This window comes from Budorcas taxicolor, chromosome 5 (assembly GCF_023091745.1).
Source record: "Budorcas taxicolor isolate Tak-1 chromosome 5, Takin1.1, whole genome shotgun sequence".
Classification (NCBI taxonomy): Eukaryota; Metazoa; Chordata; class Mammalia; order Artiodactyla; family Bovidae; genus Budorcas; species Budorcas taxicolor.
The window spans coordinates 159930315-160044376 of record NC_068914.1 but is presented as its reverse complement, the minus strand read 5'-3'; the positions used below and the strand labels follow the sequence as shown (position 1 = coordinate 160044376).

General features: G+C 57.6%; 1 protein-coding gene across 2 annotated transcripts; it reads right to left on the bottom strand.

Annotated features, from left to right (window-relative positions):
• Positions 1-31774: 31774 nt before the first annotated feature.
• Positions 31775-92829, bottom strand: LOC128048431 (uncharacterized). Of its 2 annotated transcripts, none has more exons than XR_008199394.1 (5): positions 92753-92829; positions 46773-46958; positions 41712-41824; positions 40242-40382; positions 31775-32189 (listed from the first exon to the last, which is right to left on the bottom strand). XR_008199394.1 is itself a non-coding variant. In XM_052640819.1 (5 exons), exons 1-5 carry the CDS (start codon positions 67481-67483, stop codon positions 32153-32155), a joined length of 612 nt encoding a protein of 203 aa, XP_052496779.1. In that variant the 5' UTR covers positions 67484-67662; the 3' UTR covers positions 31775-32152. The 2 variants fall into 2 exon arrangements, 1 of the variants encoding a protein (XP_052496779.1); XM_052640819.1 differs by lacking the exon at positions 92753-92829 and adding an exon at positions 67349-67662.
• Positions 92830-114062: the final 21233 nt, after the last annotated feature.

Below are 114062 nucleotides of genomic sequence, written 5' to 3'. Positions count from 1 at the left end.
CTGCGGCGGGGGTGCGCGGAGGTTCAAGGTCACCCGCGTGGGCGCAGCGCGCGTGAGAGCACGCCGCGTGTGGCTGGACCTGGGCGCGCGTCCGGCCCCGCTCACTGGGGGAGGGCCGAGGTCTCGGAGGGGCGGCGCGAGACTGCCGGCCGGGTGGGGGTTCCCGCCCGCGGCCCGGGCCACGCTGGCGAGGCCCCGCCTTCCCTCCGGGAGCCCAGCTCTGCCCGGGCCGCTCGAGGAGCTGGGTCTAGACCCGGGACCGAGGCGCGGGGTGCCCTCGAGTCTGGGGAGAGCGCAGGGCCAAGGACAGGCGGGAGAAGACCTTGCCCCGGGGACCCCGGATTGCAGAGGCGGGGGAACGGGAACGCTGGCTGGGAGGGCGCGTCAACAGGTGGCGGAGTTGCCGGGGGCGGCGGGCGGGGGACGAAGACGAGCGAAGGGCACCGGGGCCAGGTGCCCGGAGGCGCTATCGACTCTGACCAGCCGCCCCTCACCGCCCCCGGCCCCGGCCCCGGCCCCCGGCTGTCCGATGAGCCTACCCTCCCCCAGTGAATGGGGGGAGAGGGGCTGACTCTGTGCCTAGCCGAGGAGCTGGGCTTCTGCCAGCGCAGGAGGGGAGGTCGCGGCCTGGGAGCCAATGGCGAGCAGCAAGAGCTGCAAAGCGGCTTTGTTTGCGCGGTGACGCCCGAGCTCCCCGCGCCCAAAGGCACAAAGCCCCAGGTGCCAGCGCATCGGGACGCCCCTCCTTTGGGAACGAAATGTATGCTATGTCGGCCCTGCTCCTTGCCCTCCCGCGACTCCGTCCACTGTTCTATTTGTGGCGGCGAGCGCCCAGAAGGACCTACTGGGGCGGGAAACAGCTCCAAGCAAATTCCCGCATGACACACAGACGCTGGAGACCCGGCGGACGTGGCCCCTTATACGGATGTCTTAGGCTCACCCTTGTGGATTGGCTGCATACCTGTGGCGACCTTTGCCCCACCCAGCAGACACCCTCAATGCCTTCGCACTAACACACACTGGACAAGCCCAGCTTTTATTGCGCATGCTATATAGCGATGGGCAGTTTTTGTATTACGTTTCAGAGTTTACCAAGTGATCCGTGTACATTACATCCTGGATATCTCACAGGCTGAGCAGGCAACAGTATTGTTTATGTACGGAGCTAGAAGGCCCATAACTGGGCTCCTGTCCTTATGAGGGCATCCAAGCTCGGAGATGTCACCTGACACACCACAGATCAAGAACCGAAGAGTTGGAATGGCAGGGTGTCTGCTTCTCTCCCCAGACACACCCGTGATTGTCTGCTGTAGACCCAGTTAAACCAGGCAGCTGGAGAGACCTGGTAAAAACTTTTGAATAAGGGCGAAGGAAGCTGCCTAGGGGTCAACAGAGTCGTATGTACACCCACAGACATACAGAAATGATCTTCTTGGGGCTTCCAAGATTTTAGGGAGAGAAAGCTTGTTTTCCACACATGTAATGTAATCAAAGCTATCACATTTGAACAAATGCTCTCAGCCAGTCCCTTGCCTCCCCTTCCTCAGGAAAAAGTAGAAGGATGCTCAGGACTTTTCTCATGGGAGTAGTCATGCGAGTTTCCATACACGCAGCCCCCAGGGGACCATAGGTTCCTGTTTACCTTGAACAGACTTCTGTTAGCCATGAAAAGCCCGTCACAGCCAAAATAGGAGATACTGTCACAAAGGACATCCCTCTCCCAGCCCCCAGCTCCTGGAAGTCTCTCCCTCCCGCCTCCACCCCCCAACTTCTATGCTGATGACAAAGCTTGAGCAACACAACAACACAGACAGCCTTCTACACTGGGACAGAGCAGCACCTTGCAGCTTGAGGGACACTTTAGTGCTCCTAAATACGCCTCTGAGCATTGCCTCAGCTCCTTTTGCAGCCTTGGTGAATACCAGGAGCAGTGGGGGTTGTGTGTCTTCGTTCATTGCTTCCATTTAATTGGTGCTGATGCTCTTTCAGATCCTGTTTCACATTTTCTAATCTTGGAGACGTTTGGAGAAATAATTATTCTTGTGCCCACTTTACAATAGGGGGACTGAGGCACACACACATCCCCCACCAGGTCATACTGACCAGTTGCAGAGCCCAGGATAGGAAGCCTGTCTGTGGTGCCCACAGCTGAATGGACCTAATCCCACAAGGGCAGACAAGGGTTTCCCATGGCCTCAGGGGAGAAATCAGGAAGCTGGGGACGTTCAGAGGACAGGAAAGGAGTAGCTGGCGGAGGCTCCCATCACCAGATACTAGGTGGCACGTTAGACCCTGGATGTGTAAGCAGGTGAGGTCACCACCTGTGTTCAGAAACTGGCCCTGACCCCTGCAGGGGTGAGGCGTCTACCATGGGTTGGGTCCAGGCCCCAGACAGAAGTCTATCTCTTTGCTGTGCAGTTGAGCTAAGCCCTTTTCCGGGACCTGTCCAAGCCTCTGCGGGTCACTTGCTTGCCCTTTGCTGATGTGCAAAGCCCCCCAGTGAGACGGAGTTTGTGCTTCTGGGGTGTCATCAACCAGGACAGTGGCCTCTGATCTCCTGGACGCGTGACCTCTGGTGAGATGGTGGAAGTCAGCAGGGGCAAGGGACACTGACTGAGAAAGGGCGAGTTCACTGTTGGCCGGTTCGGAGGCGCCCTGTGGTCCAGACTGGACCTCAGCGGGGACCAACCCTGAGTGTGTGCATGGCTGCTCTCCTAGTAGTGATGGCGAAACCTCAGGGGTCCAGGTAACCAAGTCTTGTCACCCGAAGGCTGGAACTCACAAAGGTCCCAAAGAACAGCTGGGTTCATCTCATTCTGCAGAGGTGGAGACAAAGGGAGTGGACAGCCCTTGGCCAAGGGCTACGAGAATGACCGAGAACCTGGCTCTCCAAGTCCAAACCCACTCTACCATGGGTGCAGAAGAGGGCACCAGCCTCGAGTAACCCCAGGGTGCAGCTGCCTGGCCCCCAAGTCCGTGCTCTCCTGGCCCGACCCCCTGGCTGTCTCTGGCGGGCCCAGGAGCCGACTGTGAAGGACCAGTCTGGTCCCAGCGCTTCAGCCGGGCCATAGCGCACGCACAAGCTTGTGGCTGGAGAAAGAGGCCGTGTTCAAGGGGAGAGTGGACAGGGCACCAGACAGGCGGAGGTGGGCAGTGACCTGTGACCTGGTGGGGAGTGGGAGGTCAGCTTGACTCTATCACACCAGTAACAAGTTGCAAATGATACATGTTAACCAGTTGTTATCATGGAAGTGGCGGTGGGGTGGGTACAGCGCTGCACCCGCTTGAGGTCGGCAGGGTCTGGAACCTTCTGCAGGTCCAACAACAGCGTCCATCATAAACACCAGGCCCTTTGATTACTCACCTGTCCCCAGCCAAAGTCCCCAGACTGGCTTTCCCGTAGTCTCCACCGGGGCATGGGTCTCTGTCTCCAATCTCTGTCTCTGTTGTTCCTGAGAACCCCAAGGCAGCCCACTCGCAGCCGTGCTCCCCCAGCCCCCACCATCCCTCCCTAGAGTCAGATTCCCTCATCATCATCACGAACGACTCTGCCCCAGGTGGCTTAAGCTCCTTGGGACGGGCTGGCTCACAGATGTCGTTTGCTGGGTTCTGAGCTTGGGCTTGGAGCTTCAGAACCTAAGTGATCCAGAAGGGGAGAATCTCACAGTGAAGTATGATGGATAGATGCTGTAGGATGTATAAAGCATCACCTATATAGAGCACAGTACATCGTGTACCTCATCATACATGTAAAGCACAGTCAAGTATGATGTACTCAGAAAGCCGAGTGCCGAAGAATTGATGCTTCTGAATTGTGGTGTTGGAGAAGACCCTTGAGAGTCCCTTGGACTGCAAGGAGATCCAACCAGTCCAACCTAAAGGAAGTCAGTCCTGAATATTCATTGGAAGGACTGATCTGAAGCTGAAACTCCAATACTTTGGCCACCTGATGTGAAGAACTAACTCACTGGAAAAGACCCTGATGCTGGGAAAAATTGAAGGCGGGAGGAGAAGGGGACGACAGAGGATGAGATGGTTGGATGGCCTCACCAACTCAATGGACATAAGTTTGAGTCAACTCCGGGAGCTGGTGATGGACAGGGAGGCCTGGTGTGCTGCAGTCCACGGGGTCACAGAGAGTCGGACACAACTGAGCGAGTGAACTGAACTGATAGATGCTATGCCATGAGCGTGTGCTCAGTCGTGTCAAACTCTTTGCAACACTAAGGACTGTAGCTCACCAGACTCCTCTATCCATGGGATTTCCCAGGCAAGAATACTGGAGTGGGATACCGTTTCCTTCTCCAGGGGATCTTCCTGATGCAGGGATCAAACTCACAGCTCCTGCATTGGCAGGCAGATTCTTTACCACTGAGCCACCTGGGAGGCCCAATGTATGGATGAATTTGGTCAATAAAGGACATTCTGCCCTGCTGGAGTTCTCAATTATCTGACCTGGGGAGGGGTTCCTGAGTGTGAAACGCACTGTTGTAGGTGGGCAAGGTCTGGGGGGAGGGGATGCAGAGATAAAACAGGTGAGTTGACCCACAAATGCAAAATAGATTCACATATATGTGGGGATCATCGCCTCTCTCTGGGGCACCCCCAATTCCCTCATGAAGTTAATAGACAGAACCTGGGATTTGGAGTCAAACAGACCTGGATTCAAAACCTTGCTCTGCCTTTTACTGATAGCATAATTCTAGACAAATGGCTTGAACTCCTATCTGAACTTTTTCCTCGAGAAAATGGGGTGGCAATGCCAAGCTCCAGGGGTCCTGGGATGAGAATTAGGAAGGAGGGTAGAGGAAGTGCAGGGACAGGGCCTGATAGGTGGGTCACATTTGGGACCTGGCAACCACCTGCCTGAGGGCTCTGCCAAGGGCCGCCTCCTTCAGGAAGCCTGCTTGGCGCCCATCCCACCTGCAAGCCACCCTCTTCCCCGTGTTGGCACCACCCCCCCACGGCGCTTGCCTAGTTCAGCACTGTCTTTACTGCGCCTCTCTCCTTCCCGCCTCGCCACTCAGAACGGCCGACACGATCGAGTTCTTGAAACTTCCTGACACCAGGCAAAGCACCTGTTCCTTGTTCCCTCTCGTGACCCTCAGATCTATGCTGGTGCCCACCTTTAGGGCTTTCTGGTTGCCTCATCCGTAAAGAATCCTCCTGCCATGCAAGAGATGCAAGAGATTCTAGTTCAATCCCTAGGTTGGGAAGACCCCCTGGAGAAGGAAATGGTAACCCATTCCAGTATCCTTGCCTGGAAAGTCCCATGGACAGAGGACCCTGGAGGGCTACAAGTCCCTGGGGTCGCGAAGAGCTGGATGTTACCGAACATGCACCCACATTTCACAGAAGAGTTCTGCCAGCCGGTCAAGGCAGCGTAACCTCCAGCCTGAGTGGCCTGCAGGTTCCCAGCCCGGCTGCCAGCTGCTCTCACCCAGGTCTTCATCCCCGAGTGCACAGGGCCTGGAACCCACCCCCACCAGCCCCCATAACATGCCAAGGAGCAGCCAGCATCTCCAGGCCTCGGTGTTCACTAACATGACCAAGTAGCTCTTGGGCCCCAGTCCCCTGAGGGGACAGCCCATGTTTAACAAAATGTTCCCAGTCTGTGGCAAAATGGACAAAAGAGCTTTTGGCGAGTTTTCTGTAAAGCTAGTTGATCTAAAGAAGAGTCCTCTTTGTCCCTGGGTGTGTCCTTGACACTTCCCTGTTTTTTTTTTTTTTTTTTTTTTGTCAAAAAAGCCTTTTCTTACTAAAAAGATGCTGATAATAACTGATAATAGCTGTGTTTTGACTCCGCGGCCCCACGGCCATCCCCCAAACCGGGTAAAATGTGGGTCTGTGAGCCCCAGGTCCGCGCCGGCTGGGCCCAGCGCGTTCTGTTCGTCGATCAACGCGCAGCGCGCCGCGCAGGCCTGCTGGCCCCGTCCTCTGGCCCGGCTCTCTCCTGCAGACTGCCTTCTGTCGCTTGTTTTCCCGTCAACACTTCGGCTTGTGTTGAGACTTGCAGCCGGGAATATAAAATCCTACACGAGGGCCTGATTTTGATCTCTGGCGAAGTGTGGGCGGTGGCCTCAGGAGCCTGCCAGCGTCACACCCACTCGGGGCCCCAGCTGGCCTGTCACCTGCTACCCTCTGGTGGGGGCCAGGCCTGGGGAAGAGTGCTTCCTCTGCCTGGGAGCCTGAGGTGTGCAGGGCCCAACTTTCATGGGAGGCAGCAGGGAAACTGAAATCTACACTCTGGAACACTCTAGAAGGTGCCGGGGGCCTGCTGCAGATAACGTGGGACCAGCATCCTGGCAGACGGGGCCCTTCGGTTGCTGGCGGGAGAGACACGGGACTGTAGACCCATCATTTCTTTTCTCTAAGTTGAAGCACGTTAGATTAAACCAACTTTCCGGGCAAGTGTCAGTGCTGAGTTTAATTTCAAAATGGTCCCTCCCTGCAGGGAGATCTAGGGATCGCTAAGGACATGCTAAGGGCTGAGACGGCCCCTTCCAAGAGTAATGCCAGTTTCACCACCCAGGGATCCCAGCCCTGACTTCCTCCAGGAAAGCAAGGCGGGCTGTACCCCCTTGTTCCTGACTCCCCGCCTCCAGCTTAAAATGGAGAAGAATCCCTCGGTTAGACTCCTCTAATCTTGACTTCTGTCCTTACATGTGTCTCCCCCGACCCCAAGGTCAAGGCCTGGCCTTTCCAGATTGGCAAAGGCCCTCAGGGCAAAACAGCTGCAGCGCCATCGCCCCGTTCCTGCTCCCCGCGCCCCCAGACTTAGCCTCTGGTGGTTCTCCGCTACCTCGGCCACACTTAGAGGCCTGTAACATAATTTTTAAATAACTCCTTTATCCAAAATGTTTACTTGCTTCCGGAGAGAGTCAGTGCAAAGAATCTGGTCCGCCATTACTAGACACAGAAGCTTAAAGCACTGTTTCAATCCTTGATGAAATTTGCTTATCTTCTGGTTCATCTGTTAAACAGCTTGAAGACTGGGCCTTGGGCCACTCGTGTTCCCAGCTCAGCTGGCACAGGGGAGGCGGTAACTATTCGGGGATTTTTGAGCATGTCCCTGAAGGGTGCTATTGGTCCAAAGGAAAGCTGGTGGGTAACTTCAGGTGCCTGGAGTTCCCTCCTGGCTCCGTTGCCTGGAGAGGGTGTTGGCGAGGTCACCCACCTCTCTGAGCCTCATACCTGGGAACCGCAGGCCTGGGCGTGGTGCCTGTCGGCCGGGCTCACGTGTACTCACTGTTTCCACTGTGCCTACCCCTCCCCTCCCGGGCTCTGTGACCTTGGGCAGCCGCGACCGCCCTGCGTCTGTTCCCCGACCGTAAACTGAGAGGCCGGGCTGGGTGATCTCAGACGTCCCCTGCCAGCTTGAGGCTCTGCGTTGTGCTCAGGGGGTGTGACCGTGACGTACCCCAGGAGCCAGCTGCCAGGGCCCACGAGGGAGGCATTTTTTCCTGCCTCACTGGGGGAAAGGCAGACACATGACTCTTCCAGCTGATCTCTTGCGTGAATTGAGATCAGCGACTCGTGCTCTGGGCTTTGGAAAGGCGTTTGGGACCAGCCTCCCTGGTCTGCGGCCTGGGGGATATCGGCTGCTTCTCCGGGCTGGAACCTTCCAGGCCAAGGCTGGGCCACTGAAAGTCCCGCAGCCCTGCTCCTGCAGACGTCCAGCAGGCGGACTGTGCTGAGTCCCGTCCCAAGGCCGCACCAGGGAGGGGACGCACCCCAGGCTTCTGCTTCCTCTTCCGGGGACTTCTTCTCTGCTGCCTGCTGCTTCAGTCTAAAAATACGCTCTGCCTTCTTGTTAGAACCCAGTAGGAGTGATAGATCCTGTCAACGAGAGGAAGAAGCTATGGGATGGGACACACTTTGGGAAATTCTCAGGACGGCAGGAACCTGGGCTGGCTGCCCCGTGCATCCTCCACTCACGCTAGGGAAACAGGAGGCCGCTGCCCAGAGGGACCCAGGGCTCCCCACCCCATCGCTCCTGCCCCACTTTGGAAGGGAGCCCCAGAAGCCGGCTGGGGCAGGGCTGCTCGGCGGGACCAGAGGTCCACCTGGAAGTTTCTGGACCGGGGAGTCCCTTCAGGGCAGGATCCCATGGAATCCTTGCTGAGTCTCCTGGGGCCGGGGCCAGGCCCAGAGAGGGAGGCCCAGGCAACCATGGTGGTGACGCGGGGCTGGCCCCCGAGGGGACTCTCCCTGTCTCCATCACCCATTTCGTTCAGGAAGCAAAGCCAAGCGGAGAGTCTGAGCGCTAATCCCAGCTCTGCTGGGTGAACTTGGCCAGTTGCCTCACCTCTCAGCTCCTCAGTTTCCTTGTGGGGGGGATTTAAGGCCGCCCTTGGAGGGTCACTGTCAAGGTCGGACTAATGAAGGGCAGCCCCTGACTCCGCCCCCAACTCTGCTGGCCCCGCCCTTTCCTCCTGGCCCTCAAGTCTCACTCCCCTTACCCTCCAGCACCAGGCTCCGCCCTGCCTGCACAGCCGCTCCCCAGCCCATATTCCTGCCCTGCTGCAGCCGGACAGGCCTGGGCAGAGCCCTTAGGCCTGATACTTAGGGTCAGCCAAGGTCACACTCCCACCTCTTTCTCTAGCCTCTCTGCTTGCAGTCCACCAGGTCACATGTGCTTCTGCTTCTGCAGGGCATCTCCTTTTCCTTCTGTTTGTCCTGGCACCACCTCTTCCAGGAAGACCTCCCAGATCTCCCCTCTCTTGGCTGTGTTCCTCTGCTGAGCTCTCTTAGCCCCACCGCCTCTGCCGATCTCTCTGTGTTATACTAGTCTCTTTGCTTCTTGGGGATTAGGATTTTACCTGAGATTACTAATAATAATCATGACAGAAATGATTAACTTTTTTAAAAAGTTCCTTTTAAAAAAGATTTTACATCGTGCATGTTCAGATTTAACAAAGCCCAGCTACTTTGTGGAGAAAAATTTCACTAGTGATTGCTTTTTTTCATACCGCAGTTATTTTACAGTGAAGTTTATCACGTGTCTTATAATTTTGCTTGTTTTTATTATAACACATATGATATTCCTTATGTTTAAATAAATGACTTCCTTTTAACATAGTAGTTTTTAACTGTGATAAAATATACATTGCATGGGCTTCCCAGGTGGCGCAACCCACTCCAGTATTCTTACCTGGGAAATCCCATGGACAGAGGAGCTTGGCAGTCCATGGGGTTGCAAAAGAGTCAGACATGACTTAGCAACTGAACAACAAAATGCATAACATAGGAATTTCCCTGGTGGTCCAGGGGCTAAGACTCAGAGGTCCCAACGCAGGGGGCCTGGGTTCAATCCCTGGTCAGAAAATTAGATCCCACATGCCGCAATGAAGACCCAGCGCAGCCAAAGAAATAAATATTAAAAAATACACGCATGACACACAGTGTTCCATTTTTAGGCACATGGTTCACTGGCATTAAGGACGTTCACCTTGTAGGCTCCCATCACCAGCATCCAGAACTTTCTCATCTTTCAAAACTGAGACTTTGGTCATCCCATGCACCGATGGCTCCCCACTTCTCATTCCAGATTTTTAGCTGCTGTGAAAGAGATTTGGGGGACATTTAGTGAAATCAGAATGAGGTCTGTCCCACAGATAGTGCTGACTTCCTGATTCTAATCAGTGTACGGTGGTTGTGTAAGATAGTGATTCTTAAACATTTTGGTTCTATGATTCCTTCATCCTCTTAAAAGCTATTGAGAACCCCCAAAACATTTTGTCTCTGAGGGCTATATTTGTCAGTATTTCTGGTGTTAGAAAATACAACTGAAAAAACTATTTATTAATTCATATAAAATGATAATAAGCCCTTCGTATCTTAACATATAGAATACTTTTGTGAAAATGATTATAATTTTGAAAGCCTTAACCCCAAATTTTGAAGACCATTTTTTCAAATCTTCTTAATGTCTGGTTTAATAGACCCCAAATTTTGAAGACCATTTTTTCAAATCTTCTTAATGTCTGGTTTAATAGAAGATGTAGCTAGATTCTCAAGTCGTCTTCTTTGTCTCTTGGGATGATTCCTAGTTTTGAAAAATTTAAGTATAGTTGGCTTATAATGCTGTGTTAGTTTCTGTTGTACAGCAAGATGATTCAGCTATATGTATATACATGCATATTCCGTTCATTCTTTTCCATTACGGTTCATCACAAGGTATTGGATATAGTTCCCTGCGCTCTACAGCAGGACCGTTCTGCTTCTCCATGTCTGCTTCTGCAAGCGGTCTCTTGCAATCTGTCATTTTCGTCGCCCTCGGTGAAGAAAATCTAGCAGGTGGAAGAAGGAGTGTAATTTAATAGTCCTTGTGGATATTTTTTGCCGCTGCCCCCAGAATTCAACAAACGTATGCTTCCCTTTCTCTCCTCTTTTTGATGTAACGCTTTTCTCAGTATAATTCACATGCCATAAAATTAACGCTCCTAAAGGCTCATGGTTTTAGTGCTGCTTGGCTCCCGGCTCTTCAGGGACGAGAAGGCATTTGAAGGAGTGTGCTCAGCTCAGGGGAAATCAGGCCCTCCCCACCACACACACACCTGAAGGAAGACAGCATGAAGGGGCGCTGCCAGGAAGACAGGGGCTTCTGGGAGCCTCCTCCAGGCCCGCAGACAGGCTGTCTCTGAGTCTTTCTCCCCTCCTGCCGGAGGCCACACGGGACAAGGAGTTTCAGCAGCTTTGACCCTGACCATGGAAGAGAAAGCCTCCCCATTCCTGGCATGGTAGGGCTGATTTTGGGTCTACTAGGAGGGGGATAGACAAAGCCTCTAAGAAAGTGGGGAAGAATTCACGAACTACTGTTAAGTGAGACGAGAGAAGCCCGTGGAGGTCAAGAGCCCAGTCATCGTACAAGTGTCCTATGGCCGCTGAAACAAGTGACCACAGGAGTAATGGCTGAAAAACCACCAGTGGGACTTCCAGGAGGCCTAGTGGTTAAGGTTCCGTGCTCCCAGTGCAAGGGGCCTGGGTTCGATCCCTAGTCAGGGAGCTAGAGCCCGCACGCTGCCACGAAGTTCTGGCGCAGCCAAATAAATCGAAATAAATGAGCAAAGCAACTCAAGTCTCTCTTCTTGCAGGTCCTGGAGTCAGCGTCTCATGTGGGTCTCCTGGTGCTCAGGACAGGTGTGGGCAGGGCTCAGCTTCCCCTGGAGGCTCCAAGAGAGAATCCATCTCCTGGCCTTTGCCAGCTTCCAGAGGTGCCCACGTGCCTTGGCCCATGGGCCCTTTTCCCACGTCCAAGCCAGCAGCTCCGTGTCTCCTGGTCTCTCTCTGACTCCGACCTCCTCCTTCCTCTCCTGACCCTTGTGATGAAGTTGGACCTTCGGGGGAAATCGAGGACCATCTCCCCATCTCAAGATTTTTAACTAATCCCGTCTGCACAGTCCCTTTTGCCGTAGAAGGCAGCATATCGGGGCTTCCCTGGTGGTCCAGCGACTAAGACTCTGCACTCTTGGTGCAGGGGGCCCAGATTGGAGCCCCTGGTCAGGGAAGCAGAGCCCACACGCCTCAACTGAGAGTTCGCATGCTGCGACTGAAGCTCCCTCGTGCGGCAACTAAGACACGGAGCAGCCGGATACGTGAACAAAAAAAACATTTAAGAAAACAGAGGAAGACGTTCACAGGTTCCGGGTATCAGGACGTGACCATCCTAGAGGGGCGTTACTGTGTCCCCACAGGGCTCGACAGCGTGGCCACTGGAGCAGACAGGCTCCGGGGCCTCGGACAAGTCATTTCACCTCTGCACGCTTCAGTTTCCACAACTGCAGAAAGAAGACAGTGATGGTCCTACCCCGTCAGGCCCACTGCTGTTTCCACAAGCCCTTCTGGCAATGCAGAGGGCTGTGGGCAGTGGCCATGTTTCCAGAACCTTCCTTGGCCACAGCCCAGGTAACTGAGGAGGGGCTGCTCACTGAGCTCACCATCCATCTGTCCATCGCCCCCCTCCAAGGGCAGTTTCGGTGGCAACCCCCCAAACACACTCTAAAGCCCCCCAGACACGCCCTGGGAGGGGCCAGGAGGGCAGGGAGGTGGTGGTGGCAGCCGCCACGGCCACACACGGCTTTTTCCTGCATTTAACCGGATTACAGGACTTGAGCTTCCTTCCGTGTTAGGTCCTCCCAAGCCCCTGGGAAGTTGCGGGCGCTGAGCCTACACTTGTTGGATCGTGAGTCACCCATTGGCCGAGGGGTGGAGAAGAGATGGAATCAGAATTTCGGCCCTGGCCCCCTCAAAGCCTCCATTTTTCTGTGAACATATAGTGCAGAGGGTACTTATTTCAGAACAATAAAGGGGTCGTGACCTTGACAGCGAATCCCTCCCCTTGGCCCGGGGGGAGCACAGCCAGCTCCCAGCCCGGGGTTAGAGTCCTCCCCCTCAGCCCCTCCCCCGAGCCCCTCCCGGGACCCACCCTTGGAAGTCGGGAGCAGCACAGAGCTGCACAGAGCGAGGGAATCCGACCTTGAGCTGAGCATGTTCTGCCCACAGGGGAGCGCTGGGAGCCCCCCAAGCCCAGGACACCTCCTCCTCACCACCCAGCAAAGGAGAAAGGTGAGGCTGTGTCCACCCCCAGGCTCTGCACAGCTGAGTCACTGGAGGCGTGGAGTCACCCGCCTGCCATCTTGAGCTCACACACATGTGCAAGACCAAGCGCACGTGTGTGTATGTGCTTGTGTATGGGTGTGCGTACCAGCAGGTTTGCAGTTATGTCTGTGTGTGTCTACACGTGTAACTGTGCACTTTTGCGTGCCACCTGAGAGGGTACATGAATGAACGTGTGCGTGCACACCTGTGTACAAACATGAGTACACGCTCGTGCGTGTACGTGTGTGCATCTGGGTGCACAGGTCTCTGTGTGCATGCTTGCCTATGAGCGTGTGTGCCTGCACGGGTGAGCATGGGCATGTCTGTGTGCTCACATCTGTGTACGAGTGTGCATCCACTTCTGCGTGTGGGGCCTGTTTTTGTGTGTTCGTGTCTCTGTGTGCACACACATGTGAGTGTTGCATTTTCTCCCTTGGGCGATTCAGACGGCTGTGGAGATTGGACATAGTGATGAAGGTGGACACCAAGACAGGTCCAGGGGAAGGTGCAGGCCCGGCCCCGCCCGACACCTACATGCCGTGGGCTCAGCAAAGCCAGGGGCGGGGGCAGGATGCTTCCAGGATCCAGGACCGAACTGCCAGCACCTTTGACCAGCTGCGTTGCTTATTTCTCAACCTCTCCCACTTGAGGGCATCTTGACATGGATTTTGGTTTCAAGCACGACCCGAGGGCCAGCTGCCACCCATCCTGGAGGAACATCATCTTCCTTGGCACGTGCCCACCTGCTCCAGGCCGGCCTCTGGGGACCCCTCCCCAGGCTCTGGGGGGCTGCTATTTAAGACCCCCACCGTCGTAGGAACAGGGTTGGTCTCTCAATCATTGGCTTCATGGGGAACAAAGGCGGAATTGTGACAGCTGTGGGAAAGGGCAGCAGTTTTGCGGCACAAAGAATTTATTTTTTCTTTCCCTGATCTGAGCCCTATCAGGGGCCCACGGGCTGCCTGGGAATTCGGAAGCAGCTTCTGGGAGAAGGCTGGTCAGGCGATGTGGGTGGCCGGCCGCTCAGGGTGCCTGCTGGCCCCCCAGTGCCTCCAGGATGTCTATTCCACCCCTGGAGCCCTGTCCATGGCCCACCAGTGTGCTGGGGACACACTTGGGCTCTCCTGCTCCTCTCCGATGCCGCAGCCCCTCCAGCCCTCCTCAGCCTGGCTCACACCCGAAATGTGTCCCCCGCTGCTCCCGGCTCTGCCCAGGCAGTCCTCCCCCTCCTCCTCCCAGTGGATCACCTCCCACCCCATCCCCATCCCACCCTCATCCCATCCCGCTGTCTGGCTCCATGGACCCCATAGGAGGCAATGACTCCCGGTCTGTCTCCAGCTGGTCTGCCCCCCAGGTGCCTTGCAGGAACCCCCGAATTGCCTTGAAGTCTGACCCCCTCCATGGTCCCCGTCTTTACCGATGGGGCTACCGGACAGCCAGTCTGCCTAAGCCAGCTGTCGGGGCTGGGCTGCACACCACATGGTCCACTGCCCCTCCAACCCATCACTCTCTCCAGCCAAGGCTCCTGAGAGCTATCTCCTATCTCCCCCTTCATCCCCGACTTTCCTCACCCACCCACCCACTAAAACCATCGAAGCCTCCCTGTGGCCTTTGAGGACCCAAGGGTGCCCCAGGCCCTTTGCAGCCCACCCACCCACTTCTTGCCTGCAGGTTCTGCTCCCTCTAGGGGCTCCCTCCCCTGTGAACAGCACGCTTCCCTCCCCAGCCCCACGCCCACCCCTTCCCTTGTCGGGGTGTCCCTGCCTCCTCATCCCGAAGACTTGGGTTAGCGGTCACGTCATCTCCCCCAGGAAGCCTTCCTGACCCCCACGCTGGGGAGCGCATGCCTCCTACAGCCCTTGCTCTTGATTCACCCTTGATGGAGGAGCCCCCTTCGTGAGGGGAGTGGGCTGGGATATGGAGACAGATATGGGATATGCAGCCCGAGTGAGAGGCTGTGTAGGTAGGGGATGTCGCCTTTGCACCCACAGACCTGTACCCGACCTTCCTGACCAAGGCGTGACCTCAGGGATGGTCTGTGAGACAGGGCCCCGTGCCCCCAGTAGGAGCAGGGGTGTGTGAGTGATGGGAGTGTCGGCAGGGCCAGCAGACGCTTCCAGCCCCAGCTCTGTGACCTTGGGTTGACCTTGCCCTGCTTCTGTCTCCTGCCTGCAAACTGGGGACCACGGAAGGGTCTGAGATTAGAGCCAGAACTGCAGGGAGGCCTGGGGCCTTGAGCACCCACGGAGCTCAGCTGGGCGGTCAGAAGCCCGGCCCAAGGAGGGGTTCCAGGGACAGCGGGAATGTGGAGTCAGGCGATACGGCGGCCGCCTGGCGGTCTGCCCTTGGGAAGGTCGCCAGCCTCCTGAGCAGACCGCCCTTCAGAGGCCCCACGGATCGCCTGGGTCCTGCCCGTGCTCCCAGGCCCTGGGTCATGGCCGGGCTGCCCAACCGCCTTGGGAGCTGACCTGGGCTGACTGGCTCTCGGCCAAGCTGTGTCTCTGCATTTAGCACCGGAGCCAAGTTGTACAAAGCGGGGTGTGGGAGCGGGCACCTCCTGTCCTCTGCCTGCACTGATGGAGGAGCCGGGGGGCACCTCTCCACCACCAGGGCCCCTCCGGTTGCTGACCACCAGCCCCCGGCCTGGCCAAGAGCCCTTCCAGCTCTGACAGGCTCTGGCAGGAGTCTTCTCATTTTTTAATATGATTTTTATTTATTCATTGCTGGCTGTGCTGGGTCTTCATTGCTGGGCAGCCCTTTCTCTAGTTGCAGGGGCTCCTCTAGCTGGGGATCACGGGCGCTGGGGCGAGTGGGCTTCGGTGGCTGCGGCTCCCGGGCTCGGAAGTCGTGGGGCACGGGCTTAGTCGCTCTGCAGCACGTGGGACCTCCCCCGATCACAAATCGAACCCGTGTCTCTGGCATCGGCTGGCAGGTTCGTTGCCACTGAGCCACCAGGGAAGCCCCGGTCAGGAGTCTTGGGGCTGGCGCCAGCTCGGGGTAAGAAAATGGCCGTCAGGGATACGTGGGTGGCTGGGGGCAGCTGGCCTGGGCTGGCTACTTCGCTCCCGGCCCTCAGCACCGAGTGAGTGAGCGGCTCTGCGGGAGACTGGAGGCCGTGCCGCAGGGAGGACCCCGTCGGGGGTGAGCAGGTGGGCGCCCCTGGGCCTCTGCCCAGCCTGGCTTGCGTATCAAGGCTGAACCTTCTGCTGCCCACCCTGCCCCCCTCACCAGACAGGGCACTCACTCAGTCGTGGCCTGGAGGGTGGCTGTGCCACGCTGCCCCTGGGTCCCTGGGGGACCCTGGTGAAGGTGCCCATCTGCAGCGAACTGCTCGCCCTGGCTGGGAGCAGGCTGGGCGGCAGGCCCAGGGCCCAGGGCCCAGGTCACGCAGGGCAGCTCAGGCTGTGGGTGAGACAGGCCACCAGGCCCCCATGGGCTGCAGGACTCTTGGTTCCTGGCCTGAAGAATGGGCGGACATGAGCAGTGCCCACCTGGTGGCTGCCAGAGGTGCCCTGGGGGTCCCATGGAGCCTCGAGTGGCCAGAGAGAAGCAGGACAACCAGCACCGTGCCTCCCCTGCCCTCCCAGAGGTTATGGCCAGGACCACGCTGGCCTGGCCTCCAGGGCGCTGCTCCCTGGCCCCTGGCCACCGCGCTGGGCTGAGCACTCTGACAGGCTCAGGGGCACAGACGGGAAGTTCCCATATCCTCCACAGGTCAAGGTCACTCACTGCAAGGGCCCTCACGAAGCCCGTGTCCTCCCGGCACTGATCTCAGTGTCGGTCCCAGGAGCGGCAGCTCGGCTCTGCCCGCCAAGCCACTGCCGCCCCCCACCCCTGCGGGGCCGGCTCCACCCCGGCCAGGGAGCACACACAGCTGGGCTCGCTGAGCTGTGACTCACTGCTGGGGAAGGGGGGGCAGCTTCCCATGACACAGGGGTGGGGCGGGCAAGGCCTGGCCTTCTCCTCCTTTGCGGTGGAGCCAGCTGGAGGAGCGGGGCACGTGGAGGAAAGCAGTCCGCAGAAACAGGGGCCGAGCCCCGGGGATGCCCTTTGAACCAGCCCTGCCTGGCGCTGGTCCAGTTCTTGGATTTTTCCTTACATAAGGCAGTAAGTCCGTCTCTAGGCCTAAGCTGGTTTGGCGTGGGTTTCTGTCACCTGCAACTAAATCTTCCGGATTAATTCTGAGACTGACTCTAGAAAGGACCTACCGTTTTGGACATAAGGGGCCCCGGCTTCCACAGGGAGTCCGTGGCCCTTCCACCCCAGCAGCATATCACACGGCAACTCCCACAGGCCCCCACAGCACACAGCACACATACACAGCAAGGCCCCTACACGTGGGCCTTCCGACTGTGAACATGTGTCTGTGCACACACTTCCGTCCTGCGTGAGGGAAATGGCAGCTCGCCCTCCGTCTCCTGTTGCTAACAGCCCTTCAGCTCCACCGTCTCCCACCTCCTCTCCCTGCTCTGGTCAGGAGCTCCTTTTGCCTGCTCGCTTGATGCCAGTCCCTGTATGCCAGCTGTTGTGCGGGACTACTGTACTTTTCAGGGTACTGCACTATGAGATTAAAAGCTTTTTTAATTTTGTTTTTATGTCTGATTTGTGTGAAAAGTACTATAAACCTATTACAGTAGAGTATTCTGAGTAGAGTATTCTGAAGTACGAAAGGGCAGCTCACTCCAGTGTTCTTGCCGGGATGACCCCATGGACGGAGGAGCCTGGCGGGCTACAGCTCATGGGATCTCAAAGAGTCGGACACGACTGAGTGACCGAGCATGCTCACACACGGCACAGTCCTGTACACCTGCTTGTGTTAGTGGGGTAGCTAAGCTAACTTTGTTGGACTTTCAAGCCAGCTGGACTCAGAACGGAACTTGTTTGTATATGGGAGATTACTGCACAGTCAGAGTGTGAACGAGGGGGATTCTCATTCCTGTCCCTACTTTGTAGCTGGCAAACTCCTATTCATCCTACAAAACCCCACTCAGGACTTATCTGAACCAGGAAGCTCTCTGTGAACTCTCACCCCGCTGACCCACCTCTGCTCTGTGGCTCTCCCTCCTTCCCTGTGCCTCCAAGGCCCTCAGCATTGTCCCTTTAATCCTCAAGCACAGCGAGTGCCTGTTCCGAGCCTGTCTCCCAGCTGGAAAGGACTGAATGAAGGATAATTTGGAGGGCTGTACCCCCAGGTGGGTCCCTCAAGGTGACGCACACTCTGTTCTGGCTGATCTGCAGCTGGAGCTGCCCTGGACCCTGAACCTCTCCCCCTCCACCGTCAGCTATCCACAGCTGCTCGAGGATGCCTGGTTCAGGTGTGGAGGCTGCCAGGAAGGTTCCCTGGAGGGGAAAGAGGCTGGACTCCTGCCTCCAGGACTGGTTGGTGGAGGCAAGGCTGGGCATGCCGGGGTTTGTGCAAGCCTGCCTGGGCCCGGGGTGCTCCTGAATGGGTGTGTTCCAGGCCCTGGGGGCCTCAGGCAGGCTTCTCACTGAGATGGATGGAAAAAAGTAACACCTTCAGGAGGGTCAAATGACAAGATGGTGCCAGGCATCCACGGCTGGTGATTAACAGAAGCTGGGGTGGGGGCCATGACGGAGGCCCAGGGGAGGTGATGGGGCCAAGCGGCAGCAGGAGGGGCATCCCAGGCCGAGGCCCACCGTGAGAAGGGCTGTGCCGTGCGCTCTGGGGGGCAATGGCCTCCTGTGGCTGGAGGCAGGCTGGTAGGGGAGGGTTGCTCCTGTCGGGAGTGAGCCTTCCAGAGCAGGGGGAGACCAAGACAAGGCTGTGAACCAGGCAGGGAAGGACTGGGGAATGTCTGGCCCCAGCAGTTTGCTCTCTCTGGGTGGCTGGTCCTGTGCTGGGTTTGACAGTGGCCTGACCTTCGCCTGTTCAAGACCAACTTGTTCAGGCCAGTGAGGCTGCACAGCCTATAGCCTCCCAGACAAGGCTGCCCATTAAGCACAAATCTCAACTGAAATGGCCAAGCCCACCGGGCCTGGCCCGACTCCCAGCCTGCTCCCTTGGGGCCAGGCCAGCAGCTGCCCACGTCCTCTGCCAAAGGGGCAATCTCACTCGCTGGGCCGCCTGTCTCTCACTGGGTTGTGGGTCAGCCAGACTAAAGAGCCTGTGGCTTCCAGGCCCACGTGTACCCGGCTCCTATCAGCTGCCAGGGGTGGCACCTGCCCACAGCCCAGGGGTGGTACCTGCCCACTTGTCAGCGCTGTTTCCATGCTCCTTGCCCACCTGGCCAGGAGTCTGTCCTGTGAGCTCAGAGCTTTAGGCGGGGAAACTCCCTGTGGCTGAGTGATACCCCCAGGTCTCTCTTGGGGGTGGGACTCCCTGAGGATCCAGGAGGGTGGTGACTGCCCCAGGGCCACTGAGCAGGGACCACGCTGATAAAACAGTGTTGACAGTCCACCATCCCTGTGACTGGGCTCACAGGGTGCAGAGGGGGTTGAGGAAGGCCCCTGTCCTTAGGGGACATGCCGTGTGACCTCGAACATGTGTGATGCACAGGGATGGGACACCTGACTCAGCTCCTGTGGTGGGATCAGACGAGACCACCACTCCCCACCCCACCGGGCAAGTGGTGGGCAGCAAGGCTTTCACCTTGGGTCTTCTGTAGCCTAACCCCTGCTACATGTGACCGCGTGGCCTCGGCCACACAGCCTTCTGTGGCCTGGCACAGGCGGCACCCTCCACTTTAGAGGGCTGCCCTGCTGGGGATCCCCCACTTGCAGATGCTAGCCCATAGCAGGTGGCCGGGGCAGAGGGGAAGGGATGCCGTGGTTCTTTTCTGTTTTGCAGATGGGGAAACTGAGGCTCAGAGAAGCAGAAGTGTGGGCTCCCGTGACAGAGCTGAGGGCAAGGGCAGACAGACGCCGGGTCGGACCCCAGCCCAGGGCTTGGACACAGGCACAGCTGTCCTCCCGGTGGCAGGATGGGGGGCTGTCCTCCACCTCCCCACGGCCAATGGAGCAAGATATTCACCCAGGGGGTGTGAGGGGAGAAGAGGCCTGGCCTTCTGCGGGGGCGGCTGGCCTGAGGCAGAACCCATCTGCCCTTCTTCTCCCTTGGTCTGGATCCTGCAGGCTGCCCGGGATAGGAAGTGGGTGTTGGGGGCTTGCGGGGCAAGCGTCTGCAGGACCACCCCTCTTCCCCAGCCAGACCTGCGCTATTTGTCGGATGCGGGACGCCACCTGGTGGACACCTCAGGCCTCGCCCATCCCACGTCGTCATCTAGTCACTAAGTCGTGTCTGAATCTCTGGGACCCCGTGGACTGCGGCCCGCCAGGCTCCTCTGTCCATAGGATTCTCCAGGACAGAATACTAGAGTGGGTAGCCATTTCCTTCTCCAGGGGATCTTCCCAACCCAGGGATCGAACCCAGGTCTCCCGCATTGAAGGCAGATTCTTTGCCACCAGATTCTGAGCCACCCGGGAAGCCCCCAGGCTCCTCTGTCCGTAGGATTCTCCAGGCAGTACTGGAGTAGGTTGCCATGCCCTCCTCCTGGGGATCTTCCTGACCCAGGGATCGAACCAGGCTCCTGCGCTGCAGGCGGGTTCTTGACGGACTGAGCTAGGAGGGAAACCCATCCCACATAGCTGAAAAAACAGCGGGGACCTTCAAGCTCATGCTCCCTCATGTAAGAACCGACTTGCTGGAAAAGACCCTGATGCTGGGAAAGACCGAGGGCAGGAGGAGAAGGGGCGACAAAGGATGACATGGTGGATGGCATTGCCGACTCAGTGGACGTGCGTTTGAGTTAACTCCGGGAGATGCTGATGGACAAGGAAGCCTGGTGTGCTGCAGTCCACGGGGTTGAAAGGGTCAGACACGACTGACTGAACGACAGACGTCATGCACATGGGGGAACAGGGGCTCACGGGGGCCAGGAGCTCTGTGGGCCCCTCAGGGAGGCAGGGCTCCGGACACAGGTCCAGTGGTCACGGCTCTCCGGTTGTGCTCAGGGCAACATATGTACGAAAGTCGCTCAGTCATGTCTCTTTGTGACTCCATGGGCTGGAACCCGCCAGGCTTCTCTGTCCATGGGATTCTCCAGGCAAGAGTACTGGAATGCGTAACCGTTCCCTTCTCTGGGGGATCTTTGCAACCCAGGGATCAAACCCACATTGCAGGCAGATTCTTTACCAACTGAGCCACCGGGGAAGCCCTGGTTGTGCTCAGGGCTAAAGTGGCTTTATACACGTGGGGACCCAGGCCCATGATGGCAGAGACTTAAGTTACGGTTGGGCTTGTGCAACCCCTGCCAGGGGTCAAGTCTGTCTGCCCTGGTCAAGTGAGAACCCTCCCTGCTGTGGTTATCACCCTTCTCAGGCCCCATTGCTGGCTGAGATCTTGGGGGAACACCCCCTAGCTCGTGGCCACACCCCCTAGCTCGTGGCCACACCCCCTAGCTCGTGGCCACACCCCCTAGCTCGTGGCCACACCCCTAGCTCGTGGCCACACCCCCTAGCTCGTGGCCACACCCCCTAGCTCGTGGCCACACCCCTAGCTCGTGGCCACACCCACAGCTCGGTGCCACACCCCCACTCGTGGCCACACCCCCTAGCTCGTGGCCACACCCCCTAGCTCGTGGCCACACCCCCCAGCTCGTGGCCACAGCCCCCAGCTCGTGGCCACAGCCCCCAGCTCGTGGCCACAGCCCCCAGCTCGTGGCCACAGCCCCTAGCTCGTGGCCGTGGGTGGATGGGACTGGCTTGGCCAGATCCTGAGGCTCACCAGGCGTGGTCCCCTGCCTGCCTAGCTCCTCAGTGGCTGCCCAGACTCCATCAGGACCAGGTCCCTCCCTGAGAACAGAGCACTAGGATCATCAGTTCCTGTCCTGCCTTGGCAACCCTTCTCAGGGCTCACTGCCCAGCTCAATCCTGTTCTGGGACCCGGTGGGCCTGGGGTCCTTGGGGACCCTCGTCTGTCCCCCACCCCGCCCCTCACTGTTCCCGCGGGAGCATAGTATGAGGAGCGCTCCCTGACCCTGAGGGCCCAGGAAGCCCAGGAGTCTCTCTCAGGTGCCCCTGGGCAGGGTGTGTAGAGCCGGTGGGGCACAGGGGCTGGGCTGGCCGCACAGGCCTGACTTCCTGCAGGGCAGACCTCCAGCCCATGTGGTCCCCAAGGTCAGTCCCTGGAGCATGTCCAAAACCTCATGCTCCGGGTCCTAACAGGCTTCCAGTTCGGGTTGGGCCTGGCTCTTCTGTTTGAGTAGCTGTTCGCCCGTCAAGCTGGAGAGGCCTGGGCCTCCCTCCCGCCCGCCGTCTCTGCCCTGGTCAAGCCGCTGGTCCCTTTGGTGTCGCCTCCTGATGTGTCTCACAGCTGCCACTCCAGTGCTCTCCTAGTCACCACCACGGGCCGGGCACAGCTGCTCCAGCCTGAGCCCAGGGGCCACCAGTCCTCTCCCCTCAGCGAGGGACCTCTGGCAAATGCAGAGCTACCAGGCCACGCTCCTGTCCCGTGGGACAGCCGCTGGTGTGGCTCGACCAGTGAGGCGCTGTGGTCAGGCCTGTCTGGGAAACGGTGAGGTAAACCAAGTCCGAGAGGTCTGTCTCCTCTCTGCAGGCCTTGTCAGAGCCTTTCATGGGCTCACCTCAGTGCAACTCCAAGAGAGGAGACTGGGAGCAGCAGCTCTGAGCTCAAGAGCATCTCAAGGCCTTTACAAGGGACAGCCAACCCCCTCCCCCTCAGCCTGGGTCCTTAGGGCCCCAGGGACCGCCCGCCTGCCCCCTGCCTTTCCTGCCAGTCTCCCTCATGGCACGGGGCTCCACTCCACCAGACTCTGTGCTCACTCCAACTTGTTTGTCCTTTCAGGGGGCATTTATTACACACCCACTGTGCACCTCCAGGCGGGCTTCCCCCGGAGGATCAGCGATAGAGAACCCACCTGCAATACAGGAGATGCAGGTTCGATCCCTGTGTCAGGAAGATGCCCTGGAGAAGGAAATGGCAACCCACTCCAGGACACTTGGCCTGGAGAATCCCATGGACAGAGGAGCCCAGCAGGCTACAAGGGGTTGCAAGGAGCTGGACGTGACCGAGAGACTAGACACAACGTGCACCCAGCACTAGACCAGGTGCTGGGGATAATGCAAGGACCAGATGACACAGGTCCCTGGAGCTCAGCCTCGTGGGGCGGGGGTCGGCCCACACACAGCTAGATAAGGAGCACGGTAGGGGCAGGTAGAGCTTAGAGCTTCAGGGAGCGGCCCAGGGACGTCAGCTGGGTCTGGCAGTCCTCCCATGGACATGAACAGTTTCACGGAACACCAACACCCCCGGGGTGGTCCCGGACACAGACAGCAGCGTAGACCTCGTCCAGGCCACAGAAATGTTCGGACCTCCCCGTTCCCAGCTGCGGGAGTGACGGCTGCTTCCGGGGTGAATTACAGTCCCCGCCCTCTCCTGTCGCGGCCACACCCCTTCCCGAGAGCAGCCAATTGGAAGCGAGCTGGCCTCCTCAGGCCCCGCCCAGCAACCCGGGCACCAGGTGAGAAGCCGCGTGACTCTGCCTTGTGGCCGAGACCAGTGAACCTCTTGGTCCACCGCGGGGAAGCCCCGATTTGCTTTGACAGCTCAGTGGAGACAAGACAAATGGGTAGTGGGGAGAGAAAACGGAGACACGGGGGGCGAGTGTGGGCGCTGTTGGCCCGGGTGGGTGCCGGGGAAGGCCTGGGGTGTCTGGGGGAGGGAGGCTGTGGGGCGCCCCATGCCCCGAGCAGCGCTGGACTCTCACCGCCTCATCTCGCGGGGTCTGCCTGCTCCGCCCACCTGGCCGGTGTTTGTGGCCCAGGGACCCCCCAGTACCTGCAAGGGCCGCTCTGCTTGTCGTCAGTTTGGGTGAGGAGATGGCTTCAGAGAGGGCCTGGGTCACACAGCTGGGGTGTGGCTGAGACGGTGAGGGTGAAGCCCCTCTGCGGGGTGGTCTCCTGAACCTGTGTTCCTTCTGCCACACCCTGGGCCCCCTCCCTGGCAGCATGGGCTGCTGGGCTGAATGCCTATGGGCCAGGGGGCTGGCAGAGGGCTGGCAGAGGGCTGGCTGACTCCTTGGTGCCAGGCACTGCCTGCCCCTGGGGTGCCTCCATCTGCGGGTGACCACGGACCCCCTGGAGGGTGCCTCCCCCATACCCAGTCCCACCAGGGCTCCTGTGGACCTCTGCCCCAGCCTCAGTCCCAAACCCTGGGTGGTGGGCCATCTGGCTGGACCCTCAGGTGCTGGGTCCCTGGGCCCCTGGTGACCCCCAGCAGACTTCCTCACTCCTGGAACGATCCTGCCCCCACCTGCCTCCACACTCCGGGGGGGCTGTGCCTGCTCCGACCTGCGGGGAAGCCTCCTGCGGGTACCTCTTCCTCCCGCAAGGACCCCCACCCCCTAGACTGGCTCCACCACCCTTCCTCCTCCACGCCTGCCCTTCAGGGGGTGCCTGTCCTCCACCCCCCAGCCCCACACCCTGAACCCCCCCCCAGCCCCATACCCTGAACCCCCGCATAGAGATGCCTTCACGCACCCCCTTCCTCCCTGTCCTCAGTCCCCTCATCCTGCCTCTCTGTCCACCCCCAGGCCTTCACCTCTCTCCACCAGCTGCTGCCTGGGCCCCGATGCCTTCAGGCCACAGGCCAGCTGCTCGGGCCTCCCTGCGGTGCGTGGGGGACGAAACGTCCACACGAGCTGGGGGCCATGGACTTCTCCGCTGCCCCAGGAGGGGGGTGGGAGAGGGAGTGCTGGGGGAGGCCCCATGATGTGGGGGCAGGGAGTGGAGGAGGGGGAGGAGAGGGGTCAAGGAGGGGGTGAAGTCCTCTCCAGGATGGGCTACCCTTCGTGTTGGCTCCCCGGAGACCTCAGCGGTCAGCACGCCTTGCTCACCACGCTGCGCTGCCCTGCCCGCCTGGGGCTTGGCTGCGGAATTGACACCCAGGATTTGGGAAGAAGGCAGAGCGCTGGGGTCCAGGCCCACCAGGAACAGGCCCCACCACCTTTAACCCCGGGTCAAGCCCGCAGGGAGAGGGCGTCACTTCCTTCTGAGGGGCCAGGTGTCCGGTGGTAGGCGGCCACTTTGCTCTTGTTAAAGTGGACCTGTGTGTGTGAGGCAGATGGCACAGGACCTTGGGCACGCCCTGGGCCGGGTCTGCTTCCCTGGCCACAGGGAAGGGAGTCCAGAACTCCAGCCGCCCCTTCTCTGCAGTCCCATCCCCTCACCAAGGGCAGGAGGACACCCCGGGGGGCAGGACAGCTGCAGGCCCGCCTGGGGTGCACAGGCCTGGTTGTGACTCCAGCTCTGTCCTGGCCCCCAGTGTGGCCTGGGGACGGTCACTGAGTTTCTCTGAGCATCAGTGTCCACACCCATGAAATGGGCTCAGGACTGCAGCCACCTGCCTAAGGACCAGAGACATCGCCCCGGCACATGGTGTCCCCAGTGGGGGCTGACTCGGGAGTATTTACACCAGTGGCTGGAGCCTTCCACTCCCTTCCCTGGGAGAGTGACCCCTGCCATGGAGACCTGGTCGCCATGGAGATGCGCAGGAGCTGGGGCTGTCTTTGCAGCAGACAACCTAAAAGGTCCTGGGGCCTTGAGGCCAGAGGCACTTGGTGCTGTCAGGGCAGATGAACTTGGGCCACCAAGCAGGAAGCCAGGTAGAAGGCAGCCTTGGGTTCAAGAACCGCTGAGACTGCGGTGGGATTGCAGGCCCTTGAGCAGACCAGGCCTGAAGGCCCTCTCCTCCTGGCCCATCTCAGACCTCCAGATGTCCAGGCTCTAACATGTAACTGTAGCTGGTGCCAACCCCTCCTCTTCTGGAGAGCTCAGCCCCTTACCCAACTGACGCGGGGACTCCCGTAGGCCCCCAGCCCCCCGAAAGCCCACCCTGGACCCTCAGACCCTGCCTGATCCGGAAGGTACAACACGGCAGAAACCCATCTCTGCTAAATGACACGGATGGGTGTGAAGTTTCTCCAGGCCGCCCTGGTCCTACAGCAAGAGCCAGACCCTGCCCTCCCCTCTCAGTCTGGCGTCTGCGGCCTCCACGTCAGGCCCCTCTGCCGGGGCCGCCCCCATCGTGGGGTCTCCATCCTCCTAGGCACAGGGACTGCCTCCCTTCCTGCATAAAGTGTGGCCTCAGGCCCGCAGGCAGTGCCTGGAGACAGGTGACAGATATAGCAGGCAGCCCTGCCCCTCACTGGGGTGCTGCAGGTGTGGCCGTGAGGAGAGGGCGCCGATGGGGGGCAGGACACTGCCAGCTGGGTCACCTGGGGCCATGCAGGGGGCCACCCTGCCCGGGGCGTGGGGGAGTGGCAAGGGGTGGGGCGGTGAATGCTGCCCAGTCATTCGTCCACAGGAAGCTCTCCTGGGGCCCTCCCCCCTGGGCTGACCTTGAACCCCAGGCTTCTGGCCCCGGGTGGGGTCAGCCCCTTCCACGGCCGCCGCGGTGGAGGGTCCTGGCCGGCCGCTATGGCCTTCTCCCGCCACACGGTGTCGCTGTCGGGGACGCTCAGTGCGATGGCAGGGGCCGCCCCTTGGGGCCCAGCCAGGCCCGCCCTCTGGCCAGCAGGGGAAGGGGGGACCGAGGGGGTTGAGAGCAGGGCTGGGCCCAGGGGCAGGGAGGGGGCCGGGCCACGGAGCTGAAGGAGGTGCTCAGCCTCTCAGGGCGGAGGCCACGCTCGCAGGCAGGGCCCAGGCTGGCTGGGAGGGTGGCGGTCGGTGTTGGGGGGGGGGGGGCGGTGCTTCCTCCTTAAACATGATTACAGAACACATCTTAGGACCTGGCGGCATAAAGACGCATGTACTCCAAGGTGGTTTCATTGCTATGGATGCCATGTGTTGAATAGTACGTATTATTATACCCAGTCATGACATGTATCGTGTTACTACGTGTAATATATAGCCAGTATCATTGTATTCCTTTTTCCTTCAAATTTTAAACAGAGTTGAAGTGAGACTTTCTGTTGTCACGAACAGTATGTGGGCCTTGGTGCTGTGCCCGCCCTGCCGATGGACAGACTAGCCCTGTGGCCCTGAGTGTCCCCTGAGACGCTGGACCCTTGTCAGCTCACCTGAGTCACCTCAGCCCTGGGGGGCGGCCTGGTCACTCCACGCCCACGTGGCCAGGTGGGCCCTCGCTCAGTCCTGGTCTGTAGGGTCTAAACGCTGGGCTGGCTCTGCCATCATCTCTCTCAGGGGGTCCAAGGTCAGCGGCGGCCCCTGTGAACCTTAAGGCCCATGGTCTCTCAAAGGCCCCCCACCTTGGACACCCCAGAAGCCCAAGTCCCTCTGGTGAGTCGCCTCCCAGGAAGGGCAGGAGTGCGCAGACCTCTCCCCGGCGGGACACAGCCACAGCGGCCCGTAACAGCAGGCAGAGAGGTCTGAGGGAGGCCTGGCTTCTGCACACTTGGGGACAGGGGATCGCCTCCAGGGCTGCGGTCTTCCGCCCTCCCCCAGCACTCACCCACATCTCCGAGCATGGTCCTGGCCTGCCCTGGGGGGCAGGGGGCTGACAGTCTGGGGGCCCCCAGCCTGCTCTCCACCCTGCTCACCTGCTGGCCAGACCCAGGGCCCACGACGGGACAGGAGCCACTCCCTGGTTAGGCAGCAGGTGGCAGCAGGCGCCCAGCTTCGGACCAGGGCTCCGGGCAGGCCCGGCTCCCTCACTCCCAGACCCAGCTCCACTGCCCCAGCTGAGCAGTCTCAACTGCTAGCTCCTTCCATCCATCACACAGCCCCTATGGAGGGGGGTGGGGAAACTGAGGCTTGGTGAGCAGAGCAACTGCCCAGACCTCTGCTCCTGAAGCCTGGCCCTTTCTGCCACCTCCCAGAACCTCCCAAAGTAGCTGCTTTGCCCACCCTGATTTCATCCAGTTTGTTTTGGGATTCAACTGCTTCTGCACATTACTGGTGACTAGATGGTCAGAGAAGGCAATGGCACCCCACTCCAGTACTCTTGCCTGGAACCTCCCATGGACGGAGGAGGCTGGTAGGCTGCAGTCCACGGGGTCACGAAGAGTCGGACACAACTGAGCGACTTCACTTTCACTTTTCACTTTCATGCATTGGAGAAGGAACTGGCAACCCACTCCAGTGTTCTTGCCTGGAGAATCCCAGGGACGGGGGAGCCTGGTGGGCTGCCGTCCATGGGGTCGCACAGAGTCGGACACGACTGACGCGACTCAGCAGCAGCAGCAGGTGGTAGGTACCACCCTCCCCCGTGCCCCTCGGGCACATATTTGGGGCCCTGTTGGTCTCTGGGGTCAGCCAGTTGGTGACAGAGGAGAGGCTGGAAGTCGGTTGGCTGGAAGGTAGAGGACGTTGCAGGGTGAACCAGGTGTCACCTCCTCCAGGAAGCCATCCCCGATTGCAATGTGGGGCCCAGGGCTCTTCGGGCTTTCCTAGCCCCTGGGCTGCTGTCATCATGGTGCTGACCACAACAGGTGGCTGTTGTGTCTGGCCTGCTCCCTGCCAGGCCATGAGCTCTGATGATGATGCTCCATGTCTGCAGGGTCAGACACAGCAAGAACGCCAGGAGGGTATCCACAGTCACGGTCAGCTCAGACAGACATGGGCTCCCGTGGCCAAAGGTGGTGCTGAGCTGCAGACATTCAGAGAGGGGCTGTGCACTCAGCACCATGGCAGGCAGGAGGGGCGGGGACGAGTCCAGGTGGGAGCCCAGTGCCCAGAAGGGCAGAGCGGCTTCTCCGAGCAGCTCTGAAGTCTTGCTGTAGGAGTGGGGATGGAGAGACAGGAGGGACAGACAGGGTGTCCAGGGAGCACAAGCAGCCAGATTCTGCTGCTGACCGACCCAGGGTGATGAAGAGGAGGTGGGCAGTGCCTCTCCTCGATGACCCACACAGCCAGCAAGCTGCAAACTCCTACACAGGCATCAAGACCCAGCTCATATGGCCCCTGCTTCAGAAAGCCCTCCCTGCTCCTTGGGGGTCCCTGCTCTGGGTTCCCACCCTGACCCACAGCGCAACCGCAGCTCTGCAAGGGCAGCCAGGCCACAGACAGGTGTCGGGGTGCTGGCCTCACAGGTGTGGCCACGCAGGGCTGGGGGCCTGCAGGACCCAGGCAGGAGGCTCAGGATGGGCGAGGGACTGGGGCTGAGATGGCAGACTGGGGCTGTCATCATGGCTGCAGGGGGGCAGGGGGTCCCTCCACAGCCCCAGGCTGCTGCACTCAGGCTGAGGGGGTGCCAGGCTCAGCCCACCCCCCCCCTCTCCGGGACCCTGGCGGCATCAGGAGCCTCCTCTGGCCTTGTCACAGGGTCCCTGTCCCAGACCCTGCCCAGGATCAGCCTGAGCCTTGTCTGTCCTGCAGCCGGGGGCCCCTGAGCTGTCGTCTGCACTTCCTGTGCCACAGACAGGAGCCAGCCCGCAGGGCGTCATGGGGTGACAGGGGGGCTGCTCCAGCCGTGGGTGCAGGGGTGGGCAGTGGACCCAGGCATGGCAGCCCCTCCCCAAGGGTACTCTGAGTCAAGGCGATGGGTCTCTTCAACACCTGGGCTGGTGGCATGGGGACAGGCCTACAGCAGCCACTGGCAGAGAGCCTGAGACCCCAGCAGAAACTGGGTGGACACTGGGAAGGCAGTCAGACCGGAGATGAACCCCTGACGTTAAGGGCTACTCGGGAAACCGTCCTGAGGGCGCTGGGGACGTCCGGGCTCCAGTCAGGCACTGAGTCTGAGGTGGCATCAGGGGCAGGGCCCTGGACTGTGCTCTGAGTGGCTGACTGGGATCCACACCACCTGCAGGGGGGGCTGTGGGGGCCTCCACCAACCTGGGGGCCCAGGGACGCCTCTGGAGCCCAGGTCCCACAGCTTGTGCTCAAACGGGGTGTGAGATGGGTGGGGGCTGGGGTCCAAGACTGCACCCACCAGGAGGGCCTGAAGGTGGCCGGGATGGCAGACGAGGGTGTGCTGAGCCCCCAGCAGCCTGGAGGTGGCCCCCCACTCAAGCCAGACCCACGCCTGCAACACCAACACGCATGCCCTCCAGCGCCCAGCCCCCGGGCTCCCAGAACGAACAGGGCCGACTCCAGTTCCACGCTGAACAGCTTTATTGAGCTCCGGCTGTGCACGCCACAGCCTCCCGCCTGCCTGCCTGGCCACCCAGTCGCCTGCTGCACGCGGGGCGGACCCTCCGTGGACGTCACTGGGCCCCTCAAGGAAGGCAGTAGGTTGTATAGTTATCTTCCGAGGGGGCAACATCACTACCCTGAAACCACACAACCTACTACCTCACCCCGCCGGCACCCGGGTGTGGGAGGGTCCGCCGTCCCGCCACCTGCCCAGCCCGCGGCCCCCAGAGCCCCGGGCGGGCACCGGGCAGGAGGACCACGCCGACGGCGCCACGGCTCCCCCGCGGCGTCCAGCCCGCCTGCGGGTGCGGGGAGTGGGCACGGGCCCCGTGGGGCCGCCACGGGCTGGAGAATGCGCCTCTCGCTTCCTGCCCACGACAGGGGAGCCCCGGCCCCCCTCCCTCTGCCGACCAGAGGCCTGGCGCTAAGCTGGGCAGTCTGGCCACTGGATGGTAGCTGGCCCTGTGGGCTGCCCCACCCCAGCCGAGTCTCAGCTGGCCCTGGGGCTGCTCCTCCCGGCATGCAGGGCCGGCCGCAGCCCGGACTGGGGGCTGCCCACGAGCCTCATTGAGGGGACGCGGCAAGGGGAAGGCGGCACAGACGGTGTGAGGGGCGGGAAGGGCCGGCTGAGTGCAGCCCTCCTTGGACACCTCACACGGTACTGCCCTCAACCCTCACCTGCCCCGTTTCACAGATAAGGAAGCTGAAGCTCAGAGAGGTTCCGGGACCTGCCCCAGGTCACACAGCACCGCCCCACCCTGCAGAGGCCGCGCCCCTCCCCCGTCTGCGCCCCAACCCAGGGTCCTGGGTGCTGGCCGCTGTCGGTATTACGGCCACTTCAGGAAAGACAGTAGATTGTATAGTTATCCCGTAGCAGGGCGGAGCCCCAAACTATACAACCTACTACCTCACCCCAAAGGGCCGTCAGTCTCGGCGCCCGGGCTGCGCGGGCGCGGCGGCTCCCGGAGGCGCTTCCTGGCGGCGGCGGCGGGGAGCGGCGGGGGCAGGTGCTCTGGGTGGCGCTGGAGGCTGAGGGCCCGGGGCCCTGGCAGGCGGGTCAGCAGGGGCCTGTGCGCCCAGGGAGCTGCCCCGCAGGAGAAGACCGCTGACCAGGAGGGGAGGGGAGGAGGGAGGAGAGGGAGCGGGGACGCAGGTGCAGCGAAGAGGCCCGGGGGGCTCTCAGGAGAGGCTCACAGGCTACGGGACCGCTCCCATCTGGACCGGAGACAGGAGAGGCCGCGGTGTCCCCAGGCGACCTGCGCTGGAGGCGCTGGGAGGAAGGCTGGCGTCTGCCAGAGGCCAACCTGTGCCCAAAGTGGCCAGAGTGCCAGCCACACCCCTCTCTCCCAGCACCACCGCCCGCGATCCCGCCTCCACCCGCTGGACCGGGGGCTCCCCCTCCCCAGCAGCCTGGTCCTGCCATCAGGGTAACCCAGGCTTTCCCGCCGGGCAGAGGCTCTAGAATGTTCCCTCTTTCCAGAAGGGAACCTGGTTCTCAGGGAAGGGTGTCTGGGCTGGAGCCGCAGACACAGGGCCCGGCACCCGAGCCTGAGGCCCACACAGGTCGTGTGACCGTCGCAAGGCCACACCGCCGATGGGTGGCAGGGCAGAGGACAGGTCATTCCTGCCTTCTGCCTGATAACACCTCTGCCTTGTAACTGGTGCCGCTGGATGAGAGCCCCGAGCCGTCAGACACCCCTCACCTACTCCCACAGCCCTCCCTAGCAGGCTGCCTCCTCCAGGCAGGCACCAGGCTGCTCTGTGCCGTGTGGTCTTCCCGGGCCTGGTGAAGCCAGGATCACTGATCCCGTGGGCCCCAGGCAGGGGAAGGGCCTGCCCTCTGGCTCGCCCACTACCGCAGGGGGGTCTCATGCCTAGGCCCAATGAACAGCGCAGCGGCCACTCCCCGAACAACCCTGAGGAGTATGAAGTCAGTGCCAGGGCCCTGGGCCAGGGATGAGGATGCCGGCGCCCATACCGTGCTGTCCACCCAGAGGATGAGCCTGAGGTAGTCACCGGGGCGTGGAGCCGGGAACACCCCAACTCCTGGCTGGCCTGTGGTCACAGCTGTCCTGTCTCTCCTCAAGGCCCCAGAGGGGAATCAGGGTCCCGTCCCACTGTCTCTGCCTGAACTCCCACCGGCAGTCAGGGCCAGGGGGTCCCCAAGGACAGAGCCAGCCCACCTCTAAGGACGGGGGCTGAGGAGAGGGTGGCCAAGGGTCCTCCGTGACGGCTGAGGTCACAGGGCACCACAGACACAGCCCTGACCGTGCCCCTCCCCGTCACAATCCTCCCGCTGGGGTTCCTTGCTTCCCAGCACCAGGACGGCCGGAGGGGCGTGCACAGCAAGCTGTGCTGACCCGTGTCCTGGGACAGTTGCCACACCGAGGCCAGGGTGGGCTGGTGTCCCACAGCACAGGGGCCTCCTGGGGGTCCCGGCTGGGCCCCCCGGCTGGGCTCCCCATGAGGAACGCTGGCCTCAGGCAGACACTCCCATCTCAGCGCCACTTCTTGACCTGTTGGGGTTCAGAAAAAGAGACACAAACGTCAGACCTCGTACCAGAGGTGCAGCCAAGCCTGAGCTCCGGCCACTGCTCCGTGCCTCCTCTCTGGACTCGCCCATCCACCCCCTGCGGATCCCGCATCTCAGTCCAGCCTGTCTCACTGTGGCCCCTCGCCTGGGGACACGCCCCGTGGAGCGGCCTGGAGGGAGCGGGTGCGCTGGTTGCCCTGTGCCCGACGACCCCAGGTGGGGAATGAACAAGACCCGGGCCGCATCCGCGAGTGGCCGGGGCCACTGGTGTCCCGGTGCCAGGCGGCCAGGCCTGCCAGCCTCACTCTGGGGCCTGGATGTTGGGGCGGGGCGGCCAGGGGAGGAGGGATGGGTGCTGCCTCCTGTATGCCAGGCCGTTTGTGGGGCCCAGGAGGAGGAACCAAACTCCCCAATTCACAGAGGAGGCTCCCGACAACAGTTGCAAAGTGAAGCCTCGGACAGTCCCAAGAGTGGCGACACCGGGGAGGGGCACCAGGACCCAGGGTGGGGCCTCAGCCAGGTTCACTCAGCGAATCACGGCCCCAACCTGGCTCTAGCCCGCTCGGCCAACTGGAGGGCCTGAGACGCAGCCCGGGCCACTGGACTCGGAGCCAGACCCATGGGGGTCTGTCCAGCCCTGTCACATGCCAGCCACTGAGACTCGGTGTCCCCGGCCAGGAACAGGGACAGAGGGTCGGCCCCCCAGGCTGCGGGGTGCTGTCCTGCCCCTAGTCCTGCTCCCAGAGGCCCGACGTCCATCAATCACCTGGGCTCACATCTCTGCGCCCCGCCCGGCCAAGCTCCCATCACGTTCCCCTCCAGCCTCCAGAGCAGAAGAGCGCCCTGGGCAGCCCTCCCCACCCTGCCGCGTGCCTCCTGGCCTTTGCCCCATCCTCTCCTGAACCAGGAATGACTACCCCGTTGCCCATGAAGACTCTGCGCTCCCCACACACGTTCCCCTCGCTTACTGCCCATCGGGAGGCCTGAGGGGGGCCTCCCCAGCGAATTCTCACTCTGTCCTGGCTCTGGGACCTGGCCTGGCCCTCCTGGGCCCCAGGTCTCACATCTGGACACTCAGAACTACGGCAGGCATGCAGCTGACTCAAGCGGTGCCCGTGAAGGTGCCCCCAGACGAGAGGGACTTCCGCTCTCCACGAGGGCCAGGCGGGCTCCCGCAAAGCAGCCCAGCTAACGGCCTCTTCCTGGTGGGCAGGAGGCAGGTGTACCCCCAGCAGGGTTCCCCAAACTCGGGCTCTGCCTGCCCACCAGGGAACTGCTCTCACACAACCTGGCTCTTTCTTTAGCCAACGACCCAGGTTTGGCGGGAAGGAAGGAGGGCTGACCCAGGTCTGAGGCCTAATCGTGGAGACATTTCGGAGGTGGGGGGGAGGCCTCGATTCCGGGAGTCGGGAGACATGCTCTGCTCGGCCCACTGCCCCGCACTCCTAAAAGTGACCATGGGTCCAGCCCAGGGAGGGTCAGCAGAGACCTCTCCTCTTCCAGAGGGGTGGCAGGGGTCTGAGACCTAAGGGGCCCTTCCTGGTCAGCCTGGACCGGGGGTGGCAGCAGGAGCAGCCGCTGTGCCACGGCAGAGGCTCCCTGGGCAGGGCTGCGGGAGCGAGTGGTCAGCAGTTGCCCTGCCATCTGCCACCGCCGGCCCAGCCCCAGGCCCCAGCGTCGGCCTGTGGGCAGGGTGCCGGGCAGGGAGGAGCCAGGCCAACCGGGGACAGGTGTGTGGGAGGCCTCGGTGGGCAGGTGGCCCTTTCAGGGCCGGGCGGATGTCTGGAGGGAGTGAGGCAGACAGACGGTGTCACCCCACAGTCACCTCGGGCTTGGCTTGAGGCCACTGAGAGCCTGGACCCCCCCCAGTGGCGGCCCCCCCCCCACCGCCATCCCGATTAGGTTTCTCCCCATAAAGCAGCCAGTGTTTCTGCTCGGCAAGCCGTGCCAACAATGGAGTCTGGGAAAAAGGCGTGGGGGGTGGCATCCGGGGGCCGGGTCTCCCTACAAACATGGCCCATAAAGTTAACGAGATGTGCGCCCAACAGAGGCCGGCTGGGGCCGGGCAGAGGCTGGGCACCAAAACTCAGGAATCAAAAGTTGCAATGTAAAATTTTTTTAAATGCAAAAAGGCCCCTGGCATAAGAAGGACAAACTTATGGCAGAGCAGAAGCTTACTGATTTCTGAGCTCAGCTGAGTGCAGGGCCCAGGAGCACCTCTGGGGACAGAGGAATAAAAACTAGCCCTGGAACCGGCCTTCTGACCCCGGCTCTTCCCACAGCCCCGTATACAGCCCGGTGGTGCCACGCAGGTGGGGAAGTGGCGCCCACAGACACTGGAACGCCTGCCTTTCTTCTCAGGGAGCCAGGGGGCCCTCTCGCTGGCACCTTTCCTGCCCAGTCTCCCTGAGACAGACGCCCTTGTGCTCTGGGTCAAGATCTCCCATCCCTGGAAGTCTGTACCCTGCCCTGGCTGCCTGCTCTCCCGTCTTCCTCCAAGCTTGCAGCTGGGAGGTGGCACGCACGGGAAATGTCCCCTCCCCAGGGAAGGGGTCAGACATGCACCAGGGACCGAGGGTCACTGCCCACAGAGGTGTGAGTCCGAAAGCCCCCAGGAAGTCTTAGTGTCTGGGAAGCTGGCGGTTTCCTCCTGGCTGGGAGGCGAAAGCTACAATGGGATCCAGCCCTGCTCTGCAGACACCCCTGCATTCACGGGGGCCATGGGCACGGGCTGAGGACAAATGGCTTTGGGAGCTGCCCAGCCACAGTTCTGTCTCCTGCTCTGGCCTCTACCAGCGACGGGCCTCAGGCAAGTCAGTCAGCACCTCTGGCCTCAGCTGGTTGCTTGGTAAGTGGGGCAAGGATGCCAGCCAGGGCTGCCGGGAGGGAGGTCCAGGTGCCCGTGCCCAGAGGCGGGGCAATCACCAGGGAAGCTGCTCCTTACCGCGGAGGGTCTGCTCAGAGTCCAAAGGGAACAGCAGCCAGAAGGCAGAGCCCTCTCCCTGCCCGGTGGGTGTCTCCGTCTGGCGTTTAACCATTAGGCAATCGTTTTAACCTCAAAGACGTGTATTTATCTGAAAATATTCTCAGTCGCAGCCGCAGTCTGGGTCACAAGGCAAGGAGAGGGAAGACGGTGGGTGGGGGACCAGACGCAACCACATCATTAAAAACGCCCGACGTGAAACCGTGCCCCGGGGGCAGCCCCACCTGGCCACAGCCCCTCAAGAGGTACCTTCTGCTTGCCGGGGCTCCCTGCGCCCCCACCCCCACAGGGCGTGGCACCATCCCATCCTTGGCTGGGTTTCCCAAGCCAGCGGTGGGAGGGCACAGCGCACAAACCCCACCGGGAACCGCGAGGAGCGGGGATCTGGGGAAAACCCGGGGGCTGTGTGTGCCCAGCAGCCAATCCAGCCTGGAGGGCCTGGCGGGGCCACGGGTATCCAGGGACGGCGCCCCACCGCTCCCGAGGGCCTAGGGTGCGCCCTGTTACGCGCGTGCTGCCCGGCGAGGGCCTAGCCTTGGCCAGCCGGGGACCACAGGCCAGAGCGTGGCCCCAGGGCCGCCCGGCATGCCCCGTATGCCAGAGAAAGGGCACAGTCCCTGTAACGCACGCGAGCTCTCCTCCAACACCGGCCTGGCCTCTTTTCCCGGACACGTCTCTGCGCCCCTCCGGGAAGCACGCGGACTGCCGTCGGAGGCCCTCGTCGCTGGGTCCTGCGGGCGGGCGCGGACGCCCGGCGGCTCCCGGTCCACCCCAGCCCCGGCCGTGGGGACCCTGGACGCTGCTAGGCTGCCCCTCACACGGCCGCCGCCTCTGCCCCGATCGCCCGGCGCTGACTGGGGGGTCAGCGTGGGTTCACACAGAGTCGAGAGCGGGGTGTGGAAGGAGACCAGACAGCTCTGTCTCTGGGAGGGAGAGGCCCCAGCTCTGGGGGCCGGGGTCTCAGCGTCTGGTCTCTGGGGGGCCGGGGTCTGGACGGGCTGGGGTCTCAGGGTCTGGTCTCCGGGGGTGCCGAGGCGGTGGGAGTGCCCAGGCCGCAGGGAGCGCCCGTCCTCCAGGAAGCGGCCGCCTCGGGTTCCCCGGGATGGGCAGCTCCCCAGGACAGGCAGGCAGCTCCCAGGACGGGCAGCTCCCAGGACGGGCAGCTCCCCGGGACCGGCAGGCAGCTCCCAGGACGGGCAGCTCCCAGGACGGGCAGCTCCCCAGGACGGGCAGGCAGCTCCCAGGACGGGCAGCTCCCAGGATGGGCAGCTCCCCAGGACCGGCAGGCAGCTCCCAGGACGGGCAGCTCCCAGGACGGGCAGCTCCCTGGGATGGGCGGGCAGCTCCCAGGACGGGCAGCTCCCTGGGACGGGCAGGCAGCTCCCAGAACGGGCAGCTCCCTGGGGCGGGCAGGCAGCTCCCAGGACAGGCAGCTCCCCGGGATGGGCAGGCAGCTCCCCGGGACGGGCAGCTCCCCGGGATGGGCAGGCAGCTCCCCGGGACGGGCAGCTCCCCGGGACAGGCAGGCAGCTTCCCGGGACGGGCAGGCAGCTCCCCGGGATGGGCAGCTCCCAGGACGGGCAGCTCCCCGGGACCGGCAGGCAGCTCCCCGGGATGGGCAGCTCCTGGGACGGGCAGCTCCCTGGGATGGGCAGGCAGCTCCCAGGACGGGCAGCTCCCCGGGACGGGCGGGCAGCTCCCAGGACGGGCAGCTCCCCAGGACGGGCAGGCAGCTTCCCGGGACGGGCAGGCAGCTCCCCGGGATGGGCAGGCAGCTCCCCGGGATGGGCAGCTCCCGGGACGGGCAGCTCTCCGGGATGGGCAGGCAGCTCCCAGGACGGGCAGCTCCCCGGGACGGGCGGGCAGCTCCCAGGACGGGCAGCTCCCCAGGACGGGCAGCTCCCCAGGACGGGCAGGCAGCTCCCCGGGATGGGCAGCTCCCGGGACGGGCAGCTCCCCGGGATGGGCAGGCAGCTCCCCGGGATGGGCGGGCAGCTCCCAGGACGGGCAGCTCCCCGGGACGGGCGGGCAGCTCCCAGGACGGGCAGCTCCCCAGGACGGGCAGCTCCCCAGGACAGGCAGGCAGCTCCCAGGACGGGCAGCTCCCGGGACAGGCAGGCAGCTCCCCGGGATGGCAGCTCCCCGGGACGGGCAGGCAGCTCCCGGGACGGGCAGCTCCCGGGACGGGCAGGCAGCTCCCGGGACGGGCAGCTCCCGGGACGGGCAGGCAGCTCCCGGGACGGGCAGGCAGCTCCCGGGACGGGCAGGCAGCTCCCGGGACGGGCAGCTCCCGGGACGGGCAGGCAGCTCCCGGGACGGGCGGTGCCGGTCCGACGGGAAGCCCGTCCGAGGCCGCTCGGGCGGGAAAGCGGGGGGCCCGGAGGCCGAGGGCGCCGCCCGCCTCCTCCGCGTGGCCCACGCAGGCCCGCCTCCGCGAGCGGCGCCCGGGGGCCCCGCAAGCCCGGAGTTTCCGGAGCTGTCCGCGGCTGCCAGGTCTCCCCTCGGGGCTCGGCCCTCCCTTCCGCGCCGCCCCGGGCGCTGGCGGGGCCGGGGCTCGCGGACGCCTGGCCAGGACGCCGGCCGGTGCCAAGCCCGGGGCGGCCGCGGCCTCGTCCCGAGAAGGCGGGGCGGCGGCCACTTTGCGCGGCTCTGGGAGGACGCGGGCGGCGGCGCGGAGGGCAGGGCGCGCGGGAGGCGGCCGGGCCGCGGAGTCCAGGGCCTTCCTCCTGCCGGAGCTCCCGGTCACCCGGCCGCCAGAGGCCCTACTGCCCTTGGGTGGCCCCCGGAAGGGATGCCTCACGGGGTCTGGGTCCTCACTGGCCTGAGGTTGGGGCCGCCTCTGACCAAGTGGCCTGAGGGGCTCTCCTGCCCTCTAGGGACACCCCGGCACAGCCACCCCACCGAGGTCCAGGCTGGCACCTCCTGCCTGTCCAGTGCAGGGGGAAGGGGGCACGGGGCAGCTGCCAGGAAGCACCCCAGGGGTGTGCGGCCCCAGCTCTCCTGACCGCCTGCAGCACTGAGACCCCGCCTGACCCGGGCAGAGCCGCCCACAACAGCCCCGGCCTCGTCTGGCGCCTCCAGACTCCTGTCCTGCTTGCCTGACTCGTCCCTTCTGGGGAGCCCCTTCCCCACTTCCTCTGGACGAGAGGCGCGTCCCTCTCCCCCGGTCAGCCAGTGCCTGCTTCAGAACCCCAGACGTAAGGCAGAGCCCAGCAACCCTGCTCTGGGCGCCGAGTCCGGCCACTGCCATTCCCTGCTCCTGCAGAGGGAAAACCCAGGATGGAGACCAGTCTCACTTTAAAGATGGTAGACAGGTCCAGGGGGTCAGCACGGACCTCGCTGCAGCCAGCAGGGGAGACGCTACCCACACATTTGGGGGCACAGCTGGGCCTGTGCTCTGATGGAGACGGGCAGGTGTAGAGCCAGGCAGGGCCTGTGTCCAGGTCTGGGTCCCGGGCAGCGCCCTGACTTCTCTCCCTATGCCCACCCTGGTGCTCCACCCACGCTGGGCGGGAGCCACGCTGGGCCCAGTCAGTACCACTGGTGGCCGGTTTTCTGCAGGGAATTGTCCCTGTTCTCCCTGGCGCCCTGGGGACCTGTGGATAGAGGCTGCCCCGCTGGCTCTTTAGGGGTTTGCATGGATGTGGGTCCACAGGACACGCAGGCGTGTGTGGTGGGCCCAGCACCCCATGGCAGAGCCACGCTGAGAAGCTGTACGTGCTGAGCCTAAGATTGCCAGGTGTCTGGGGTCACGGCCTGGAAAAAGGGTCCCTCAGTGACCCCTGCCCCGGGGGAATTCCAGATCCTCGAGGTTCTCCTGGCCCGTGGTGCCCCGAGAGGATCTGGCCGCCCCTGAGCTGGGCCGGGCCTTGTGGAGTCTTGGGCTGGGGTGGGCCAAAGCCAACGGGGTGCAGAAGCAGGGCGTGTGCCCCGCACACACTCAGGGACGTGCCCTCACGGCCTCCTGCGTGTCTGCCAGGCCCCGGGGGTCGGTCCCAGGGGCACATTGGTGCCCCAGCCCGGGTGCTGGACCCAGCTCTCAGGGCCGGGTCTCCGCTGGGAGGCTGGGGGGAGTCCACAGGGAGTGCCCCGGAGAGGGCCGCACTGGACAGCCGTGAGCGGAGCCCGCGGCCCTGTTTCCCCGGGGACGGCCTGGCGGCCCCGGGTCCTTCGCTCTGGTGTCGCCCTTCCCCGGGCCTGGCCTGCTCTCTGCCTCCACCCCTTTGCTCTCTCCTCTGCTGTCACACTCCCGCCAGGTCTCTCTTGCCCCCGTCCCTGATGTCCCGCAGGGGGGCCACCCCCCTCCCCGCCCTCAGGCAGCGGCTGGCACAGGCTCTGCACGCAAACACAAAAGCCCTGGGGCGGCGTCTGCGGAGTCTGGCAGGCAGGCTGGGCCTGTAAACACGCGAGGCCCAGATGGCAGAGGGGTCCCGGGCCCTCTCCAGGCAGACCTGGGAGGCAGGCCTGTCCTGGGCCATGGCACCAGGCAGGGCAGAGGGAGAGGCCGACAGTCCGGCCCTGACCCTCACGGACCCCGTGACCCTCTAGGAGGCTGGCAGCAGCCAAGGGGGCCCGACAGTTGGCAGTGCAGACTGGCTCCTGGGAGGGGCAAGGTGTGGCCGGGGGCGCAGCAAACTCGGAGCACGACAGCTCCCTCAAGGCACGGGGCCAAGAGGGGCAAGGTGGGACATCCTGACGCAATGAGCCCCAAGCTCTGCCCAGAGGTTACCAGTCCCCCGCTCGCAGCCCAGGCCCTCCTACAGCGGCTGCCTCCTTGCCAAGGGGGCTTCATCCACCGTACGTGCCAGGGCCAGCCAGGAACACGCCCCGAGTCGAGCTGCCTGGGGGAGACCTCGGCAAGCCCCTGACCTTGTACTCACCCTGGACCCCGGGCCGCAGAAAGAGGCTGGTGGGAGGGCAGAGCAGGTGGTGGGGAGCGCACTTCCAGCTGAACCCGAGCAAGTGGCGAGAACTGCCTGTCTGGCCCGGTGACCACCCCCCCAACACACACACACGTGCGTGTGCTATACGTCTGTATTCCCTCAGACATACCCAGCCCAGGGTGGCGCCGGACGGAGCGGGTGGGGAGCTCTGAGTTCCAACATTCGCACGCTCCCTGACCTGAGCGGGGCACAGCCATCCGAGCTCCAGGCATCAGCTGAGGACCGAGGCGTCCAGGCAGAGGGATGAGGCCTGGGAGAAGAGAGATGCTGGCTAAGCTGTGGGAAGGCGCACACCCTATGTCTGCACACTGTTGGCTTCGGCCCTCCCCGAGACTGCGCCCCAAGACCCCACGGCGCCCAGCACAGCTCAGGGGCACCCAGAGCCTCTCGGGGGACACCACGGGCCAGGAGAACCTCGGGGGCCTGGGATGCCCCCAGGCGGGTGGGCCATCTGTTCCGGTGATGTGTAAACAGACCCACAGCCAGCATGAAGCTGCTGAGACTCTGAGGCCTCAGAGAGGTCCCCTCTCCCCACTCAGCCACCTCCAGCAGAGTCCTCACTCGGAGGGCCACCTCCACGCCCTTCTCGAGCCTGCGAAACTGACCCAAAGCCTGTGGTCAGTAGCCACAGCAGGCCCGGGTTCCTGGGCCACCGAATCACTGCTGGCTGCCCCAGGGGTGCTGCCAACAAATCCCTGAGCCGCCTGGAGCTGAGGCTGCGGCCAAGTCCCCATTCTGCACAGGGCAGTGATGCTTGCCTCATGCCTTCTTCTTGCTCCAGCAAACGGAGACGAGGCCAGCAGGGCGCCCGGTTGGGGAGTTCTTTCAGTGGATCGTGAAAAAGTGGAAGTGTTAGTCGCTCTGTTTGTGTCCAACTGTTTATGACCCCATGGACTGTAGCCCACCAGGCTCCGCTGTCCGTGGAATTCTCCAGGCAAGAATCCTGGAATGGGTTGCCATGCCCTCTTCCAGGGGACATTCCTGAGTCAGGGATCGAACCCAGGTCTCCTGCATTGGAGGCAGATTCTTTACCATCTGAGCCACAGGGAAGCCCTTCAGTGGATCATAAACCCCTGCAAAGACTGGTTTCCACCCCCAGCCTCCTTGCTGAAGCCATGGGTGCGCTGGGGTTCACTCTGCACTCCCAAACTCTGCTAGGAGGTATTCCTGCCCAAGTCTTACAGAAGGGTAAACCGAGACTCAGGGCTCCAGAGAAGCCTGTTGGGCCAGACAGCTTGTGGGAGGGGGTCTGGGGTCTGCAGGCACTGACAGTGCAGGGTGGTCTCAGGGGAGTCTCTGCAGCAGCAACCCCGGTGGGGGAGGGGGCAGGCAGCCTCCCTGATTCTGTCTGCTTTGAGGCTTCTGGCCAGGGCCACGGCTGTGCCACAGGGCAGGTGCGGGGCTTGGCGGGGTCACAGCAGGCAGCAGTCAGCTGCTCCTGGTGGTGAGGCGGGCGGGCACCCCTGGGGAGTCTGGGCAAGGTGGGCCCAGCTGGCTGCCGACTGCGGCCTGCAAGGAAGGACCAGTGCTGGGGTCACCCGAGACCGGTCCATGTTCCCCTCCCGGCCAGGCCGCTCACCTCCTGGGCTGCCCTGCCAGCCGGACACGGGGCAAGGACCGGCCACGTGGTGCTGGAGCGTCTTCCGAAGGCCACGACAGGCGTCCAGTTTCCCGGAGGTGCTCAGCCACGTTCTACAAGAAACAAAGTGAGCGAGGAGTCAGCCCCACAGGTCTGGCGGCTCACAGCCCAAGCACGGAGGGGCTCAGCGGGCCTCTGCCCCTGCCCTCGTCCACTCCACCCCGTCTGACACTGCACCTGCAGGTCGCCCGGCCCTCCGCACACTGCTGAGGAGGCGCCTCCACGCCCAGAGACCGGCGGCCTTAGAGGCAGAGGGCCTCACAGAGAAACCTCTTCTGACAGTCTGACTGCCCCGTCGTCGTCCTGGTGCGGGACTCGCGCTCAGAAGCAAACCCACCCACCGGCTCCCTCGCAGCCCAGCCGCGCACATCCTCCAGAGTCTGCAGAGGAAGGCGGCTGGTGAGCCTCGAGGCGCCTGCCCCCGGCAGAGCAAGCTTGCCACGTCGTGGAGCCCCAGCCTCTTCGCTCTGGCCCTGCCTTGGCACCCACCAGCTGACACCTGGGGCCAGTTCTTCTGCCATCAGAGGCCTAATCCCTACCCACCCTTTAGGTCACCTCCTCCAGGGGGCCGCCTGCGTCAGGAGCAGTGGGGTCAGCTCCAGCAATAGGCAGCAGTCCCCTGACATCAGCTCACAGATGCTCTTGCTACCTGTCCCCCCTCGGGCTCCAGCTCCTGAGCCTGGCAGAGACCACCTCTTAGCAGCTGTATGGCCCTCAGGCCCAGCATGGTGCCCAGCACCCAGGAGGCCTGGAAATGCCCCCACGGAATCTATTTTCTCGAGCTCCAAAATCACTGCAGATGGTGATGGCAGCCGTGAAATTAAAAGACGCTTGCTCTCTGGAAGAAAAACTACAACAAAGCTAGACAAGCATGTTAAGGAGCCATCACTCTGCTGACAGAGGTCTGTGTGGTTACAGCTGGGGTCTTTCCAGTAGTCACGTATGGGTGTGAGAGCTGGACCATAAAGGAGGCTGAGCACCGAAGAACTCATGGTTTCAAACTGTGGTGCTGGAGAAGACTCGAGAGTCCCTTGGACAGTGAGGAGATCCAACCAGTCAATCCTAAGGAAGTCAACTGAATATTCACTGGAAGGACTGATGTTGAAGCTGAAGCTCCAATACTGTGGCCACCTGATGTGAAGAACTGACTCACTGGAAAAGACCCTGATGCTAGGAAAGACGGAGGGCAGGAGGAGAGGGGGACAAGAGTGGATGAGATGGTTGGATGGCATCAGCGACTCTATGGATATGAGTTTGAGCAAGCTCTGGGAGTTGGTGAAGGACAGGGAGGCCTGGTATGCTGCAGTCTGTGGGGTCACAGAGAATCTTAGCAACTGGACACCACCACCCTCAGAATCACGCCTGCTACCTGGGAAAAGACGGTGCAGTTCTGACTTTGTGTCCTTCCTGAAAGCGCCAGTACGGGGACACCCTAGGATGTCTGTCCAGGGCACCCCAAGGACCAGAAGGCCGGGCAGAGACCCGGAAGCCGGCACTCGGCCGACGGCAGCCCAGGCTCAGCCTTCTGCTCCCGCCCGGCCTGGGCTCAGGCCGCAGGAGGCACACGGCGCTCCCAGAGCAGGGACGGCACATCCTCTGTGCCGACAAAAAGGCAAACCCAGATGGAAGTCCCACCCGCCACGACTGGGCGTTCTGCTGGGCCGTGAGCCTCGGGCCAGGCCAGGGGCAGACGCCCAGGGCTCTCCTTCTGGAGTCTCTGAGCCAGGCCCAGTGGGAGGCTGTGGCCGGGATGACGGTGGGTCGGGGCACCCAGTCCCCAAGAGCACATCGGGGCCTCCCCGCACCCAGGCGCAAGGGTGTGGCTCCCACAGACCCGGTCCTCTCGGGAGCACCTGTCGCCTGAGGGCTGGGGCCGTGCTCCTTGTGGACAGGTGGGAGCCGTGTGGGTCCGGGGCATGGGGCAGCTCAGCGCCCTCCTCTGCAGCAGTGCCTCTGACTCTGACTGTCGCGGGACACGTGTGGGACGTGTAAGGCCCTCAGGGTCCACAGGGGACCTGGTGGCGGCTTCCCTGGGATGTGCCCAGGCCTTACGATGCCTCAGAGGCTGTGCCAAGGTCACGCCTCTCTGGAGACAGAGGTGGGGCCCTGGGAGCCCACCGCCCGCGACCTACATGTGGCACGGGTGCAGGACCCCGCCTTGCGCAGCACTGGCTCTTGTCCTGCCTCCCGCTCGCTCGCTGCCCAGGCTCTCACGGACCCCTCTCCCTGACTGTCGGATGGGGCGCCAAGGTCTGTGCCCCGGAGCCCCGGAGCCCCGAGCAGATTCCGAGAGAAGCGCGGGGCCGGGCGGTCAGCCCAGGCCTGGCCGCTGCCGCCTGCGTGGGCTGCCAGCCTCGAGCCCACCACCGTCCTGTTGGTTTCAACATGTGTGTGGCTGGGCCAGGGTGTGGCCCGCGGGGTCTGCCACCTTCGCTGCAGCACGCGGCGTCTTTGGCAGCGGCCACGTGGAATCTGGCTCCCTGACCAGGGATCCCAGCCCTGGGAGCCCGGGGTCTGAGCCACTGGACCAGCAGGCCCATCCCTACGGTCCTATTTATGGGAGTGGGGAGCACCTACCCCGCCTCCAGAAGGGACGGCCCTCCCTGCCCACCCCCCAGCAGGATGGGCTGAACGAACCCCCGCTGCCCAGCGAGGAGGTCCACGCGACAGCCCCTCCTGTGTGGCCCCTGGGCTCGGGGGGCCCAACGCCCTCCCTGGAGCGACGGGGCAGCAGCTCCGGGCCCCCACGGGTCGAGGACCCTCCACCAGATCGGGGAGCTGACGGCAACACACCCAGTCTTCTCTCTGGACAGCGAATGTGGCCCGGCCGGCGGCCAGAGGGCTCCACCGTGGGCCACAGTGAATGCCCACGGCCCAGCAGCTGAGACCCCGGTTTTTGCAGACAGCCCAGGTCAGTATTTCTCTGTGGATGTTGGCCATCAGAAGTTGGACCTCCAGGGCACAGGAGCTGGGAAGTGAAAGGGCACAAGGCCGCCTTCAGCAGGGGAGAACCAGCCAGAGGCGGGTGCTGGCCACCCACATCCGCTCAGCGCACCTGGGGCTGCCGTTTCCACCCGAGAGCTTGGGAGCTCCCGCTGCAGGCCCGGGGACGGCCCAGGGACCCTGGCTGGATGGCTGAGCGTCGCAGGAGTGGCACGCGGCCACAGCCAGAAAGCTCACAGGGACAGCCACCCGCTGGACTTTTCTGGCGCCAGGGCGCCCCTTCACAGCAGCATTTACAGGCGGCCCTCCTTCTGGGCACTCAGCACCCCTGAATCCTTTCACCCACCCGCCCAGCATCGCCCACGGAACCACCAGGCTGGCTGACCGCCGGGCTCCCTGGCCCGGCGCTCTGCACACAGAGGTGCCAGGCAGAGTCACCTCCCTCGGGCAGCAATCCTCACCCTCTGCGCCTCACAGTCCCATGTTCCTGGGTTACACCCACAGCATGTCACCTGCCCTCGGAGCCTTTAAGGCTGTCCTGGGAGTGCAGAGTGGCCCCGGGGAGGGCCTGAGCCTCTCCTGATGGGCCGGCCCACATGCTGAGCTAGAAGGGTGGCCAGGGGCCTCAGCCTGTCTCGGGGTCACGAGTGAACCCCAAGCTGAGGCCCCTTGGGGACGCAAGCCCCTATTTTGTGCGGGGACTGCGAAGACAGGAGAGTCAGTCAGACTCACCGCCTCTTCACGCTGTGTGACTCCAGGCACAGGACTGCCCTCTCTGGCCCAACTTCCTCCCCTGCGATATGGGACAGCCTGTCCCCCTTGTAGGGCTGTGACATCACGGGCAACAGGAGGAAAAGTCCCAAACCCCAGGCTGGCTCACAGTCAGGCTCTCCCTCTCAGCCCTGGAATCCCACAGGGGCCCGCGGCTCTCAGAGCCCCTGCCCCATGGAGGGGTCGCTCAGGGGGCAGGTCGTCTGTCCAGAGGCAGTTTTGTCCTCTGGAAGCTCCTGGCCCACGGAGGCCAGCAGAGCCTGCTGGCACCAGCACCAGGCCCAGCGGGGTGCCGGAAGGCCCACCCCGCCCCACCCCAGCCCCCGAGCATCCCTGGACACTGGTGCACTCCTGCGTCCACCCACAGGGGGCTGGGGCCACGGGGCTCCACCTCAGCTCTGTGCTTGCCACCCTGGACAGGCCCCTCCGGCTCCCCGGGCCTCCATCTCCTCGTCTGCAACAAACGGGCAGCAATGTGGGGCTCCCCTCCTAGGATTTCCCCAGAGACTAGAGACTGCAGAGAGTGCACACCCACCGCTGACCCTCCATGTGATTTCCAGGCCACAGACGGCCACTCTGGTGCCTGCAGCCTCTCGTCTGACAGCTGGCCGACCCACCAGGGCTGGGCCTGAGTGGACACAGCTGTGGGCAGGCCCCAGGGCGGGAGGCTCTGAGCCACCGGCAGGAACTCCCCTGTCGGCCAAACTGCGGGCTCAGACCCACGGCTTGCAGCACCCCCGGGGGCTCAGCCCTGCCTTGGGCACACGCGCCTGCAGCAGCCCACCCGGCCCCTCTCAGAGGCCATGTGTGGGAGAAACGTCCTTCCTGGAAAGGCCGAGTGCTAACAAACTGCGGGCAGAGGTGCTGCGGGCACCCTGGGTGGCACTGTGCTAGCACTCAAGCCCTCGGAGGGGCCTGAGACAGGGCAGGAGGGGTCAGAGGTCGGCAGGCGAGCCTGCGGGCCATGTTTTTCAGCACCGCCCCCCCCCCCAGGGGGGGGTCCCAGATGCACAGACCGGGGGTGCGTGCCCCACTCTGCCACCCCACTGTGGCCGAGACAGCTCCAGGAGGGCCTCGGGAGGCTGACGGCTCCCAGGGCAGGCAGTGTGGGCAGGGTGCCGGTGAGCGCAGGCTTCTAAGACACAGCATCTGGGGGCAGAGGTGCCAGCCCAGGGGAGAAGCCGAGGCTCCAGAGCCAATCAGGGCCACAGAGGACCTTCTGGGCTGTGAAGCCTGGCCTCTCGAGGCCTCCTTTCTGTATCTTCAGAAGCAGCCATTTGTACCTACCATCCAAAGCTGATGTCTGTCTGAGCACACGAATGTGGAGTTCCCGAGAGCCTGGCAGGCACACAGTGGGTCCGCACCGAAGGCCACCAGCGACAGCAGGCTCGTCACCGAGTTGGTCCGGCGGAGGAGGCCGGCCGCTCCCAGGCTCACACCTTGGGTGGGGTTCACCACAGCCGAGGATGGTACCTGGAACAGCAGAGTAAGAGCCCGGTTGTAGCGAGACAGCAAAACCGCCCTGCGTGTCCTAGAGGCTCCTCCCAGGCTGCAGACTCAGAACACCATGAACACGTTCAGGCGCCAGGATGGGCCCTGCTTGGAGCCACGGCCCCGCCACCTTGGCAGCGGGGGCACCCCATGTCAGAGCACCCCCTCCCGGCAAGCGGCCTCCGCTCCTTTTAAATGGGCAGGAAGCGCCGGGACGACGGTGCGGCCCCACTGGTGACCACCGGTGCCCCAGGGAACGTTTTCCTTCAAGGGAGAACACACAGGGAGAATCTCGGCGGGTCAGTTTCACTCTGGTGGTTAATTTCATAATTTAAAAGAATTTTTTCTTCAGTTACAATAGGAATAGATGCTCAAGAAACACGATTCTGGGAACAAAGGAGAAAGAGGCAGCAAACATTTTGCATCCTCCGTGAACCCAGCCCACGGCAAGCCTTGCCCACCCCTGAGGGCCCGCAGCCATTCTGGAGGCACGTGCGTATGGCCATAAGCCCTGTGTGTCCTCCTGACCAGCCACAGAGCCTGCCCCGCCATGACCTCGTCACAGCTGCTCAGCCCACACAGCCAAGCCCACCTTTGTAAGAGACGTGACGATGAGTACCTCTTCTCTTTATGCAGACACCTTTCCTTGCTCCCCCAGGGAGACCCCTAGAAGTGGGTTCCCAGCTCAGAGCCCAGGGGCACTCACATGTCTAAGGTAGCTACCCCAAATCTGGCCCCTCAGAACCTTCCAGAGCCCCACCCGATGTCGCAGGTGCAGGTCAAAACGATGGTGCATCAGGGGTAGGAACAGGCCCACCGCGGGGCAGGGACGGGCCCACGACCTCGCCGCAGGCCGCCGACAGAGCCAGGAGGCTGCTGGGCCCTGCCTGCCGGGCAGTGATCTCCCCAAGGCGCGCTTTTATTTTTTATTTCCTTTTTAAAATGTATTTTACTTCGTATTTATTTGGCTGAGCTGTGCAGCATGTGGGGATCTGGTTCCCTGACCAGGGATCCAACCTGCACCTCCTGCACGGGAGCACGGAGTCTTAAGCCCTGGACTACCAGGGAAGCCCCCCGAAGGCACACCTTTAAATTGCCTGAATGGAAGCTGACCCAGACCCTCCACAGCTGGACAAAGACGCCCCAGAAGGGTGCCGGGCGCCAACACCCGCGTTCACCATGACTCACAGAGGTGAACAGTCGTAACGACGGGCTGTGGCAAGGTCCCCCCGAAAAGCCGCAAGCCCAGGGCTGACCCGTCAGGAACCAGCCGCTGCGGAGAGAGGGGAGGCCAGAGGGTCCTGCGCCTTGTCGTCACCCCCTGGAGGGGACCCCTGGGAACTGTGACAGTGTGGGGCAGGAGCGGGTAGGAGATCTGTGAGTCAGAAGTATCTCCCCTGAACAGAATGTGCAGAGGGCCCCCCGCCCATGACACCCAACGGGCTGACGGATCCTGCCTCTCACGCCCAGCGATGGGTGAGGAATGGGCCCCACGGCACCCGCGGGCAGCCGGACTCGCTGGTCTTCCCGGCTGGGACCCCCAGAGGCTGCGCGGTCCTCCAGCAGCCTGGCGTCCCCTGCCGTCTGCACTCTCAGGCAGAGCCTCGGGCGTCACTGCACCGTTTGTGGCGAGGTGTGGCTCCACGGGTCCCGGACTCGTCCTAAAAGGGAATGTGTCTGGTGGAGGCGGAAAAAGAAATAAACTCTCTCCGCTTGTTTCTCCAGGAGCCTAGACTCCTGGCCGCCATGGTGAGCTGCTGGCTTGTGCCCGGTGCAGAGCCTGGGGAGTCGGCACTCAGCCTTCTCTTCCATTTTGGTCTCCGGATTCCATTTCATTCATTCATGAAACGCTCCCCAAGAGCCTGCTCTGTGCCAGGCTGGTGACTGTGCCCCGTCCTTCCCGAAGCGCCCAGTCTCCCAGGGCAAGACGTCTGTGGGCGGTGGGCATGTGCAGAGCAGGGAGGGCTTCCAGGCGGAGGCGATTCTCCACCGCAGTCTGGAGAGGTGGGCGATGGCGCCGTGGAAAGGGCAGAACAGGTTGCTGGGGGCCTCTCGAGTCCCACGGACGGGACACTGGACTGCAGCCAGGAGCTGGAGGCAAGCCTGCAGGATGGGCACCAGGGCAGAGGCCCGCACTGCGACGGCGCGCTCCTGGGCAGGCAAGACAATGGACGCCGTCTGGCAGCAGAGAGGAGGGTGTCTGGGAAGTGCTGGACGCCAGCGGAGCTGAAGGGCAGTCCAGGGGTGGTGGGAAGGGGAGTCGAGGACCGCGGGGACAGCCCCGAGGAATTTCAGGAGGGAGAGGAGATGGGTGTGACCCCGCAGAGGAAAGTCCCCACGGAAGCCGCCCAAGGTCAGGCCCAACATGGCGCCCCGTCCAGGCAGCCCGGCGTCCCTCGTCTAGGTATAGAGCAGTCCCAGATTCATGCCAGGAAACGCCCCTTCTTTCTCTTGCCCGACGCTGTGGTCCTGGCTGTCCCTCTCCCGTGCGCCTCCCCCACTCTGACCAGCCACCTTTCGGATGGGCCGCCTCCCAGGCCCTGAACGCAGCTGTGGGCAGAGGGTCGGCTCTGAGGCCTAGGACCGTGGCTGGTCTGGCTCGGGTGCAACGAGGGCTCAGCCTCCAGAACTCAGTTCTCTGGCTGGTGGCACATCAGGGTTCCGTGAGGTCGCCCCGATGACCGACGTCAGGGCCCGGCACACAAAGGGGCTTCAAGCATGGGTGCTGGGCGGTGTCCGGGGGGTCTCCGGGCTCAGGGCGGGGGCGCGGCTGAGATAGGAGGTGGCAGTGCGGCCAGGCAGGGAAGCCCGCTGCCCGCCATGGATCACTGCGCCAGGCTTTGTAATTATCTGGGCGCTTAGGCTCCTCTCTCTCTCCCTCCCACTTCCCTGGGGAAATTCCCTTCATTCCCTCCATCATCCCGGGCTCCCCGTGTGTCTAAATCAACCTTAGCCCGGGCAGCAGGCTGCTCCTCCAAGCTCATGCCCTCGGCCTACTTTACTGGTGAGGGCAGGCTGGGGTGCCAAGAGGCAGGGGCTACTGGGGTGCCATCTTTGCTCAAACTGAAGCTCCATTCCTGCCTTGGACAGAAAACTGAAGGCGCTACCCCCTACCCTTTAGGCTGCAGCGACCGCATCCCCGGGGCCTATGGGCTGCCGCTCCCGTCGCCACGATCTGTCAGCAAACCCAGGCAGCCTCGAGCAGGCGCTTCCACGGTCCCTCAGCCCAGACGACAGAGGAAACACCAACATGCTGGCATGGCTGCTGGGCCTTCTGGCAGCGGGTTCCGGGTGACCTTGAGGAAGGTCAGGCTGCCCCTACTCTCCATGGAGCCGCGCCGGGGAGGGTCAGCCCCTCCGTGGGTCTGTAACAGCCAGGGACGTGCAGCCTGCTCGTTCTTGGCGAGGGTGTAGGGTGGGTGCTGTTCTGACGCCACCTCCTGCGCGCATCCAGCCTTGACCCCGATTCTCACTGAATTTCCACACGACCCCGGCACACGGCTGTTGCGTGTGCCCAAGTCGCTCAGTCGTGTCCGACTCTGTGACCCTATCGGCCGTAGCCCGCCAGCCTCCTCTGTCCATGAAATTCTCCAGGCAAGAATACTTGGGTTGCCCTTCCCTTCACCAGGGCATCTTTCCGACCCAGGGATCGAACATGTGTCTCCTGCATTGGAGGCGGATTCTTTCCCACCGAGCCAGCAGGGAAGCCCGACCCCTAAGTAACTTAAATATGTATTCACTTTTTTAACACTATCCTTGAGAAGTAGAGAAGGGGGATAAAAAAAGAAGCAAATGTAGGAAAAAATATGGGGAACCTATTGAAAATCTGTCCATTTTACAGATGGGGACACAGAGGCCCAGGGGGCAAAGCAGTCTGCTCAGACCTCCCAGAAACCGCTCCCCCCTGCCCTCAAGGCTCTGCTCCCCGTCATGAGCTGAAAAGTGTCCCCTGTAGGTCAGTGAGCGGGACCAAGCAGGGGCCAGCCCCCGAGGTACCTGTGACGTGTCACAAGAAGCAAGTGGGCGCTGAGGGTCTCGTGGGAGGAGCCGAAGCACCCACTGGGCAGGGTGGGCAGAGATGCCCCCGAGACGCCACCCACAGTCTCCTGTGAGATGAGGAGCTGAGGAGGCCAGGGCCTCCACCAGGGCACCGGGCGGCGCCTGGGGCAGCAGCCTCGGAGCAGCCCTGGGCGAGCTCTTCACAGGCACCCAAGCATCGCCGCTCCCCGGGCCCCTCACCGGGCTCCCTGGAGGAAGAGCCAGCTGGCTCACTTTATAAAGCTGGATCGCACTTTCTGCCCACATTTCTGACCTCCGGAAACCTCTCGGGTAGTTCTCCAGAGCACTCTGGATTCCGTCGGGGGCACGGCGCATGCCTCTGCTCACTGCGTTCACAGCCAGGCCGCTGGGCACCCGGCACATGCCAGGAGGAGCCTAGCGGGCACCGCGGCACAGGCCCCTGGCCGCCCGCAGCCCAGCCGGGCCTCCCTGTCACGGGTCCGCGGGCTCCGGCTGGCTCTTGGCCTCTCAAATTTGATCTCCGGTCAAATTCCATGGCTCCTTCCTTTCCAAAAAAAAAATAAAAAATAAATAAAATCCCTCTTTGAAAACAAACAAAAATCCCAGAACAGACTCCAGAAACGCCGGCCTTGCGGCAGCTTCATCTTCTCATTCTCTCTCCTTCCTTTTTGGCAGCCCAAGGAACTGGAGGGACAGCGCAACCCCGTCATTTCACAGAGAGGCCAACTGAGGCCCAGAGCGGGAAGGGGCCCCTTCGAGGTCCCCCAGTGACTCCCTGGCACAGCCGGGGCGGGAACCCGGGGTACCCGACTCAGGTCCAGAGTCTGAGCCCCGGCAGCTGCTGGCCCCGTGGGAGAGGAGGTGGGGTCTGAGCCTGTTAGGACGAGAGCCGCCGCGGCCCTGGGCAGGGCTGGGCACTCACCCCATGGAGGGATGCCCGCCAGGACGGGCAGGCCCGGGCTGCCGGGCCTCCTGGCACAGGAGAGGCCAGCACTTGGTAAATGCGGGAAGAAGCCCCTGCCGGGGCAAGGGGGAGCCCCGAGGAAAGCAGGCTGGCTCTAATGGAAACCAGTCCGAGGGCCAAAGGCAGCAGGACCCCCGCCCCGCGGTTTCCATGGGGACGGAGCCGGGAGGTGGAGTCCTGGCAGGCTCGCCGCAGCAGATGTGGCCTGTGCAGGGCTGGCGCGGGGCGGCGGGAGGGGCGGCGCCGGGCGGCAGGGCCCTGGGACGTGGCAGGCCGGGGCCGGACTTGCGCACAAGCCCGGGGCCGTGGGTCTGCCACCTCCAGGAAGCCACCCAGATTCCCCCCACCCCGGGGCACTCGCACTGGCCACTCCAGCCTAAGTTTCTGCTCCCCTGGCTGCGCCCAGCCCCCTCCTGCACCATCTCAGCCCGGGCCTCGCGGAGGGTGCCCGTGTTTGCTGGGACACGGGAGACACAGGAGCTGGGAACAGACCCCTCAGTCGTGGCTCTAGCCCTCCAGCCAGTGAGCAGGCGCTCCACAAGGCCTGCCCCACCTGGTCCCTGGACAGTGCTGCCGGTCCCCTTCCTGAGCCCCAAGCTGGCCCCCCGACTGCTCTGCGAGGTGCCTTGGAGAATCAAGTGGGTGCTGAGCCGCCCCAGGACACAAGGAAGCCGCGGGGTCACTGGCAGAGCACTGGGGAGGCAGCCACTCGGATGGGGACTGAGCAGCAGGTGTCTGACGCCGGACGGAGCCCCCGTTCGCTTGCAGAGAGCTGGTTTCCATGAGCTCATCCCCCCACCCCTGCACTCGGTGCTCGCCAGCAGGAGCCCTACACCCTGGGACCCGGGGCAGGCTGTGGGGCATGCAGGCCCCAGCCGTGCCAGTGACACCCTGCTACTGACTGATCTGGGAATCCGAAGATCAGGTGGGCGCATCTTCACGGGAGAGACTCAGGGCCCCTCACACGTCCAGTGGTGCCTGCAACAAGCCCCACGGAGAGAAACCCCAGGCTCCCGGTCTACATCGCAGGCTCCCGGTCTACACCGCAGGCTCCCGGTGTGATGGAAGGGTCTGGGCTTGGCACAGAGCACAAAGGACCATCTTGAGAACACTGGAGCCTGCAAAATGGTCTTGCCTGTTTGGGGGTTTTACGGCATCTCCCAAAGGTTCGACTCGCGGTTGTTGAGTGTTAAAGCCTCGATCACCTCGGCCTACAGCCTCACTCCTTCCCTTCCTCCCACCCCTCGCTGACACGCCGTGCATCGTCCACGCCAGGCCAGAAAGCGCCACAGCGGCCTGGAGCCTCACCCAGCAGGGCGCTCGGGGGCGGTGCCGGTCCAACCAGCGGGCCTGAGACCTTAGAGAAACGGCAGCTCAGGTGGAGACAGCCCGGGGCTCCCAGGACCCAGGAGGGGAGAATGGAGGCGAAGCCTGCCTCTCCGTTGGGGCAGGCCGGAGGACAGGACCTCCTGGTGACCGGCGTCCGGGGAGAGCCCCCCGAGGCTGGCACCCATGAGAGGGACCCCGTGCCTGGCTGTCCCCAGCCGGCCAGGGGACACGCTGGGTCCTGCAGTCAGGGGCCCGGGTTTGAGGGCAGGCTCCGTCGCCTGCTAGCCCTGTGTCTCTGGGCATGTTCCTTGGCCTCGGTGAGCCTCGAGTTTTCTCAGAGAACCGTCAACACCCACCTTCCACGAGGGCAGGCAGGGGGACATCCTGTCTGTGTCCTATCCTGCCACCAGAACAGCATTAGCTCCTGCTGGCTCTGACTGGATGTTCAAACAAGATGAAATCGAACAGACTACATCTAAAAATAGACGTTTAAAAGAAGCGGATTAAAGTACCCGGCCCTAGGGAGCTCCCTGGCGGTCCAGTGGCCAGAACTCCACACCCCATGGCGGGGGACATGGGTTCAGTCCCTGGTTGGGGACTAAGATCCCGCAAGCTGGGCAGAGTGGCCAAAAATTTCCGAATTTTTTTTTAAAAGAGAATCAAGGACTTGACCTTGGGCCTGGCACTTAGTAGGTCCATGAAGGTCAGCTCCCCCCAACCCTAGAGAGCTCACTCTTATTTGCCAACTCAGACGTGCACTGGCCTCCCATGTTGGGGAGACAAGGCTGGACCCCAACCCTCAAGGCAGGTCTCTGCCACTCACCCTCCGCATGTACCTGACCTCCGTGGCACGGCCGAGGTGGTGGGCCATGGTGGCGTGCCAGGCTGCCAGGCTCGGGAGCCAATACCCAGAGGCTGCTTCGCTGGGCCTCCGCTGGGCACTGGTCACAGGGCAGGCAGGAATACCAGGACCGGAGCAGAGACCCTCAAGGCCCGTCCACCCATCAGGGCCGAGAGTCTCCCAAGGGCTGACGCGGGACGACTTACGAGTGCGTGTTCACGGTGACAAAGGTGCAGGCTGAGGGCACCCTGTCCATACCGCCGAGCACCCTCCTCAGCCGCTGGAGGCCTCTGGCGCCACGTTGGGGGCGCTGCTGGCCTGGACCCAGCACAGTGGGCCCAGGTGGGACCCCTCGTCCCTTCGAGTTCAAGGAAGCAGCACACCCGGGAGGCTCGGGCGGGCGGGAGCAGCGGGAACTGGCCGCCCGCTTCTGGGATCCCTCCACCCACAGCCGGAAGCGCGGGCACACCCACCGCAGGAATCCCCGGGCAGGGCCAGGGCCCAGGAAACTGGGCCAGAGGTTCCTGTGCGCGCTGCAGCAGCCGGACCCCTAGAGTCCCCCCCCGCTCCCAGCTCCCTTCAAGGCCCTGGAGAGTCAAAGGGACCAGAGGCGAGCTTCCTGCAGGGACTCCCCAAAACCTGCTCCTGTTCATGGCAGGTGACATGGCCTGCCTCCACAAGAAGACTGTGGGTAGGACTTACCCTTTGCCTCCGGGTGAGGAAACTGAGGCTGAGAGAGGCAGGTGGCTCCCCGAGCAGCCAGGCCCCATGCTTCTCTCGCGAGGCTGCAGCCTGGGTTGAAGCAGGCTGGCCGCCAGCTTCCAGGCAAGACCCCCACTTGCTGCCTCTGACCACTCCCCCAGGCCAACGCTGTCTCCCTCACTTCAGAGATGAGAGAACCGAGGCCTGGCTGCGAGAACCGTTCTTATCGAGGCCTTTTCTGCAGGCTGGGGGTTCACAGCATCTCATCAGATCCTGCCCCCATTCCCCGCTGTGTTCCTGGTGGGGAAACGGTTCGCCTGGGTTCCCAGATGTGTGCTCAGGGCCCGGAGCCCAGCACACAGGCGCGTGCACACACGGGAGCACACGCGCACACACGCAGACCTGCACGGAAAGCCGGCCCTGCCACCCGCTTCCCGTAGGAGGGCGCTGGCTGGAGGACGCGTGCCCCCCAGGCCACCCGGCCGCTCCCGCCCTCAGATGCCTTCCCAGGCTCGTCCTGGGCCTCCTCGCCGCCATTTCCTCTCCTAGGCTGGAGGCCCAATGCCCGTCCTCCGGGTCTGCAAATGGCCGGCGTCCGGAACGGCCTGCAGCTCCAAGGAGACTGTGGGTGCCTGACCCGGGCCCAGAGCGTGGCCAGCCCAGCCACGAGCTTTCCTTCACTCACCAGTGCCCGGCACCTGCGGCCTGTCCACCCAGCACCGGGAGAACAGCCCCCCCCATCGGGCAGTGAATGCCCAGCCAGGCATCTTCCAGGCTGGCCCAGAGCCCTGGACCCCCGTGTGTACGCACACACGTTACAGTGCCACCAAGGCACACACACACAGGCCAAGGGCTGACAAGAGCCACACTGGGCCACCGTGTAGACGCGCATGTCCACACCATCACAACGCAGGAGGCACTCAGGCCTGTGTTCACATCCACCCCAACGCTCATTATCTGGCTGAACCTCTGAGGCTCATCCCCTGCAGAAATGGCGCTGGTGACCCTGCCGTGCAGGCACTTCTGAGTCTCAGAAACAAACCAATGAGGAACAGAACGTATGGGGTGCTCTCTGTGGAAAGTGTTGAGGCAAGTGCTGTATCTGTATTACTGTGAGGCAGGGACACTTACTGCCCCCATTTTACAGATGAGGAAACTGAGGCCACAAAGAGGGGAAATAACTCGCCCTTGACCTTGATGAGCAGAGCCAGCAAATCAAAAGGACTCAACCTGAACCCTGGCCATGAGTTCCCGAGCTCATGGTCTCTGCCACCCTCCTCTTCCAGACGGGAAGAAGCCTGGCGTGGAGCACGCGGCGGAGCATCGTCACGGCGACCATGCCCACCACCACCATCCTGCTCTGACCCCATCCCTCTGAGGCTCTGACCCCGGTATCAGGATGTCTTGTTGTGCCTCATCTTTGAGAGCCCCAGACCAGTGCCACGTTCATGGCGGCTGATACTAAACCCAGTTCTGATGGCCTCTGCGAAGACGAACATGGGAAAAGGAGAAAGTGGTTAAAAACAAAACAAAAAAAAAACCACCAACCCAAAAGCGCAGCTGCTGCAGAAAGCAGCTCACAACCCACTCCGGTAAATTTCATCAACATCTCACTTTTCGTATTATTCCCCCACATCTCTGCCAACAGGTATGTTCCTTCAAACAAACAAGCCACAACAAAGCGCTTCTGCTGACGAATGGAACACGTCGGGAGCATTCGGGACGCGGCAGAGGGAGCACCCAGATCTCACCGAGCACGGCACGCACTCGGGCGAGCTGCTCTCGGCCACGAAGAGCCTCCGAGGCGGCAGCACTGGGATCTGGAATTCAGAGGCGCAGAACCAAACATTTAAAGATAAGGAGGAGCTGGGAAAAAAGAGCCCTCCGAACCGATTACATCATAATGCGAGCAAATTCACAAAATAAACAGTTATCACCATTTGCAAATTATCGTGGCTGTAAAACCGCTCTGCCCTCACGTGTGTTGATATGGACCAATAAATTCTGCACTTTATCTTGGCGAGATAATTTTTTTAAAGTTTATAGCTACTCTTTGTAGTTTACCTGTTGAATTTTTTTTTTTAGCTTGGATTTAGATGTATCTTTAGACATTTATCATCTGGTTTTATCATCTGGTTTTTCAGAAGCTTCTCAAAATAATTTTTATGAATGTCTACATAGAACAGCGAAAGGTTTCATTTTTTTCCTATAGAAATTATAAAGATATTTAAATCAAAAGTCCCAAACCCCATAATTTTTAATATAAATTACTGTTAGGCTGTTCATGATGCAAAAAAAGATAAGAATTGGTAATTAAAACATCTGAGGTCCTCTGACATAGGGTATTTGGAGTCTTAAAAAGGTGCAGATGAAGACCAAATTTTAAATTAAATTTTAATAAGATGATGGTTGTTCTGCTACCAAACGTTTCAGGGGATCAGAAGATCATTTAATAAGACTGCTTTGATGTACAAAGGCAACTTGTTTATTTTGACCTCAGTTCTTCGAAATTGTCGACTCCACAATTGAAATATGCTGTGTGTTCCAACAAGGACCCGGCAGTCATAATGACAGACCAGCCCATCTGTGCTGTGAGAATGTATAATTTCAGTCTATAGTGAATTTATATAGAAGCGATGATGTGAAAACTGCTATGTGTGGTACTTTCTTAAAAAAAAAAAAAAATACTGCTGAGAAGTACTGGGTGCCATGGAGAATGCTGATATTTTTGCCTGATTAAAACAACAACAACAAAAAGATTCTGTGGAAATTTACTGATTTGGGAGAGGTACAGTGTTATTACCCAAATTAAAAAATGAAGATGATAATTGATCACGTTACTATCCCAACTATACAAGGTGTAGGCTGGAAAACGTGTTATTCATATACATTAAAACCATTAGATGAACATAATCTCGGTGGAAAATACCAATTTAGAATGAAAATGCTCATTTATGAAAATTAATTGATTTTACGCTACTTGCGCTACCTTGTCCTAAAAGAAGATGAGTTAACGCTCAGGAAATTTGACTGTCATTCTAGGATTTAGAATTAAAGGCCTATTCATCTACACTTAATTACAAGAAAATTATAATTTTATCATATAAATTTTTTTTTAAATGAGGAGTGGGCAGCTATTAACAGTATAAATCCTTTTAAAACGATCAACCTTCCTCTCCAGTAACCCTCCAACCAACCTCTCTGTACTGTGGCCTCTTCTGCCTCTAGAATTTGTTACACTGTTTTTTTCCGATTACTTTCATTTTGTCACCAGTGTTTTATTTGGTGCTTGCTAAATATTTGGGTGGAATGATCTTCCAGCTTGCAGCAGCAGAATGTGGCTGTCACAATCAGGAAAATGTTTTAATTATCTCTGCTCTGTGTGCCTGTCTCTGCAGCCCCAAATCCTCCAGGAGCGACTGCTGTCGGATCTCAGAACAAAAGCAGCCGCAGACACTCCTCGCGTGTGCCGAGCTCCGTTTCAGGATTTGGTGGTGTCTGCTCCGGCCGGCTGCTCAGGCCTGCACAAACAGGACCCCCACGCCTCGGAACCAGGAAAACAAAAATGCCTTCACGTGGAAATTTTCCTCTCGGTTGCAATTTAGAACTTTCGGGGCCTGATTTTCCATTTTCCATAAATCAAGACCCTGGCTGCTGCCCCTCCAACGTGGGGAAACCAGGCTGCGTCTGCGGGCGCTTTTGTCAGCCTGCCAGAGGGTGGAGGCGAGCTCAGAGCTGAACTCGGCAAAGCCCACCTTCTAAATGGAAAGGTTCCGGGCCCGACGGAGAGACTCCGACAGCTACAGGGCCCAGCTCCCGGATGGCAGGGCCGGTGTGGTCCGGGAGCTCAGAGGCCTTCCAGAACTCACTCCCCACTCCGGTGGCCAGGGCTCAGACCCCGGACGGCCGGGATGTCTCGGTCACAGCTCTGCCAGTCGGGGACCAGGGCAGGATCGGAGCACAGGCAGGCCCTGGGACCACTCAGGGCCCCAGAGGGTCGAGCTGGTGGACGGGCACACTTGCGCCCCACGAGCCGTCCATGGGCAGGGTGGATTGGAGCCGGCATAGCAATGTTAGCTGGAACCCCTGGCTTAAACAAGTGCTTAAAACACAAAGCCCAAAACAACCTAGGAGATCTCCCACAGTAAGCTGAGAGCTGAAAACAGCTTCCTTTTCTTGCCCTCTCCAAAAATAAAATAAAATAAAAGGGAGAAAGAAACTGGATCGCTAAACTGTGGATATGGCAGCATTAAAGACGCCGGGCAAAATGAAAGGGCCTCTGTTTCTCAAGGCAGAATCCAGCTTCCCGTGTGCCTGCCTGGCCCTGCCTTCCGAGGAGTTGGCTGGGAAGACTGTGGATGTTTCTGGTGTTTTTTCCCTTTGCCACTTCTGGTGTGGCCGAAAATTAAAATAATAATCACAACAATAATGAGATCTCCCCCCTCCAAAAAAAATAAAAATAAAACCGGTACAACTGAGCATGAAAGAGAAGGCCGTGCCTATTAATACCTCCCGAAACATTCGTTCAAATTATAATTGAACATGCAGCTACTGTGAAATAACAAACATTCATTTTTATTGTGATTTCGAACGCCCTGTAGCTTTGGATCTTAAAAATAAATGGGTTTGGCTTCTGCCTCTTCCCTGCAGTTTTTGGAAGGGCTTACTTCACTGAAGATGGGGGGGGGGGGGGGATCTGAAATAGAATTTTGAATTTCGGGTAACCAATTAGAGAGAAGCAAACGTAACAGGCACAAGATGGCAGAGCCCCCGGCTGGTCTCCAGCGCGGAGAGGACTGAAGAGGAGGCAGACTTACCGGCGCAGGAGGACAGGGAGCTGCTCCACAGCAAGGCAGTGAAAACGGCGGCCGTCGCCCCGGCCAGGCCCCGCGGCCGGCAGAGCAGGGCCGGGCCCGGGTGCCAGCCCCCGGGCACCTCGTCTGCGGCCACCACCGTCCATCGGTCCCCTCGGTCCTGGCCGGCGTGGCCGGGGCCTCGGCCACGCCGGCATCCCGGAGGCAGGGCGGCCAGGAGCCGAGGGGCGCTGGGGAGGCCCCGCTGCCGGCCCAGGAGGACGAGGAAAATGCTACTTTTGTCTCCGGTTCTCCTCTGGCACTGGCTGCCGGGGAGGGGGCCAGAGGCGGCCGCTGCGGCTCGGCCCCGCCCACCGGGAGTTTCTGAAAGATGCTCGTGGGTGCTGGGAGGGTGGCAGACGTGGCAGAGGCGGGTGGGCCGGACCCCCAAACCCGCCGCCGGGCGGGAGGGGCCGGGGGCCGGCCCTGCGCGGGCGGGAGGGGCGGCCGCAGCGCCTGGCCACTGCGTAGCCGGCCCAGGAGGACGCGGGGGGCCGGGCTGGCCCGGGCGCCAGCCCTCCCCGTGGACAGGCGGCGCGGCCCCGGCGCCATGTTGCGGGAGGCCCGCCTGGCGGGCCGGCTCGGGGCGATAGAGGCCGCATTGTTCCCGGCCGGGGGGCAGGCGGCAGCCAGCACCCCGGCCAGGCTCCCCGGGGGCCGCCCAGAGCAAGCCCCCTCTAGCCAATGCCCCCGGAGCCGTGCCACCGCCCCGAAACCCAGCCCTAGGTCCCAGCAGCCACCAAGCCCCAGGCAGGCCACGCAGCCTCTCCCAGCCTCAGTTTCCCCATCGGTACCCGGGCTGGGGTCTCGGCTCCCGCCACTCGGGGCTGCCGTGATGACACAGTGAGGGACGCTCAGCCTGGCCACGATGAGGGCCCATCGCCACACCCCACCCAGACTGCCACAAACCCACGGGTCTCACCCGGGCAAATCCCGCACAGAGAGGAGCGGCCACCCAAGCCGGGTCTGTGGGCCTGAGGCTCTAACAGGGGCGCTTCCACCTGGAGATTGATTAGACCCTGCGGGCCTCTTCTGCAGGCACCAGGCCGTGACCACGTGGCCAGCCAGTCCGCCCGGGGTCTCTCCTCTGGACCTTTATGTGGCCCAGAACTGAGGCGATGACCACCAGGCTGTCCCCCTGCAGGGTGGGCCAGCAGGCTGTGAGTGTGGGCAGGGTCCCCGGGCCAGCAGAGCCAGCTCTGGGGGCAGAAGGGACGGCGTGCAGGGACTGAGGCCAGGCCACCGCGGCCGGAGTTTGCTCGGGGGCCCCCGGGGCATCTGCCCTGGCTTCCAGGCCTTCCCGCGGATGGAGCTCCCACTGCACCCCAGCTGCCTGGAGTGCATTTTGTTTCAACACCACTTTATGGTTGCACGAGATGGCCGTGCCCAGGGCACAGGCACAGGAGGGGGAGCGGGAGGGAAGCGGCGGGAGGAGCCCGCTAGTCCTCGGGCTCCGGGCTCACGCACACAGCCACGTGACCAGCTCACCAGCTGATGCCAGAGACAAAGCAGGTAGGATTCCAATGCCACGCGCCTGACCCAGAACACCGGGAATTCCACTCCAGAAACCGCGTGGCACGGCTGCCAACAGCCTGGGCCCAGGAGGAGAGGGTCTCCCATGCTCCATGGGGGAAGCCACGGAAAACTGCAGGCGGTCGGGGGCGGGGGGTGCCACCCCAACAAGGCAGAGGAGGCAGAACCTGGGTTAGGGCGCCCCTCCCCCACCTGGCACACACACCACCCCCAGAAGTGCCCAGCTGGCCACCCAGGAGATCAAGGCCTCCATCCCCAAGGCCTGCGGGTCCGCATGGGGCTCAAGACCCAAGAGAGCAGCCAGGCCCGAACCAGGCCCTTCCGGGAGGGAGCCCAGAGCCACAAGGTTTGGCGACATCGCGGCCATGCTGGGGTCAGAATTATCCACAAGCCTTTCTCCTCCCGGGAGCCTGGGGAGGGCCCCGCAGGTGACATGCACTCCCTCGGACATGCTCAGGACACACGTGTGGCCCTGCAGGCCAGCACCTTCGTGTCCGATGCCTGCTCACACCTGCGTGGAGCCCAGGGCTGTGATGTGCCGTGCAGCCCACCAGAGCACCTCTCACAGGTAAAACCTATGGAAGACTGGAGCCCCAGCTCCATCATTTCATTATAATTTAAAATGTAATTATAAAAGACTGATTTGAATGTAAATATCGCTGTTAAACACATGAAAGGCGAATCTAGATTTAAGAGCCCCAAATCAGCAGGTAATATTTCAGCTAAACTTCCTAACCATCTCAAATCCTAGAATTAAAGGAAGGGTGATTCACTGAAAAACCTGGCCTCAGCATCGGAAACCGAAGGCAGCAGAGACAACACGCTTGCCCCCACCCATCTTAAGGGGAAATTCCATTACTCCAAAAACAGAGAGAAACTTTGGGCTTTGCTCTGTAAGCCCCATGCACACATTTTCTAACCACAACTGCCAGGCTCATTTAGCGATAATAACCACCGCCTCTGCTGGCCCACATCTCTGCTCAGAAAACCTCTTAGCCACTGATTCACAACAGTGGGCCTGGCCAGCCGATTTACCCATCCACAGGATTTCTGAGCTGTCCCTAAAGGCAAGACTCCTGAATCCAGAGTCTTGAAACAACACAATTCCATCCAAAATTTCACAGGAAGACTTTGCAGCCTTTTACTTGCAAAACCCTTCTCTAAAAAAAAAAAAAAGGTAAACAAAATCTGTGTTTTAGAGTTGTCCTGCCTCATGGGAAGGGATTTCAGTCTTTTCCATTTTATCAACTCCAAGCATGGGCTCGGGGCCTGTTATAGGTGCCCCCTGCCCCCGCCCTCACCCCTGCCCCCGCCCTCACCCCTGCCCAAAGAGAGCTCTCTTCATTACATTTTTTTGGGGGGGTCGTTAATGCATAAAGTGAAACGACTCCACTTAAGAGGTTCCAGGATTTTTTTTTTTAAGATGCAACAGCAGGTTTGTTTTGTTGTTGTTGTTTTAAAAACCCTCATTTTTGAAGCCACCTAATATAATTTGCCAACAGCCTTTTGGGTAAAGAGGAAACCCTGCCGCTTACCCTGATGGGGGCCACTCCCTCTCCTGTCCTCCACCCACCAGACGGAGGACCCCTTAAGCCGGTAGGGGTCTGGGCCAATGGCCCACCACGGCCTTCCAACGCCCCCCACGCCCTACACCAGGAAAACTGGTGCCCCAGTGTTCCCGTCACAAGCCCCAGCCTGATCCATTCCTCCCGGGGTCCCTAATGTGAGCCTGGGATCCGGGCCTCACTTCCCAGACCGCCTTCCTAGCTGGACCTTGATCAGGAACCTGGGTCAGCAACGTGAGCCCCACTTGAGCCGCAAGGCAGGGAAACTGGGGGTGGCTCAGGAGCAGGCCTCTGAGCAAAAGTCTGTTCATTCTGTTAGTTCAGAGAACATCCATCCGGCAGGAACCCTGGGCCAGGCCTGTCCAGCCGAGGAGGGTGTTGAGGGGCCTATGTGTGGCTTCGCCAATAGGCCAGACTCTCTGATAAGCTGCCGGCAGATTCCAAGTTCATCGGACAACACGATTTGGGGAGGAGCAAGGGACGCTGGAGAATCACAAATACTGTCCAAGACTGGCTCTTGGTGGCTTTCCTTTCACCCCCACTCCCGTGAGGACCCTTCTTCCTCCAGTCCGCTTCCGTTCTGCGACCCACCCCCCAGCAGACAACGGCCAGCCACGCTTGGCCCCAGCGAGGCTGCATCCAGCCCACGGTCCAAAGCCTGGCTGCCTTTCCGCTATGTGCCAACAGGCCCCTGCAAGCGGCCTTTCAGAAGAAATCACAGAGGGGGAGAAAATGAATTTGTGAAAGTTTAAACGCCAGTCAGTAAAGAAAGCCAGACATTCCCACTGAAATTCCCCAAGAATCACAGGTCAAGGAACTCTTTTTTTTTTTTTTCTTTTTCTGTACATCTTGTCCCTGACTGAGTTCTCAGGGCCTGCAATGCCGAGCCACCGGGACACCAGTCGGCCCTGAAAATAAATATTTCATATAAAAGGTCCATTGTCTTTGCTCGGAGACAATTGTTGCTTTTTCTCTCTTCTCGGCTCCGTAACATCAGCAAGCAGGGCTGATGCCATCTGGGGTTCTTTCTTGTTCCGACAAGATGTTTTGAGAAAGGGCAATCTTGCTGGGTCTTCCCGGATGATCAGTTAAGAGAGAAAGCTCTCTTAAAGCAAGCATCTTAGTAAAGGCACGTTCGTATGGGGTCAAAGAACAATTAGCTTGTCAGAGTGATGAAGCCCCATCAAACTGCCAACCTGAATTGCAGACAAGGATGACGAGCGGCTGGCGTGGGCACCCTGGACGCCTGGGTCAGGACATCTGCCCTTGTCTCTCCCTGGTCAGCCCCCCCGGGGTCGGCTCCCTAGTGAGTGCCATCCTTGAGGAGATTCCACTCCTAAAAGGTGCCTAGGAAGGGGCACCTCCTCCATGAGCACGTGCCTAAGCCAAGTCTCCATGACGAGGAAGGCGCTGGCTCGGAAGCTCCTGGTCGTCTACCTTGAAATCACCAAGGTTCACCCTCACTACCACCTGGGCAGGGCAGGGAGGGGTGTGTCGTGAACACCCAGGTGTCCTTTCCAATGAAACCAAAACTAGCTTCCCTGTTTCTTAGAAGATCAAAAATATAACAACAGCTAACAATGAAAATGGCGATTACCATTTACAACGAAAACAATTCCAACGACAGCCATTTATGGAGTCCCTGTCACGTGCCCCAACTGGGGTTTGTGGAAATAACCGCGTCTGAACCTTCCCAAGGACCCTCCGAGGCCCGGGCTCTTATTCCTGTTCGAGAGCGTGGGCTGCAGTCCTGGGAGGGGACAGGACTTGTCCAGGGTCCCACGGCGAGCCAGGGGCAGGGGACCGGGTTGGAGTGGCCCGGCCGTGAGCTAGGACACCCTCACGTGGCAGGATTACTGCAGGGGCGGCTCTGTGCTCCCTAACAAGCAGAAACACCCTCCCAGCCTGAGAACAGCCTGGCCTGATGGTTTGAAGATGTTTCCTTGCCTGGTCTGTGGGGCTTCCTTCCTTCCCCGAGCGCTGTCCCTCACCGAGGGCACACGTTGGTCACCCTGGACACCAGAGAGCCCCTCAGGGTGGGCAGAGCCCTCAAGCCCCTCCCTGGGCCCCACGGGACGCCTTCCCGTCAGGCCTCGTCCACGCCGGTATGAAGATGGAAGCAAGTGAGACCCCTTCACAGCATCGACCACAGCTGGGTGCAAACTCCAGGGACCCGAACGTCCCCCATGTGGCAAAGCTCCCCGCTGGTCCTGCTGAGCAGAGCAAGATGCTGTCTGTACCTGTTTAGGCGGCAGGGGAGACCTGAATGTGGGCAGGGGCTAGTCACCACCCACTGCCTGTGCTGGGCAGCAGGCACCACCCGCACCCTGGAGACCCCCTGGGCCAGAAGTGGCCAGAGGTGGGGCACGGCAAAGACTCAGCGCAGTCCAGGGGGCACCCTGGGCCTGGCCCTGGTTGTAAACAAAAACAGGAGTGGCAGGGCCACCCTCCCACCAGCCCGCTGCAGTCCTTAAGACCCTGCCCCTGCTTAGCCCACTCTTTCCCCGAAACCCCATGAGAAAAACCAGGCAGGCACCAGATCCATTTTCCGAACTTTGTGTCATGTACACATCCTCAAAAATGCATTTTCTCCAGATGAGACTGTCCCGCATGGTGAGACGACCTCCCCGCATGGTGAGACCTCCCTACGTAGTAAGAAGCCCCTGGCCGGGACTCGGGTCTCCACGAGGAGTCTCCAGGGTGTCGGGCTGGCCCTAAGGACAAGGACAAAGGCAGGACAGGATGGCGTGGTGCCGAGGCAGAGCCTCCCTCCACGGGGCCGACCCGGCTGTTGGCTGTGGCCTCTCAGCCCTAATACATCCCCTGTGCTGGGGGGGGTGGGGGGGGGGCGGTGCTGGGCCCCTGGAGCCGGATGAACAGTAGCCCCCAGCTGAGTGGCCCTGGGGGTGCCTCCTCGGATGTTCAGGCCTCTCTGTACTCCTGGTGTCTGGCCCGTGGGCTCTCAGAGGGAGCAACCAACGCCCCTTATTTTGGGGTCTGCTTTAACCCTGGGGGATGCCCAACAGTCTAAGCAGAACGCCACACCATGCCTGCCCATCGTGCGCTACACTACAGGTCATCTGTGGACCCAAGAGAATGTCTCCTGCATTTTACAAGCAAGGCCCCAGCGGAACCCGGGCTTTTTGTAATTACTAACCCATCGCTGCCAACACCACGGCCAGCGTCAGCTCCTGGCCAGAGGGGCAAGCCACCCTCCATTTCTGAGGCCACTCCCCAGTGTCTCTCCCCGTGTTTCAAGTCTACTAGCTGCCTCTGATAAAGTCATAAACACAAATTCAAAACAGGGCACTGGGGTAAGGGGAGATGGCCTAGCTAAAAAGATGGCGAGGATGGCTCTACAGTAGTTCACAGAAGCAAACCTTCAGCCTCGGGGCCAGGTGAGCAGGACCTTACTGAAACCGTCTCTTCGTTCCTCTGGGTTCTCCTCTCGGTTCTGGAAACCAGGCAGCCCTGGGAGAGGGAGGCATGAGGCAGGCCTGGGCTACGCAGGCCTCTGTCCACGTTCCCGGAAACATGGCCTCTGAGCACCAGCTCACAGCACTGGGGAGTTATGGAAACAGGCCCCCCCTCCCCATTATGTTGTGGTCAAAGCACCCCGCAAGGTTGTCCAAACCACATCAATAAGATGAGGCAGAGTAAAGGGGAAATCGCACCTGTGATACGATCATATTAAAAAGCGGGTTTAATCTCCCAGTTATGGGTTTCATTTTAACAGGGTAAGTAACACGCAAACATGCTTTTTAAAAATCCCAAACAGCTAAAACCAACGAACTAAAATAAAATGAACATAGTGCTGGCCTACAGAGACTGTCGTGGCCTCTGAAGCCCAACTTTGAAGAAATTAATTTCAGTGTTACCTTAAAACCCTGTAATTACGGCAAACATGCATCCCTTTACCCCTTTCTTGCTCCCCACAAATTCCCCAGGGCTGTGGGCTGGGCCCGTGTGTGACCCATCTATAAAGAGGGATTTATTATGAAAAATTATGAGTTGTTTTTGTTTTATGCCACCATAAACAACAGCATCCACACACGGGGCTTTCACTCCAAGGGCCAGAGCGGCCAGTCCTTGACCCAGGGCCGCCCTAAACCAGCTCTCCATAAATGCCTGACCAGCAGGGGAAAAAAAAAAAAAAAGCAGCACTGATGGTTTAGGAAGTGAATGAAAGATTTCAGTTTTTCAAGAAAGGGCTGTGGCTTCCAAACAACCTTTCAGAACACGTCTGATCTAAAAACTGTTGTTTTCTCTTTTCCTCATGTTCTATTTAGGAAGCCTGCTATTTGACGTGTTCAACCAAATTCTCTCTGGCAAATGGCCGGCACACATCTGAGATTAAAAGCTGTATTTCACAAATTCCAAGTTCCAAAATTTTAACGACGGCCATGGAGTTGCTGCAAGCTGGGGCAGCTTCGGGTCCAAGATCAACCTTCCTTCCCAGGTCCCCCGGTCTGCGGAAGGCCTGCCCTACAAAAGGGCTCTTCTTAGAAATCCCTTCATCAATATTTAAAAATTCACTAAGTAGCGAAAGTGAGAAATGCACTTACCATCCTCAAGTGTCGCCTTGAACCCGACCGAGCCTGGGGCGCGCTGGTCGGCAGCTCTGCCCTTGCCGGAGGATCGCGCTCGGACGCAGCCGGCACTGCGCTATCGCACCCACGGCTGCACAGGCCCTGGCCCATCGGTCCGAGTCCTGGCTTCCAAAATGATTCTCCCCTTCACGCGGCGACAGGGGCAGAGAGCAAAGCGGTGCCATCTCCCACAACTCTTCCCAGGGCGGGACAGCTCCGGGACGGCGCGGGCGAAGCGCACGGCCAGGCCCCACTCCCCGGGTCCCGCACCGCGCCTCCGACCGCGCCGCTCGTCCTCTTCTCGCTCCGGCTTCCCCGGGTTGAACGATCGGACCAACCCGCAGAGTGACCCACAGGACACGGTCTCCACGTCCGCGACCTGCGCCGCGAGGGACCTTTGTCCGGGGCGAAAACGAAAGCGCGCGGGGCCGGGGGCGCCCACGCCCTGCCGCGGAGGTCCGCGCCAGCGCGCCCGGCGACTTTCTCCAAGTTCACGTGCATCCCGGGGCGGGCGGGCGAGCGCCGGGGGCCCAAACTTCCAGCGCCCGGCCGTCGGGCGCGCTGCGGGGCGCGGGCGGTCACCGGACGGCCCGGGGCGCAGGCCCGCGGCACAATGGGAGCCGGCCGGCCGGCGGACCGGCGGGGGAGCGCGGGGACAGCGCGGGCTCGGCCTCCGCGCGGCCGCTCATCTAGCGCGGCCGGGGCGCCGAATGCCGCGGCGGCGGCGGCGGCGACTGGGCACAGACGCGCCGCGCGCCCGGTGCATGCTAATGGCCGGCGGCCGCGCCATGAATTATTCAGCAGCGGCGCGGAGAGGGCGAGCGCGGCGCGGAGGGCGGCCCGGCCCGCGTGTCCCCCGCCGCCGCGAAGCCGCCGCGGCGACTTCCCAAACTTTCCCCGATCAGCACCGAGGATGCGGCCCCCGCGGCGCCTCCGTCCCCGCCCGAGCGCGCCGGCCGCGCTTCCCCCGTTGCCGCCTATTTTATGTCTTTTGTCTCGGAGTTGGCACCTGTCCCAGAGAGCGCGTTTCCCTGCCCACCCCTTCGCCGCCGGATCAGGGCGGGGGAGGGGGTCCGGGGGACCTGGAGAGGAGGGGATGGGCGGGGGGAGCGAGGCGCCTACGGCCCCGCAGCCTGGGGGAGACCGCCCGGGGGGGCGGCCGCGCAGCGCTCCCGGGCGCCCCAGTTCCGCGGGGAGATCAGGGCTTCGGCTGTGCCCGGAATACCAACAAGGCCTCCCGGGGCCCCCGGCCGTGCCCGCTGCGGGCAAGGACCCGGCGCGGCCCCTCCCCGACTCCCCCTCCGCCGCGCACCCCCCCGCCCCGGGCCGGCGCGCGCGGGCGGGGCGGGCGGCGCGAGCCGCGGATTCGCCGCCCGGGCCCCGCGCCTCGCCCCGCAGCCCCGCGTGCGCGCCCCCGCGGGCACGCCGCCCCGCGGTCTCCCCGCCCGCGCGGTCCCGAGGGGCTAGGGGCAGCGCTTCGCGGGGACTCATCCGCCTTCGGCTTCGCGCCCTGCGGCCCGTAAGCCCGGGCCCCGGCCCGCCCCCGCCGCCCTGGCACCTAAGCAGCGGCCGGAGCGCGCTCGGCGGCCGCGCTCCGAGGCGCCGGCTGCCATGATTGCGGGCAGCGGAGCGCGCGCGCGCACGCTCGGGCCCGGCTTGGGGACCCGGGGCGGACCGACGGTCCCTGGCCTGACCGCAGCCCAGCCCGGCGGCGGAGTGGCGGCTAGACCTCCGGCCTCCTCCCTGCGAGGCTAGGGCTCGCCGCGGAGCTCTAGACGAAGCTCTAGGACAGGGCTTTGGATCGCGGGTGGCAGCGGGCTTCCCCCAGGGCACGGTGCGCACCCGGAGGAGCCCGCGGCGGCTTGTCCCGACCCTGCCTGCGGGGCTGCGGGAGGGGCGCGGGGTCCAGTGGGGTGGGAGACGAAGTGCAGGGGATCTGGTGCAACGGAGGGGGCAGCGCGCTGTGCCCAGAGATGGGGGCCGCAAGGTGCCTGGCAGAGGGGGGCCCTCATGGTGCCCGGGGAAGGCATGAAATGGGCGGGGGCACCGTGCCCGGAGCCGCTGCCCAGCTCCAAGCTCTCTCTCTTCCTTCCCCGCAAAAACAACTTCCTGCCACCCCCCACACCCCCCATCCCCCGGCCCATGGTGCAGGAGCTGCGGGGAGAAGTTCTAGGCCGCAGCTTTGCTATCTGGGGGCCGGACGACGACGCTGCTGTCCCCGGGCCGCGCGGTTCCTGCCCGCGCCCTCTGCCGCAGTCGCGAGCGGGCCGGGGCTCCAGGGTCCGGACCCTGGTTAGAATGACAAGAAAGCCACAGCTGCTTTTTTTTTTTTTTTTTTTTTTGGCTATTCTGTAAGGGCGCCTGAGTGATTCCTGGCGCTTGGGGACGCCGACACGGGGTCACCCTGCATGGACCCCATCCCCCTACCCGGGGCATGCCCTCTCTCAGAGCCAAATGGACCTGGTTGTACCCAGTGCCCGCGACAGGGGCCCAAGTGAAACGAGGCCTCCTGGGCCCCATCCCAGTGTCTCTCTGTGCCTGTCTCTCCCCACCCCCCCACCCCAGCCGGCCTTGGCATTCTAACCAGTGTCCCTTGACGTCACATCTCGCCATCTCTGTCAACCAATTAAAACTTGCCCGTTGTCATAAAAATATATATACTTTTTATGCCATTGGTAAATTCAAAAGTTCCTCGTGTGCCCTGCTTCCCAGGAAACTTCATTCCACACTGGACTGCCCAGGCAGGGGGTACCAGCCATGGTGCCAGGCTGGGCTGGGGCAGGCGAAGCAGCTCAGGCCAGGGCCTCCCTTGCCCACTGACCCACCTAGGAGGCTCCCTAGGCCCACCCTGACCTTGGCGTTGAATCGTGCTAGACACACACACACACACACACACATGACTGCCACCACCGTATGACATATACGTTGTGGAGAGGAGGAAGGGAAGGAGGGGGGGGGAAATAGGATGGATTAAGAAATCTTCCAAAATTACTTTCTTGTGTGTTAGAATCTTCCTAATGGCCTCTTCTTTGTAGGGACAGACATTCCACCCCCCCCCCACCCCCAGCCATGAGAAAATTCAGTTTTAGAGAGTGGAGTGGAAATGTTTTCTGATTAATCTTTTCACCGAAACCCTGACCAACTTTCACTTTCTATGGCTGCTGACACCAAGCGAGAGGGCCCAAGCTGGGGTAGTTCCATGATGGAGTGGGTTTTGCCCCTGCCCCGAGGAAGGTTTGGGGTGACCCTTCCCAGCTTCCAGGGCTGTGGGGTCCCCTTGGGAAGCCCAGGAATTCTGTGCTCCCCTTCCTCAGAAAAGGACTCCCAGCAGCCGTAGCCACGTTCCAACAAGACGGCAGGAAAAACCAATCTCTCCTTAGCGCAGTCCTTTATAATTTTCTCCACTGTGACAGTTGCCAGCCCTGACCAGGACATATTGGGGGAAGAGGACACACTCCCATGAGATGAGTACTGCAGGGCACCCCCGCCCAAGCCACACAGGCCCTGCCGTCACCTCCTCCTGCTCTGGCCACACCAAGGAAGAACCCAACCACTAACTGCCATTATAAAGTCCCCCTTTCCCCATCTTTACTGTATGGTTCAACTACTTTATAAAAAAACATATTAAAGACATTTTGTGGTTTAGCAACTTTGGGGACTAGAACAACAGAAATGCCTCAGAGACCAGGCTGGATACAGAGATCTAAACACTGGACGTACCGGGCCCTTTTAATACCAAATCTCTTGTTTTTCCAAAATAATCAGCCAGCTTGGTAAGGACCAAATGGAGATTTTGAAAATAAATATCTGGTGACTCTTCTCACGGAAAACCATTCCCAAGTGCAGACTCCAGAAAGGCTTCATACCTTTGAGATAAATTCACACACACACACACACACTCACACACACAGACAAATACTACAACCAACACATTCAACCACCACACTATAATCTATTTATAATCACTTTCCTAAACACTATAAATATTATAACTAATGTGATATATGTTGTGTGATTAAATGGGTGGATTAAAACACTGAATTTAAAAAGCCACAAAGAAAAAGATTATCTTCCATTATGCCACTTACAACTCTTGTTCCATTGGCACAAATACCGATTTGACAACTGTATCATTATGAAGGCAATGACTAAATGCCAAGATATTAGCTTTGTAATTTTCACCTGAAATCACTGTGTAATCGTACTGGCTTGCTAACCTTTTCATTAGCTGATTTTTTTTTTTCTTGCTCTCACACACAGTAATAAGTTAATTTTTCCTCCTCCCAATTTTTATTTGGTAAAACAAGAAATTGGGTGAGTCAGAATAATATTCAAGAACACACACTTTTTTATCCTGTCTATACTTGGCAAGGATTTACATATAATTTGGTTGCAAATTCAGAAATCAAATTCTGCTTTACGTAAGGAAAATAATAGCACTCCTGTTCTGTTGGGTATTTTTCAGGTTTCAGGTTTGTAAAGTCTTTTTCCAACTCCCTATCATATTGTATTATTCAAAGTAAATGAATTTTTAAAAGGGCGCTCACATTAGCAAAAAGAAAACGTGGAAATTGACTTTGTTGGATGAATATTCTGATGAACAGCTTTCTTGGAGGAAGAACTTGGTCTCTGCCTGTGGGCCGCACCATGCCCATGGTCAGATATTTGAAAAATAAGTCATAGGAAGGCTCTCGCTATACCAGGATGTTTATAGTACCAGCCTTATACAGTTATTTTTTCCTGATTTCTCCCAAGATTTGCCTAATGGGAATGCGGCCGGCCACTTCCTGCTGTGCTCCAGCACAGCTTTCGGCCACAGTCCAGCCTCACAAGGCCGGGGCATTTGAGTTTAGTTTCCCTGTTCTTAACCTAGCGACGTTAAATAGTTTAAAATTTTCGGTGTGCGAAGCATTAGGAGGACTTGGTACACAGATGCATTTAATCTAATTAAAGTAAGCAGGATGAAGTGTGAGTGAAAACTTACATGTTCAGTTGGGTTTTAGACATTCGACTTGCCCACCCCAAGACTCCGATGCTTTAAAAACTAGCCCAGTAAACCGGAGGTGGCCAGTTTGTGGCAGCTCGTGGGTAAGATGCCACCCTTTCAGTCATCCCAGACAGTGCCCTCTTGGGCAGCCTCCACAGAGCTCTGAGCGCCGTGCGGAAAAGCAGCCCAGGCTCGCGGTTTTATTTCTTCCTTTTGCCTTTGTCACAAAGTACTTTGTAGGTTTGGGATTCCATTTTGATCCATCTATTTCGTAATAACTTGCACCCTTGCTTTCTGAAGCCTTCATTTTAACCCGCAAACCTATTAGCATCAATTTACCTTAGGTAAGCTTTTTTTTTTTTTTTTCTTACAGAGAGGGGACAGAAGCCTTCAGGTGAGTAAAATAGTTTCTATGGTCTCAGAGTGGTTAAAGAAAAGTGAGCAAGTATCCATAGAAAGGATTCTTTCCTTCCAAACGTAAAGAAGCATTTTTCAGAACCTTTTGCTTTAGGTTACTTGGTTTTTGAGTTAACGAACAATAGAAAGGAAACTCCGGGCATGGGACAAGCATATCTGAGGGACAAAGCACGGGGCAGGATACTGCACTGGTCGCCAGCCCTCGTCCCCACAAAAAAAGCATGCTGGCAGGGCACTTCTATGCTTGCTTTCTTAAAAAGAAATGTGCACACATACAAAGAACAGACTCAGTGTGCCCGCTTCCGACAGCGACGCAAGGCTGGCGGGGGAGCGCCACACCACGCAGTCACCTGCCTGGGTAGAAAGCTTCTGTGAGTGGCTGTTTCATCGTATTAAACACACTTTGGAAGTCTACACGTTCACGTTCCATAATGTTACCTGTGCGTGTATATCAAAAAAGTATATTAACCCCGAGGGCATTCTTTAAGGAGTTAATATTTTTCAATTAAGAGGAGCGCATCCAACAACTAGAAATCTAAAATAAATGTGTGTTCGATCATGGATATAAATATGTGAATATACTGTATATAATACGTATGTGTTAGTATGAGAAATTTCCCCTTACCAATGAGGAATTACAATGCATCTTTTCCATTCCAAAATAGTGAGAAGCACAAATCAGAAAATACGAATTAAAGAAGATGGGCCAGTATCCCTGGTTATATATGCATGTATCAAATGCCAAAGCTATATTCCTGGCTTAATATAAGGAATGAGAAAAAGCACAGTACAAACTAAATTTTTTAAAACATCAAAATTACCTTTCAAAAAGATGTGGGTGATGAATTTATGTATTTAGGTTGCTCAATTCTGCAATTTCTAAACTGGAATCATCATAAATTGGGAAATTAACATTTTTCTAAAGAATTTATTGTGCGGCTCATAGCAATTTTTTTTTTTTAGCAATTAAAGATATATTAGAATTTGAACTGTAACAGTTTCTGGTAGAAGGAGGTACTAATTTCCACAAGAACTAAAAGACATCAGAAAATCTGAAAAGAATTTCACTCCCTCAGTTTTCCAGGAATGCCTTCCTTTCATGGTTGAAAACTATCGATTTTTTGGAAGTACTTTTTATATCTTATCAATCCTTTATAGGAGTCTGATAGTCATTATTAGTCATTATTCTTTTAAAATTATATCTAAGCAGAATTTAGCAGTTAAGAATTGAAAGCAGTTTTTAAAACTGTCAAATGTTTATATTATTTTTAGTTTAAATAATGCTGAAATGCTAATGAAGATCAGTATAGAATTTTTTTTCTTCCCCGCAGACAAAATGGGAATTTTAATATCATTTCTTAGTCCTTCAGTGAGCTAGATAAATTATAACCCCTCTAGACTAAAGAAAAAAAGAAAGGAAAAAACCCTGATTTAGAATTCAGATGGTTCACTGCTAAATTGTAAGGCATAGCAGGAACTTATTTTTTAAATAAAGATTTCACAGATTACATCTTTAAAATGACTGCAACAAGACCTAAACTGCCTGCAAAATGAATCCATACAGAAAGAAGGACTTAGGGAATGGGAGTGTCAATTACAAATTGTTTGAAATTTGACCACACTGGTCTTATTTATTGAAATATTCCCATTTTTTTTTTAAACTCCAACATGATTTCACACAGCAGAAGTACTTCACCTTATGCATAATGACAGTTTCATTTTCCTGACTATGTATAAATATTATAGCTTTTAGATCTGGTTAACAGAAAGATAAGTTTAAGGTTGGATTTTTCACATATGCCCTTTCTATAAAAAGTGAAAAAATGTCTCACCTAAATTTATCACAAGATAATATTTAATGGCTGCAAAATAAAATACTAAAAAAGAAAGCCAATGCTTTTGTTCTGTTTTGTTTCTTGCTATTTATAGAGCAACTTTTGGTGTAATTCCTAATTTTAAAGAAACATGAAGTTCATTTTTTTTTAACCAAAAGAAAGAGGTCATGTAAGCAATCAGACAGTGGATGACATTAGACTTGAAAATGAGGGTCTAAATAATTTTTACATGATGAACATATATTTTTTAGATATATTTGAAAATAACCAGAGATGTGGACAAGCATTTTCACAGCTGTGCTTGGCTTCCAACGATGTTCAGAGAGAGGGATTTTCAACTACCGTCAATGTAGCTGCTAACATTTCAGCCATTCACCCATTTTTCAGCTCTGTATTCTAAACAAGTTACAAGATTCTGCTTCCAAAGTCCTTCCCAGACTCGGTGTCTGAGGGGAGGCAGTGGACGCAGGCACGGCCACCTCTTCCTCTCACTCACAACTTCTCTGAAATTGGCAGTCTCTCACACACACATTTCTAGGAGGACCCCAAGGCTCACGGGGAAACATCTTGCGTTGGGAAAAAACTTCTCAGTGCACACCTGGATGTACAGATTCGGAAAAATTAACCAGCTGCAGCCAAAAGCCGAAACACAACCACCCGAACACAGCCTGCGAGAAACACAGAGCTCTTTGACGTGACAAGAAGACTTATAAATAAAATAGCTCCAAGGCAGACAGGCTGAACGAGCTTTTCAAGACAGCCTGTCGGTGCCTCAAACTTGAATATTAGAACATGAAAACATTGGCAGCATGAAGACAGTATCCTGGGATGTGTGCATGTGCGTGCACACGCGTGGACTCCCATGTATGTGTGTGCGTCTACGTGTACGTGTATGTGTAGGGACATAGGTTTTGCGGCTCTTACGGCCTGGGGGCTCCCCTGAGGTCCTGGTGGCCAGCACCGAGCCCAGATGAAGGGCAGGCCCTACCTGTATTTTTGGGGGGATCACTCCTATCATGACACATGTGCAAACATCAAAAGCCAGTGAAAACATAACCTGCTGTAGGCATGAAGGACCGACCTCAGATATAGAAACACTTTCCCTGTAATTAAAAATCGTGTTTTGTGAATGGGAAACCAAGCTGACCTCATTCAGCGTAGTCAGGACTAAAGCGGCCAGGCCAGGTTCGGGCAGCGCGGCTAGGGCCCGGGGCCGGGGCGTGTTCTCTGGCCTGTAGCTCTGAAGCTGGGTGAGCCTGATCCCTCAGGAGAGGAGGTCAGGCTGGGTTCAGGCCCCAAATATCACTACCTAAGCCAGGCTGGGTGAGGCTGCACACAGAGCCGTGGGCCCTGGGATGAAGGTACCCAGGCCCTCAGTAGACACGCCAGGAGGAGGAGGGTCTCCAAAGCACGCAGTCTAATCCTCCAAATCGGGGGCCATCTTGCTGGCAGGATCGAAGGCCTTGAGGGCGCCAGGATGCTCCGCATCTTGTCCAGACTCTCCCCACGCTCAGCCCACACCCTGCTCACATCACTGCACAGCGTTTTCGATACAGTTCAAATCAACAAAAGCACCCCAAGCGTTTAGTCAGTGCCATGTTCAGAAAGCAACGACTCGCAGTGAAGATTTTTGCTAAGGTAGCAGGGATAGCATCTCGTGTGAGTGTGTAGCAAGCGTCTCGTCACTTACACGGCGAGTTCCGACCCCCATCCCACGTGATCCTCACAACCCGAGTGGCAGACAGAACAAGAATGGTCGAACCTCCTTAAAGACGAGAGAAACTGAGGCCCAAGTGGCTGGAACAGAGACTCTGGCCCAGCGTCGCAGAGGCCACACACAGTGCTTTGTTATTTTTGCTTTTTCTTTTTTTTTAACAGAAAACATCACCGCCACCCCTTCGCACTCATGCACACTCAGGCTTTATATATATATATATATATATATATATATATATATATATATATATATATATATATATGTAAGAACAGTTCCCAGGAAAAACAGAGCTCCATTGAAATCTGGATCCCAAGACTGTCTTGAGCTGGCCAGCTTGGGCAATCTCCCGCCCCCCACAACCAGCTCTGGTCATCTGAGGCGTCCACCCTTCCCTGCCAGGTGCATCACCCTCAAAGCTGGGCTGGACCAACCGACCTCCTGATGTAAAATTGCACCCGAGCTGGGCCTGCCAGAGTCCTCAGAACAAAGCCACCTCGCCTGAGCTGAGGGGTCAGAGTGCCCCCTGTCCACCATCCCTTCTGTTGGGGTGCCAACACCCCGCAAACAGAGACTTCCCCGCCATGCAGCCAGGAAAGCGCAGAGCCCCCACCCGAGCCTTCCCTGGCTCTCGGCCCTCTGTGAACCCGGCAGGTCCCAGCCCATAGTCTCAATGTAAAAGGCCAAACGGGTGACGAAGATGGCCTGGGAGAACCTCAGAGCGAGCATCCCTAATGACCAGCTCCTCGTGGAGAGGCTCCGAGGGCAGCTCTCTTCAGGAGGGGCAGCCAAGGTCCCGTGCCCAGATGCCAGCGGTCTGCAGGGGCACATGCGTTCCCGTCAGACGGTTCCTGCTTCTCAGAAATGGGAAAGCACAGGGGAAACTGCCGTAATTGGGGAGGGGCCAGGACCACAAGGAAGGGGTAAAGAAAGAGGGAACCAGCTGATTTGGGAAATGGTTGTACTGAAGGTGATGCTAGCAGGGCGGGTCGCCATGGTGTCGCCCTCTCCAGCAGAGACCTGCACCACGGGGAGAAATTTCCTCAAGCGCCTGCCTCCTCCCGGGGCTCCTGGTACACGCTGACCCCACCAGATCACCCTCAGGATAGCAGGTCTTCCCCAAAAGCCAATTTCCATCTCAGAATATTGCACCCCACAAACGACCAGCTCAGAAACAAACTAAGCATTTTATAAAGTTTCCTCAGCAGAGCCAGGTGAACAAAACCCACGGGACACAATGAGGCACAGGCCAGAGGGTCTGGCTTGGCCAAGAACTTGAAGCCGCCACCCTGTTCACTTTCAAAGGCAGAGTCTTCCAAGCCTCCTTTTACGTGCTTTCTTTTTCACTTAATTACAAGACAACAGGCTTAAAAAAGAAAAAAAAGACAAAACGTTTAAAAATTTTGGAAAAAGGTTACAAGGCGCTAAGTCTCAAAAGCTGCTTGGGATAAAAATTATAACCTTGTTCAACATTGGAGGAAAAAACAAAGAATGCAGACGACAATGCTGGAGGCTGAGTGTAGCCTCAACTGCCTCCAGCACGTCCTGCTTGAGGGCTCACCTGGACCTACCCCGGGGCCTCTGTAAGGCAGTGATTCGGAGGAAAAGGCAGGGCTGGGAGGGGTGGGGGCCGCATCCCAGAGCAGAAGCGTGGGAAGGTCCCTGTGTCCCCGCTGACGACTCTGGACTAGGCACTCCTGGAGCACTTCTGCTTTTCCGACGGCAGGACGCCACAGAAACCCACAGAAACCGAGGCGGGCAGAAAGGAAAACTCGGCACCGCAGACCCTCCTCCGCACCTCGGGCGGCGGCTCGCGGTCCCTAACGGCCCTGTAGAGGCGCCTCCAGCCGGGCGACGGCCTGGACCGGGCTGCGGCCGCTTGGGGTCCGTCGTCGAACCGGCGCATCGGCGACCTGGGCGGGCGGCGGGGGCCGGGGCTCTTCCCCTCCGGGCGGGTCCGCACGGCCCTGGAGGCTGGGCGGCCTCGTGCGCCTCGTCCAGGCGGGGCCAGGGCCGGGCAGGTGGCTCGAGATCTGGGGCTTGGGGTCCCCATCGGGTGGGGAGCGGGGCGGCGGCCGGGTCCACGTGGCTGGGGGTCCTGGAGTCAGTCTGGGGCGGGTCCGGCAGGCCGGGATCAGGGTCCGAGCAGGGTCCGAGCGCCCGCCGGAACGGACGCGCGCCGGGGTCCCCAGGGCCGGGGTCGGAGGGCCTGTCCCAGTCCAGGTCCGAGGCGGGCCCGGGGTCGCGGCGGCGGCACGCGCCCCGATTAGCCGCGGGCTGGCGGCGGGGCGGCCCCATTGAGGGCGAACAAAGGGCGCGACCCTGGGGTCAGGGAGTCGCGGGCCGCCGGCCGCTGCCCGGTGGGCCCGCCTTGTTTACTTTGCCCAAGCAGAGCACACAATATAGCGACTAAAGCGGATTAGAGGGTCGCGCCCCGGAGGCCGCGGGACCTCCCAGCCGGGCGCCTCCCCGCCGGCCCTTCCCCGGGTTCCCCGCCGCCTGGGCCGCCCCGACCGGCGCAACCGGCGGGGATACGGAGGCGGCGGGTCAGCGCGCGCGGGCGGCTGTCCGGGGGGGCCCCCGGGGCCCGGCTCACCTGCGCCCCGCGGCGGCCCGGGCGGGGGTCACTCTGGGAACCGCCCCCCTCCACCGGGCCTTGTAAACCAACCTCGGGCAGGGAGTCATTGATTTCCCGACCCTTTCCAACACTGCAGGTCCAGGCATTCATTTAATTCATTTTACGGGACAGCAAACGGCACTTGCTTGAAGGCTGATGTTTTTGGATGCAAACACGGACAGCGTTTTTCAGGTCACACCATCCTGCAGCGTTAGAGTTAAAAAAGAAAATGCCCGCCTCTTGTCTGGACACAGAGATGCACCGCCCGGCAGCAGGTGACTTAAGGCTGCAGAATAATATACATTTAAAAAATAATATGTTGAGGTAGAGAAGTCCTGGGAAGTACAAGCTGGGGGAAAAAATTACCTTTTCTTTCTTGTAAAAGAAAGCACATGAGTGTATAAATAAACCCTAAGATTTCCACCCAAAGACCACAGTGTATCATCTGGCATGCTGAATTCAAGATCATGTTCTCGAGATAGGAACTTACAGGATCTTTTTAATCGCCCTTTAAAAACAAGCAGCAGGAGCAGAAAGCACAAACTCAAAATCAGGCAGAGGCTGACCATGGTGGGGGCGGGGGCGGGGGAGGCCACTGGACCAAACGTCCACGAAGAATAAGAATGCCTTTCCCCCATTCTCGATGCTGTTGCTTATGGGGACAAAAATACTTCTCCTTAAGTTCAAACAAAATCCTAGTTGACATTTTTATGCCCTAGCTGTTCAAGTATATATGTTTGACTAGGAAACTCATATAGGGTTTGATTAATAAGCTATCAACATAGCTTTTATAAGAGAAATCTTTTATAAGAGAATGAATACTATTTACTGACTATACATATTTGTTGACCTAACGAATATTTCTGCTACATGCCATCTATCCACAACTATTGAAGGAAAATATGCCATTTGTCTAGATTTCTACTCACAAGACTTTAAAAATGATTTTTCCTTGCTTATAAAAATACCACGTTTAGAGAAGGCACAGCCTAATCTAAAACATAAGTAATTTAAAAGTAAAATATGAAGATAGACATTTTAGAGATAATTTAAGCAATAAGAAGTATAAATAATCCAAGTCTAAACTACAGGGAAAAAGGAAAATTCACCTATGTGCCATTATCTAGAAAATAATATTCACTTAAAAAAAAAAGAAAATAATATTCAATTGCATTTCCTTCCCAACAGTGAACATATGCATACAATATTAATGCATAATTTACATACATATTTACTGTTTGGGAAGTATTGGCTCCCATACGACCCTACGCGCTGACAAACTCTTTGTCAACACTATTTTAACAGTGACATAATTAATATTCCATTATACTGTTAAGTGATAATTTACCCCAGAACTCCCTATATTATTACAAACTTCAGTTCTTGCTAGTATTTCTGTACCATAACTAACACTATGAACAATGACCTTGCCTGTGAAGTTTGTCTGCGATGTGGGTTGTTAACAAATCTCTTAAGGATCCATTGGTAATCTGACGTTGAAGCCACAGCATTATCTGAGGGGGTCAAGACAGAGCTTCGGAGACTTCACAGTAGCAACAATCAACTCACAAATTCTAGAATTCGCTTCAGATCACAGTCACTGCAGATAGTGATGTGGAAGTTAGTTTGTTTCCCCTCCAGAGGCCTGGTAACTGTGGAACTTTTGCCTGATGGGTTTGTGGGACCAGCTGAGGCACATGCCTGATTGCAACACAGCGTTTGGGAACTGTGCCCTTGCATGAAAGCCCTGGCCTCTGTGTGCCTACCGAGTCACTTGGCACTAACGGCCATCCACTTGGTGAGTTTAAGTCAGGACCAGAGAGCTGAACACCTTGGAAACATTATCTCAACAGCTCTGTCGAAATTCTGCACGTCTGAGGAGTGCTTTGGCCTGAGGGGCTTTCTTTGGGAGAATTCAAAACCTCAGGCCCGCTTTTCAGCACCGCCTGCCGGAGTGCCTGCCATCCTCCCACCACCCGGCCCTGATCAGCTCGGAGGAGGCCCAGCCAAGCTGCTGCCCATCACCACCGTGGGCACCGTGAGAGGCTGTGTTTTCAGCCATTTGCCCCTTGTCCCCGAGGTCCTGGGAGAGGCTGGGCTCTGCCTTGGGGCCTCGCTGGCGGCCTGGTCTTCTGCTGACACAGCTCCCAGGAGGACTGGGGAAGGAGCCCCAGGACCACAGAGCCGAGGTCTTCTCTCCAAACACCAGGACTTGCATGAAGGAGGTGGCCTGGAGCTGGGCGCTGCCACCAGAAAACAGAAACACAAAGAGGCCAGGTGGCCCCAGCCCAAAAGTGCCGTGGAGTCATCAGAAAGTAGATGCTACGACTAGGCAGAGAAGACAGGCTGGAAGGAAATCTGTAGACGTGACCAGAGCTTTTGTGGGTGCTGAACGATTTCTCCCTGTCATGCCTTTCCCTGCATCTTCCAATTATTTGCTTTCATAATAGAAAGGGATCCTTTTGCTAATACAACTATTATAAGTCCAATAGACAGAATTCATCTTAAGACTGAGATAAATGATTATTACTACTCAGGGGTTGAACATAAACAATAAGAACCGTATATTGTTGCCAGGCAAGTTTTCAAGATGATAACGCTCAGTCGCGTGTCTCTGGTACTTTACCCTTTTAGAGAAACGCTTTCAAACAGAAAATGAAACCCGGCAGCCTTGCTATGCAAATACTGGCCACCGGGTGATTAATTCTCACAACAATCCTCGACAGTGAGCAAGGAAGGACACCTTCCTCCTCTTCAATTTGGGAGACTCAGGAGTGGAGGAGCCAAGTTAAGAGCCGCAAGATTTGAATGGAGGCTCAGAGTTGCCCCCCCCCACCCCCCGCCACCGCCCCCACCCCACTGTCCCTCTGGGAGCTTCCGGGACTCCATCTTAGCACCTTCCTGCAGGGGAGATATTTTTCCCATGGATCCAGTGTGTTTCCCGTTTTTTCCATTATTTTTCCTCATGACTGGAGGTGGTGCCTATGGCCGGGGCGGAACTGCAATGAATGAAGATTGTGTTGGGTTTGCTCGAAAACAATGGTATTTGCCCAGGATCCAGTTATCTCAAGAGGTGTGTTGCAGCGAAGCGGCCTGGCAGAGGTGTGACAGCGTCTCCGAAAGGCAGGGGCTGTCCTGTTTTCATATGATGACACTATAGCTGAACGCTGCACTCCTCTTGGGAAGGAAAAACATCCCTGTGGCCCCTCTGGGGCTTGAGTCCACCCTGAAGAACTCTCTCTGCCTGAGTGGGCACACGCCTTTTCCTATCGTACTTTGTTGAAGTGGGCCATTTCCAGCCCCTAGATAACAATGGATGGGAGCAAATCCACAAATCAAATACATTTGATCTTTGGTGTCTTTCTTTCCAAGGGAGTTAAAAGGCAAACCAGAATGCTGTTTTCTACTCTAAAAGGCAATTTCTAAATTTGGATTTTGAAAAAAAAAAAATTGTACTCCAGCTTGAAAATCCAGTGGCCCTCAGAAAGCAAGTAAGCTATACCACTCTGTGTGAAAATCATCTTAACTGGTTTAAAATACATCAGAACGAAAGGGTATGAGCTGACCATAAGTCTGCTATCACGCATGATCTGAAAGTGGGATGTACACAGACTGTATGCTCTGTCCCGAGAGCAGGCTGGGCCCAGAGGCAGTGTTCAGTGATTTTTAAGAGAGAGTCACCAACATCGGAGGGGCCAAACAGGTCTAAGCTTGTGATATTCCAAAGCCATCCTCAATTTTTAGATAAATAATTACAAAATGTCACCCACAGGTAAGGTGAATACATTGGAGACATCTATTTCCTCCAAGAAAACACGTCTGGCTCTTGGCTTTTTAAGCTGTCAGGAGATGGGCACATTTTCACAGGACCTTTTCTTTTACTTCCCCTTGTTACCCAGGGCACAGCAAACCATCTCTGCCTTCTAAAATAAAAACACATGCCACTTTAATTTCACAAAGAAAGCCAACATGCAGAATCTCTGCACGGATCATTTTTAAATTAGGGAGAGAGGGGGGAGACTGTTAACTGTGTTTTATACCTTTTGTGTGTGGGGGGGGGGCAGTTACCTTCTCCACGTGTTAATAATTTAACTGTCAAATCACAACAAACAGCTAATTCCATTTCTGAGATGCCAGGATTGCAACCTACAAGGGGAGATTTTAATTGTAACTGCTAAATAGCAAATGCTGACCGAAGTCCTGTTTTCAATCCCCAGACAAGGCTGGGACATGACTAATTTATTTTATCTTATCCATCTATCTGTGCACAGGATTAAAATATTTATATCAGTCTGTTCACTCTAAAACACGCAGTGCAGGCACCAGGGCCACTCCTCAATTTTTCACAGTTTTGGCTTTTCATTGTTTCCAGAAACGTACATTCCCTGTGTGGCGAGTACTCTCAAATGCTGATGGGATCTTTAAGTCACACGGATCCAGTCCCAGAGCCACACAAATGCCCCTGGCCATGCTGACAGCGACAGAGCTGTCACGCAGGCCTGAGCCCAACTTCGAGAGGAAAGCTTGCCTCTGGCCGGGGTGGCTGATGGAAACCAGAGCCTGGGAACGCTGTCCCGGCCAGGTGGCCAGGTAGGCAGCGGGCAGCAGGGGGTTAAGCAACGAGTGGGGAAGGGTGCAAACAAAAGGCCACGGGCAGGGCAAACCGGGCTGCAGGGCCCAGCCCGAACAGGCGCAGACACAGGGAGCTCTGTCTGCCCGCCCGCTGCCCGGCACTGTGACTAACCGCCCCACTATTGTGCCCTGAAGCCAGCCCTTTGTACCATCCTCCTGGCGTCTGGGATCGCGGCCGAGGAACCTTCCTTGTCCTGGAAACTTGCAGCCTCGACACCCATTCTTTCAGCTCTCGGGGCTGCTGGGGGCATGACTAGCCAGTGGCAGCGTCCTTTCCCCTGGTCAAGAAGGGATATCAGCAAAAAAAAAAAAAAAAAAAAGAAGCAGAAAAACCAGTCTCCCCAACTCTGGGGGAGGGGAGCCCTAGGTACCGCTAAACTTGCCCTGCCCAGTGCCATGGCCCTTCCCGACATGCGGCCACTGAACCTTTGAACTGCGGAGAGTCCCTCAGAACGAAGATGTATGTGCAAAATACACTCTGGATTTTAAAGACTTAATACAAAACCAGGGGTGGGGGGGGCAGGGAAGGGAAGATATCTCATTAATAATTTCGTATTAATTACACATTGAAATACATTATTTCGGATGTATGTTAAAGAAGTTGTATTGTTAAAGTGAATTCCACCTGTCTATTTTTACTTTTGTAAAAATGTGGAACATGTTAAATTACAGATGCGGCTGCCTTGGCAGCTCACGCGATGTTTCTACCAGACAGAGCTACGCTGGGCTGTGGGTACTGGGGTCTGGGAATGGGCCTTGCCCACAGCCCGCTTCCTCCTGGACACCACTGTCCCTCCCCACCCAGGGACAAAACCCTTCGCCCAGCGGCCAGGAACCCAGGCCCTCACGGCCTCACCTGTGTGCATTGCCTGTGTGCATTGACTCGGGGATGGGTCTTGCACACTCAGGTGTCTGGGACTCCTTTGTAAAGCATGTAAGTGTGCATAGGAACACGCACACGCGTGCTCGAGGGCCCTGACTCTCCACTGCAGGCCGTGTCAACTGTGCCGGCTGGTGTTCAGAGAGAGTCGGTTCACAGGGCACCGAAAGGCCATCTGACCCTTTGCTCTGGGACTTGCCCAAGGCCCCATCATGACTTTCCTGGACTCAAGCACTTTCGCTTTCATGGCTCCTTCCTCCGTAAATATTAAAAATTATATTTTATGACTGCATTGGTGTCAAGAACAATATAACCCACACTGAATTCATCATTATGTGTTCATTATTGCTATAGTCATTTTTTTTTCTTCTGATTAAAATTAAAACATATTTCTGAACCCTGGGTACTGTGCTCACCTGGACCATCACTCCGAGCACCCCTGACCACTCACTGAGCAGCGTCCTCACTCACAGAGGTGCGCCGGCCTCTTTCTGCATTTGGGGCTTCCCTGCCACCCCTCCAGTGACCAGATCACCCTCTAGAATTCCTTCCTCAAGTCCTGCCCTGGATGAATGGCTTGTGAAGTCCCACTAGACACCAAAAACCTTTCTACATTATTTTAAAAATACAAATATTGATCATGAGCAAGGCCCAGGATCGCAGCATGACTGAAGGCCCCAAGTCGGCGAGAACCAAGCCCCCCCATTCCCACCCAGCTCAGTGCTGGGGTCCCCGACCGGGTGCTCTGGGTGCCACATTCACCACCAAGGGACGAGCCCACTAAATATGTGATGGCAACCCAAGGGGTAACTGTTAGGGTGTGCAGTGGGCCACCACCAGCCAGCTCTGGGCACCCATGCCCTCCAGGCCTCACACCCCCGTGTGGGGCCCAGCTTCTGGAACTGGGGTGAGGAGGCTGGGCTTCTCAGCCCCTCTCGGAAGGAGGCATCCGAAGCTCTGGCCACCCACCCCTCCTCTGGCGCCACCGTGCAGGGCCTGGGCCACCCTGTGGGGGAAGACGGTGCAGGAGATGGTTAAAATTCTGCATCCTTTTTGCATCCGCCTCCAGAGGAAGCGCTGCTTTTTTTTTCTCTCTCTCTCTCTCTCTCAAGCAGGAGGAGAAAAAAAAAAAGCTGAGAGCAGCAATTTGCAGGCCTTGGGATGTTTTTCTCCTTGACAGTCCTGGGCCCCGCCTCGCTGGGCCTTCCTCCGGCCAGAGCGGCCACAGCGCGGTCTGCAGCGGCTGGCCGGCCCTGTGCACGCGCAGCCTCCCCGCGGAGCCGGGCCGGCAGGGCGGGCGGGCGGGAGGCAGCGATGCCTGGCACTGCCCGGCTTTGTAGCCTCGTCCTCTGCCCGCCTCCCCTCCGCCCACCCCGGGCCTGTTCCAGGCTGGCCGTGCCACCCGCGGCCTGCCGCTGGGCCACCCTGTGCCCACCCGGGGGTCCCTCACCTTCTGGGCCCCGGCCTCCGGGCCTTGGGTCCTGCTGGCGCCCAGGGTGCCCGGCCACGTCCTCAGTGTCGCCGCTGCTCACCCCACCCGGCTGCCCGCGCTCGGCGGCGAGCCTGGCATGGCGCCAAGCTGCCTGGGAGCCCGGCCCGGGCTGGGGAACTTTCCTGTGAGGGTGTGTGTGCGGGGAGGGGCGGGGGTGCACTGGTGCCGGGGGACAGAGAGGCCCAGATGCCCGCCGGCCGCCCCCCCACCCCCGGCCCCCGTCTCCCGAGTCCCATAAAGGCACAGACAACACGAGCGGTTTAGTCAAAACAGTCATGTGCAGGAGCCGGCAAACAAACAAAAGCCCTTATTTATTTATTTAGTTCACACACTCAGATGAGGAGACGCCTTTTGTGCACGTAATTTCACACACACCAGAAAGGGGGCGATGCCACCATGCTCCACGCAGCCCAGGGCCCGCCCGGACAGCCCGCCTGGCCGGAGGAATAATTGCCTTGCCCGGCCTGGGCATTTCCATATTTAAATTGGGCAGTAGCGTATGATTAATTAAGAAGGAAAAAAGGCAAAAAGGGAAGAAAAGCAGTGGGGGTGGGGAGCCGGACGTTCTGGGCGGCACGACGTGCCAAGGTGCCCGCGGCGGCTTAACTCCTCCCATGCCAGGCCAGGCCCAGTGCGGAGGCGGCTGCAGCAGGCGGTGGTGGGGAGGGGTCCAGGCCTGGGTGAGGCACACCCTCGGCCGCCCTTGAGCCACCCCAGCTTCAAAGGAGGCCGGAGGAACATCCTCTTCCTCATTTTCTTGTCCCAAGTGGCTCGGCTCTGTGCCGGTGGCGGGGAGGGACGCCCCAAAGCCCCCGGCAGGGCACTGGCCTGTGAAGAGCTCTGGGACCACTTGTCCTTTGCCCTTGGCACCCTGACCCTCCCTACTGACATGCAGCCTGCAGTGAGGCCCTGCCCACCATGAACCCCCCCAGATCCCTCCACACTCACATAAGCCCCCTGCCCAGGGCTGCCCCAAGGCCCTTCTGTCCCCTACAGCAGTGGCCTATACTGAAAACAGGGCAGGAAGCCTCGCCACCCTTCTGGAAAGAATCATGAACCATGTCTGAGAGCTGAGAAAGACCACATTCCTGGAAGCAAGTGGTAGGTCCCCTGGATCCCTGGTTTAAGATCCAGCCATCACCAAGGTTCAGCCCTGCCCCTTGCCAGCTGTATGGCCTTGGACAAGTTATCTGGCCTGTCTGGGCCTCTGTTTGCCCATCTGTAAAATGGGGATGATAGCAGTGCCCACTGCGCCTGCCCCACAGAGCTGAGGAAGAGAAAGGGGAGCTCCCAAATTGGCACAGAAGCTGCCAGAGTCCCCAGATCCTCTGCCTTTGAGGTGGACAAGAGCCTGGAGCCGGAGCAGCCTCAGGCAGGAAGCTCCGCAGCCCAGGAATAAATCCAAAACAGTGAATCCACTCTGGAAGTGATGAAGTTAAAGGCCTGGAGCTGGGAGAGCAGCTGGATTATCCAGGTGGGGACGACCTGACGACAGAACTCCTTCCCAGCTACCAGCAGAGAAAGCAACACGCCGCTCTCTCTGAAGATGAAGGAAGGGGCCATAAGCCAAGGAATGTGGGCACCTCCAGAAGCTGCAAGAGGCCAGGAAACGGATTCTCCTCTGGAGCCTCCAGAAGAAGGCAATCCTGCCCCCACCTGATCTGAGGCCCAGGAGACACTGCGGACTTCAGCCTCCATAACCTCCGACCGCTTGAGACATCAGATCAGTGGACTTTGTCACGGCAGCACCAGGAAAGTGACGCCCCACCCTGCCCCCAGCAAGCCCAGGTGCCTCCGAAGGAGACCCTGGGGGTGCGGCCCGTTCACTACATACATGGAGCTCTGCGGCGCCGGGCAGCGCTGGGCTGGGGTCAGCAGATCTCACTCCTGCGCTCAGGAGCCTTTGGGTGGGTGGCCGGTTGCCCTGATAGCCCTCCTCGCCCAAGGGGCTGTAACCTCACCTCCTGGCTCCCCCTCCTTCTACTCCCCACCTCCTCCTCCTCCTCCTGGTCACCTCTTATTGCACGTCGCCCACGAGTGGGCACCTCGCTAAACCTTGTCTCATTCTGCCCCCAGCCTGACAGCCTCGGGGTTCTAGGCAGCCTGGACCCCCAGATCCTCCCAGGAGTCTGCTGGGGAGAGGGACCACTTCCTGCTTCATCATCACGGACGTGGCCTTCTCAGCACAGGACAGGCAGGAAACCCCAGGCCAGTGCCTCTGGCCTTTTCTGTGAAGGGGGCTGGTCACAGCCCCTCGCGAGGCAGCCGTGCCGTGTGTGATCACCACTGCCCGGTCGAGTCAGCTCCGGCAAGGGCTAAGTCTAAAAGTCAAAAGAGGTCCAGCAGGCCCTCCCCTCAGTATTGTTGCTGTGCAGGTGCTGGGGGCTGAGCCCCTGGCCAAGGTGGAATTTCAGACAACCTCCAAAGGCTTCTGGAACCTGAAAGTCTCTCCTAACAGCCTTCTATCTCTTAGGAAATAAGCCCCAACGGGCACACAGACATTCCCCAAACAATACAAAAAACCGGAAATAATTGGGAATAACCAAAGTGAAAGTGAAAGTGAAGTCGCTCAGTCGTGTCCGACTCTTTCCGACCCCGTGGACAGTAGCCCACCAGGCTCTTCCGTCCATGGCATTCTCCAGGCAAGAATACTGGAGTGGGTTGCCATTTCCTTCTCCAGGGGATCTTCCCGACCCAGGGATTGAACCCAGGTCTCCCACATTGCAGGCAGACGCTTTAACCTCTGAGCCACCAAAGTGTCCAGTAATAACGGGTTAAAGAGCTTCGGGGCTTTCCCGGGTGCTCAGTGGTAAAGAGTCCCTCTGCCAACACAGAAGACACAGGAGACATGGGTTCGATCCCTGGGTCAGGAAGATCCCCTGGAGAAGGAAATGGCAACCCACTCCAGTATTCGTGCCTGGGAAACCCCATGGACAGGGAAGCCTGGCGGGCTACAGTCCATGGGGTCACAGACGGTCGGACACGGCTGAGCGACTGAGCCCGTAAGGGGCTTCAGCAACGGAATATTAAACAGTCCTTAAAAACCAACTTACAGAAAAGCATCTTCTGACTTGCAGAACGAGTTGTGATCAAATACTTAGTGAAACAAGCAGAAGACAAAATGATACATATAATCAGATGCTAAGATGCTCGTTCTGCTTAAAATTATGTTTCACAGAAGCTAGATGAAGTGTTCCCACTGGCTATTTCTGAGGGTGGTTTCACAGGTGATTGAAGACTTCTTTTCTTCTTTTATGAGGATTCAAAAAGTTCTAAAATTAGCATGTAACATCAGGGATGGAAAAAAAAAATCATCGCAGGAGAAGAGTCATGCTCCTTCAATAGAGCTGCCGGCAGGCCCTCCCCGGCCCTCGGCACGCGGCAAGAACACGTGCAGGGAGCCGGGCCAGCGTGGGGCGGGGGGGGCGGAGGGGAGGGCAGTCTGTGGCCTCTGCCACACAGGGCCCCACACTCAGCAAGGCCCTGCATTCCGAAGCTCCCATACTTGCTTTAATGCTCTGCTGTCACCGTCCTGAAATTCTTAATACTTTCAAGTTTTAATTTTGCACTGGGTTCTGCACCGATGTTGGGCTTCCCTAGTGGCTCAGGAAGTAAAGAATCTGCCTGCAATGCAGAAGGCCCAGGTTCAATGCCAGGGTCGGGAAGGTCCCCTGGAGAAGAGAAGGGCAACCCACTCCAGTATTCTTGCCTGGAGAATCCCACAGACAGAGGAGCCTTTGGGCCACAGTCCACGGGGTGGCAAAGAGTCGGGCACGACAAGCGACTGACACCGCTGCAGCCAGCCCCAGCGAGGAGCCCGGGGCCTCGAGCCTGCCCGTACTTTCCAGTTGCCTGCTCGCAGGCAGCAGCCAGCTTTCTGCCCTCGGTTTGTTAGTCCCCACTCCGTGGCCCTTTTCTTCTGCCTCTCCTTGCAGCACATACTATTGGCAAAAATAGGAAACAGGGCTCTGTTCTGCAAAAACGTGCATCGATCATGTGCGGTGCTTTCCCTGGAGACTGAGAATCAGCATCTCGCCAAGTTTTCAGGGCCTTCTTTCCAGGTGTGTGTTTTCCCCAGGAAAACCAAATGCCTTGGACCCAGAACCACTGCTGCAGTCCTGTCTCCCTCTGGTCCTACCAGTGAAGGCTCCTAAGAGCCTTCTAGGAGGCTTCCTCTGACAGCTTCTACAAAAACACTGCTAAAGAGGTAGTGAGCTGCTCACCCCTGGGGGCATTCAACAAAGACTGCACAGCCAGCAACAGGGGCATTGCAGAAAACAACCTTGTCTGGACAGCAAGTGAGCTGAGAGAGGCTCATCCTGGTGTTACAGTTGCACAGGGCACCCTGCAGCTTCTCAAGGCAGGGCCTATGTCAGACTCGCCGCTTGACCCGCTGTATCCAGCACAGGGCTATAAACACAAGGGAGTGACTCGGTGATGGTTTCTTTAGGGGTAAGAAAAGAAACACAAAAAGTGGGGAGAGGCAAGCAGTTGAGAGTTGATACGAGATTTGAGAAGCTGCCCCAGAAGTAGGTGCAGTCTTAGAGAAGCAGGAAGCCACAGTCCACCTCAAATAACAGCAGCTAGATTTACCGGGTGCCTCCGCATGCTCAAGCCACGCTGAGCAGTCACACGCCTGTCACAACTCTCCCCCAGGACTCCACTGAATCAGAACTGCTATTTAGCCCACTTTATGAGTGAGAAAGTTGAGGCTCAGAGAGGTTAGATTACTGGCCCAGGGTCATCCAGCCATCACAAGACAAGGGTCTAAGTGCAGGCCTGCCTCACAAAAGAGCTGACCCTCGTTGCAACAATACACACAGGCTATCTTAACCAGCAGCAGCAGTGGCTTAATTGCCTGGGACATAAGAAAGTTCAAGTTCAGGTTCACTTTCTGCATCCTGCCTCTCCTTCCTCACTTGCAGAGCACCAGGGGCCCAGCTCGAGTGGACAGGCAGGTTGCCCAGAGGATTGGGTACTTCAGTTTAGGAAGATTTTAATTTCAGAACAGTTCAATTAAGCAGATCGGGTCTTAAAAGAGACAAACCAGCTTCAGCCAACTGAATGACTCACTATATGGAGGTGACTCCTTTGAGATGAGAAATAAATGAGGCACAAACTCCCCCTTCCCTGCACCCCAGATCTACAGGGCTTCCTTGTCATAGCTTGGGCTGGGGCTGGGGTCTTTAAGAAACCTGCCCCCCCCTTAAACACTAAACAGCTCACGGGGACACAGGGGCTGCAACCCAGGGGGCCACGGGCTGGCTTCACCCCAGGGATGCGTTTCCTCTGTCCTGCATTTGGGGTTTTCAGATTCTGGGCATCCTGTGCACAAATCTAGATTTCCTTCCCCCAAAGAGCCAGAAGCTCTGGAACCATAGGCTTTTACCCACTGGGCAGCAAGTGGCCAGAGTTGGCACGAGGCCTCCTCTTAGGGCAGGTCCGGGCTCTCTGTTTCCACCGTCCCCCAAACTCTGCACTGCACCCCACCTGATCCCTATAGGCTGTCCACTCGAGGCCCCTGCTGGAATGTCCAGGGTGCTGAGGGCAGTGACCAGTCCAGCCCCTGGACCAGCCCAGGCCTTTTCCATTCATGGCGTTCTGTGGAGAGGACACTGGGGTCCAGGTGTCCTGGAGATGGAAGTGACCTTAGCCATGGCCTCTGGAAGGTTGGGAACTGGCCCACGGGCAAGAGCAGGCCCAGTCAGGCCTTCCCTGCTGGGGTTTGGGGGATCTGGCCTGGGACAGGGGGAAACGGGTGGTAGTCAACCTCAGAGCCTCAGAGGCCGGGCACTGCTCTGGGGGTCTAGGACGCTCTGCCACCACCCACTGCCTAGGTGTCCCCCAGGGATCAAGCCACTCACAGGGGGCCTTGTCTCAGGCAAACGGAGGAGGAAGGTGCAGAGAAATTGGCCCGAGGGGGCCTAGGCCTGTGGGCAGAAGCCAGTGGGGGCACAGTGTCCCTAGCCCTGCTTCCCGGGGACAAGGCCCCACAGGGCCCAGGCTGACCCCTTCCCTCAGGCCCTGACCACGCTGCGAGGTTGTGTCCCCCAAACCAACCACTGCACTTGGCACTGATGTTGCCTGGGCACAGCAGCCTCCCTGCAGAGCACGGTGGGGGGTGGGGAGAGCTGGTGGCAACTGGGGGTCCACTCCAGAGGGTCACCCCGGAGGGCCACAGGGAGGCAGCTCAGGCAGAAGGGGAGGATCAGAAGCCCCCAGGACCCCCTGGCATGGCAGTGGCCGGGGTCAACACGGCAGGGGTCCAGGGCTGTGTCCCCTGGCCGTGGGGGTCTCTTACCCCACAGGCCCTGATCCGCTTGCAGCCCCAGGCTGGCCTGGACCTGGGTGGGGGTGGTGGTGGTGCTTAACACCTGAAAGCTGGAGCGGCAAGGTGCCCCCTTCTACTCCGGCCAACGCGGGTGGGGGTCGAGCAAGACCGGAGAACAGAAAACCAGAGCGAGCTTCTGTCCCCTTTAAGAGCCCTGATGGCCGCCGCCCAGACCCAGCGGCCGAGGGTGGCGGAGGTGGAGAGGGGGACGAAAATGTCGGGAAAGATTCCCTTCCCAACTTCCCGAGTCTTTGTTCGCAAGGCCAGGGCGGGCGGCTTCGCTGGGCGGAGGGCCGCGGGCTCGGCCGTGCGCTCCATGGCGGCCACGGTCACGGCGGCGCCCCCCGCGCCCGCGCCCGCACCCCGGGCGCCCCCTCCCGGCCCGATCCCCGGCCCCGAACCCCAGCCCAGCCCCGGACCCCGGCGGCCGCGGGGGGCGCCGAGGGCGAGGGCGGCAGAGCCGGGCGCCGCTTACCAGGTCATCCCCGGTGCCCCGCGGTCCCCACCGGAGTCAAGTTCACGTCCGGCCTGCGCACGGTCCAAGGTCCAGGCGCGGCCGGGCCGAGTGAGGCCGCGAGAGGCCGCCGGCCCCGGGGCACGCCGCACCCGGCCCCGCGGCGCCGCTGTCACCCCGGTCCCGCGACCCCAACTTTGCGCACAGTCGCGGAGCTGGAAGTTTCCGGGCTTCGCGGGGCTCTGGGCTGGGTTTCAGCAGCGTCGTCTGAGCTTGGCAACAAAGAGGGAACGCAGGCCTGGAGAGGGGAGGAAAGAAAGAAATACGATGGGGAGACGCCTGGCTACTCAGAAATCTCCAGGACCTGAAATTCCACCCAGAAACTGTTTGGGGATGTTCTTTTCCTAAGTGGTAAACAACCGCCCCCAGCTCAGGGCGGGGCTGTTTCCAGGGCCCCTGCTGCCGCAGCTGAGGCACCTTCCTCGGGCACCTGCCTGTTTTATAACCCATGCCAGTGCGTCCTGGGCAAATTTTTGGCGGGGGCGGGGGTGGGGGGTGGGGAGTGAGGTGGCCCCAGATTTTCCCGGAAGGTGGTGGGCCCCAGTGCAGCAGCAGCAGGCCTGGGCTCTGAGGGGCTCCCTCCTGTTTGTCCCCCCAGCACACTGGCCAGGTCAGCTGCTGCAAGCAGCTCCCTGTGCTTCTGTCTGAGAGCAGGGGGACAGCTGGGACGCAGGTGCCCAGAGAGGACCTGGGCTCCATACAGGGTCTGGGGTCCTGCCCACCTGCTCCCGGCCGCGTGTGCGGTGAATGTAAGACCGTCTTTGCCCTCTGGGCAGCTGTTCTGGGCAAGGCAGGAGGGTTCACAGGCTTGCTCTCACCTGGAAGCGCAGGCCTCCTCTTCTCGGGAGCTCCCTGGATGCTGGCACCATTTTCTGTCCTTTGGGCTCTGCTTGGCAGGGTCCTAGGGACGTGTCTGGGGCTAGAAGAGGCAGCTGATGTCCCCGCGCCTGGGAACCTTCTGAGCAGCCAAGCCCAGTCCCATTAAGGGCCATGTGAACCCCGAAACAGGAGCAGAGGGACACGGAGCATCCGTTGTCACTCGGCCTTGGGATACTCGAGCCCTGTTTGTCAGTTTGTCCGTCTTTCCCAGGAAGATGTGTTCATAGAGAAAACAGTCCCTGACCCACTATTCCAGACCTCTATGAGAGGCTGGGAGAATGGGGTGGGTTGCTCTTTTAAAGAAAAATAGGCAAGGGAACTGTGGAGACAGGTTGGGGTTGGAGAGGGGGGGCATGTTGTCTCTTGTCCCAGGAAAGTGGGTATTCCCTCCAAGTGTCAGAGAACTTCTCCCCGCAGTGGATATTTGCCCCCAATGCCCCCCCTCCACCAGTGACTTCTCAACTGTGACCCTTTGCGGAGTCAGTCCTGGATGTCCACAAGCAGGTCACGGAAGAGGCTGCACGTGGGGCCACCTGGTGGGTGCCGCCCATTCATCTGGAAACTTCAGAACTTGACATGGACACAGTGGTGGCGGAGGCAGGCAGGTCAGCCTGGGGCTGCCCAGGGCGGTGTGTGGAGCAGGTGTTCAGAGCCTCGGTCATCTGTCAGCTTACGGACCTAGGCTGCCGGTTCACCCCCTACAGTACCTGCAGTTTGCCTCACCTGGAAAAGAACCCACCTACTGATGAAGCCCAGGAGCCTTCCCCAGAAGTGGTGTTTTCACAGGACCAAGCATTTCTCCCCAAGACCTACTCGGTCAGGCCCACACTCAGGCAGTGCGCTGAAGTTCCACCCGGCTCAGTGTTGAGGTGCGTGCCACAGTAGGTATTTCTCATTGACATGAAAGCCCCTCGCTGAGGCCAGGTCCTTTCTAGAGGTGGGGACCGGCTGCCTGTTCTCTCCCCAGCATCCTCACTGGGGACTCCACTCCCGAGCTACAATCACTTTGTGTTTCCAAGACTGAAAAATGCACCCATAACTGCATGGCTTCCTGAAGCTTGAGCCCACCCATTTGCTTTCAAATATGTGGTCGCTGGTGGTCAGCTTGTTCCCAAAGGGGACATCACCTTAGCTTTGCCAAAAACTGCCAAGATCTTGTTTACGGGTATGTAGCCTGCACAGTTATGCTCTATGCCCCGCTGTCTTACATTTATTTTTTAACCAAATTTTAAAAATTTAAGTACAGTTGATTTACAATGCTGTGTCAATTTCTGCTGTACACCAAAGTGACTCAGTGATACAGATATTTATGTATATATACACATGCATATATATATATATTCTTTTCTTACATTGTTTTCCAGTATGATTTATCAGGACCTCGTTGTTTTTAAAATTCTTAATGCTTTTTGAACAAGGCCCTTGCATTTTCATTTTGCCCTGGGTCCTGGGCTGTTGCCTACCTTGCCCGTTGGCTAACAGGGTCATAAAGTTAAAGGCAAAAAAAGCTGATTTTCATATTTGGTTTATTAAATTTTGTATATAGAAATAACTTCAGATTCTATCTAAACAAGATAAAATATTTGAATGAAAGGTCATTATATGTAGGAAAAACGTTCACCTTGAAGAGGCAGAAAATTGTTTCGGAAAATAATGTAGTTCTAAGAGTTGGAACCATCCGTGTTCAGCCCCCAGCTCTGCCACGTGGGTGCATGCAGGACTCAGGGCCTCGGCTGGCGTGTGCGGGGGTGACATCCCCCGCCTGTGGAGCGTCTGAGGAGCCAGGATGGTGGGAGAGTTTGGCAGAATATCTGGCACATATCAGATACTCAATAAAAATACCCTGGATTGTCTGTTGTGTTATGTCATTTGCCATGAAAGCTCAGGTGAAATTTGACTAGTTTTAATAAGAGTATATTCTGTCCCTTCTTGTTATAAAATCAATACAGATGACACTATGCGCACACACACAGAAAGTAAGCATGTCCCTCTTAATCCTTTTAATTGAAAGCCGCCTTTGGCCACTCACACTACGGTTCATTTCTTTATATACATTGACATACAAACACATTTCGTGTTTTAAAACTTAGCTTCGATTGGAGAATAGTTCCTTTACAGTGTTGTGTTAGTTTCTGCTGTATAGCAAGATGAATCAGCTCTGTGTACACCTGTAGCCCCTCTTTTTTGGATTTCCTTCCCATCTAGGTCCCCACAGAGCACTGAGTTCCCTGTGGCATACAGCCGGTTGTCATTAGTTACCTATTTTATACATAGTGTCAGTCGTGTGTAGTCCTATAGTGTAATAGTCAATGCCAACTTCCCGATCCATCCTATCCCCCTGCACTTCATTTAAAAATTGTTTTCTTTGACTCCATCGACTTATTTTCAAATGGGAACCGTGTGAGGCCCCGCAGAAGAATCCAAGCAGAACAAATGGCTCCCGCACTGTGAACTGAAGCCAGGCTGAGCACAGTTCTGCGCAGCTTCACACACGGGTGTGAACCCCTAGTTTCTACTGCCGCCTGCTCCCAAGGACCATAAATTGTGACATTCACAGTCACCAAAGTGCTGGGTGATAAAAACTCTACATCACAAAATGTCCTTAACCTGCTGTGCCTCATCTTTCCCATTTGTGACTTGGTTAAAAAAAAAATTTTTTTTAACAGTTTCAGGCTCTTATTTTTAATTTCCGCAGTCTGTTGTCAAATCTGCTCAGTTGAAGAGGGCAAAAAACCCCATTCAGCCAAGTCTCCTCCTCAGCACCTTTGTGAAGCCAGCTGGTTGGAGGGGAGAGGCCCAATAGGGGAGGGGATCCCAGCAGCTCTAAACTCGGGCAGAGCCCTGCGCTCAGAGGAGCGCACGTTCAGCCATTCAGCCCAGCTGACCGGTCCACCAAAACTGTAGTAGATGGTAAATCGCACAATACCAAGAGCAGACAACAGGCACAAGAAAAACACAGCCCATGACCCCCAAACCCATGCTGCGCTCATGAGCTGTTTGGGTCCCAGAAGCTCCTGGGAGCTGAAATTTAAAGGCAGTAGGAACCCAGGCATTGGGTCAAATCTGAGCTGCCGGGGGCTACCAACAGGTTGATTCTGGGCAAGTCACTTCTCCATTCAGTGTCCCCCAGCTTGGAGGGAGTGGGAGTAATAAACAATAGCCCCAGCCTCCTGAGGCCGCAGGGGCAGGAGACTGCTGCTCATTTGCTGGCACCGGGTCTGCCACCCCCTCGGCCCCTCTGCAGACCTCCCCAAGGAGGACCTCTGGTAGCAGGGACAGTGGCACTGGGGCAGAGACCAGAACCCCCACCTGCCCTTGCCCACGGCAGCAGGGAAGACTGGCACACTTGCAGCAGGGAGGGCTTGGAGTCACAGGTTCCTGTCACTCCAAACAGGAAGGTCTGGCTTCCCGCTCACCAAGGCTGGCCCAGGGACCCTGCTTCTCCCTGCATGCATACTGCCCAGTGGGCATGGCAGCTCTCAAGAATAACCCAGCACAGAACCTGGGCCAAAGGGGTGGGGCAGAGAGCCCCACCCTCACGCTCCCATCGCCACTACTGCCTTCCAGGCAGTTCCCTTTCGCTGGACCCGGGCATAGTCACTGTTCTGTCCCAGAGCACAGCCCCGTGTCCCTGGCCTGCTACAGCTGGAAGAAGGGACAGGAGATGTATTTGTTTTTTATTTAATCTCTTTATAAAAGGAAAAGTGTTTGTTGTAGAAAATTTGGAAATATAGAAAAGCACAAAAAAGAAAACAAAAATTACCCATGAGGTAATTACCAGGTACACTTTGTTGAAAGTCCTGGTGTATTTCCAAACCACATATGTATATGTACTCCGTGAGTGTGTGTGTGATCACAGTATAGGTTATTTAAGAATCTTTTGGTTTAACATGCTTTGTTTATGTCATTAAATTTTATTCTTTCCAGAATTTGAAAAAATGAAATTTAAATACCATTGATTTTTTAAAAATCAGCTTTACTGAGGTTTAATTTCCATGCAATGATATCCTTTTCACTTCACTGTTCAATGAGTTTTTACAAACGTTTTCATCCCTCTAAGCACCATTACAATCAAGAAAGAAAATACCATCACCACAAAATGTCCCCTGGCAGGCAATCTTTGCCTCCTTGGGCCCAGGCAACCACCGATCTGAATTCTACCACTATAAATGTTTTACCTTTATTTGCTATAAATGGGATCAGAGTGTGGACTCACACAGCCTCGTTGACATCCATCTGTTTGTCAATATGTCCGTCAGCAGTGCACTCTGTCGACTGTTTTATTTTATCCCATTATATGCCCGTCACAGCTTGTCTACCTGTTCTGCTGCTGCAGACGACTGAGTTGTTTCTGATGTTCTGGCTGTTGGGAATAGAACTATTATGAATGCTTTTTTTAACAATGTCACTGGCATAGGTTAAGGACCAACATCACACGGGCACAGCCTGTGTACTGCCTGCCTGGAGTACACCCGAGAGCCGTGTAGTCATCCGTCTTATCATTCTTGCCACTACTGTTGGACGTATGAAGTGAAAGTGAAAGTTGCTCAGTTGTGTCCAGCTCTTTTGTGATCCCAGGGGCTACACAGTCCATGGAATTCTCTAGACCAGAATACTGGAGTGTGTAGCCCTTCCCTTTTCCAGGGGATCGTCCCAACCCAGGGATCCAACCCAGGTCTCCCACATCGCAGGCCGAGCCACAAGGGAAGCCCTGTTAGACGTGTAGTTTTCCTTAAGGTTTTTGCAGGGCTTCCCTGGTGATTAATGATCCACCTTCCAAAGCAGGGAACAGGCTTTGATCCCTGGTTGGGAACTAAGATCCCACATGCTAGCAGGGAAACGAAGCCCGCAAGCTGCAACTACTGAGCCCCTGGGCGCTAGAGCCTGTTCTCTGCAACAAGAGAAGGCCGCACACTGCAACGAAGACCCAGCGCAGCCAAAATAAAATAAAATAAGTGAAAATAAACTTTTTGCTACTACAAATAATGCTGCTGGGGGTCTCCCCTGGTGGGAAATAGTGGTTAGGATGCCGCACTTTCACTGCAGAGGGCACAGGTTCAACCTCTGATCAGGGAACCAAGATCTGAAAGCAGCAAGGTGTGTCCTACCCCAACCCCCAAAATGCTACTGGAACATCTTTGTACTGACAATTTCAAGTGTGGCTATGTTTCTTTCCTGAAGAAAAATTCCCAGAAGCAGGCATGTTAGGTCAAATGGTGTCCGTGTTTTTAAGGCCCTCGCTACATGAGGTCAGGACTTTTAGACACGTTTTTATCCATCCCTCCAGCTCCCAATTTACTTATCACATTAAGGATAGACAGCAATGATCCCCATTGTTCAGATGGAAAAGCCAAGGGCTGGAGAAGTGATTAGCCAGAGGCCACGGAGCCCGTTAAGTACAAAGCCAGGAGGAAACCCCAGCCTCTGAGCCCTGCACTCTTCCAGGACCACTTCCTGCCTCCCTCTCACGCATCTGCCTGTGCCACAAACGCTCGGAATTTTCCCACACAGATTTCCATGAAACTCGACCTGTGAGCTGAGAGATGAAAGGCAGCCTTGTGTTAATTAGCCTGGCTTTGGTTTAGCTCGTCCACTGAGCCTGGGTGTGTGTGCCTCTCCTGGGTTCATACGCCCGCATGCTGGCAGTCTCACACCCGCGAACACTAGCAGCAGCCAGTCCAGACGATCCGGTCGATTCACCTTCCAAACTGCCTGCAGAGCTGGGAGCCACAGGCCTCCTGACTTTGCAGTTGTGGCACATTCCGGCACTGAATGGGTTGGGGAGGGGGGCGCTGGCTTGGCTTCTGCACCTCTACTCAGCCAACTTGGCCCAAAGCACATCTGGTTATTTCCAAAATCAAATCTCTCCCAAGGACAACGATCAGGCTGGTGGGGTGATTCGAAAGAATGATGTGTTCCCAAGATGACTGCTTCCAGAGATGCTGAGGCTGGTCTAGGGGTTGCTGAGTCGTCATGCTCATCTAGTGGACAGGGGGTGTGGAGGTGCTCTGTGAAGTAAGGGAGTCCTCCGTATTTGTAGAGGGTTCTCAGGCCACTCTTGAGGACAGAGCTCACCAATGGAACTTAGGCATTGCTTGATTTACTTATTCATTTGTTCTCTGTGTCTGACAGGCCAAATACCATTATTCCCATTTTACAGATGAGAAAACTTAGGCTCAGAGAGGTTAAGAAACTTACCTGAGGTCACACAGCAGCGCACACTGTCTGTGTGCCTGCTATCTGTAGACATCAGGCCCCAGCCTTTCTTCTGAGTTAAGAGACGTCTCTACCCTGGTGTTTGACTAGTAGGCCTCAAGAAACACACATTCACCTGAAGACAGCTTGAGCACAGCCCAAGATGATTCTCAAGTGCTTGGAAGATACAAATGGCCCAGACTCCCCCTCCCTCCACCCCAACCCTGTTCAGGCTCCTAAGGGTCTTCCTTCCCAGGACCACACCCCAGGCCCACCCCAGTGCTGAGTGGACTCCTAACACCCATTCCCACTCCCATTTAAGAATGTGGGTGTTGTGCCCTGAGTTGGGGCAAAAATAATCACCTTCTGTTGGCCCTGGGTCTGAGGCCTCCTGGCTCTTGAAGCAAGGAGACCTAAGAAGGCCTTTGTCCATGGGAGAAGAAACCAGGAAGGGAAGAGCCCATTCTCTCAGAAAACATGTGTTTTCTGTTTACAGAGAGCCCTGTCCAGTTCCCATGCTTTGTTCTTTAATATGGAGCCAAAAAAAAAAAAAAATCAAATGTGCAGCTTCCTCTCTGAGGTACTTTTGGAGGCTGGAAAATCTGGATTGCTGCAGGCATGCCGTGCTGGGCCCCGAGCTGGCCAGGGCTGCCAACGTCCAGCATCACGTGGTCTTCAAATACCAACCCGGGAAGCCCTGTGGAAAACAAAATGCCCCTCAGCGCCTCCCAGGAAGGGGGTGCATGGAGATGACGGAGGCAGGCAGCCCTGGTGTAGCTGGGGCTTTGGTTTCTTCAAGAGTCTGTGTGTGTGTGTGTGTGTGTGTGTGTGTGTGTGTGTGTGTGTGTGTGTGTGTGTGTGTGTGTGTGTGTGTGTGTGTGTGTGTGTGAATATCCTGGGTTGCTCTCACTCACACTTCCTGGCCTTGCACCACTGGCATGGCTGACCTGGTCCAAAAACCAGACCATTCTGGAACCACTAGATTTTTCATACCCTCTTCTCAGAAGCTGGGTAGAGGGTGTCTTTCCCAATACCTGAGGCAAACAGGTGGGTATGGACCGAGGTCACTAGGCTCCTGCGGCAGAGCTGGTGGGTGCCGGGCACCTTCAGTGGGGCAAGATGGCCTTAGCTCTTAGCGCTGGGTCTTCCTGCTGGGGATGAGGCAGCAGTGAGCGAAGGTAAGTTAAGGGCTGGCAGCCAGCTGTGCCCCTCACCCCTCAAGAGTCAGGTTAGCACCAAGTGTAAGCCTAAGATCCACAGCTGGGGATCGGGACCCCAATGCAGACTGTGAACCTTCTCCTGGGAGGCCTTGGAGGAGCCTCCTCTCGGAGCTCTGCCCTCATCTGTGAAAGGAGGTGACCGGTACTCAGTGGCGCTGCTACGAAGGCACACGGCCCAGGCCTGCCTGGCAGTTGTTCAATAACCGGCAGCTGCTCTCATGACCGCGAGGCCTCCTATCTTAGAAGCGGCACTGCAAACTCTGCCTGGCTCACACCAGTGAGGCCACCGCGACCCCTCACGCGGGGCAGAGTCCACCGGGGGCCGGAGGAAGTCGCCTGGCTGGGCCCTGCCGGCCGGCTCACTGCAGGTCCGGCGTCCCGGCCAGTCGCTCGCTCGGAAAGGCGGGCCCTGGACTGAGGCGCTTTGATCCGCCCGCGGCGCGCGTCCCTGGGGGCGGGAGGGGGGGGAGGCCCACAGCCCGCCCCGCTTTGATCTCTGCCCCCCCTCGGCAGCGCGGCCTCCTGTGCCCTCCGCGACCTGAGCACCTGGGGGCAGGCGGGGACACGGCTGAGGCGGACAGAAGGAAGCACGCTCGGGCGCTCCTCAGGGAACCGCGCCCTTCCGTGGCTGGGCCTCGCAGCCTCTGCCTGACTGGCTGCCCGCCCTTCCGCCCCGCTCCGGAAGCCAGGACTTGCGCGACGGGCGGCGCGGACGCAGCGTGGCGGCGAGGGGGCGTGGCCCTACGTTCCCGGGGGCGGGGCTCGTGACGCGGCCGGCTCCGGAAGCCCTGGGGAGGGCCCGGCCCGGGGGCTTAGAGGACCAACGCAGCGGGGCGGCCGAGGGGGCGGGGCGGGGTCTGAGGGCGTGGTCTTTACGTTCCTGGGGGCGGGGCCTCTGCCGGACCGTCACCGAACAGCCTGGGCAAGCGGGCTGTGCGGACGTCGTGTCCCGGAGAAGCCGCCGAGGCCTGGGCGGGGCCACGCGCGGTCGGGGGCGGGGCTTGGGCGGGGCCTCTTTTCTGGCGCTGCGGTAGTAGGTCGGTTTCCGCATCCCGCCTCCTGCCCCTGGCCTGCTGTTTGGTCGCGTGTCCGAGGTATTTGAGCTAAATTTTATTTCATTCAGATTCTCATTTACTTTAGGTTTTCATTTTTGAAAGTTTAGCAGTTTTCCTTCTTTTTCTATCTTGCCTAACCAGATAACAAAACAACCAGACCCTAGGGAATTTGGGAAACCTAGGAGAATACAAATAAAAATGAGACATCTCAGAATCTCATAGCGCAGAGACCTTTTTTATTCGTTTTTCGATGTTGTTATTCAGTCGCTAAGTTGTGTTCGACTCTTTATGAATATATATGTGAATATATTTTCACATAATCAGGGTAACACTGTGTATATACTTGTGGATGCCATAAAAATAATTGACTTTTTTTTTTTACTGTAAAGCCACATGTTTATTGCAGAAATAATTGGAAATTGGAAAAAACTACGGAGAAGAAAATAAAAATAACCTGAGTTCCACCACAGAAGATCACCACTATTAATATGTTGGCATTTTTCCTTCCTCTTTACAGAATCACACGTATGTTTGAACCAAAACTGGGCTCGCACTGGAAATAGTTTTGCAGTTTTCTCCTTTCATGCATGGCTAATGAAATGTCCACTCATCGTGCAGAGGGCTCTTCTACAATGTTACTGGTAATGGCAGAGTGCTGTGTAGAGTCACCGTGTTTTGTTTAACCTATATGCTCTGGTTAGACATTAATCCTTGCTGCCTCCTTCCTTTATGATGAACATTCTTATGGTTAAATCTTTGTGCATGTTCACAAAAATTCCTTATGACAATTCCCAAATGTGGAATTGCCGAGTCAATGAATAAAGTGACTAATGCTTCTTGTGGCCCTCGTTTTTCTTTCCGTGTTTTCCAAATTTAAAAAGTAATAAATGAATGTTTTAACAAGTAATATGACCCCAAAATACATATATTGAAAAAATGACTGTGCATATTCTTGAGAGTCCCTTGGACTGCAAGGAGATCCAACCAGTCCATTCTGAAGGAGATCAGCCCTGGGATTTCTTCGGCAGGAATGATGCTAAAGCTGAAACTCCAGTACTTTGGCCACCTCATGCGAAGAGTTGACTCATTGGAAAAGACTCTGATGCTGGGAAGGATTGAGGGCAGGAGGAGAAGGGGACGACCGAGGATGAGATGGCTGGATGGCATCACGGACTCGACGGACGTGAGTGTGAGCGAACTCCGGGAGATAGTGATGGACAGGGAGGTCTGGCGTGCTGCAATTCATGGGGTCGCAAAGAGTCGGACACGACTGAGCGACTGAACTGAACTGAACTGATATCCAAAATATATAAAGAACTCCTACAACTCAACAACAACAAAGCTGATTAAAAAGCAGGCAAAGGACTTAAACAGACATATCTGTAAAGTTGGTATACAAATAACCAATAACATAGGAAAGGATGCTCAACATCACTAATCATTAGGGAAATGCAAATCAAAACCACAATGAAACACACATACTAAGATAGCTATTATTAAAATAATAATAGCAGGCATTGGTGAGGATGTAAAGAAATTAGGACCCTCATGCATTTGCTAGTGGAAATGTGAAATGATGAAGCTGCTGTGGAAAACTGTATGGCAGTTTCCTTGAAAAATTAAACATAAAACTTGAATGTGACCCAGAAATTCCACCGCTAGGTGTATGCCCCAAAGGAACGAAAGCAGGGACTCCAGTTATTCACTCATCCATGTTCGTAGCAGCATTATTCATGGTAGACCAAAGGTAGAAACAATCCCGTGTCCACCCACAGGTGAATGGATAAACAAAATGTAGCACATGTATGCAATTGAATATTATTCAGCTTAAAAAAGAATGGACTTCTGACCCATGCTGCAACATGGATGCAAGTTGAGACTATATCCTAAGTGAAATAAGCCAGACAGCAAAGCATAAATACTGTGTGAGCCCACTATATGAGGCTCCTCGAGTGATCACATTCACAGAGACAGAAAGGAGAACTCTGGTTACCAGGGGCTGGGGGGAGGGAGAATGGAGGGTTATTATTTAATAGGTAGAAAGTTTCTGTTGGAATGATGAGAAGTTCTGGAGATGGACAGTACTGATGATGGTTGCACACAGATGTGAATACTTAATGACACTGACACAGTAAACGGTAATTTTTATGTGTGTTTTACTACACACACAAAAGACATTTCTTGTGGAGGGTGGGGAGGTCTCCCCCAGATTCTGGTTCTAAGGTGCCTGGGTGGGACAAGGCTTGTACATTTCACAAATCTCTTGGTGGGTGACCCTGCCCAGGTGATCAGGACAGCCCCTTCTGGAGAGCTCTGTTCTAGAGAAGAAGGGGCCAAGATCAGCCTTACATATCCAGCATTTCCCATAAACATTTCCAAGCTGGAAGGAGAAACCTGCTTTGGGGAAGTAATGCATCACTGTGGATCTTTATCTGAACTTGGTGTTTTCTTTCTGGGCCATTGAAACACACACACACAAAAGCAAATCTCTTTGTCTTGACTGTAAATATGATACACGTTTATTGTCATCAACAAATGCAGAAAGGCACTCACAAGGAAGTAACGAATATATAAAATCCTATCTCCGAAAAACCACAGCTTACATTCAACCACATATTTGACCAGTGTTTCTTCTGTATTTGTAACACATACCTAACATCATGGTGGTTATCAGTTCAGTTCAGTTCAGTCTCTCAGTCATATCCGACTCTTTGCGACCCCATGGACTGCAGCACACAGGCCTCCCTGTCCATCACCAACTCCTGAAGATTGTTCAAACTCATGTCCATCGAGTCGGCGATGCCATCCAACCATCTCATCCTCTGTCATCCCCTTCTGCTTCTGCCTTCAATCTTCCCCAGCATCTTCAGTCTTTTCTAATGAGTCAGCTCTTCGAATGGGGTGGCCAAAGGATTGGAGCTTCAGCATCAGCCCTTCCAATGAATATTCATATATTGTGATGATTCATGACCAATGGTGGTTATATAGCATGTTTTATCATCTTGTTCACTTTCGCTAATACACAATGAACAACTCACTTTCTCTTTCAATATATTCCTATAGCCCACATTTTTTTATGATTAATGTATTTATTTTAATTGAAGGCTAATTACTTTACAGTATTGTAGTGGTTTTTGCCATGCATTGACATGAATCAGCCATGGGTGTGCATGTGTTCCCCATCCTGAACCCCCCTCCCACCTCCTTCCCCATTCCATCCCTCTGGGTCAACCCAGTGCACCAGCCCTGAGCGCCCTGTCTCATGCATGGAACCTGGACTGGCAATCTGTTTCACATATGATAATATTCATGTTTCAATGCTATTCTCTCAAATCATCCCACCTGCACCTTCTCCTGCAGAGTCCAAAAGTCTGTTCTTTATATCAGTGTCTCTTTTGCTGTCTCACATACAGGGTCATCGTTACCATCTTTCTAAATTCCATATATATGCATTAATATACTGTATTGGTGCTTTTCTGACTTACTTCACTCTGTATAATAGGCTCTAGTTTCATCCACCTCATTAGAACTGATTCAAATGCATTCATTTAATAGCTGAGTAATACTCCATTGTGTATATGCACCACAACTTTCTTACCCATTAGTCTGCCAATGGACATCTAGGTTGCTTCCATGCCCTGGCTATTGTAAACAGTGCTGTGATGGACACTGGGGTACACCTGTCTCTTTCAATTCTGGTTTCCTCGGTGTGTATGCCCAGCAGTGGGATTGCTGGGTCGTATTATAGCCCACAGTTTAATGCTTGCAAAATGGCCCATTGTTCAGATATCCCCTTTATATAACTTCTGTACCTGGGTCACCGTTGACTATCTGGGTGATTTACAAATGTGGTGTGCCGAACATCCTCCCTGCACATCTTTAATAATTCCCAAGTTCTAAATTCTTTTTTTTTTAGTCTAAGCTGTGTTTTCTTTTCTTTTTTTTTTTTAGTTTTTAATTGAAGTATCGTTGATTTAATGTTGTGTTAATTACTGTTATACAGCAAAGTGACTTCAGCCAACGGTGAACCGGGTACAGAAGTTATATAAAGGAGATGTCTGAACAACGGACTATTCTGCAAACATTGAAATGTGGAGACTACCCCTTTATATGGAATTCCAGTTGAGCTATTTCAAATCCTAAAAGATGATGCTGTGAAAGTGCTGCACTCAATATGCCAGCAAATTTGAAAAACTCAGCAGTGGCCACGGGACTGGAAAAGGTCAGTTTTCATTCCAATCCCAAAGAAAGGCAATGCCAAAGAATGTTCAGACTACCCCACAATTATACTCATTTCACACACGAGCAAAGTAATGTTCAAAATTCTCCAAGCCAGGCTTCAGCAATACATGAACCGTGAACTTCTAGATGTTCAAGCTTGATTTAGAAAAGGCAGAGGAACCAGAGATCAAATTGCCAACATCCGCTGGATCATCGAGAAAGCAAGAGAGTTCCAGAAAAATATCTACTTCTGCTTTATTGACTACACCAGAGCCTTTGACTGTGTAGATCACAACAAACTGTGGAAAATTCTTCAAGATATAGGAATACCAGACCACCTGACCTGCCTCCTGAGAAATCTGTATGCAGGCCAAGAAGCAACAGTTAGAACCAGACATGGAACAATGGACTGGTTCCAAATCGGGAGAGGACTACGTCAAGGCTGTATATTGTCACCTGCTTATTTAACTTATATCAGAATACATCATGTGAAATGCCCGGCTGGAATGCACAAGCTGGAAACAAGATTGCTGGGAGAAATATCAATAACCTCATATACACAGATGACACCACCCTTATGGCAGAAAATGAAGAAGAACTAAATAGCCTCTTGATGAAAGTGAAAGAGGAGAGTGAAAAATTTAGCTTAAAACTCAACATTCAGAAAACTAACATTACGGCATCCTGTCCCATCACTTCATGGCAAATAGACAGGGAAACAGTGGAAACAGTGTCAGACTTTATTTTGGGGGGCTCCAAAATCACTGCAGATGGTGATTGCAGCCATGAAATTAAAAGACGCTTGCTCCTTGGAAGGAAAGTTATGACCAACCTAGACAGCATATTAAAAAGCAGAGACATTACTTTGTCAACAAAGGTCCGTCTAGTCAAGGCTATGGTTTTTCCAGTAGTCGTGTATGGATGTGAGAGTTGGACTATAAAGAAAGCTGAGCGCTGAAGAATTGATGCTTTTGAACTGTGGTGTTGGAGAAGACTCTTGAGAGTCCCTTGGACTGCAAGGAGAGCCAACCAGTCCTAAAGGAGATCAGCCCTGGGTGTTCTTTGGAAGGACTGACGTTGAAGTTGAAACTCCAATATTTTGGCCAAATCCTGAAAGATGATGCTGTGAAAGTGCTGCACTCAATATCCCAGCAAATTTGGACAACTCAGCAGTGGCCACAGGACTGGAAAAGGTCAGTTTTTATTCCAATCCCAAAGAAAGGCAATGCCAAAGAATGCTCAAACTACCACACAATTGCACTCATCTCACATGCTAGTAAAGTAATGCTCAAAATTCTCCAAGCAATACATGAACCGTGAACTCCCTGACGTTCAAGCTGGTTTTAGAAATGGCAGAGGAACCAGAGATCAAATTGCCAACATCCGCTGGATCATGGAAAAAGCAAGAGAGTTCCAGAAAAACATCTCTTGCTGCTTTATTGACTATGCCACAGCCTTTGACTATGTGGATCACAATAAACTGTGGAAAATTCTGAAAGAGATGGGAATACCAGACCACCTAACCTGCCTCTTGAGAAATCTGTATGCAGGTCAGGAAGCAACAGTTCGAACTGGACGTGGAACAACAGACTGGTTCCAAATAGGAAAAGGAGTACGCCAAGGCTGCATATTGTCACCCTGCTTATTTAACTTATATGCAGAGTACATCATGAGAAATGCTGGACTGGAAGAAACACAAGCTGGAATCAAGATTGCCAGGAGAAATATCAATCACCTCAGATATGCAGATGACACCACCCTTATGGCAGAAAGTGAAGAGGAACTCAAAAGCCTCTTGATGAAAGTGAAAGAGGAGAGTGAAAAAGTTGGCTTAAGGCTCAACATTCAGAAAACGAAGATCATGGCATCCGGTCCCATCACTTCATGGGAAATAGATGGGGAAACAGTGGCAACAGTGTCAGACTTTATTTTTTTGGCTCCAAAATCACTGCAGATGGTGATCACAGCCATGAAATTAAAAGACACTTACTCCTTGGAAGAAAATTATGACCAACCTAGATAGTATATTGAAAGCAGAGACATTACTTTGCCGACTAAGGTCCGTCTAGTCAAGGCTATGGTTTTTCCTGTGGTCATGTATGGATGTGAGTTGGACTGTGAAGAAGGCTGAGCACCGAAGAATTGATGCGTTTGAACTGTGGTGTTGGAGAAGACTCTTGAGCGTCCCTTGGACTGCAAGGAGATCCAACCAGTCCATTCTGAAGGAGATCAGCCCTGGGATTTCTTCGGCAGGAATGATGCTAAAGCTGAAACTCCAGTACTTTGGCCACCTCATGCGAAGAGTTGACTCATTGGAAAAGACTCTGATGCTGGGAGAGATTGGGGGCAGGAGGAGAAGGGGACGACCCAGGATGAGATGGCTGGATGGCATCACTGACTCGATGGACGTGAGTCTGAGTGAACTCTGGGAGATGGTGATGGACAGGGAGGCCTGGTGTTCTGCGATTCATGGGGTCGCAAAGAGGCGGACACGACTGAGCGACTGAACTGAACTGATGCAAAGAGCTGACTCATTGGAAAAGACCCTGATGCTGGGAAAGATTGAAGGCAGGAGGAGAAGGGGACAACAGAGGATGAGATGGTTGGATGGCATCACCGACTCAATGGACATGAGTTTGGGTAAACTCTGGGAGTTGGTGATGAACAGGGAGGCCTGGCGTGCTTCGGTTCATGGGGTTGTGGAGAGTCGGACACGACTGAGCAACTGAACTGAACTGATGTTATACAGTAGGACCTTGTTGTTCATCCACCAAGTTCTAAATCCTATTAATTTAGGTACTTCTCAGAGAATTCCTGGAGAAGGAAATGGCAGCCCACTCCAGTATTCTTGCCTGGAGAATTCCATGGACAGAGGAGCCTGGTGGGCTACAGTCCATGGGGTCACAAGAGTTGGACATGACTTAGCAACTAAACCAGGAGAAGAATTGGGCTTCCCTGGTGGCTCAGAAGGTAAAGAATCTGCCTGCAATGCAGAAGACTGGGGTCAATACCTGGGCTGGGAATATCCCCTGGAAAAGGGAATGGCTACCCACTCCAGTATTCTTACCTGGAGAATACTGTGGACAGAGGAACCTGGCGCAGGCTACAGTCCATGGGGTGGCAAAGAGTTGGACATGACTGAGCGACTAACACACACACACACACACACACACACGCACAGAGGAGAAGAATTGCGACATCACAGAGGATCTGCTTTTTAAAGGCTCTTGAATATATTACCAATTGGCCGTCCAGGAAAGATGAACAGAGTGTTTGCCAACCTTTTTAAAAATCTTTTAATGAATGGGATTGTACATTTTATTTTTATGCTTTTATTTTTGATCGTGCCTTGGGCCCTGCAAGATCCCCAACTGGGGATTTAACCCGTGGCCCCTACAGTGGAGAAATGCAGTGTTAACCACTGGACTGCCAGGAAAGTCCCTGCCCCCCTCTTCTTAACCACGCGGTCCCATGCTTCTCTCTCCAGCCTCACCTCCCACCCTTTCTCCAATACTGCCTCCCTCTTCTCCCTCCAGAGAGAACTGCCTGCATTTTCTCACTTGCTGTTCCCTCTGAAAGGGATGTTCTTCCCACCCACGTTGCCTTCCCAGCTCCTGCTCCCTTACTCCTACCGTGAATAACAATAGCAGCTGCCATTATTGGTTACTGAGCAAATACCGCAGACAAAGGCTCAGCCCAGCTACCACTTCCTCCAGGAAGCTTTCTGGGGTGGATCCCCTGGCTGAGACCCACCACTCCAGCCATCCAGCTTTGGTAACCAGCTCTACATCCTTGCCTTGGAGCCCCACCGAGCTGTAGGTGTTCGAAGAGCAAGAACATGAGTCTTTACTGTTCTCAGCACCCAGCCCAGGGTCTGTCCCTGGTGTCTACTCACATCCTGTTTGGGGCAGCAAGTCCAGGACCCCACGGCAGGTAGAAGTGAGCAGCTGAGCACTCATACACCGAGCAGAGCTGATCAGAAGTTAATTCAGACCATCTAGTTTCAAACAACCATCTGGAAACAGGAAAGCTTGAACTTTTTTCTCAACAGAGGGATAAAAGGGTAAAGGAAAGCTGGAAACAAGATTACAAGTTCATGTCACCCAGAAGAGCAATTGTTTTTCCAGTGTAACCCTGCTATGTGACCTTGGGCATGAGCTGTCCCTCTCTGGGTCTCAGCCTTCAGTGACCACCCAAGGCCTCCCAGCTCTAAGACGGGGTGCAGGGTATCAATGTTAATTACCGATGGTATCCACCTTGCGGACCCTGGACAGATAGCTATTAACCAGAGTTTAGATGGTAAATTCTGCCTGCAGTGCGGGAGACCCAGGTTCGATCCCTGGGTCTGGAAGATCCCCTGGAGAAGGAAATGGCAACCCACTCCAGTATCCTTGCCTGGAAAATTCCATGGAGGAAAGAGCCTGTACAGTCCATGGGGTCGCAAAGAGTCGGACACGACTGAGCAACCTCACTCACTTTTCCACCTTGCAATCAGCCAAAGGTCCGTGGTGCAGCCTGCTGGTGGAAGTGAGGATGACTCTCCTTCTAGAACGTTCCTCAAGGTGCAGCTTCACTTGAGGTGGCCCTGCCCTCCCCTCCTCCTCCAGTGGCTGGCACTCCCCTGCCTGTGGCAGGTCCCCTGCAGGCCGCCCACGGGACCCTCCTCATGGTTCAGCCATGAATGGGATTACACATTCATGGTTGACCATGTACCCTGGGATGGTTTCTGAGCGCTGCAGAGTTAGAGGACCCCAGTGGAGTCAGGGGACCATCAGGAGACCATCAGGAGACCACCTGGTCCAGTAGAGTCAGGAAAGGAGTAGTTCAGAGAGGACAAAATGCCCCAAGGAAGGCCTGCCTCAGTGAGGGCCCTGCCATGGGACCACGGCTGCAAGTGTTGATGATGAAGAAATGACAAACGTGAGGGTGACGTGGAAGTTATTCATAATGCCACGTTTGATCAGCATGAAGAGATGGCCTTTATCTTGAGATTCTCTTCCTATTTTTTTTCTTTTTGTTTAAAAGCATGCTTTCAAAAAAGGAAATTATAATTAGTTATTTTTCTAAAGATCCCAACATGGAAAAGTAGAAAGTTGCCAACAGATCTGCAAGATTTTCTTTGAAACTGGGACAGATCTGTGAGTTCCAGATGTCTGAGGACCCCTTTCTGCGTGCTCCCTGCTGAGGCCACTGGCGAGCGTTGCCGCTCTGAGTGTAAAGCTTGCAGTGGCTCCCTCCTGCCCTCGGGTTTGGAGCCTGGCATCTTAATGTGGCATGGGAAGTCTAGGAAGGTGGGAGGAGGGAAGGAGGAAAGCAAGGGTCAGGGCGGCTTTCCGGAGGAGGAGGCGGTAACTGAACCACACCTTACAGGCTCAGTAGTGGGCAAGAGGTGGGTGGAGAAGGGTTGGGGGCAGGCAGGAGGGCCTTTTGAGCCACTGAGAAGCATCGCAGGAAGGGATGGTTGAAACAGCTAGGAGTGGGATTGGCTGAATGGGGACGCGGTTAGGGAAGCTGGACAGTCTAACCCCAGGATCCTGAGGAATGCCCCGGCAATGAGGAAAACATAATCACGCCCATTTCATAGGCTCTCAGAGAAGGAGGCAGGGGCTGGGGAAGGGACTTGAACCTGGACCTGTCTGATTCCTTAGGTCAGACTCTCCACCTCTGGAGGGCCTCTCTGAGGCTGGCAGTCCCCTCTCTGGTGCCCTGTGCCCCCACCCCACCAACTCCCCGCTTCTCTTCTAGGGCCTGAGCCTGCCTAGGGCAGACTGGCCACAAGGCTCAGCTCAACCCCCAGCTGCTGCTGGAGACCCACAGGAATGGACCCAGAGCACGCACCTCCCCACCTGCAGGCCTGAGCAGGTGCCCCAGGGGCCCCTGATTTTGCAGTGCCAGCTTCTAGACCTCCTGCACCGCACTGGGGCCCTGCGTGCCAACTCATAACCCTCCCCGAACGGTCACACATGGGGACACTCCTGGGAGACAGTGGGGTTCCCCTGATGGAGGCCTGATTCCGCTTCACAAGACAAGCTCTCTGCCTCTTTCCCTTAAACACCAAACGCCATGGCCTGTACACCTCCACCACCACACAGCTGCACCCGCACAGGCTGGCATCCATGCATTCGATTATGAAGACAGTAGGTACATCCTGAGTGCCGCTGTGAGGTGGGGCTATAGCAGCTTCTGCCCCCAGGAAATCAGCGGGTGGGGGACCAGAACACCAGGGGGTGGTGGCCTTGAGGGGCGGGACACTCACGAGGGCATCTCCCACAGAGCCGCACAGTCCGTCCAGGAAATGCCTCAGGCTTTCAGAAGGAGCTGCCCTAGGCCTCCAGGCTGCCAGGCTGGAGGGCTGCAGAAGAGGCCAGACCCCAGGGAGGGTGGTCTAAGCACCCCGCTCCCCCAGGCCTGCAGGAAGACACAGCCCGGTCCAGATGGGTCCCTGGAGACCTTCCAGGGCAACCCGCGGGGCTGTTCCACGAACCTGAAGCCCGGAAAGGATGCCCCCGCTGCCCCAGGGGCCTGTCCGCGCCCTGGCCAGCCACTCCCCTAACGGTGGGCCTGCCTTTCCCACGGGCGCCGCGGGAGGAGGGGAGGGTCTCGTGGTCGAAGGGGTGGCGGTGGAGAGGGACGGGGGACCCGGCAGAGGTGCGGGGAGTAGGGAACCCCTGGCAGGGGACTCGAGGGCCTCCGGGGCCGCAGGGGGAGGCTGAGGGCCTCCTGGCAGGGAGCGCGGGGGCGCCCACCGGGCCGCCCGCCCGGACGCGCTGCCAGGCTGATTAGCATGGGCGAGGGGCGCTGGCGCGGGGCCTGCGCCGGGCGAGCTGGCACGTCCCTCGCGGGCCCAGCTGGCCGGGCCGAGACACAAAGCGCCTCAGACGGCGGCGGCGGCGCTCGGCCATTCACGCGCAGGGGCGGCCCGGGCGCGGGCGGCGAGGAATTCCCGCCGCCAGGGGCGAAGAATAGCGCCTGGGCCGGGCGGGGCTCGGCCGCCCCGCGCTCCTGACCTTGAACCTTTGTGACTGGAGCGCATGCAAATCGCGGCGGGGCCGCGCCAAGCCCCGAGGGCGCTGCGCCGCCCGGGGTGTCCGGGCGAACAATGCGCCACTGTCCCCCGCGCGGAGCCGCGGGCTGGGAACGGCGCGGGCACGCACCCGGCGGCGCGGCGCGGAATGCCAATGCGGATCCACCGCGCCCGCGGGCGGCGACCCCGGCCCCGCGCCCCCCGCGCCCCCGCGCGGCTGCGGCCCGGAGATCTCGCAGGCTTGTTTACGTGACTACCTCTCCCGCCCTTCCTGTCTTTCTCTGATTGATGTTAATTTTTTAGATCCTCTAAGTAATCGGTAAAAAATAAAGGTGGCCCCAATAACCGCCTCCCCCCGGAGGGACCTGGTGCTCCCCAAGGTGGGTTCCTGCTCCCGTTCCCTCTCCTCGGGGAGGGCTGCAGTCCATGGGGCCTCAAAATCGGACACGACTGAGCGCTCATGTACACACAAATTGAACCCAGAACGGTTGTGCCAGGCCAAAGGGTGGGTTCTCCAGCATCAGACCTCACTGGCCGGGATACTGTCTTTATTCTGTGACTAAGTAGGCATCTTAGAAAGCATACGTACCACCTGGGAAGCTTAAGCAGGCTTTTATGCACATGTGAGTGACCAGATGATTCCACACCTTCTATGGATTTGAGTTGGACATATTCAC

Coding starts and splice junctions, on each gene's coding strand:
- LOC128048431 (XM_052640819.1), bottom strand. CDS start 67,483: ATGGGCCAGGGCCTGTGCAGCCGTGGGTGCGATAGCGCAGTGCCGGCT. Junction 41,825..46,772: donor ACAGACATCAGCTTTGGATG/GTAGGTACAAAT, acceptor TGTTTCTTGTAG/AACGTGGCTGAGCACCTCCG. Junction 32,190..40,241: donor CCGGCGCCACCCTGGGCTGG/GTATGTCTGAGG, acceptor GAACCCCAACAG/GTCAAGAAGTGGCGCTGAGA.